This window comes from Vigna unguiculata, chromosome 7, assembly GCF_037176805.1.
Source record: "Vigna unguiculata cultivar grain cowpea cultivar isolate G323 ecotype 2 chromosome 7, ASM3717680v1, whole genome shotgun sequence".
NCBI lineage: Eukaryota > Viridiplantae > Streptophyta > Magnoliopsida > Fabales > Fabaceae > Vigna > Vigna unguiculata.
In genome coordinates this window covers 32522043-32657927 of record NC_140798.1, presented here as the reverse complement: position 1 = coordinate 32657927, position 135885 = coordinate 32522043, and the positions used below count along the sequence as shown (strand labels likewise).

The following is a 135885-nucleotide window of genomic DNA, read 5'->3' as shown; positions in this document are numbered from 1 at the left end:
TGTATTCCTGATTACTTTGCTTCATTGTGTGAAGTGTAGGCCTAGGTGCAATTGCGTGGATGAATTGCTCCCAGGGGGAGTTCTTGATTGGTAGATCAAGTTCTTGGGTTTATAGGGTCTAGAATTATATAGGTGTTATTGTAATTCTTGGATCCTATCTGTGTTAGTGGAATCCTCCTAAGTGGGTTACTTAGGATAAGACTGGATGTAGATTCATCTTGAATCGAACCAGTATAAATTGTTGTGTCTTGCTTCTTTCTCTTCTCTCACAATCTTTCTTGATTTATTTAAACAGTTCATTAACACAGAACTGCGAAATTGATTAATTGAGTTTTAAAACTTAAAGACTCTTTCAAGATTCACCTTAAACAAGTGAAAAGCTCGTTAATCAATTCAGATCCCTTTCTGGGTTGAGTTATTAGACATATATGTTTTTAACATGCATATTTCAAGTATTACTTCCTAAGCACTTTCAAATTATCAACTTTAGATTATTATTGCGTAGTACAATCATATGTAATTAGTGCAATTTGATTCAAAATAGTGTAATTAAGTTCATTTATAGTGCAATTCAGTTCAAAATCAATGCAATCTGGTTCAAAATAGTACAATTCAGTTCAAATATATCAAAGTTTATTCAAAATCAGTGCAATTCGGTTCAAAAATGGTTCAAAAATAGTGTAGTTAAGTTAAAAATTAGTGCAGTTCAGTTAAAAAATAGTGTAGTTCAGTTCTGACGTAGTGCAATTCATAAAACAATTTAGTTTATAACAATTTAGTTCAGTTTATATTATAGTGCAGTGCAGTTCAGTCCAGTTTATTTTTAAGAATAATAGTTCAGTTCATCTGAACTGTTTTTCAGTTCAGCGCAGTTCATGCGAACAGTTTTTTAGTTCAGTGCAGTTTTTTGTAGTGCAGTGCAGTTTGGTTTATTTTGCCCAGCCCCACTAATATTTATAAAGATAACCTTTCCTTGCGGTACAATATGATAAGTTGACAAAGGTGTGTTAATAATTGTGTTAGATGTGTATCACAATTAAAGGGAATTTTGTTCAAAAATATTTAAACATTAGTAAAATAAATTCTTCAAATATATTACAACATAAGAAAAAAAATAAGATACTACTATTATAGTGTAAAAAGATTAAGATAATAGGTATTTTTTTCATGTTTATTTTGTTAATAAATGTTTCAATTATCCACTTTTTAGTCATTTGATAGGGATGGCAATAGGGGATGGAGACAGATGGATTTTGCTATCTCATACCCATTCCTGTAAAAAAAATTCATTCACATTTGCATGTGCAAATTCAACGAGTATTAAATTTTGTCTCATTTCCATTCCCATCGGGTAACGAGTATAATCTCGTACTCATACTCGTACTCGTTTTATTACTTCTTCAACATTAGGAGGATTGTTATTTTTTCGATATCAAATCCTTTGAAATCAATTATAATTGTTTACATTTTAGATTAAAATACAAAATAATATTTCATTAGAATCAAAACATTTATTAAATTTGTAAACATTAATGAAACCTAGTAGATAAAATTTAAAAATATAAAAGGAAAACAAATATTCAAATTAAAATATATTTTAAATGTTTATTTACTTGAATTTTTTAAATTCTAATGAATCTTTTTTATACACTAATAAAATTTATAATACACCATTTGATCAAAATGACGCAAAGAACAAATAATAAACATAATAATAAATTTTTGACCTATATCTTGTATCTTCTGAACTCCAATATATGTTGGATGGTCATAAAAAAATTATTCACGACAATTACATTAAATTTTTATATTGTACTAAATAAAAGTTATTTTTACATTTATAGTGAAAAAATTACGGTATGATTGATAATGATTTAGAAAATAAAAAATAATTACATAAAATATAACGAAATAGTATTCTACATTATGAAAATAAAAACGAATAAAAATATAAAAAAATTAACAAATGTGTGTCTTAAAAACAACTTGAGAAACTATTGAAAAAAATCGCACAAAGAAAAATAAATGTATAATTAAGGGTATGATAAAATGAAAAATACCTTAGAGATCTAAGAAAACTTTTCAAATATCAACATATATACTCAATGGTTAAAAAATAACGAAAATTGTTTTAGTGAAACAAAAGAGTTCTTCAAATGAAACAAAAATGAATAATAATAAGTAAATATATATCTATATATATATATATATTATTTAGTAAATGAAATGTTTATGCTATTAAACATTTAAATTGAGAGTATTAAACATTCTCATGTGCACTGGGGGATCTCCAGTCAACATGTTTGTGGTGCCCAAATTTTGGTTGAATTACCTTTTTAGTCCCTTTTTTTGTCTAAAAATATCAAGTTTGTCGTCTAATGTTTTTTAGTCTCAATTTGGTTTTGATTTTTTAAAAATTGATGCAATTTGATCGTTTTTGTTAAATTTTTTCAAGGAGAGCAAGAAATTTTCACCAAAATTTATACTAGGACTATGTCAATTACACCATTAAAACAAACCATTCTTATTCACAACTTCAATTTTGATGAAAAAACCTTAGTCCGATTCAAGAAATTTATTGAAAAAATAACAAAATTGCATCATTTTTTCCAAAATCAGAATCAAATTGAGACTAAAAAAAATTCGATGACCAACTTATTATTTTTGAACGAAAATAGGAATCAAAAGAGTAATTCCAAATTTTTTATATAAACTAGTAAAAACATTGTATTTAATTTTTTTATGATAATAAAAAAATAATAAAATTATAATTATTGTTATCATTATAATCATAAAATTAAATATAAAATGATTTTTATTTTACTATAATTAATTATCATTTATAATAATGAAGTTTAAAAATAATCAAATAAAAAAAATACTTAAACTAAATAAATAATCACTTATAAAATAATATTAATAAAATAATTATTTTTATTTAAAAGATAAAATTGAAAAATAAATGTGAAAAAAACCTATAAATATAAATATATATAAATATATGAAAATTTATTAGAATATAAATATATAATATATATTAAAATATTAAATTTTAAAATAATTATATGAAACTATATAAATATAAAAAAAATGGGGGCAGGGTCCCCTCTCTCAACATTAAATAGTATATATATATATATATATATATATATATATATATATATATATATATATATATATTTATTATAATTTAATATAAATATGTTTTATTGTTAATAATTTGTTTAAGATAAAATTTCTATTATTATTTTTAAATAGTAGTATTTTACAAAAATATAATTAAAACATATTTTTTAAATTTAATTTTATTAAATTATTAGGTAATAAATATCATAAAAGTAAATAGTAGTATAGAAAAAAAATTAACTTATTTAAATGATATTATATTATGAAATAAAAGTAAAATATATTAAGTAATCAAGTAATTTTAAGTTGTACTAAATGATGAAGTAATTATAAAAAAAACAATGGTTTAAATATAAATTATGGATAAAAATGTAAATGATCTCTTTAGTGACATGTGGCAACAAAGAAAAGAAAAAATAAAAATAGAAGTACAAGAGATATCAAATAAAACCGCCCTTGTGGACATTGTCTGAATCTATTCCCGTTTAACGAAAAATTCATGTATTTAATGGGCATGAAGAATCTATGACTTTTTCAATTGGGTATGGCTATGAGTATAAGGATATACATATTCTCCAAAATCACGAGCTGACACGTAGCACCCAGTTAACGTCGTCAATAATATCCTAACGGAAAGAACGAAATTGGAACAAATTTTCAAAAAATAGAACCCAATAATTTAGAAGTTAAGGACCAAATTAAAATTTTGTAACAAAAAGTGAGATTTTCTATATAATTAAACCTTTATTTTTTATGTATAAATTAATTGTTTAATTTTTTATAATTTTATTTAAAACAAAAAAATTATAAAATATAAATATTTTAAAATAGAAAAATAAAAACTATAAAAAAAATTAAAATTACTTAACTAAATTTCGATATCCAATAAAATACTTAACCATATTTTGAAATCCGATATACTAATTTGAAATCCGATATACTAATGGAAAATCAGTTTTTTTTATAATGAATCTCGAAATTCAGTTAAGTATCCTATTAGATGTCGAACTGGTTAAGTAATTTTAATTTATTTTTTGTTATTTTTTAATTTTTTTATATTTATTTTTAAGTTATTTCTATATTTTTTTGTTTTCATATTTTTTGAATGCAATGGTGACTTTGGCTTCAGAGAAGAATATTTTGGAGAGGAGAAATTAAATAGATGTGTGCTGCTGAGTTAAAGTGGAATGGTTGTGGCTGATGAGTAATCTGGAGAGAGGGGGGTAATATTAATCAAGGTAAAAGTAAAAAAGGGAGAGTGGCATTTTTGGAAAAAAGGATATCTTTGGGGTGCTGAAGAATTCTTTGGAGGTGGAGGGAGAAATCCCTTTTGGGTCTATAGGTTCGGCCCACCACTTGGTGGTCCCTTCGAGACTGTTCGCTTTTGTTATGTCCCCATTGTGGTCAACGGTCAATGTCATCGCCGAGTAGAGGCCGCGGAGAAGGCACGGTTGTTTACGCATCAAGATTCTTCCCTCTCTTTGAAGCATTCAACTTCAAAGTGGCCTATAGACTATACATTTTCTATAATCCTGAGGCTTAGTTAGGGTTTTCGGTCACTGCCATGGATTTCGAGAGTAGGAGGCTTCATCTGCTAATCTCTGTTTTTGCCATCGTTGCTCTCAGCTTCACAGGTATTTTACTTTATTCATCTTCCTCAATTCAAAATTTTCTATTAAATTAAGATCTGCGGTGCATAAGGATCCTCCCCAATAACAGATCGCAAATCTCTGCAAATTCGACACAGTTAATGTTGAGGTCGGGTAGGATTTTAGGTGAAGAACAACTACGGCTGATTTTATATTTCGTGAGAGAATATTTCCATAATTGTATCAGTAGCATGAATTCTAATGAATTCCTTGGACCTGTTGTGTTTATGTGTTTTTCTTCTTGTTTTGTCATAACATAACAGAACAAAAACAAGTAAACTACTAGGTTAGTTCTTCAATTTCATCCTTGATATATTATCTAATAACTACCTCCTCCAGCAAAGTGTTCCTGAACTACAAGAAAAAGGGAAAATTGTATAACTAATCCTTAGTGTTAATTAAAAAGCTTGCCAGTTAATCTCTCTAAAACTGAAAAACCCTTCAAATTGATCTCTAAACATTTGCAAAACATGGCAACTTGGAAATTAAATCGGTAGATTGAGTTCAATACTTGAAGGATTAAACTTATACGTAAGTTACTCCTTTCAGCTGAAAAGTGCAGGGAACTTGTTGGAGAGGATGGGTCATCCCAGAGTGGAAAGTTTACGATCTTAAATTGCTTTGATATGGGTTCTGGAAGTGTGGCATGTGCTGTGAAGGAAGGTGTGAAGCTCTATTTTTACAATATGAGATCTTCTCATGCTGAAAGAGCAAGGACTCTTGCAATTGAGTCTGCCCTTGTTGATGCTGTTGGTCAGGGGATGTCCCCAAAAGATTCGGCAAAACATGCACAGAAAGAAGGTAAGAAGGCAGCGAAATTGGCTTCTCGTCAAGCCAAGCGGATCATAGGTCCCATCATCTCTTCTGGGTGGGATTTCTTTGAAGCTATTTACTATGGTGGCACTTTGACAGAAGGGTTCCTTAGGGGCACTGGTACTTTGTTTGGTACTTATGGTGGAGGGTTTCTGGGGGAGCAAAGGCTTGGTAGATTTGGCTATCTTGTTGGAAGTCACATGGGTAGTTGGGTTGGTGGCAGAATAGGACTAATGGTTTATGATGTGGTTAATGGAGTTCATTTGTTGGTTCAATTTGTTCAGACAGGAGAAATTGTAGTTCATGAAAAATCTGAACCATCTGAAAGTTCCTTTTTCGGTGGCGAAACTCCTGTTTTTGATACCTCTGAAGGCTCCGGATTTTATGAATCACCTCCCAGTGAAGAATCATATGCGTATGAATCACCTCCCAGTGAAGAATCCTATGCCTATGAATCATATAGAGATTCTGAACTGTGATGTGATGAAAATGTGAAGTTCATATATACTGATATTTGCTCAAGCTTTTGGTCAGCTCTGAAGGCTGTTTCCAGTGTTGGCAGATCATCTTCCACAGAAGAATCCAATGCCTAGGAACCTACTGAATCTCACTGCTATGAAACATATGAAGATTCTGAACTGGGATAAAATTGAAGTTCGTATATTGGTACTTGTTCAAATTTTAGGTTGATTATTAGTGTTTTTCTTCAATGTCTTTGCTTCAATGTATTAGGGATTGCTAGCCTCTGGAGACTCTACTTGTGCTCCACTTCATGTAATTGGCGAATGTTGGAGGTCCCAACTTTTATGCTGAATATATCTGTTGCCTTCAATTTTCAGGAAACACTAACTAGCTCTGCTTGGATTCCATGAAAACAGAAGTCACATAAAACAGAAATTGGTTGAAATTAAAATGAAAACATTTACTTTCCATTTTTTTTTGTAAGCTTGAACATTGTAATTTTGCAAACTGTCCAAATCAAATCCCTCGTTTTACTCTTTAGCAAACTCCAGTGGCTTACAACAATCCTATTAAAATATTTGTGAAAAACGAAAATAATTTTGTTTAGGAGGATTTATGCTAGCACTCTTTTACAACTATGGATGGGTTGCAAATAGCAATGGTTAAGTGAATGGAGCATAGATCCAGAAAACAAACATGACAACAGCCCATAAAAATGAAATTTAACACAAATAATACTTATTAATTAATAAATTAGAATATTACACGTTATTTTTATACAGAAATGAATTTACATAAAATATTTTAAGAAAGAAATTAAGGAGAGAAAAATCCATCCTTGCTGCTTTGAAATTATTTGCAGCATATTGCCACATTTGTTATGGAATTCTCTCATATGGACCTGAAACCAAAGATCAAGGAGACGAAGTAATATTTTACTATCCACTTAGCTTTAAAAATTAATTTTGGTTGTGATGGAATAATTTTAAGAGAATTACGAAAGAAAAATAAACTAATTTGTTTATAATTTAAGTTTGGTTTATGCAGTTAAATATCAGATTTTGGATTAATTATGAAACTGATTTGTGTTCTTTCGTATTTTTTTTATTAAGTTTTTCCTCAAAATACATGACAATTTCTTTTGTCTACACTGCGTATAATGATTGTGTCCTTAATTAGATGGAGTTTAGTGACAGATATCTGTTATTTAATTTCTGAACATAATCATAATTTTTTTTTGTAATATTACAACATTTTCTTTAAAAGAAAAAGAAAAGTCTGAAGTGCGATATGACATAGGCATATGGAGTCATTATCACATCAATATGGGTTGGAGAAATTAATAAAAATCATTGATATAGAAACTATAATTATATTTGGATAAACTACACTCTAATTCTGTCAATTCTCAATAATTTAAGTTAGTAAAGATGCACTAATTGTTCAAATTTTTAAATGATAAATAATATTAAAATGAAAAAAGAAGAAGATTACCTTAGTAATGATTTTGAAATGAGATCAGTAATATTCTGTAATTCATATATTTGATTGTTCCCGAAGAAAAGTTATTTATGCAAATGAATTATACTATGGATAAATTTAATTATATATAATATATTATGTTACAGTTACCTTTTGTACTCTTCTCATTTTTTATTTTTTATTTTTTAATTTAGAGGTAGAGGTAATTTAAAATTAAAATAAAAATTTTAAAGGTAGAGAATATTATTATTGGTTTAAAATTTTGAATGGTTAAAAATTAAATATAATAATATAATATATTAATACAATATTGTAAAATATTTGTATGTGATTTTTAACTTCTTTAAATTTTAAATTAAGTATTACTCACTTTTAAAATTTGCATTCTAATTTTAAACCAATTGTAATCTTAAAAAAAAATTATATAAATGTAAATTTTAATAAAAAAATAATATAAAATTTATATGAAAATTAAATTTCATATCAATTTAAAGAAAAATATAATTGCTCAATTTATGAAATGAACTTAATAGAAAAAAAATGAGTATCTAAGACCAAATTAAATATAAAAAACTAATTCTGACACTAACACGCGAGTACGATACTAGCTTGACACATGAACTTTTTTAAATAAAAAAATAATGAAATAATAATAATAATTCTTTTTTTAAAATAAAAAAAAACCACAAAATGACACATTACTGTCATTATCCACCGTCCGTTAATTATTTAAAGTCTGGATTTAAATCGCATTAGGAAGAATATCAAATTGAACAAATTTGACGAATATTATGACCAAATTAAAAAAGAAAAATATTAGGATAAATTTGTATTAAAGCTAATCTTCTCATTTTAAAACTATTAATATATTTACAATTTTTGGCTTTAATTTAAGGATTAAATATGTTTTTAGTCCATTAACTTTTAATAAAAAATGAAATTAGTGTTTCTTGTAAACCTTGAACCAATTTAGTCCATCGTTTTTGTAAAGGACATGATTTAGTCCTTTAACACAATTTTTCATTAAGTTTTTTTTTTCTTTTGACGTTTCAAACACACTTTAGTTTGTTTATTCCGTTTGACACATGTTTACTTCAGTATTAAGTGAGGAACGTGTTTAAAACGTCAAGTAAACTTAAAAAAATTTGATTTAAATTACTAAATTCATGCATTTCTAACTAAGATTGATGGACTAAATTGGTTAAAAATTTACAAGAGGGACTAATTACAGATTTCACTCAAAGTTAAAAGATAAAAAACATATTTAATCCTTAATCTTAGTTTAAGTATATCGACATTGTAGTTTTTGAATAACATAATTTAAATACGCTAAATCTGTTTATTTTTTAAACGTTTATATTGTAAATCGTCTTTATAACACTTATGAACACAATATTTATTATTTTTTATTAAAATATAAATTTTCTTATTTTTTACAAATAGAGATGTAATTATTTTTGTTTAAAATAATACTTAAAGGATAAAATTGAATAAAAATGTGTAACAACAAATTTATTTACATATAAGTATAGATAAATTTTCAAAAACAAATATATTATACTGATTGTTCATTTGAGACAAACTTGAAATAAAATATCTAATACTTCGTTGAAACTTGAAATAAAATATCTAATACTTCGTTGAAAAATATTTGTTTTTTATAAATACAAAAAAAAAAATTCAATATTAAAAACATATTAAAATAGAGGGGATATGTTGCTTAAATAAAAAGAAAAAAAATTAAGAGAAAGGGCGTATGTATAATTGCAATTAGTTTATCATGGTACTTACCGTAAATAAACATGAGGAAGCCTAACCAATTGGATTAAATATACGGTTCTTATTTTGATTATGTATTTATACACATAAATATAATTAGGGTCATTTTTTTTGTCTTTTGTGTCTATCTTATCCTGAAAATTATTCTTCTTTGAAAATTAGTACTAATTTAACTTTTTAAACATTAAACAAAACCAATAAAAAAGCTTCCAATAAAATCAAATATAAATGATTTGTTATTTGATTCGTTCTCACCAATACAAACTTTATTTTAAAGAAAATTACTTAAAAAATCAATTATATAAGCTAGTGATATATCATGCTATTTGTGTAATGTGTCAATGATATATACAATTTTGTTTTTGACTTTTTTTGGCATAAATTTCTTATAGGAAAAAAAAATATTTATTAAATATAATATGATAGTAACATCAATAACAACTTTATGATTATAATATTTTAATTAAAAAAATATATGGTAGTACATTTTATACCCATATTCATTGTTACACTAAGGGTTAAATATGTTTTTGGTCCTTTAAGTTTAAGTGAATTTTGGAATTAGTCCCTAATCAAAATGTTATACCAATTTAGTCCTTCATTTTTTAAAATGCGTGAATTTAGTCCTTTTAACCAAATTTTGTTAAGTTTATCTGACGTTTCAAACACATTTCATGATAGTATTTAAGTTAACATTGAAGCAAAAATGTGTCAAACAGTGTAAATAATTTAAATATTATCATGAAATGCGCTTGAAACGTTAGATAAACTTAACAAAATTTGGTTAAAAGAACTAAATGCATGTATTTTGAAAGATGAAGGACTAAATTGGTCAAAAATTTTGATGAGGGACTAATTCCAAAATTCGCTGAAACTTGAGGGACCAAAAACATATTTAACTCTTACACTAATGCAATAAAGGAATATGACTACTCTGACTTCCGATGTTAAACTAGGACTCATGAACTATAGTATATCTAGACATAGTAAATAAATACGGTCAGAAACTGTAACCTATAGTATATAATGAGCTACAATTTTTTGATGAACCACAATCATATATTATCTAAAAAGAAATGTTTTCATTTCAATAACTCTACATTGTATCAAACAATCTGAAAATTAAACACAAAGATTTAGCACCACAATATACATTTTGAACTAGAAACAAATAATATAAAAATCCAATTTTCATCATTATATTAATTTTGAAAAATTAACTAAAATAGGTAGAAATTATTTTTAAGTCAAATTTTGTGTTAATTGCTATTATTGTTTATTTGTTTGTAGAGTGTGTACATTACATATATTTGTCACATGTTTTGTTTTGACAAGATTTGATAGAGTAAAATAATTGTTGAAAATTGTTTTTCTCTTCTAGTGTACAGAAGGAAGATGGCAATTCATAACTTCCAAAAATTCATCATTTACTATCTATTTTCTATAATTTTAGTATTTTGTACCGTTTTTTTTTTCTACATTTTGTACATTTATTTTACTTACTTATACTCTTCAAAAATTTTAAATATTTTGTGATATTTTATAATATATTAATCAAAGATTTTTCATTCTTTTTCATTTGTCATACTTTTATGTATACAACATTTAAGGATTCACCATCCTTTAAAATTATCATGATACATATACATTAAAAAATAAATTAAATATATCATCATATCATTTAAATATATTAAAAATGGTGAAAGAGGAATGCAAAAAACATAAAAAAAAATGTGGTTATGTAACAAATGGTGAATGAAGGCAACAAACTAAGAAAGATAATGGAAAGGAAACGAAGGTGAATGAAGAACAAGAAAACCAAGTGAAAGTAAGGAGAAAACTAATGGAATACGAACCTCCAATGGAGCACGAGTAAAACAAACCTCCAATGAAGAACTTGCGAACACAATGAAGAAAATGAATTTAATGAATCTAAATGCACTAGTAGAAGAAAATAAGATAATTTCACAACATCAAGAGGAGACAACAATGTTATGCACAGGTTAAATAAAAAAAATGTTGAAATTAACATTATTCAGGAGTATAGGTTACGGTTCATTGTAAGATCGCAACCTATACTTCAGGTGTCTAAATATAAACAAGAATTCTTTAAGTAAATCGTAACGTATACTTATACACGAATGGTATAGACTACAATTTTATCTTAATTGTAACCTAAAAGTTATTCATAATTTTAAAAATATCACCAAGTTTTTATAAATTATATTTTATTTTTTTTAATCGTATAAATATTTATGCATTTTTAACAATAAAAAATTGATGCTAAGTGTTAAAAAACTTATCTATGTATTGATAATAAATGTCTATAGTATTCATTACTAGACAAATCTTATACCAATAATTAGTAACAAAGGTAAGTTTGCTAACAAATTACTCAACTATTTGTTTTAGCCTAGTGTAACATTACAATGGCTAGGTTTTTTAAAGCTTTAAAAAAGTACTTTTAAGATTGTGTGAAAAAAGTAACTCACATCTTAGAAATTCCATTTAAAGTAAAAGTGATTTTTCATTTTATTACAATTTCAAAAAGTTATTTTATTGAAAGAATAATTATCGTTTTTTTAAGCCATTAAAAATAAATTCTCAAACTATTCAACTGTCTCAAATTAAAAAACAAAATAGAAGTGATATCTGATTTTTTCATGAAACAAGGTTGCCCAAATATCATATTATCCTTAACAACAAATTAATAACATTTAAGAAATTGAGCCACTTTAATTTAAGAAAATTGAAGTGAGGCAGCATTCAACATATATAATAAATGAGTCGAAGTCCTAAACATTATCATTACCAGCTAACAAAAAATTACAATGATAAGAATGTTTCTGAAATGTTCTTAAGTTACAATATCACAAGATTAAAATAAATGTTAATCATTAGACTAAGAATTGGTGTGAACTTAGATATTTCAAGATATTGGATGCACAGTTTCAAAACAATTTTTTATCTTAAGAAAGATCGTAATACCTGGAGTTTGAAATTGATCTGTTATAGGAATAATAGTACTTAATAGAAAATACATGTACGAGTTCAAGTTTGAGCCACTAAAACGATTAAATCTTCACCTGCAACATCAATTACCAACAGCTACACAAAGTTGAACAAGATATGCAAGACATAAATGTTTAACATATATTGTAACAAAATAATGATTCAGTAACGTTTGATCGATTACCACCATTGTTGCCTATATATATATATTAGCTACTGTTACACTCTTGCACATATACCTACTTTGCAGCATACAAATGCAGGTTCAAAAAATCATTTGTAGAGAAATACAAGGTATGCACACATCACTCGAGTACGAGGTAGAAGTAGCAAAATCAACGAATGCAGAAATAAACTACATAGGTCCTCCACCTATGGCACTGCCACTTACACCATCCATAATGGCAAATCGCATGTCTTCAGATGGTTTCCAGTGCCGTTTTCTTTGGTTGATGAACCAATTGTTTATCTGCTTTTGATCAAGCCCTGTCATTTCTGATAGCTGCACTTTCTCCTCCTCCTAACAAACAAACAATTTGCTTCAACCCATTCATATCAAATTTCACAATGTTTATTCTATTCACATGGAAAACTAAACATGCTTCATAGTCGCCACAACACAACCTTCTATCAAATTGCTTGTTCATGTCAATGAAATACACAACAGAAAGATAGAAGAGATTGCGAGTTCATTTCTTCTTTATTAACCAATACTGACAACTAACATTATCGATCAAACAAAACAAAAAAGACAGTGTTTATATTAATTTGAATTACCGTAGGATAAGGCCACCTATAGTGAGTGGTCCACCAGTCCAAGAGTATCCTCCTTGCTTCCTTTGGAAGTTTACCCTTTTTCCTTTTCTTCAAAAATTCCTTTCTTAAGCTGCTAAGGTAACCACCATACTTACGAAGGAGCATTTCTTTAAGCTCTTGATCACCGGGACGAGTCCCAGAAGATTCGTGACCTTCCACTGCTTCCATCTTCTCCCAACTCAATTCATCTTCTGATGTCCCACCTGCCTCATCTGACAATGTTGCACAAAACATACAAAACAGACATCACATGTTATTCACAACTAATTTTACCACTTTTTTCAACACGGAAAATTGCTTGTTTTTTTTCATGATGGTCAAATAGCCATGGACAAGGAAGGAAGATCAATGAGGTTGAAAAGCCAAAGCATGAATTAAACTTGAAGATGATGTAAAAATTTGGCTACAATTATTAACATACACACCAATTATTACGAGCCAAAGTCACGGCCTTTCTTAACATTTTTGTTGCTGTTTTTTCATCTCTTCATGGTTTTGCATTAAAATGGTCCCCCACTTCAATATGTTTCTCATTTATAGAAATATCCAACACGACTCTTTCGCTTTCACGTACGAAAAGAAAAACAACGCCTACGGTCACTTTCATAAATACATACTACTTCTCTATATACAAACAAAAATGTAAAACTTCAACTCAGACTTTCAGGTAACTATCCCATAATATTGCAAAAACTTAACAGTCAAAACCTCTTTCCATTTTCGTAACTTGAATATGTAAGGACTCCAGGAGCCATAATATCGCAAATGAAAAGATTCATGCATCTTTGACATGCACAGGAAACTAAGATAGTAATGTTATCTCATCCTACAAATATTCATAGTGTGCTTTGTTCTAAAAAGGAAAAAGTAAATACATCTAATGCTACACACTTGAAAAACATTTAACACTTTCTTTATCTAATAACTTGGAGGGCCAACTCAGTATAAATAATTCGTATGACATTGCATAACTAAATTATTTAATTGTAGGAGGTAGCAAAAAGACGAGCAGTAATTGCTAAAAACTAGGAAAATGATATACTTAGACATTTAGAAGCTCCTGATATACTATAAAAAAAAAAATAGAGAAAGATTGTTACACCACCTTATTTATACATATAAAATCTGATAATACCTAATAGCAGCACCAATTAATGCAATTGACTAACACAAGTGTTAAGTGAAACCATATTAACAAAAGATAAAAGGAGAATGACACTAAAAAAATGGACTAATGTTAAAAGCTAAGAAGACATCAATGTACCCCACCATTTTTCTTTCCTGATAAAAGTTTAGGTGAATTTGTTCCCAAGATTGACCAAGACATGTTTGAAGACTCATAAACAGTTTTTACAGATATCCCATCAAAAGATTTTCTCATCCACAGAAGGATTTCAAAAAACATCCTTCAAGTACATGTGAAGGATCCTCACCAACTGAATCAGTTATTGTTGTCAATTTTCTTCCCAGTAATTCTTTATTGTGTCTATACAATCATTTTCTTTCCTATTTTTGCGACATTTTTGTTCTAACTGTCTCCTTTTTTCACAAGATATCACTGATCTATTTATCACTTTTTCTCTTTTCTTCCACTATCCCTTTTTACCTCCATTCAAAATTAGGGTGAACGTTAGTTATGTCCTCTTTTTAGTGTGCAGTTCCATGTAGGAGTGTGAACATATTTACTTGCTGTAGTTACTTGGTCATTTACACACCCCACACAGGACCAACTTAAAACAAAAAAAGTTAACAATGTCGCAAATCAACTACTACTTTTGGAGGGAGGATCCAATTTAACATGAGTGAGAGATTTGTGACGTCGGCGTCGTAGTAAATAATTTAAATTTAAATTCAAATTCCCTAAACAAGACAAAATCCCACTCCATCTCCAACGTACAAAAGAGGGCAATTTGTTCGTCTTCACCTAAAAACAAAACATGAATACAATACAATAATGATTATAAATGGAAAAATGTCCATAACCATATTCTTTTCACACAACACCATTTATACACGATGAGTCGATTGAAGATGGGAATAAAGAACAACGCTGGCATGGGTTGCTAAATCAAATGTTTACCTGAGCGGTTGTTATCCAGTGGCAATGCGAGTGTTCCCTTACAAAGATTGCTGAGTTGCGATTCGATACTACACAAGAACAAGGTCGCTTCGTCGAATGGCTTGGACAACTCCTGCTTGTATCTATGAAGAACTTCGCAGTATGATTCCTAACATGCGTTGCAGCAACAATTAAAGTCTTCTTCATCCCAGCACAATTAACTCAACAAAAACATATCTCAACCTAAAGGAATTAGCTCAAGAAGATGGAAAAGAAAAATATATACCATGAACTCGTCAAGCTCAGGATCATCTCCTATCTCACGAAGAGCATTCGTTGGGTGGCTTTCACGGGCTATTTCTTCAAGAAGTGAAGCGAGTTCTGGCGGTGCTCCAACCTTCCAACAGTTAAAAGTCACAACTACCATTTATTTCTTAATATTCACAGCAGAATTTCTGTAACTTTGGCTGTTAATATTAGGCATATACACAGAGAATAGCGCAGAAACAAAAAAAAAAAAGCAGAATTAATTGAAAAAAAAGGAAGGAAAAGATAATAACCTTTCGACATTCTATGTAAGCAGATACTAGATTTGGATAAAGAGGGTGAGTGGCGATCTGGGACTTGATGAACCGTTCCGACATATCAGAGGTTTCTGGGTGTTCCAGGTGAAGGAAGTTATTGGCCACAAGTCCTAGATTCAATTCAGATGCAGCGGAAACGTTGACGTTGACTTCTCTAACGACATCCTGGGTACAAGATAGGAGAGAGTTGAGCTTGTAAAAGTTTTCCATCGATATATCCCTAGCCACTCTCCACTGAAAACCACTCTTCTCAGTCACCAACTATATATATATATATATATATATATATATATATATACAAGCAGAGAATTTGCACAGAAGCAAAGTTTAAAAAGTAGAGGACATGGTGTGAGATCTAGCACGCAGTGGAAATCATGCAAGTTTGTTGAAAGTGAGGAGTTGTTGTGTTTTTGTGTTGTTTGAGGTTGTTTTTGTGTGTTGTTGATGGAGTGAGAGAGAAGGGTTGATGAAAAGGAATGATGGGGAAGAAAGGGAAGAAAGTGGAGGTGTTACGGCACCTGGAAAGAGACGAGACCTTGTTTTTCTTTTCCAATAAAAACCTGGGGAAAAGGAAGAAAGGAAAGTGGGAGTGCAGAGAGAGAGAGAGAGAAAGTGAAACAGTAGAAGGATTTGACAAGGTTAAGGTGTGTTTCTGCAAAGACATAGGCATAGACATGTAGGTGATGTATAGGCCGTATTTGTAGACGTCAGTCACTGATTTTCACCCTGACGTGACATTTCGCCACGTGCCTAATTTTAATTGGTGACTCTAATGTGTGGGCCCACCTACCTGCATGCAAGTTTGAAGGTAGCTTGGCTATTATCATCATCTGCTTCTGCTAATAATTCCAACCTCACACACACGCTTTCTTCTTTTTCTTCTTCTTAGTTCCACTTCTACTACTACTATCAGGAGTACTCCGTAACAATCATTTTCTTCACACGCACAAAAAAAAAACCGTATTACATTTTTTTTTTCTAAGATCAACGGACATCACGTGACACCTCCAACTAATCTCTACGTATCATGCGTGGTGCATATATCTAATGAATATTTTGTAGGTTTCTTTAACTGTAGAATTGATCTCTGATTCGGAATTTTAATACTTAATTTATTGTTTTCTCCAAAAAAGTGTCGTTTTCACCAATACACTGTGCCAGATAATTAAAATCATACCACTACAAGTTATTATCCGAATTTTGTTGACGATTAATTTAAGAACATCGACTGTTTTTAGTTCTTTTGAAAAAATTATTGAATTCTCTTTCTTTTTGTTGGTTTAACTTGCTATTTTCAATCTTCTACTTAGTAAGATATTTCTTTTATCTATTTTCTCATGGCAAAATAAATCAGTTATTCTCGTATGATCTTACTAGTCCTAAGTTACCTTTTCATCAACCATATCAGTTTTTTATAATTTATATGCACTACAATCAAAATCACTCTAGACAACAACATAAAATTATGATATAAATTATAAAAATCGTGGTCTAAAAATTAGACCACAATTTTTTTTTAGACGTGGTATAGGTGAATGTAGTTATAGGTAATAGACAACGATTTTTAGTATGATAATATTTTTAAAACCGTTGCTTAAAATTCTCACAATAAACAACAATTTTACATGTTGATTTTATACCTTACCTATGTTTTTAGACCACACTTTTACTAGTTTTGCCCACATAGTTTAAAGCAACAATTATATAATCATGGACTTTCATGATATTTATACATCATCTATAAAAATGTTATTTATTATATGTTTAGACTACATTTATTTAGCCGTTGTCTATTTTAGTGTGGTCTAAACTATAAATTGTGGTAGTGATGAAAGCGTTTAATTGAATAAAATCTAAAAATTGTGTAACTTGTAGTGTTGTTTTTTTATCTGTTTCTATTCACATATTTATTCCTTTTTTTATTGTTTATTTTATATTAAACAGATTCTATCTTTTACTTGTTTTTATTTACTTTATTTATTTTCGTCTTACTTATTTTTAATTTTTATATGTTTATCAAATCAAATGCACTTATTTCTCTTCTCTTGCGTCTTTATCTCTTCCTCGTTAAATCCTAAATCATAAATTTTATTACATTATCACTTCTTATAAATCTTTCTGATCTATATTATTTGATGATTTTTATCTTTATCTCAAGTCTGTAGTCTGTTAGGGTTTTATACTAAAAATATATATAAATGTAGTTATCTTTTTCAACAATATTAATGTTTTTTTTTATGTTTGAAGGTAGTTCCATGTTTTATTTCTATCATTGTCTTAAGGAATTAATGTGAGTTAGGAGAGAATGGCTGCGTCCATATATTTTTTAAATATCGATACCTAACCTATTATAGTTTAAAAAAAACATAATTAACTATTAAATGTCCAAAGACAAATTTTTATTTTTTAGTTGAAATATTTGGTTCCAATAGTTGGAAAAAAATGATATATTTTAAAATTACTAATTTTATCTATACATATTATTTTAATATTTTCAGGTCTTAAAAGAATACTTGTGAAGTTTAAATAAGTTAAAATAATGTGAAAATAATATAAAATAAACAATTATAAATAAAAGGAAAATGATACTTTGATAAAAAAAATTGACACACTTTGACAAATAATATTTTTGGTAAAAAAAAATAAAAAATTTATTATTTTATTCTCTTAACTTCTATAAAAAAATAAAAAATTATTCTATATATAATAACTTTGTCAACTTTATCAACAAAATGTTTGTGAAAAAATTATTTTACTAAATAAAAACATTGTATAACTGTAAAAACAAATATTAAACGTGGCATTTGTGTTAGTGACATGCATGACGCTGGAAATGAATGGTTAATTTTGTTTTTTAGAAATGGCAAAGATGAATGCTTTAGAAAAATATTGTCCTAAAAGTGTCATTGATAGATTTTAGAAAAAAGGTTTTAAATTTAAATATTAATTATGATAGTACAAGTATTTTAATAACAAAATACAATAATTTAATTCCAGGAATCCGTTAAGCTTTCAAGTTCCCCCAAAATTTTCCATACAAATTTTAAAATTAAACACATTTTTAACTTTATATCAATTTACAAGTATGACTATGTGACCTATAACAACTCTGTTTGAAGTTTAGTGTGGTTTGAGGTTGCAATAATCATTATTGGGCTGCACAATACGAACTTATAAATTTTATTGATTTCTTTTCATTAAATATGTATTTGTTCTTAATATTATAACTTTTATTATATTAGAATTAATTTATTTTTCTAAATTTTGAATTAATCTTCTCACTTTTTTAGAAATATATGAATTTAATTAAATTTTATTAAATTTATTTGATAATATATCGACTAATATTTTTTAGAAATATATAAATTTTATTTAATTTATTTGATAATATGTCAACTAATATTTTTGTTAAATTAATTTAACAAAACTTTGCTAAAATAATTAAATTTATATATCTTTAAAAATAAAATAATAAATTAATTTAAAATTTTGAAGAACGATTAATTTTAATTTTGTATTTTCTAATTATATTTAACTAGTTATTTTTTCATTGTGTTTTAAAATATATTAATGTAATGTTTTAACATGTATTAAAAATCTTTCTAATATAATAAAAGTAAAAGTAAGTATTGTATAAGTCCAGTAAATAATAAAACAAAAAGATATTTAGTAAAAAGCCTATCCATATAATACCTTCGTTCGTCAATGCATTAATAACTTGAAAATATTAATATTAATATTATTTTATTATAAAAAAAGTTGAGTGACACTCGTTGATATTATTTTCAATTAATATCAATGTTATTTAAAATAATAATGATTTGTTTCATGACGTTATTGATTTAGGATTTTTATTTTATTTTATTTTATTGATATATGTTAAAACATTCTCCAACGTGATATTGACGAAAAGAATTATAACAATATGGTTAAGAATAATATTTATGTCATTGATAACATAAAACCATAATTAGTATAAATAAAAAAGTAAGCATCACAGATATTGAATAAATAGTTTATATAGTCTCTTTGACATTGGAAGAAAAAAATCATAACTAATGTTGAGCTAAAATTAGTTATGATTTGCACATTTTTTTCATCAATATAAATACAAAAAATTAGTGAATATCAAGTAGTCTTCTCAAAGTTGTTGGTTAGAAAAATTATAAATTAAAACCGATTAAGAAGTAGAATATTGACTTAAGTTGTGTATAAAACAACTCCGATAATATTCTTGGAATGTAAAATACTAATAGTGTCCTAATAACATTGACAGAAATTCATGCAATATGTTTGAGGTGTCAAAATTTTGGTTAAGTTAATTTTTTGTCTATTTTTTTGTTTAAAAATATTATGTTGGTTCTATAGTGTTTTTTAGTTTCAATTTGGTCTCGATTTTATAAAAATTAATGCAATTTTATTTTTTTCGTTAAATTTTTTGAAGCGGAACAAAAATTTTTCATCAAAATTGATACTACGATTATACCAATTACACCAACAAAACAAATCATTCACAATTTCAATCTGATGAAAAATTCTTGATTTGATTCAATAAATTTAACGAAAAAAGATAAAATTACATATTTTTTTTAAAATTCGGACCAAATTGAGATTAAAAAAAACTAGATGACCAACTTAATATTTTTAAACGAAAATAGGAACCAAAAGAGTAATCCTAAAATTTTGATATAAACTAGTCAAAACATTGTATTTACTTTTTTATGATAATAAAAAATAATAAAATTACAATTATTATTATTATTATTATAATTATAAAATTAGATATAAATAATTTTATAATTCTAGTATAATTAATTTTCATTTATAATGATTCAATTTTAAAAAATAAAAAATGATTAAATTAAACAAATAACTATTTAAAAATAATATTAATAAAATAATTATTTTTATTTAAAAAAATGTTTAAAAGATTAAATTGAAAAATAAATGTGAAAAAGAAAACTTTTTTCTTATATATAAATATAAATGTGTAAATATTTATTAAAATATTAAATTTGAAAAAATTTATTTAAAATCATATATTAAATTATATAAATGTAAAAAAATAAAATAGGGGGGCCATGGCTCCCCTTAGTCCCAACGTTATTTCGCCAATTGTCTAATAACACTCGAGAATAAATAATTAATGTGTATTGGTTATATTATTTTTATATTAAAAGATGAAATAATTAATTTTTTAATTAAAATAATATAAATACATGTTGATAAATTTTAGGTTAAATCATTTTTTTTCTTTGTATTTGTCAAGTAGTGTCAATTTGGTCCTCAAGTTTTTTTCTGTTTTAATTTGGCCATTGTTTTTTTTAAAATGATTCAATTTAATCTTGAGTGTTAGTTTGACCACAAACGATGTTGAAGTCAATGTCATGTATCAATTTATGGTTTTTTTTTTATTTAAAAAAAAAATAATTGTTTTTAATTTTTTAATTTTTTTTAAAGTTTTAGACATGTTGTATCACGTGTCAAAATGGTTCAATTTAGTTTTTATATTTGCTTTTAGTTTCGGTTTAGTCACATCTTTTGTAAAAAATAAAGGAATATTGTTCCTCCTTAAATTGACACTCAATCTACTTTTTGTATAAATCTTATGGTGATATTCTTACTAAAATTAACCTTTTTTACTAAATATTTTTAGAAATATTTATAAATTCCTAAACTTATGTGTGACAAGTTATTTAATTTTTAATCTTCAGTGAGTTTGTATAATATGATACACTTGTTGCCTTTATATATGATGACAAAATGGTTAATTATTGAAATTAGGTTTGGGGTTTAACTTTTTGTTTAATAATAAAACTAAAAAAAAAGTTTGTTTAAAAATATTTCTACAAACATTTAATAAAAATGTCAATTTTTGTAAGAATATCATCATAAGATTTATACTAAAAGTAAATTGAGTATAAATTTAAGGAGTGACAATATTATTTCATTTTTACAAAAATTGGGACTAAATTGAAACTAAAAACAAATATAGAAACAAAATTGAATCATTTTGACACGTGACACTAATGTGAAGTGACATATTAAAAAAAAATCAGAAATTGACACGTGGTGTTGACTTTAACACCGTTTAGTCAAAATTGATGGCAAAAACCAAATTGAATCATTTTAAAAAAATCAATGACCAAATTGAGACAAAAAAAAAAACTAAAGGACCACATTGATACTAATTGATAAATACAAGGACGAACAAAGTAATATAACCTATATTTTATAAAGATAAAATATTTTTTAAGATTTCTAAACAAGAATTCTCTTATACAAAATAAACATTTTGAAAATTTAACGAAGTCTTGTATCGATATTTTTTATTTTGTAAATTTTTTAGATATAACACTATTTTTTGTTGATTTTTCTTTTAATTAAACTTTTTTATATTTAATTATATTTTAAATTTTAGTAACATTACAATATAATTATTTTATTATTTAATTATTTATTAATTTTTATCGATCAGCATTAAATAAAATATAATTAACACAATTTTATTATACTCATACACATTTTTATACTTTAAATAAAATAAAATTTGACTGATAGGTCAAATTTCATTTATTATCTCACTTAATTATGAATTTTTATAAAATTCAATTAATTATCATCAACCGATAATGATAATGGTCAGAGGACTCCGGTTGAAAAACAACTCTAACTTTTACCAAATTGTTAAAAAATCTGTAACGGAATAACTTTATCTTAATCGATAATAAATAATTCTTATGTCCAACAAAAATACGTTCACTCTATTTTAAAAATAACTTTCACAATCAAAGCAATATATTCTCAATTTTAGTCAAATTGAGCACACTCTAACCAGAGTTAAATCAAAGATAAATTATAAAGAAAAGAAATATAAATTTAAGAATAAAATGATAGTTTATTACTTTTTATTGATAAAATTGGAAATTAACTCGTTCAAAGTAATTTAATTACTCTCAAAGAATTTTAAACTTTTAATTTTATTTTAAATTTACGCCAACACTATATATTATCATAAAACATTTTAAAATTTCTTATGAAAAAATTATCTTTTGAAAAATTTCTATAAAAGCACAATGCTAAGGATGACTTTCCTTTATTTGAAATTATATTTTATTCTTCAATGTAACGTCTTAAAGAAAAAAAATATTGAATTGATTGAGATTATGTCTTATAAATACAATTTTTATCGTAATTTAATGGACAAGACGGGATAGGAGTTTTGAGTTCTGGATAAAATAATGAAAATAGAAAAAAAATGAAATAAATTTTTCCATATTTTCAATTATTATCGCTCCAACAACATCTACAACTACCTCTTTTTTAAGTGTAATAGTCACAAACTTATACTTTCAATTATTATGTTTACATTAAACACAATTAAAACCTGAAAGCAGTTCAAACATTAACAACAAATTCACATTCATCACTGCGTCAAAGGACTACACCTAATCACAAAAAACATACCCCAATCATAGAAAAATTAAAGAGATAAAATAAAAACCTCCAAACTTGAAATCTTTGAAAGAGGAGAGAAAACAATAATCATTTTCAAATCATGAATAATGTTTCTACTCCTATCAGGTTTCAACCCCAAATAATTACACAAAACATTTGTTTATATCAGAGTTTCAAAGGATTTAGATGAATTTGAATTCTCAGATATGTTTTTATGTAATAATTTTCTGTTGTGTTTTAAAATATACAAAGATACACTTATTTTAATGTTTTAAAATATATTATTTTTTTAAATATTAATATAGTGTATTTTAAAGATACACCAAAAAATAACATCAAAATATCAGTAAAAAAATTTGGACTCGTATCAAACATTTACGAAATAGAGTAAAAAAATATAAAACAATAAGTTAATAATTTACATTACGTTGTGCTCTAAGAGGTCTTCATAAAAGTTATAAAAAAAATATCTTTAAAATGTTCACTTAAATGTAACATTTTTATTACAACTATCAATAAATAATGCACTCACTTAGTCGCGTGGTCAATTGAAGGTTTGATTTTTTTTTTCGCAAACTGAAAAACATGAATATGTATATATATATATATATATATATATATATATATATATATATATATATATATATATATATATATATATATATATATATATATATATATATATATATATATATATATATATATATAAATTCGATATTTTAATGTTGATTGTACCAATTTATTTTAGATGATGATATTTACGAAACAAATTAAAGTTTCGCCTAAATCGTCTAATTGATGGTCCTTCTCCTTTTATACTATTTATTTGAAATGCACGTGTATTTGTTCTAACTTTGCCTTCACCTAACTGCGTTTAAGTTCTTTAATTAAAAGTTGAAACGTGATCGAAACCATAAATGAATGTTTTTGTGTAAATCAATACACTTCTTCTTCTCCGGAAACCAATTCTATCACCTATGACATTGATTCCATTTTGATCTAATAACCTTTGGTTTAACCATAACAAATCTCTTCTGAAAAAATTCCATCCTCTAAAAGTAACACATTAGTCTATATATTTGTTTCTTTTTTTTAGGCTTAATTTTTTATTTGATATCCTAATTTATTAGTTTGATTCATTTTGGTATTCTGATTATTTTTTTGTTTAATTTGGTCCTTTAATTATTTAAAAAGGTTCAGTATGATGTTTTTTGTTAGGTTGACGTTAACACAGTGTTTGTACACATCACGTGTCATTTTATGAAAATTTCAATTTTTTTAATTTAAATTTTTTTAAAAAAATTAAATTGTCACGTGTCACGTCATGGTTGTGACACATGTCAATTCGTGAATTTTTTTAATTAAAAAAAATGCCACATGGCATATCATGATTGTGTCACATGTCAAGCTAATACTGATTGTTTTCAATTTAGTTTCTCTATTTACAATTTTAATTTAATTTAGTCTCCATATTTTTTAAAATAGTTCAATTTTGTCCTCTCTTATATGAGATTAAATTAATAATTAAGCTTAATTATAACTTATATATTCATGTTAAAATAATTTTTTATCATTTATACATCAAATCACTCCCTAAATACTTATGTTATTCTATTTCTTACATTTTTCACTTGTAATTTTTTACACTTGTAATTTTTTATACATGTAAAAAAAAGAATAATTTGAATAGTTAGGTAGAATAATTTGATGTATAAATGATAAATAATTATTTTAACATGTATATGAGAGTTGTAATTAAGCTTAATTACTAATTTTGTCTTAGATTGGAGAAGAAAAAATTGTATCATTTTAAAAGATAGGGGGACTAAATTTAATCAAAATTGTAAATAGAGAGACTAAATTGAAAACCACCATTGTTAACCTGACATGTGGCACAATCATGACCTGTCACAGGACATTTTTTTTTAATAAAAAAAGTAAAAAAATAAAACTTATTGTTTAAAAAAAGTTAAAATTTTCTTGAAAATTTCACAAAATGACGTGTGGCATGTGTGGACATTGTGTTAACATCAACTTAACATAAATTATCAAACTAAACCTTTTTAAAGAATTAGAGAACTAAATTGAACTAAAAAATAATAAGAGAACCAAAATGAACCAAACCAATAAATTAGGGGACCAAATCAATAAGTCTTTTTTTTTTTTAACAACATGATGTTTTAGTGCTTTGAAAATTTCGTTTTATATCGAGTTTGTTAGACATTTTACATAGATAAGAGATAAAATAGATTTTAAAAGATTTATATTGTATAAATGAGTGTAAATCTCACCTTATAAACCAACTTTGTAAGGTTAAATTTGACTTAAATTATATTTCTTAATATGAAATTAGAATCATTTGAAACATGTTATAATGAGATTTGTTGGATCTATTGTGTTACATGTTATCATATTACTATTAATATAAAGTTTCTTGTCCAAATTATATATGTTTAGACATCATAGATAAATGCAAATCGCATCTTACAAATCGATTTGGTAATATTAAGTTAAATTTAAAGTTCATTTTCTAATATTTTTAAGGATTAAATATGTTTTTGATCCTTTAACTTTGGGTGAAAAATAGAATTAGTTCATCTTCGAAACTTTGATCAAATTTAGTTATCTAACTTTATGAATGTGTGGATTTAGTCATTTTAACTAAATTTTGTTAAGGTTATTTAATGTTTCGAATGCATTTTACGATAGGATTTGAGTTGTTTATCATGTTTGACACATTTTTGCTTTAATATTAACTAAAAAAATTATCTTAAAACATATTTGAAACGTCAAATAAATTTAACAATTTTTTGTTAAAATGAATAAATTCATGCATTCTTAAAATTTGAAAATTAAATTGGACCAAAATTTGAAATAAAGACTGATTCTAATTTTCACGAAAAGTTAAAAGACTTAAAATATATTTAACATACTTCTAATAAAGATTAAGTTGAATCTAACTTAATGATAAATTAGAAAACACTTGGATACATATTGTATCGTGATATTGAGACCATAAGAAAGGAAAACATTCAAACATTTTGCTGTGAGAATGTGTTCCTCCACCTTTGCTCAAACGCATGAAGGGTAAAAAGGTTGAGAATGGAATAATATATTTTGGAGCAGGTAGCACAATTTGCTTATAATTTGGTGAGATCTTGAAAAGGGCTAAAAGTTAATGAGGGAAAATCTTTGACTGAAAAGGGTGACCCAAATAAAGAAATAAAAAACTTTTGATTTTAGCATTATGAGATGAAAAATTGAGAAGTGTTTGAAGGTGAAAAGTGAATGAAAAGATTGTATAGTTAATTATATGGTTTTGAAGATAGGTGGGGGTGTGTTCAGAAAGAGCAGAAGAAGCATTATGATCACTGAGATTATATAAGATACTTTGTGGTACAAGAAAGATTCTGAAGAAGGGTTTAATAAAATTAAAGTTTAAAAAATTAATGTTAAGCAGAAGTGAAGGACATGGATTCCCCACATTTTGGAATACAGAGCATAGAGTGATGTAAGTATTAAGACTTGTGTCCATTTTCCACCGCAGCTTCTCCTTTCTGAAGGCATCTCGTACTGGACTGGGCCCAACCAGTCCACAAAAAAAAATAATTATAAAATTTCTCTGTTTCAATTAAATTATTCTATTAGAATAGGATGACGTGAAATCAAATTTAAAATTATGAAATCTTGAAGTTTAAGTATTATTTCGATTTGTAAGATTAATAATTACTTTTATAATTAAATATGTTTTTTTCTCTTACATATAAATTAAAATTCGTTCAAAAAAACTTTAATAATTTTTGTTTAAAACTTTTAAAATTATGGATATAATTATTTTAACCTAATTAAGTTACTTTTTCACGTCAAATGTTTTTTTTCAGTTGACATAGAAGCGAAAATATGTTAAATAGTTAGTATGTTTTTTTTTTCTATTTGTGTTGCTATTATTTTTATTTTGTTTTTGATTTGTATTAGAATTATAAATGTGTTTCTTCTGCCCAATTTTATTTTTCGGTACTTTTCGGTAGATTTGTGAAAGAGTTGAAACCTGAGAAGGAGAAAAAGGTTCGAGACTTCAAGATATTACAAGTCTACTATCAAGTTTACTTCCTTGACAACCAAAACCAGGTTTTATTGTTTTAATACATTCATTTTATATACTTATCTTTAGTAGGATTTTATATATTATAATTTTTTATTTCATATAAAAGTATATAGATATGTCAACTATAAAATTTGAATTAAGCTATTCATAAATAAAAAAGAAGAAGAAGAAGAATTAATACATTAATTGCATCACAAAGAGGAGCTATTAATAAATTTATAAAAATAGATAAGAAAAAATGAATTAGAAAATGCACGTGAATGCTTTTTGAACGAACAAGATAATAACAATATAGATATAGGTGAAAACAATAATAAGGGAAAAGAAGCAGTTAGTGATTAAAATATTGTTAACAATTCCAGTGTCAATTGCTTCGTTGAGTTTCTCAAAGCTAAAGATAATAAAAACTTATTTAAAATAAAAAATGTCTCAAGAAAGATTAGACGAATTAACCCGATTATCTATTAAAAAATAAATGTTGAATAAAATTAATTATGATAATTTAATAAATAATTTTACATCAACAAAGTTTGAAAAATAAATTTTAAATAAAATATTTCATTTTATAAGTAATATATATATATATATATATATATATATATATATATATATATATTAAATATTTAAAATTTATTGGCGGATTGGTGAGCCAATCCAGCTCATCATAGGTTCAACCCGAATGAGTCAGGTTCTTAATGGGTTTGGTTCATTGTTAACGTGTACTGAAATTTGTAATTTTTTTTTAACACAACCCAACCCGAATCCGTAATGAACCGGATTGACTTGCGAATTATAACCCATTTTGACGACTATAATAATATGTCCAGCGATCAACTCATGAAACTAAAAAAATAATAGTTTTATTAACTGTAGTGTTGCACCCACAAATAGCCACTGAATTTATTTATTAGTAATTAATATAAATAATTGATTACGTGATTTCATTAAATTCTAATCAGTAATAAAATTAGTGTTTAAAAGAGTCTGTTATAGTACTAACACGTTTAAGGTTATGTTTGCCAAGTTGTTTTTATCTTATAAACGATGTTTTCCAAACCATACTATTTAATAGTTTATAGTGCTTTAGAAAATGATTTCATATTGATTTCTTTCTTATTATTATAATTATTATACTCAATAAATTAGTGTTTTGCATTTCTTTAAACAAGGAATATTTTGTCATAATTTAGACACATGAATTAACATAATAAAAGTATTTCATTCACTTATTTATATTGTTATTTTTATCACACAGTTAATAGAAATATTCAAGATATTAAATACTATTAATAATTGAATAATACATTTATAACAACTAAAAATAAACAGTTTAATCAAAATAAGTATTTTTAGACCAAAAACTTCAAGAGATTAATAAAAAAAAAACTAGATTGTAAATATCTCAAAAATCAATTTATTAAATTGAACATAAATTATATTTTAATTTCTCAATTCTTATCGTTTTACATTTAGCAGTGGTTTCAACCGACAATTCTATTAACACTTATATTTGAATAAATTAACTTTTTTATAGTTTTCTCAAACATAATATTTGTTAATAGAGTAAGTGAGTTCTTCAAATTGATAAAATATAAAAAAAAAAGTTATTGATTAAAATATGTGTTTTTAAGATTGTAGCTTACATTTTTTTCGTTTAAAAAAAAATACAAGCAACTCATTTTCTAGTACATTCATTTTAATGATTTTTTATTTATTTATGTAGACATTATAACTATGTTTGTTTGAGAAATGTATTAGAATCAGTTGATTTGCAGAGATGGGAACAAAACATTTTTTTTTCTCATAGGACAATTTTATGTGAAAAAAATGACGAATTTGCGAGATAACTCTAGAACCTCATCGCCTCAATTTTATAAAGATTTGAAAAAATAGATAATAATTTTACTTTTTTAAATCATGTTTGTTAAACATCATATATATATATATATATATATATATATATATATATATATATATATATATATATATATATAATTATAATTATAATAATATATGTGAGAATTAAAAAATAGTAATTTAGAATGAATAAGTGTTTAAAATAATAGAACTCGATTATTTTATTACTAAAATACTTAAATATAAATAGAAAATCTAAAAAAGAATTTTATTAGTTATAAACACTATATTCCTCTAGAAACTATTTTTTAAGTTCTCTCTGCCTTCTCTCTAAAATTCTAACTTCTCTCACATGAGTCACATGAGTTGTTCTTATGATTCTTTATTAATCAGTGATTCTGATAATGTTCCCTGATCATGTTATTGTTGTTTTTAGATTGAATTGTGATATTTGCTAAGTTTTAAAAGGGGGTTGATGCTTGAGTTTGGTTTCTGCATTGTTTCATGGTTAAGGGAAGTTAGATTGTTTTCTAAGATTTGAAAAGATATTGCTTGTTTTGGTTTTGATTGTATGTAATTTTCGCTGGATTGATGAATGTATTGGCTTGAATTGAATGTTGGTTGGTGTTGCTTTGACTTTATGGGTTTGCATGTTGTGAGCAGGTGAGAATCTGCTGTTTTCTTCGAAGTGAGTGACTCTCGCCTAGGCGAAAATAGCAGAAAAATCATCTCTGATATATGTTCGAGTTGTCGCCCAGGCGAGAATGTCTCGCTTGTGCGAGAGAACTTCTGTCGTTGGGCAAGTCTTTACTCACTTGGCGATTTAATTGGTTAATTTTCTTCTGGAGCTCTAGGGAGATAGTCGTTGAGCGATCAGTTTGTCGTTGGGTGAGGATGTGTTTCTCTCGCTTAAGCGAGATACTATGAAATTTGAGTGAGAATATCAACATTTGTTTAGATATTGTTTGTCCTTGATGTTGGTAGTTTTATAATTATGTTTGATTGATTAGAATCTAAATATGAGGCTGAGATGTGTTAACACTAATTCAAGGAGAATTAGTTATGAATTGTGGTAGTGTATGCATTGAAGGAGAGATTGTCTTGGCAGTTATCCTGACACTCTAATAGCAATTCAAATTCTCAATTAGAGAGGAATGCAATATGTAGTGAGAGGAACAGGAGGTTCTAGTCTAGGAGTTTTTTCTTGACCAAATGTATTAACGAACTAACCCTAACCTTGTATGTGGTAGAGTTTCACTCTTGAGCTGTCGCTCTATAGAGCATGAGATCAGTTGCGAAACTTGGACAAAAAATGTAGGGGTGCCAAATTAGATTTGTTATATATAATTTTTTTAGTTAGAAAAAAAGCTCTTCATCTTTTCTCTTCATTTCCTCTGCTTAAAACAAACACATAATAGTAGAATTCAAAAAACTATTACTATTATTCACTATTATGTCATGATACCAAACCATGAATACAATTTTAGATGAGCCCTTCCTACCTCATCAATTTGATTTGGTGGTATTGTCAAATTTGAGACCGTTTTTTCCGGATTGCGTTCTAATGAATTTTTAAATTCATTATATGTAACTTTAAGAACTTTAGAAATTTATTTTTTATTGTCTTGAATTCTTAGTTCTTATGAAATTTCTCAAGTTTAGTTAACGTAAATGCATTTTTTTTTTCATCTTTATCCCCTCTTTAAAAAAAAGAATTAATTTTTTTACTTTTTATCATAATCTTTCTAATATAAATTTATCACCTCTCGCTTATTTAGAAAAAATAAAATTTATATTCACAAATCATAATTATCAGAATGCAAAACATAACAAAACACATACCACTTTAAGTAAATAAGCAACACTGTATAAATTCAAAACTTTAAAAAAAATTTACCATAGACAGCGAAAAACACAAAATTCCTAAATTTCATAATTAAGGGTTATAATAATTTGGGAAAAATTAGAATTAGGTTTCATACCAATTTCATAAAAGAATCCCTAAAATCATAATTAGGGTTTATATTAATTTGGGAGAAACATCCTAAAAAGAATCATAAATCTAACATACATAAATCATAATAAGATATTAACCTTGATCCGTGAGAGATCATGCAAGAATGTATACTTCAATATCAATCAATGTGTTTCCCAACCTCTATTTCCTGATCTATCTCTTTGTATTTATTTTTTTCACACACTTTCATGATAATTTACATGGTGGAAAGATCTTATAGCCAGAAAAAAAATCCTAATCTCTTTTATAAATCAATGTCTCCATTAATTCTTTTTATTTTATCTTTTATTATAATTTTCCATAATATAAATTTAATATAAATAATATATAAATATAATTTAAAAAAATATATAAATATATATTAAAAAATTCAAAAATAAAATAAAATTGGGGGAGCCGTGGCTCCCCCTGTCACCACGTAGTTCCGCTTCTGCATGAGATGCCACTACAAGGGCACATTTGTCTCGATCCAACCTCAATGCATGTATCCAGATAAATTAAGTCTTGATTTATATAATTGTATGAAATTAACTAGATTGTGTGTGTATGATTTATGTTATTACCTTTTTATTAAGTTAATTGTTTAAAAGTTATTAGCTTACCATTCTTTTGTTTTTGTTATGTTTGATGTTGGTTTTTCTTTGCAATGATCACCTGATAGGGTGAACAGTTGAGGATTCTGTAGCTGAATCAGTACAAGGAGGTAGAGGGACTGTTGCTGAGTAGTTATAGAGATCTAGTGTTTGTGTAGACTTGTACAGTTTTGTATATAAAATTTTACATTCTTAAGTTTTATGATGTGAATTATCAAAGATGAAATAATTTTTTTTGATGATTTAAACTGTTAAATGTGATGTTACAAAAATATATATATATATATATATATATATTAATTAATAATAATAAATAATATATATAATAATAATTAATAATATATATATATATATAATAATTAATAACAATAATATATATATATATATATATATATATATATAATAGTTGTTAATAACACAAAATAATATATATATATATATATATATATATATATAATTAAATTATTTTATATAATTTTATCATTTAAAATAATTTAATAATTTTTATATTCTATCTAATATAATATTTTATTTTATTTTTCATACGAGTCAAATTATTCGTAAATTTTCATAAAATTTATCTTTCATTAACTTTAACATTTAAATCATTTAAAAAAAATACATAAATTAATTTACTTATATTCATTTAAATTCATTTTAACACACACTCCCTTGTACGAGAATATAACTTTTCATAAGTTTAGTTGCTACAAAATATTTTTGAATACAAAATATAAAAGAAGTGCTTGCTGTCATTTGTTTTTGTCTAAATTTGTGGTCATTCCAATGCTAACTTTATCATCAGCAGAGTCACGACAACTTGAAAAGGTTAAGCAGTTCCACAGATAAAGTTTATCGGAATGTCAGAGAAGGGTTGATATTTGGATATATATTATGATATTCTTAGTTTTTAAAATAATATAAACAAACATTCTATTAATTCTATTAATACTTTTCACTTTTCTTTCCACACTACTCGCAAATTATATCAGTATTTTTTTTTTTTTTTTGTCTTTTGTCTATCTAAATCCAAAAAAGTCCTGTTAATTATTTAAGTTGTTTTACTTCTATTTAAAGCTTTAACCAAAGGAGTTCATAAAAGTATGGATCCTTAACAAAAGAGAGAATCATACACCTACCATTAAACGTGCTTTGATTTTCAGGCAAAACCACTAGGTTCCCTTCAGACATAATCACGTTGGATGTTCAAACTAAATATGACTCCTTAACAAAAATATTAACAAAATTAAAGAGTTAAATATATACTTTTTATTTTTAAACTATTGTAAAAGAAACTTATTTTGTCTCTAAATCAATTATAAACTATTTCATTTTGAATTTTATGAAAGTAATATAAATATATATTTTTCAATAAATTATATATGAAAATTGTATTATATTCTAATATAAAACTTTGTCCGTAGTATATAAAATATTTTACATACCGCATTTTAAGAAATAAATTTTAAATTTAATTTAACAACACAAAATTGTGGTCTCATAGTAACCTGAGTTTGGTAATGAGTGACATGATAGATCCAAAAAATAATAAATTTCGTTAGAATATATTTGAGATAATTTTGATAGGAGTGAATTCTAATCTTTACTTTAATCCTAACACAATCCTACAAAATTGACTTATAAGATAAAAGTGACATTCACCTATATAATGTGAAATCGTCTTATCTGTAGTTGATATAGAATATTGAATATATCTCCTTACACTAAGACATATACATATCGAGTAAGAAATCAGACATTAATTAATGGTGGTACAATAGTAGCCAAATAATAATAAACCCAACAAATAATAAATTTTGTTAAAATATATTTTAGATGACTCTAATATATAACTTTAAGAAATAAAGTTAAATCTATCTCGACCTCTTAAAATCATATTGTAAAATGAAGTTTACACTAATCATCTTATCTCTAATCAATATAACACTCTTCGTTAAGAATAATATTTTACATAACTTTCAAAAAAATTCAGAAACAAATATATTATAATTTAATATAGAAGTAAAACATGATTTTTTATAATAACTTTAAAAAAAGTGTATTTAATGCAAAAACAAATAACAAATCTAAGATTTGCTTAACATATTAGAGAGTTAATTTTGACGATGGAAATGATTCTATGTGAGAGAGTATTGAAGTGAAATTGTTGAAAAGTTGAAATGGTAACAAACAAGTTATATATGAAAACAAAAACTTAGAAGAATGGTAGTAGAGTTACATAAATGGCAGGAGTGAGGAAGAGTTTGCAGAAAGGGCATTGATGGAGATGGAGCGGACAACTTTTCAATCATTTGTTTTTGGTTGGCATCTCTCGTTAATGATGTCTAATTGGTAGGTCCCTTCTTTTTCTTTCTATTTTTTTTGTTCTTGCTTTACCCTTCATCAATATATTCTCCCTTTTCTCTTTCTTTACTTGCATTTTCATTTCAATCACAACTTTCTCATCCATTCTTCTTTTGGCATTTATCCCACATCCATTTCGATTCAATAATTCCACAAATTAACTAAATTATTTTATTTTCATGTAGGCCCACTTTAAAAATATATACACTTTTATTCCATATAACATTAATATATGTATGGGCAAAGATATCTAAACACACCATTTAACAGTAATATCAATGGGAGATCCAAAAGATAAAATCAATTTAATTTGGTACAATATAAGGGTTATTTAAAGTCTATTTTGATGGAGATTTAAGTTTATTATGTGATTTACTATGGGGACTTTCTGAATTTCCATGTCTCCATTATTATGAACTTATGATATTCTTGGTATAATAAGATATACTGAAGATCCATATTAATTAGATATAAAAGTTCTAATTGGATTAAGTTTAAATTTAATCTCTTAAAATAGAGGTAAACCAAATTCCAGCATAATATGGTGCTGCTCGGAATAAATGCAGTGCTCCTGTAGTGAGTCCATACTTCACAAACCAGGAAGCAAGTTGCACCAAACATGGCTAAATTAATTGAGACAACATCTAAGGTTTGCCTCCTCTCAATATAGCAGCACAACATACAGGGTGAGTTAGGTTAAGAGGGTGATTGAAGATAGAAGAAGAAATAATAGAAATATTTTATTAAAAGTGTTGGGTCTTTCGAGAGAGGATCATTAGAGAGATACAATATCAATGAAAGATAAGTCCAACCTATACATAAGGGATTGACACCACTCTTAACCCAAATCGTAAGACGATGAGTTTAACTTTCTCATTTTTATTCAATGTGAGACTAGTCACACTTGGAAGACTTTCGATACAGGACTCAGATACCACTGTTGGGTCTTTCAAGAGAGGATCATTGGGGAGATACAATAGTCATGGGACATGAGCTCAACCCACACATAAGGGATTGATACCACTCTCAACTTAAAACCTTAAGACAATGAGTTTATGGGTCTTCATTCTTATATGGTGCTCAACTTTCTTATTTTCACTCAATATGAGACTTAGACTCACACTTGGATTCCCAACAATCTCCCCCTCAAGTGTGAGTCTATTCACATTGGTACTCCCCTCTCGACCAAAAGCATTTCATGCCACCACGAGTATATATGGGACATGCTTACTTGAGTTATATGGGTCTTCCCTTGCAAAAATATTCTCCTCGTGAGTTTGCGTTGTTGACTTATGGGGGAGAGCCTGGAAGTTATGAAGAAGCTATGTTGCATGAAGAGAAAGACAAGTGGTTCAAAGCCATGCAAGAGGAGATGAAATCATTGCATGAAAATCATACTTTTGAATTGGTGAAGCTGCCTCAAGGTAAGAGACCATTGAAAAATAAATAGGTCTTCAAATTGAAATCAGAAGAGAATAACTCAAAGCTAAGGTATACGGCAAAGTTGATTGTGAAGGGCTTTGGTCAAAAAAATGATATTGATTTTGAAGATATATTTTCACCTGTTAAGTTGTACTTGGCTTGACAACAAGTTTAAATTTAGAAATTGACCAACTTGATGTGAAAACAACCTTCCTTCATGGTGACTTGGAGGAAGAGATCTATATGGTACAAGGTTTTGCAGTCAAAGGTAAAGAAAATTTTGTTTGCAGATTGAGAAAGAACTTGTATGGGCTCAAATAGTCTCCAAGGCAATGGTATAGAAAATTTGTTTCTTTCATGATGGATTACGGGTATGATAAAATTAAATTTCTTCTGATCATTGTGTTTTTGTGAAGAAATTTCTTAATGGAAAATATATTATTCTCTTGCTCTATGTTGTTGACATGTTGATTGTTGGTCATAATAAAAATGACATTCAAATTCTTAAAAGAGAGTTGAGCAAGTCCTTTGCAATGAAGGATTTGGGTCCTACAAGACAAATCCTTGGCATGAAAATTCTTCGTGACAGGAAGAATGAAAAATTGTGGCTATCCTAGCAAAAATATACTGAAAAGGTATCAGAGAGATTTAATATGAAAAAAATTCTAAACCTGTTAGCACTCCACTTGCAGGTCATTTCAAGATGAGCTCAAAGCAGTGTCCTAAAAGTGAGAATGAGAAGGAAGAAATGCAGAATATTTCATGTTCATCTACAGTTGGTAGTTTGATGTATGTCATGGTGTGTACAAGGCCAGACATTGCTCATGTTGTTGGTGTTATGAGTCGTTTCCTTGCTAATTCTAGAAAAGAGCATTGACAAGTTGTAAAATGGATACTTAGGTATCTCAAAGGTACTTCTAGAGTTTTTATGTTTTGGAAGTGGTAATCCTGTGTTGAATGGTCACACAAATGCAAATATGGCAGGTGATATGGATTCTAGGAAGTCTACTTTTGGTTATATGATGACTTTTATAGGGGGAGTAGTGTCATGGCAATCTAGATTACAAAAGTGTGTTGCTTTATCTTCAATAGAGGTAGAATATATTGTTGTTACAGAAGCTGCTAAGGAGCTCTTGTAGATATAAAAATTCCTACAAGAATTGAGATTATCACAAGAAAAATTTGTTTTGTATTATGATAGTCAAAGTACAATCCATCTCAGCAAGAACTCAACTTTTCATTCAAGGTCAAAGCATATTAAAGTCTGGTATCATTGGATACTGGATGCACTAGAGATGAAGCAATTATCATTGGAGAAAATCTATACAATCTATACTGATGAGAATAAGTCAGATATGATGATAAAGATCTTATCTGCAGGAAAATATGCTATCTACAAGGAGAAATCCAGTTGGGTTGACTATGACCCCAATTAATTATTGAGGGGGAGATTTGTAAGGTGAGTCACCAATTTATTGGATCCACACTGATTTCATTAAGAAAAATAAGAAGAAGGTTTTTATATGGGCTCCTAGCCTATTATGCAATTTAAATACAAAATGTTTGCATTAGATTTGTTATGAGAGAAAATATAGAGAGACAAAAGTTGTGAGTATCTTTGGTGAGAAAATAAAAGAACCCATCAGAGAGAGTGAAGAAGAAGAAGAAAAGAGCAACCAATTTATCCTGTGTAAGTCTAGTGAAACTATCTTGGAGAAAAGGTTTTATTCCTCATCTCATATATTATGGTTCCTTCTGTTGGTTATTTAAAGTACCCATTGGAGTTTGTTATCCACCTTGTTGCTGAAGAGAGACAGTGCTTTGTTGACCCTTGGAATCTCCAAGAGAACTTCTAGTATAATTAACATATAAACAAACAGAAGCAAAACCCATAGCAAACACCAAAACTTGTTTAACATATAAACAAACGGAAGCAAAACCCCCATAGCAAACACCAAAACTTGTTTAACGTGGAAAAACCTCAATATGAAAGAAAAAACCCAAGAGACCTAGTAAGTAAAATCTTCAGCTAATAATAATTAATAGGTATACCAGAAGTTCTCTCAGAGATTCCAAGGGTCTAACAAAACATTGTTTCTCTTCAGCAACAAGGTGGATAACAAACTCCAATGGGTACTTTAAATAACCAACAGAAGGAACCCTAATATATGAGATGAGGAATAAAATATTTTCTCCAAGATACTTTCACTATACAAACTTGCACATGATAAACTGATTCTTCTTTTCTTCTTCTTCACTCTTAATGGGTTCTTTTCTTTTCTCATTAGAAACATTCACAACTTTTGTCTCATTGTATGTTCACGCTATACTATATTCTCTCGTAACAAATCTGGATGCAAAGATTGCATATTTAAATTGCATAATGGGCTAGGTACCCATAAAAAAAATCTATTTTCTAGTCTTTTTAATTAAATCAGTGTAGGTCCAATAAATTGGTGACCCACCTTACAAAAAGATAAAAGACTTACATTACTATTTTTCATATTTCTTTATTATTTTTTTCATTTCTCTTCAACAAAATTATTGTTTTCATTTCTCTTCAACAAAATTATTTTTTTCACCATACTTTTATATATTTCTTTATTAAGGATTTTTCTCCTTTCTATCAAACGCGCTTTAACATTGCCTTGTTTCTAAAGTTGATAAAATTAATTAAAATATTAAATCGATAAACGAATTTGAATTATTTGTTAACTTTTTTTTATGCTGTCTTTGTTTCAAAATATATTATTGAGACTCAGAGTACTTTTAATGTTATGTAGATGAAAACATTATTAAAACTAATATCAAATTTAAATTAACTTATAATTTTTAATTAATATTTATACAAGGTGTAATAACCAATAATTTGGTTTTTTAGTTAATACTTATTAAAGAGTGAAGAAAGGAAGTAGGTGAATAAAAAAGATAGATAATAAAAGGTATAATCTTTACTTTTATTATATTAATTATATTATTATATAAATATGAGATATGAGTAGAGGTGTTAAAGTGATATAAATCTGAGTCAACTCGATTTGTCAATGCTTTAAATTGAGTTAGGTTAGAAAAAGAATTTATTTTTTTAAATGTAAGTTAACTAAACTAATTCAAATCGAATTGAAAGTTGGTTAACATGTAATCCATCAACAATCATATTTTATAATTTTTATATTATTTTTTCATCACTTTTTTATTTTAATTATTTAATACTTATAATTATGTAAAATAATAATTTAATCTTTTGAAGTATTAGAATCTATTCAATAATAAAAGAATGATTTAGATTTTTAAATTATTTGTTTGGTCAATCATATAAATTAATATTTTAACTTTTAGTTACTATCTTTATAATAATATTTCTGAAATAAATTAATACTTTAATTCTATAACTATAAATAAATAAGTTTAATTAATTTATTTTATTGTGTTATAGTAAATATATAAAATAAAATAGATAATAAAATATTTTAAAGTTGAATTTACTCCTTATAAGTTGAATTGAGTACAAAATTTGTTACCATCAAAAAATGAAACTAACTTAATTTTGTCCCAACTCATGATGAGACACACTTTGCCACATATAGGTAGGAGTGTACTAGACTCGGATGAGATTTTTCTAGGCTAATCTTTTGTCTATACAATGTACATACATGTCAGATGTAAAATAAAAGTAGCATTAATTAACGATGAAAACAAATTTGTCGATTTAAATAATAATGTATTTTGGTGCATGGGCACTTTGTTAGATTGTATTAGCTTTTCTTAAACATAGTTTTTTTCAATTTTTATTCTAGTAAACTATGAAGTTTCATACTCTAACGTTCCAATTTTAATATACTCACAATTTCTTCTCCCACCTGTTTATTCCAAAATTCATTTTTATACAGTAAAACATAGTGAGTTATTTCCTTTAACAATGATAATAGTATTTTCTGGTTTTTCTTTATGCGTGATCTAGGTTCTTTTCTTTCCAGTTAAAAAACAACTGCAAATAATTCCAAAGAGAACTGTTAGTTTAATCCTTTCAAATTGCACAATGTAATCTTCCAAAAACTTTACTCACCCTCAAACATAGACTTTCAAAAACATCCAAATTACCACTATACAAGTCTATGAACAGAGTATGATATTAACAAGAAAGTGCAACAAGAACATGTTGCAAAAACACTGATTTAGTGAGACTTTTTAAGAGCTGATTTGAAAATATGAATGCGATAACATATGTAATTTTACAAATCTAAAATGAAAATCGTTTAAAATTACTGTTTTTACTGTATAAAAATTTGAAAGAAAAAAAAAAGTGAACTTTAGAGTTGCAGACTGCACATGATCTTGATCTTCTTTATGCATGCATTGTGACAGATTTTGACTTGGTGAACACGTGCAACCAATAATAGCCTTCCACGAACAGACAGTGCCCACGAGAGTATTGCAGTGCATTAATCACTGGATTTACACAAAAATAGCGAATTGCAGTGCAATTGACTCCAAAACAGTACGTGGGACAAGCATGTCGGACCCAGATAAACAGATACAGACTCCATATCATAAAGACCTTAGATTGGAACAGTTCAGCAGATAGAGAAATTGTCGTTCTACAATTATATTCATCACTGAAGTCAAAGTACTGGGATTTACCTACTAGTCCTTTACAAGGACTGATTACAGACCCTAGAAACTGAACCTGCAACAACATTTAACACTAGAACTATACATAACAGAAGATGTAAGCATGGAAAACCTAATCTTAACACCCAGCAGCCTTGAGGAAATTGTCAAAGGGACTTGCAGGAGGTAGCCTCATGGGGTCCCTTGCCAGTTGCCCATGCCCATCACCATTTCCTACCTACAAAAATAGTAACAAGTTAACAATGTCAGCATTGCATTTAATGAGTTGGATTCATTTAGAACAGCACAGAATATATTTATGGTAATTCTTAAAAATTTTAGAGAAACCAAAAACATTGTTTACCCTTTCTAAAAACTAAGTGGAATCATGACAAATGATGATTGCACCATCCAGTGTTATCAGAATCAGAACAAACCTTTTCAAGTGCTGAGTTTCTAACATCTGCAATGGCCAGAAACGATTTATCAGCTTCTTGGATGTAATGGTTCTCAAAGGCCAGCCAATTTGAAAGCTTCTTCCTTGCACATGTCCCAAGTGATTCACACTGGCTAGCCATGGCGTTGTATGGTAGGGGGGAAGTAGAGACTGCGGTTCCTGCCACTTGACCTGCTACCTCCAAAGCCTACAAACAGTGGATAGGTTGTTGAGCTTGTAGGAAGAACAGTAATCATGAGTAACAATGAAATGTATGCATTCCAATTCGAATTGGCCTGTGATTATACACACATGCAAGACAGAGAACTTACCGATTCCATAAGTTGTCCAATGCTGATAACATGAGGTGCAGAAGGGGATACAGGCATCTTTGGAATAAATCGAGAAAGGTCAGAGACAGATGCTTCACTGATTGTGTCATCTTCACCAGCTGAATTTAAGGGAAAATCCTGCATACTCGGGGAAAAGCAAACATATTGAAACATTGGTATTAAACTTCAATTTCATGTTTACAAATAAAAAGTCATTCTCTTTTTATGGCCAGGAAGCTTTCAGTCTGCAGTGGTAAGGGCTAAACAATCAAACCCATGCTATCAAGCCATGGCCAATGACATTTGTGAGATACAAAATATAATGTCATGGACCACATTTTGAACTGTTTCAATATGCGTGCGCACACAAACACTAGAACAGAAAGGACAACATCTTCGTGCATGTAATAGAAAGGACAACATCTACTGAGACATCAATCACAAACTCAGAAATAACATACCCCATCAAATGATAATGACTCCTGGGAATGAAAGATTATTTGATTTTGATCAAGCATCGACTGTGGACCATACACGAATTCTTCATCAGGCTTGAATGTCTCTGACAACAGCATAGCCACTTCATCTGCATCCAACTTAAGAAACAGGACAGCACCAGAAAATGAGAGTGTTGGGTTTATGAACAAAATATGATCACTGAATATAATGTCATACCTCAGTAACGTTAGATAAATTATGAACCAAAGCATCCCTTATGGTCTGGTGACATTCACGTATTTTGTTCTGTAATTCTGACAACATTGAACAGGCTAACTGATTATCAGCAGCAGTACCGTATTCTCTCACATCCACATTGATCTTAGCATATAATTGATAATCATCACCGATACTCAAGAAAGGATCAACCTAGTCATAAAAAAAACATGTAATTGTCAAGAATCAAGATGTATATACTTCAGATTTTGCATAAAAATCATGCCTTTCTATACCATCAAAATTAGTGGAGAGTTCCTCTAACAAACATTAAAATGTAGTGTAGCATCAGAACCACAGCAGTTACTCACATCAGACATTGGCAATGACGCAAAAACTTCATTCACATCATTAATCTGAAATATTTTGCAGCCAAATACCAACATGCCAGCAGACAACACAAATACAGATCTCTGACAAGCTGGGGGCATAATTCCTGCAAGAACAAGTACAACAATTTCACATCTTTCTCTTTTCCTTAAAATGTGTAAGTCCTTTGAAATTATAAATAGTCCACATAAGGAAATATGCATGTCATACCATTATTTTGGTCCAGCAACATAGTCCAGAGAGACAGAGGAAGCTGGAAAAATCGGATCACTAGGTTATCTCTGTCTTTCAGGTTCTGCAACATTGAATTTAGAACATTATACCCAGTATAATATTTATAGAAGTATATTGCAGCAAGTGCAGTGAAGATTTTGATTATATTCAATTTACGAAAATGAGAATCCAATATTTACCAACTGTAAAAGCATAGATATATTCACCTATAAGGCAGGGCAATCAGCCACGGTTAACATAAGACAAATGGAAGGAGACCAAATTAGAAGAGAATAATTTAAGATGACAAGTTCAACAAATTTGTGTAGTTTGATAGCCTGCTATGACATTATATTTTTACCAAAGTCAAAGTCACAGATACTTCGGTCAATTAATTTCACTTACGTCTATTATACTATATTGAAGATTGACTTTTATTGGGAACTCAAACAAACTCAATTTACCATGCATGATCTATCCAGAAGCAGAAATTCAACATATACTGGGATACGAAAAATGACAAAGACAAAGTAATAAAATACATATAAAATTCTACCTTTATGCGTAGAACTATTAGTGTCAATATGAATGAGTGAGCTATAGCTTCAATATTTGAAGGTAAGTTATCAGGAAGATTGGCTTGAACCCAAAAGGCAGAAAGCAGTTGCGCCATTTGATCTTCAGTTAGTTTCATAACATACGGTTCCTGAGAACCCATCAATACCAAAACTTAGTAAAAACAACATTTTACTCAAAAATAACCACAATTAACAAAACCAATTAATTACTAACCGTGTCAGTCAAACTAGGCGATCCTGTAGCCCTGTCAATTATAGAACTGAGCTTGTAAAAGTTAGGGGAATTTTTTAAGCCACATCCCTGCTTCCAATCTTCTGCTACAATATCCCTTTCTTGGCAACCATCATGAACAGTACTCCCATGATTTCCAGCCTTGGTGGTATCTCTATTTCTACGGAGTTTTTCAAGTAAAGCTGTAATCGAAGCAGATGCAGACACAGAAGCAGTATGAGAATGCCTTTTGTTGTGTTGATCTAGATATCGCGACCGCAGAGAAGAAATTTCATGTGTATGGAAGGAACTTGGAAAAAGAAGAACGCAAAATATAAGGTGTGCTCCAACACGAGCCTCCACATCTGAATGCAACATCACTTTTAGGAGTTGCACAAAAAGAGCTTCGGGAAATCCCTAGAAGGAAGCATCAAAATTTGATCAAACAGATATATTCAGTATTCCAATACTCCCTAAATACACAAATGGAAAAAAGGTTTATCAATTCGAATTTCAAAGTTATGATCCAGACAATGCCACTCTTCTCTCTCTCTTTAACATGTAAAACTTTAGTAGTATATATAATCATATTTTGTAAACTATGATACTAGATATTCTAGCTTCAATTCGCAGTCGACATAATTTGCTATAAACACTATCTGATTAAGAAGCTCCTCTCACCTGCTGTGACTGTAAACGAGTTAATGCTAAGGTGACTGCACGAGCAAGGATGATCAAAGATCCAATGGTTGCTCGACCAACAACACCAGATTGTATATTTTCTAGGGTAATCGCCATCAGGTCAAAAAGTGGCTGGGCATCAGTGACCTAACCAATGAAAGAAAAAGGGTAGTTTAGTAGCTGTTGAAATGCAATGACCAAATTAATAATGTTTTCTTGGAGGGAATAGAGGGGCATTCATGAGCCTACCCCGTTGGCAATTTCTAGTAAGCAGTCCTCAATGGAATTTTGAAGTGAGATATTTAAGTTCAACTCTTGCTCCCCAACATATTCAGTGGAAGCTTGAAGACTTTTCCTAAGATGTCTGCAAAGATCACCAACAAAACCTATCTCTGCCAAGCCCCTCCCAGATCTAATTTGCATGGCTAAAGATGTGGCAACCTGAACAACGAAGGTCTTAAGTTGAGGATCATTCACGACATTTTTGTGGTCCAAATGATGTATCACAGAAGCCAAAATTAAGCGTTGATTCCCTGTTGAAAAAAGGTGAGAAGAAAATCATCACTATGGAAAAAGAATAGAAGATTCTACAAAAGACCCTGATATAGAACTTCTCCCATGGCTCATGGCAGTTTCAAAATAAAGTCCACATGCTTTTGAAGGTAAAACATGAAATTTGACAACATATCCACTGAAAAGTGGTGAGAGGAATAGTACCTGAGTTCTCCATGAAGTAGGCCATTCTGGATAAAACTATCATTGCTAACCCTCTCTCAGGAGCCCAATGTTGTCTAAAGTCAAAGTAGACAAGCATTGGATCCAGCACACGACGCATAGTTGTGCTTTCCTTGGCTAATTCAACCATTCTTTGAATACATATCTGAGCCCATATTTCTGGCTTTTCAATTTCTTCTCTATAATAAAAAAAATTAAAAAGGGAACCAAAGAGTGATTAAACGCAGTGCAACAGACAGAGTAACACATATACACTTTTCTATAAGCTTCTGAATAACATATACCTAGTCAAAAGGGAAGGATCCTTTATTTCTGGTCGTGGCTGTATGATCAAGCAACTAGATCGATTGTCATTAGTGCCAATAACTGAACCACCTCGACCTTCACAACGGACAACCTCATCCACCCAATTATGATGTGCCTCTGCCCTGGCATCAGCATCTTCATTTTGTCTACTCCACTCACAGTTATCTAGAGTGGCATGAACAATCTACATTTTCAACAAATTAGTAACAATATCTGACACAAGAGACAAACAAATTCGCTACGAAAAATTCAGATGCGCTTATTGATCAAAGAAAATACAATATAATTGTAGCTACATGTCTGCCAGGTTTAATTCCTAGTACCCCATAAGCGAAAACATCAAACTTCCATGACAAATGGGTTATTACTTTTTAGACATGAATTTGAAAGCATCATAAAACCTTGGAAAGGTAGAAGTCCCATATATCTTCACGCAGAAAATTATTTCATCATATTTTCACCTCATTATTAATTTGAAATGTGCCATTTCCAACAATTAAAAGGCTAGAATGATTCCAATGGGGAGCATCTTTAAATTTGTAAGTACCTCATCAAAATCTTCAAAAATGTGTGAAAATTCAGCCATAAACCAAACCTGCCAAAAGGAAAGAAAGTCAGATAAATGATGAACACACCACAACCACGAATTTTTATGGGAGAATAAACATTGGAAAGCAATTATAAGAGAATGAACTTAAAATGTAAAACATCATGAGTACAAAGCAAATCAAAATGAGGCACAGATTACCATTGCTGAAAGGCACTGCAAGCTTGATGCCCTCAAGCAGCGCTTTTCAGTTGCTTCACCTTGTTCCCTTGATAGCATGCATACTTTCCTCACCAACTTTTCTATGTTATGAGTATATGTAGCATCCACCTGTTTTCTCATTGTGTCAAAAGCATGAATACGCATTGGAAATTAACATCAGCTTATTTATAGTTTGGAAGAAAGTAGTAGGAAAACCAATCAATGAATCTTTATGAGAAAGACCAAATGTAATAGCCATGGAAGGATTATAGTCATCATTAAAAACAGACAAAGCCTAACTCACTAGCAAAAGCTAGTTCAAGTTCCTCAAAAGCATGGGACATGTTAATACACCACCTCGTACTAAAAATTTTTACTACAGATGGAGGTTAGGCTTAACTCACTACCAAAAGTTAGCTCAAGGAAGGAGGATTGACCAAGTCTTATTGGGAGTATTTCAACCATATTCCAAACCAGTATGAGACATCTTATAAATTGTCAACTCACTACTGAAAATCACTAGAATATACACTAAATTTGAGTTCTATACAAAGACATTGTGTCAAGTTTTTTTCTGTTTACAAGTATATAAACCCAGGTAAACATTGATCTAACCCAATTACAATCATGCACAAACAACAAATGCAAGCACACAATATGTATCTTAGGGTTTTTGGATTGTATAATTCACCTGACAGTAGATGAACCTCGATAAACACTGGCAACCAAGTGTCTGGATGGTTTCATCCTTAGAATAGCTCAAGAGCTCCGAAATTACATTAAGTACATCAACAGCGAAATATGCTCTGGAATATGCAAGAGATAGATAAAAATTCTTTCAAAGATGAATCACAAAAAGACAAGCCAGTAGAGATCAATATCTTTATTATAATGCATTAATGGAAAGAATCCATAACATATCAATTGTTTGATAACGTGGAAACATGCTAATCAATCATGAGAAACTTACATCTGAACCTTACAAATGGAAAGCAACTTGTTGAAGGATTCCATTATAATATTGACCACTTTGATGTGCTCAGATTTAAGTTCCCTGGAGCACCTTTCTTCAAGATATTTTGCTATCTAGCAGAAACAGCACAAATAGTGAACTTCAACAAATCGATCCTTCACGATTTCCTCTTTTGTGTATAAAAGTACTTACAAATACACATGCGAAATATAATAATGAAATACCTTTGGAATCCGGAAAGGGTTTCTAGCAGCATATTCACATAATTTGATGATTTTCCTGTCACTTGGAGTCTCATCCTGACAAGAGTTGTTGAAACATGAATACAGTGACTGGATTTCTACTTCATGTACATATGATGGTAAAGTCGAAAGAGATTGACATATAGTAAACTATATTGATTCACCAACAAGCATGCTGAGTTTCATAAAAAGTTCTTTGCATTGAAAACAAGGAATAACTGAAAACAACAAGGTTTCCATAGGACTTTGGTGCTATTATCCAATCAGAATTGGAGTTTCAACTCAGAAATTTAAGTTCACCTTAAATGAAAACCTTTATTATGCAGATTACCTAGGTGAAAGTACAATTCTAATAGGAAAACAACACTAATAGAGTCTAAGGAGTTGTACATAAGTTTTGTCCAAACAATAACCCATGGCAATGCACAGAAGTAACAAGATGGTTCAATTTTTATGCTTCAGGTAAGGGAAACAACAATGTTCTCATTCAAAGGGGATATAATGAATATGTAAATGCTAGATTCTACAATAAATTTGTTTAGTAAGTGTTCATACTATAGAAAAAAATGAGCCATTGGCTAAACCAGCTGCAATGGTGGTGAACAAAGGAGTTCATTGAGGTTACTACTTCCATTTTTTTTTTTTGGAGGAAAAAGAGTGTGATGAGATAAGACACTAACAGGGTTCTTAGGGAATATATCAGCAAGCAGTTTTCTGTATCTTTTGACCGGTTGGCGTGATCTTGACCTCAAAGCAGGACAGCAAACACACATGTTCCCACATGCTGGGAAGATCTTCCTAGAGATGACACCCATTGCCTGCAATTCCAAACACAAGACCAAAATGTGGCCAAATTTAGAGCAAACCAAGCTAAAATACCCTACCAAAAAAAAAATCCAAAATCAACCAGCAAAAACAAAAAGCCCTAATGAATAAGTCAACTCAAAATAGAAAGTCAAACAAAAACAAAGAAAACTGCAACAAAGCCAGGATCCAAAGAACACACTCAGCAAAACCCGAAAGCCAAAATGGAAGTAGCACACTGAAACCAAAACCATTTACACACTAAACAGCAACAAACATGCCCAGTTTTTCAAAAAGCACAAACAATAGAAAACCAACCCACCAAGAAAAGAATAGACAGAGCATAAACCAACCGCATAAAAATAAAAATAAAAAATCTAACATTAGCAAGTAAAAAACCAGAATAACAACCACCAAGTTCCAGATAACTACAGAGAAGACCAAAATCAACAATGAAAAGCCAGAGAGAAAGGAGACAACAAAAGCAGCACCTCACTCAAGATCTGGGAGCGGAAGGTGAACCCCGACTCTACAGTGAGGAGACAATGGAGAGAAAAAGAGTGAACTGTAACAAACAAGTGCAGCGAACAGAGAACAAAGATGGCGCGTGGGCGTAAGAGAAGTTAAGGTGTGACTATGTCGTGTCTGTGTGCTGGATTGGATGCGGAAGATCACGTGATTGTGTCAGGTGGAACACAAATTCATTTTCCTTTTTCTTTTTCTTTCGCTGTAAAAGCTATGTACCTATGCCCCTGCGCTTTCAAACAGTGTCAGAACTTCCAAAACACACCCCACAACAAGTAATTTTTTTATCCTTGTTGGACAAAATTTTAAACACAGTCTTGCACGCTTGTGGAAAAAACTGTTCTGTTACAATTTCAAACTGTTGTGTCACAATTTTTTCCCTGGTCAACTTTATTTTGAACTCTCAATTGGGTACTACATGCGAATTTTAGCGGTGAGTGGACAACACGCGCAACTTATTCAAATTAAATATTTTTAAGTATTTCTATTTATCAAACACGTAATTTGAAATTTATAAAAATGTAGCATGTTGCTTTTAATGATTTGTTAGAGATTAAAAAATGTGTGTCACATGATTTGAAATGTTGGAACATAGCGAAGCAAATTTGGTTTGAATAGGTCAATGAGAAAAATATGTATATAATAAAGTGCATTTATTCCTCAGGGACTATAATAACTGTTAATTGTGTTTCTTTTATTAGTATCATAGAAGACGTTTTTGACTTATTTGGAAAACGGCGATGCGTTACAGCAACGTTTATCCAAATATCACATGAACATGGACTACATTTATTTTATTATTAATTAAACTTAGTATTTTATTTGAACTCTCGTAAGTTTTAATTTAAAATTTTTTATTTAATTTTATTCTATAGTTTTTAAGTTATTATTACTTCATATTGCACATTTAACCATTAATATTGTATTTTATTATAAAATATTTTTAACTAAATTTAGAATAAAAGAAAAGTGTCACATTTAGGTAAAGAAATGTAGAAGCAGAAAAATAAAAGAGCAGTAATAACAAAATTATACCTCGTGTAAAAATGTACAAGGAAAAAATTAATAAACATTTTAAAGGTAAAATTTGTATGTATGTATATAAGTTAAAAGTGAAAATTGTATAACTAAATACAAACATTGTCACAGTCCTCAAACTCTTTATTCGTTTGTAGCACGTTCCTCAATCAAACTACCATGAGTACAAAACTCACTTTTTAATACTTCAATTGATTTAATGTATATATAGTTGCCGATTCAACAAAGATATTTTAATAGAAAAAAAAGGGTACTTTTTTCACACTGTCTATGAAAAAGATATATTAATTTTGAACTCAACACTTTCTAACATCAGTCATTTCATTTAATTCAGAACTAATGGGTAATCATGAAACATAATTACCGTCATTATGAAAATCTTATAATTATAAAAGCTAATAAGATGATGAAAGATGAAGATAATGTTATAAGGTACCATATAGCAACACGCGACAATAATATTGCACATGGCATGCGTTGAGTTGCTTAAGGCTAAAGAATCTTTTTAATAATGCATATTTAGTTGGTGCTAGAAAAAGTCATTTAGCCCATGAAAGTTCTGAAGTATTTTATTAATCTAAATATATTGGAATGTATTAAGAAACTATTTTACATCTTTAATAAAAATAATTTGTTGAAAGCATTAAATTAAGTTATAAATTTTAAAATATTGATGAAGTGAGAAAGTTTTTGTTGACGAAGTGGTGCTTGGGTTGGGTCCAGCGGGATCCTACTTCCGGTTAACTTTGATCACCAAAGGCTGACACTATATCACTCACAGTTTAATGCATTTATGAGTGTGTTGTGGGCCTCTCATATTGGTCCCATAACCCAAAACACAAAATCAAGGCCGGACCAAATAATTTTTATTCAATCCGGACAAATAAATCAGACATCTTAACAGGGCCTTCTACCAAATGGTCCCACTCTCAAGAGTTTGAAACCAGTCTCTCCATTATGAGTGGGAAGAGTTCTTTGTATCTATTTATTATTCAATTAGTATCACTAAGGCTGTTAATTCGGATCAGCTTAGAGGGATTGGTTCTAACTCATACGAGTCGGAGTTAAAAAGGCCAAAAGATTCTAAAGATCAAAATAGTAATAGAAGGCTGATAAGTCATGGTTAACTCAAATAGATCGTTTAAGTTACATTTAGGTCAAAGCTACGCTAGATCAACTAAGGTTAATAAAGTTTGAATCAAGTCAGATACATGCTAAGTCGATTTAACCTGGCTGCAAGTTGGACGAGCCAATCCAAGTAAAAGGATGAGACATGTCAGCCCAAGATAGAAGTCAATACAAGTCAACTAGGTCGAATAATCAATTTAGTTAACCCTAACCCAAGGTCGAGTTGAGCAACCAAGACTAAGGTCAAACTAAGTTAGTTAGGATCAAAGGTCAAGTTGAGTCGACTAAAGTCGAAGATCTAGGAGAATTGGTACAAGTTGAAGACCGAGACGAGTCAATTTAGGTCAAAGGTTGAGCTAAGTCAGCTTGGGATGAAGGTCAAAATGATTCGGCTCACGAGAAGGTTGAGCCAAGGTGGCCCATGTCGAAGGTCGTCTTAAATCAATCAGACTAAAGAGTCAAGTTGAGTTGACCTAGATCGAAGGTCGAGCAAAGTGATCCCTACCGAAAGTCAACTCCAGTCAATTAGGGACGAAGATTGAGATGAGTTGGTGTGGATCAAAGGTTTAGCTAAGTCAATTGGGACTAAGGATGGAAAAATATCCATGCCTACGAGTATCCGTGGATAAAATCTACTACATGTCATGAGTGGATACTTCAAACGAGTAATCATGGGGTAACAGGTAACAAACAATTTAATATTCGTTTGTAAACGTGTTACCTGCGGGTATCATACTACCCACACTTGCGGGTATCCAGGATACCTGTAGGTTTTAAAAAACTCGTGCATATTTTTTAAACCAGTATCATATAGATAACAAGATGAATAATAGGTTGGATTTTTTGTTGTGGGTCAGGTAGCGGGTAGACACTATTTGTGCCCAACCCGACTCGTTGTCATCCTTAATTGAGACCAAATGTCAAACCGAGTTGACTTGGGACAAAAGTCAACATGAGTTAGTTGGACCACAATTTTGAGTTGAGTCCGTCTAAGCCAAATATTGAGTCGAGTTAACCTAAGTTTAGTAACTTAGGTTGAAAGTCAAGTCGAGGTTGTTAGAGTCGAAGGTCAACTCAACTATATTATTGGTATGGGCTAAGGGTGTGTTCTTTTATGAGGAATGATTTGAGGGAGAGGGAGATAATTGATTTGGATTTATTTAAGTGGTGAAATTTATGTTGTTCTTTTGAAGGGATTTGAGGGTGATAATGAAGTGGATTGAGAGTACCTTTTGTGAAAATTTGTGAAGGATTTGACTGATGTGACTAATAAAAAATTAAATTTAATAGATGAAAAAGTAAGATTACGTAATTGTCTTTGGTGTTAAAAATAATATAAAAAATATTTAGATAAGTTGTAATTAATTTTTGATATTTTTTATCATGAATAAAATTATTAATAATATTTATGTATTGAAAAAATAAATATTATAATATATTTGAAAACAGAACAGGTTACAAGTCAAACGAAATTGGTTCCACGAGTGCTGCACGAAAAGAGAATAGGTTCCATTCACACATAGATCTGGTTCTACTAAAATAGATCCAACTCCAAGTTGTGTTTCTCGAACCATGTGTGTCCTCCACCAACAATAATGGTGGAAAGGAGGGAACAACAATGGTAGAAAGGAGGGAAGGGGTAGGGAAAATCAAACGGAAGGAGAGTGGTAGGGCACATAAAAAAAGTACAACAACATAGACCAAGGCTATTTTAGTCAAATGGGCATTATCACTCTCAAATCTCATATGTTACAAATCTAATATCGCAAATCATCGTCTTGTCTCGCTCTTAATTCAATAGACAATAACACAATAATTCTCTTAAATTAACGCTCACAATTACCTTGGAACAATAATTCATCCCAAAAGAACACGACCTAAAAGTATTGTACTTTGAAATTATTTCAAATGTTGTAGAGGGATCAAACTCATTTTGATGTTATATGTGTAATATACATTATATCGATAAAAATTAAATTAGATACATTTTTATTTCTTTCATAAAGTATAATATTTAACATTAATAAATAATAAAACATTAAATTAAATATAATAAAGTAAACAAAATTTATCGATATATTATTTATGTTATCTCTCATTTTCTTTTAAGCTTTTTACATATTGTACTAATTTTTATCCGTTGCATGTCTTCTTTTGTTTCTAAAAAAAAAAATATACACAAATTTATTATTCCTATCCTCACCGTTCTCTTTCATTTATAAAGATAAAAAAGATAATTCTCTTTTATCTCATGATAGTGGAATACTAGGTTAATAGTTAATATTTTTTTTCATCTTATAAGTTTCTTGTATATTTATTTTCTTATAAATAAGAAAGAAAAAATTATGTAATATATTTTTTCATAACTTTTTTTTAATTGTGACTTGATTATCATATATTTTTCTTTAAATAATTACGTTTCTCAATATTTTATTTAACTTTTATAAATAATCTTTTAATTTTAAGCTTTTTTTTAAACTATACATATTGATGAAGAATAAAATAATATATTGATTTCAATGGTTGAATTAAAGATATCTTTGTTAAGATTAAAAAAGTTACACTTTCATATGAGTATTATTCCAGAAAGAAAATAAGTTTTTAGATTTGAACATATTCGATAAGTAAAAAAATAAATTATAAAAATTTATTTACGATGAATTCTATATAAATACAGCTCCAAAATTATTATTTATATAAAAAATATATATAGAAAAATTTTAACACGAAATTATTTATACTTTTATATATATATATATATATATATATATATATATATAATTTTTGAATATATTATTTTAATCCTTCAAATATTTTGTTCATGATATGCCAATATCTCATTTAATAATCCGACAATATGTTAACATACAAAAGAATGAGCTAGGAATGAATACTTCTAATACCCGCAATATCTATCAACATCCTCGTGTTAGAGTACAATATTGGAGAAATAAAATATATAAGTGAGAAAAAAAATTAAAAATTAAAAAGTAAAATAAAATGAAATAACTACCGTAGAAATAGAAAAATTAAATTTAAAACAGTAACATAAAATATGTAAAATAATACAATTTATTACATGGCCAACTTCAACTCTGTTTATTTCCTCTTTGTATTCAGTTTTGTTATGAAATTTTGACAAGTTTACATTTTTCTTAAAGAGATTTGGCAGGCTCTTTCCAGTGCACCCAACTAAGGAATTGTACTATACTTCACTCACTTTCATCCTTCTTTTCTTTTTGTGTATTTTCAACGTAGCAAATCACAATGCATATCCGTGTACAGGCCCAACATAACACTAAAAACTGATGTTATCACATCAGAGGGAAATTCATTTTCTTACCATCATTTTTTAACAAATTGCACACATACCAGTATTTGTAAGAATAAAAGCTGAGAAGTTATGTAATATTATATGATTATATATTTTATTAAAAACAATTATTTAAATTTAATAAAAGACAAATTATCTAGTTAAAAATGACAACTAAAGCAATTATAAAAAAATATATTTCTTTTGTATAGCAACATAATACATATAATCAATTATTAAAATAATAAAATTTTCAAAATAATCCCCGACACATTCTAAGATAGGAATGGTAATGCGGACCGGTCCAACCAGTTTAGGCCCGACTCGCATAAGACCGCGGACTGGCCCGTTTTGCACAATTTGTGTGGATTGTAATCATTGACCCACCCCACATATCACTTGACTCGCAGCCCGTAGACTGACCTACTTTTTTTTTAATTCTTATGATAAATTTTTCAATGTTTAAAAATTAAGAAACTTTAAAAAGTTTATAAAATTAAGTAAAGACTTCAGAGAGTTAGATGATAAATTGATAATTCAACATTTTCTTCATATCTATATTCATACTATAACATACACAATATATTTTTTAAATTTTTAGCACATTAAAAATACATAATACTTATCTTTCTAATTATACAAAAGTTTGAAACGTTAATATACTTGTCTTTAAATTAATACAAGAGTCTATAAAAAAAATAACTAATATATACAAATACAACTTTTTTTATTTTTAAAAAAATTATTTTATACGAATTTTTTTTTATCTTTTAAAAAATTATTTTATACGAAGTTGTGGACCAATCCACTTGAGCTGCAACAAGCTGTGACGAGTTTATTGGTTTAACTTCTAGACCACCCCGCATATTTTCTGCAAACCTACATGCCGGAGGCCCTAATTACCACCCGTATTCTAAAGTGCTCGGATTCACACCAAGGAAATGTAAGCTCCTTTAAAGCAACTCACTTTTAAGAGTAAAATAAGCAACATTTGTCACTTACAAGAATCAATATTCGATATCCCTACACATTCAAAATTATAAATGAAATAAAGTATAAACAGCTGATTTTCTCGTTATCAGCTAGAACTACCTCTTAACGTTTACTCATTTTACAATACCCAAATCGTGAAAGGAAAAAGCATTTAAACGTAGACCTTCCTCAGCATCAAGCATACACATTTTTGCTTTCTTTTTCCTCCCATTTTTTATCGATGGATCAAGCTGAACGTCAATAATGCTCCAATATTTCAATTTCAATAGCATAATAATTTACAAGTGAAGATGGTTGCGTATGGGAGAGGATCCACCGAGTCAAAATAACATTAGAACATACAAGTGAAGATGTCACTGTCCAAGGCAGAACTTTGATCGGAGGTTGTCTAGAATCTCTGCATACTCGATTGGTGTTGCCTCACTTTTGAACACTTCATCCCAGATCTTCCGTATGTCTGCACAAAATATAACCAACTTAATCCATCAGATTGAAAATTCTGACAACAATAACCATTAGTTCGAAATAGCAAGTAACACCATAAGAAACTAAGCAACCAAACAAGATATACTCCATGAATTATTAGGGTTAGTTACTACTACCACAGACCATAATATTACTTTCTCGTTTATTTTATCTACATTTTCTTGGTTTAGGGGGGAAACCAGATGTTAAAATCGGCTATAGTTATTGACGCATCCACAACTACCTTTGGCTTATCCTTACAAACCATCATCAGTTGTCTGATAAAGTTACAGAATTTTCTGCTGCATTTACCATTCAATGAAAAGGGTTAATCTTTACTTTTTCCCGCTGAAAAGGCATTACTATTTTTGTATCTTCGTTGCTTTCTTCTCTAACCATTTCATATTTTAAACTAGAGACCCTTATTCTGCCTATACCTACTCATCTTTCCACTTTTTTATACCTTGTTTATGTCCTGATAACTTTAAACTTTCAATAGATTTAGGAAGGCGTGGCAAAAGAAATACTTAGAATTCTTTTACTGTTATAAAGAATACGTACCATCCTTATTTGTTGATGAAAGGCACATTACAATCATGTCAAATCTTGGAACTTTGATCAAATGCTCCATGTAACTGACAACCAGATCCATGTCCTCACTGCCAAAGGAGCAAATTCACTATCACAAATGAATCAAAACAATAAAATATTTATTTCTTCTGTAGATGTCCACTTACGTGAAAAAAGATGAAAGACACTTGATGATGTCAACAAGGAGGGTAGAAGATAAAGCATTTTTGAATATTTTCGGTAATTCTTGGGGAGATATAGCCTAACATACAAAAAAAAAAGGTTTGTTACAACATGAAGCAGAGCACTGAACTCCAGAAATTTAAGCATAAAATGGAACCTCTTGTTAATAATTCCATGCCAAATATGCTAGATATTGACAACATAATCAAATTAAAAATGAATTAGAAAAAGTTGTACACCTTTAATAGACGAGCCTGCAGAGCAAGATCACCCGAAAATGCTCTCCACGAGACCTCAAACTGGTACGCAGTGGTTGGTGGTGTTATGTTTTTGGCAGCTTCGGCCATGGCTCTAGAAGCAGCACGAGAAGCAAGCTGTTGAACAGATGCTTTCATTTCTGGTTTAATTCTGTGATTTCTCTGTCAAGAAAAAAACACGAAAACAAATTCATCAAAAATGGGAATACAAAAGGAATATGCATTTATGCACAATTACTAACACCAAAATTCCAGAAGCACAAAAAAAAATGTAAATATACCCACACAAAAGTCGTAGAGGTAAAACCTAAATAACAATTGAAAGTAAACCACACTTGGATACATCATTAAAAAGCCCAATATTTACTGAGAATAAAAATAAAGTAGCAAAATTACAGAGTGGTGTTTCTAATAAAGATCCAAAAGAATAGGATGTGGATAATTCACATTTAAATAAGAACTCGTGAAGAACATAAAAACATTTATTTGTGTTTTAAAGATAAGAAAGAATACATGTTGCTTCCAACAGGACTAGGATATGCAGTGAAACTAGATTACTTGACAAGAAGGAAGGATTTTAAGATATTTCACCTGTTCCAAACTGTTACTTGCACTCAAACCTTTCTTAGAATCATCAACTCCTTGTGCTTGAGGCCTTTTTCTGGTTACTGTGTCTCTGCTATCGACCTCCTCTGTTATAAGTGATTCTTTAACAGGTATTTGCTGCTCACTAACCTATCAAAACCATAGCCAAACTTTAGGGTGAACTACATTTACATGAAAAGCACAAACAAAGTACTACTTAACACTCTCATCCATAAACATAACGATATATCCTGAAATGTGATATTGAAAGCTCTAGTGTTTCGTACCTTTTTATGATTAACTTCAGCTGGACCAGACTTTTGAGTACCATGTGAAATGGGGTGGATGCTGCCTCCGTTAACTTTTACCTCTGACTTTCCCACTTTTTGAGTTCCCTGTACAGTGCTTCTCAGAGCTCCCGATGCTTTCTGAAGAATATCCTGGATAGATATTTAAAAAAAGAAAGAAAAAACATTAATCTATGCAGCAGAGAACCTACGGGGGGAAATATACAAAAAACCAAAGTAGCTAATAAATGACGGTGCTTAAATCCTAGTCTCTGATCTATACTCTCGTTCTATAACGAACTTTCCCTCTCTACATTCATGCGTTTGAATATGCAGACATTATCAACCAAATGTCTGGTACGGACTACATGAACTGGCCATAATATGCGCTCACAAACAGCTGTACTTATCATTTTCTATCAATGATTTGTCGGTAGTGGGAGACGGTTATATTATATCTACTCATAGATTTTCAACCAGCAGTATTTTCTTTTCAAGAAGACTTATGATCTACATTCTTAACGATTTCAATTTTTGAATCTCCATTCACCAATCACTATTGTCAAGTATAGCATCCCCTCATCCCATCTCTAAAGTCTTGTTAACATCATAATTCCTTGATCTGTCCTGATTTTAATAAATCAAAGGCCCTGACATTTTATAACCTTAGTTCAAGACATCAATTCAATTGATTTTATGCTATGTCAGCTACTAAATATACTTTTCTTGTCTGCTGTTAAGTGCCAGTATGTAAACTGGTTATTGGTTAACATCAAGTTCAAAACTAATATTTCCATGACTTACGTAAGCACTCCTTAGTGTATGTAAATTAAAAATAGTAAGTCATCTAACAATACTGGAAATAGTGATATACTTACTTTCTCATACAAAGATTTAGCATCTGCGTACTGTTTCTTGATTTCTTGATTGTTTGGTTCCAACCTCAAAGCAAATTCAGCATCTGTGATTTAGCAAATTTGAGACTCAAGAATTCAAAATCAGAATGTTACAGATGTAGTTAATGGACAAGTGCAATATTCAAGTGTAAACACACCCTCCATTGATTCTTTAATTTTCCCAAGTTCTTTTCTAGCTGTTGCTCTTCGTGAGTATGCTTTTATGTAACGATCATCAAGATCTAAGGCCTCTGTGCAGTCATCCTCAGCCTCTTGGAATCTACAGACACAAAATAGATGAGGAAGAAAACATATTAACTTCAGAAACGAAGATCCTTTCAAGAGAATCAGTGAGTTGATAGACCCAATAACAATTCACAATAATTGGAAAATTAACTTTCTTTTATTTAAAGTTCAAATCTGATAAAATCCAACACTTAGTGAATATTTTGATGAGTAAGCCACACAGAGAATCAGTGAGTTGATAGACCCAATAACGATTCACAATAATTGCAAAATTAACTTTCTTTTACTTCAAATTCAAATATTAATAAAATCCAACACTTTATAAATATTTTGATGAGTCAGCCAAACTTCTTTAAATACGTAATGTAAGCTTGCCTCCTGAGCTTGATATTGGCCATTGCCCTATTTGCATATGCTACAGCTGTTGGTGATAGGGCAATGCTCCTTGAATAGCAGTCTCTAGCTTCCTTAAATTTCTTCTGCTTGAAAAACTCATTTCCCTGTAAGATGCAAAGAAATTGAATAATCAGCATCATGCAAGACAGCACCACTAAAATCAATATATAATATCTCAACATATCAATCCCAACCCCGTCATCCATATCAATCCAACCCCGTCATCCGGAGACTAAAACAGAGGGAAAGAAAAAAAAAAAAAATACTTACCAGATCTTTCTCAGAAGCAGCATCAGGAACATCTTCAGGAACAAAACTACCATGCAACCGATTCAAAGGATCATTAATTTTTGATAAACCGTACAATCCTGGAGAATTTCCTGCAGGATCAAAAGAAATAGTATCTGCTGCTTTTGCTGCCTTATCCACACCCACAGATCCAGTCAGTCGAGAAGATGAAGCTTTTGTGAATTGCTGTCAGAATGACACATCACGCATGCATTAATTCCTCCATACATACACAAGCACAAACATATTTAAGATATGCAACATAAGCAAAATCAAGGGGTCCTTTCCTTGTTTTAAGACCATCTAAGTACAAGAAAGCATGGAAATTTAAGAAAACCTAAAACAGAAATTACGCTTTAGACATTCCACAAAAGATCCTTTGAATAAAAGGTGCAAACTTCCGCCAATTTATGGTTATCTGAACCCATAGTTCGAGCTACAACAATAATTATTTTCGTTCATAAATGTTCATTGTTTTCAGGCAGCATATTCAGAGTTCACATTCCCTTTGTACCACAAATATGTAAACAACAAAATGTAACCCATTAACAAACCTCCTCATACAAAGAACAAAATCTCCATAAGTTAGAGAATAGTATCACTGAATTCCACCATTTGATAAAAAAGACGAAGTAGTCAAACAAGGTAAAACAAAAGTCTTGGTTCTTCGCCGTACATGTACATTCATAATCCATCCACCACAACAAAAACATCAATATAAGAAAAAATAAACTGCCAATAATAAAGAGGTCAATTGAAGAATCATAATGTTTGTTGAAGTATACTCAAAACGTACACAGTTGGACGATGATAGAAAATATTGATGGTTAAAATAAAATTACCAACATTTTCCTGTTGTGACTTCACTGTTTGTGTTTTATCCTTTCTAGAAAGTTCCCAATCCTGCAAGTCGTTTAAGAATCCCTGGAAATCCTATTAAAAATGTGACAACGGACAACATTGTGAACAAAAAATAAAAAACTAAAATTAAGAAACAAAAAAAACATATGAAAAAATGCCAAAAAGGGTGAGGAAACAACTATACCATGCTGTGCTGACGAAAACCCCTTAACCCTTCAGGCGACCCAGCAGACGCAGCAAGAACTCTGTATCATTCTATTATACAACAACGAAGACGAAGTGGGAAGTGACTATTTCGAAGAAGAACATTCGCGAGTTGAGATTATTATGGGCCGGCCCATCAGCATAAACTTTTTAATAACTGATGGTATTGTGGGCTAACTGTTTCTGAGACCCAAACCTTTATCTTCTACCATCAAAGTTTTAGAAAGTTAGATACTTTACTGTGTAATATCCTTATTTGTATTTTTGCTTCATTCATTATCTTTATATCTAGGAAATTAAAAAATTCTACGCAGAAAATCTATATCAAATTAAAAATTTCTTCATATATTTTCACCGCAGACAATAATAAGTCAATAATTAAACTATTTAAGAAATTAAAAATATTTTATAAGATCAACTTTCTATTTGGGATTAACAAGGAATAAATATTCAACTTATCAGTGAGATGTTTTAATGTATGACATAATATATTTGAATTTTTTATTATACTTTTTAAAGTTAAATATATTTTTATTTCAAAAATTTTGATTTTAAATTAAAATTTGTTTATGTATAAAATTTTGATAAATTTTAATTTCAAAACTTTAAAGATTTTGATAAATAACTATTTTAATTTAATTTTATTAATTTTTTTAACGTATTTTTTTCGGTAAAAAAAATTATTTAATGCTATAAACAATTTAATATCAGCATTAAACATAAGTAACATTAAAAAATTAAGTTAAATTTTTTTAAAATATATTAAAATTAAAAAATAAATTGTCAAAATTTATGAAAAAATAATTATTTTAGTAACTTATTAATTTGTGACATGATATATTAATTTTTGTATGAAGTTAATATTTGAATTTGATAAGAAATAAGAAGAGAATGATTGAATTAGCAGGATGGTCCTACAAACACTACTCATTTCTCACTGCTCAGTAGTCACTGGTCTTTTCAACATCATTTCTCCTTTCCTTTCAATTCAACTTTATTCAATAATATGAATCTTTTTTTCTTATTTTTTTTTTTCATTTTACACCTCACTCTTTCTTTACTTTCACCTTTTTTATTCTGCTGCCCTTCATTCACCCACTCAATCTTAAAATCAATCAGACACTCACACATTCAATCAGTCACTCACCACTCACTCTTTTCTTTCTTTCTTTCTTTCACTCAAATCCTGTCAATCTTTTTATTTATACCAATTATTATTTGTTTTTTTAGGTTTTTTAAAACTATTCACCTTTCTTTTTCTCATCAAACATTCTTCTTTCTTATTAAACTGATATATCTTCAAATTAGTTACTAAAGAAAACATGAGAAAACAAACTTTTCCTTTCGCTGAAGGAACATAAATATGTAAAGTGTCACCTCAACTCTACCATGATACCATATTTATAAATGATTTTCCTTCTAAAACTGTATACTTTATATTATTTATAAACTTTTTAAATAATCGATACTTATTTCTAATTTTTTAAATAATTGATACTTATTTCTAATTTACACTCTGCACTTCTAAGATGAAAGAATTTGGACTCAAATTATCAAATGACAATATTAGTATGAGTAATTTTTTTTTCTTCTTCCATACAATCTAAAATATATGAAAACAATACCCTCTGGAAAAGACCCCAATACCCCCACTTACCTGCTTGACAGTTGTCCCATTTTAAGGTTTTTTTGTAACTTTGCTTCTTCCGTCATCTGCCCATTGTGAATTTCGTTTCTGACCAAGGTACCCCTACGATGAAGCTTGGATTCTGTTCGATTGTGTGGCCAAAGAAGTAATTTTCGTTTTCCCGCCTTAGATGGAGGAGTACTGCATGATTTGATTGATTTGCATGGATTAATTAATGCTCTCAGCTGCTTTGCTCAATTCCTTTGCGTACAAAGTTCATTGTTGTGTATTTCAAAAATTGTTTGAGCTGGGTTCTGCAGTTTCTTCTTCCACAGTTTCTTCTTCCTCAGTTTTCCATCTCCATTCTGCAGTATCTTAACCCATCTTCTTAAGGTCTTCCATTTCTTTGGTTTTTGTGGTTGAGTCTTTATTTTATTTTCTTTTCTGAGTTCGTCGTGGGTTTGTGTTATCTTAACCCTCAGATTTCGTTTTTTTCTTCGTTTTTCTGTAGTTTTCTTCGTTTTTTTGTTGTTGTTTCAGTTTGTATGGTTTACCAGGTATGTATTATGTGATTTTGTAGTTTTCTTCGTTTTTTTGTTGTTGTTTCAGTTTGTATGGTTTACCAGGTATGTATTATGTGATTTTGTAGTTTTCTTCGTTTTTTTTTTTGCTGTTTCATTTTTGTATGGTTTACCAGGTATGTATTCTGTGATTTTGTAGTTTTTTTCGTTTGATTCACTACTTCAAAGGTTTTACTTTTGGGTCTTACTTCTTCTTCGTTTCCTGAGTTTGATCGGGTATGACATTTATTTTCTTCGTTTTCGTGTCTGAGTTTTTGGTTTGTTTTATAGTTTTGCTTTTGTGTTTATGTATTTTATTTTGTGTTTGTGTTTTCTTAGTTTCAGACGTTGGTGTTTGGTGCTTGGTTTCCCTACGTCTGACCAGGTATGTATTTTAGTGTTATGTTTTTAACATTTCTTTGTGTTCTTCAGTTGATCGTTTGTGTTGGTCAAAGGTCTGTGCTTTATATATATTTCTGTAGGGATATGGTGTTTGGGTGTTAAAATAGCATGTGAAGATACATTTTACGATTTATTGTTTGATTTGATGAATGTATTTTTTTTTCTGTGTTAAAGTTCTTAACTTTTTAGATGCTTCTTGGTTCCTCTTTTATTTTTCTTCCTGTTTGATGGTTTTCATGCAATTGAAGAGTAAAACCTTTTTTTAGAGATGGTTTTTGAATGATTCTATCATGTGTATTTTTAGCTTTCTTTGTTTAGCTTTTAATTTTGTTTGATAACATGCAGATTTAACGAAGATACTTATGATCGAATGTGGTATCCTTACAACTTACCAGATTCTACACCACTCAGTACTTCCCAACCCATTGACTCCTTGAACCATACTGCTTATCACCTTCCAGCAGCAGTAATGAAAACTGCTTTGAGACCAACAAATGAAAATGGTTCTCTGGAATTTGATTTTGACACTGGGCATCCTACTTCAGATTCATATGTTTACATGCACTTTGCTGAAATTGAAAAGCTTAAGGAAAACGAAAGCAGGGTATTCGACATTACACTGAATGGAAAAGTTTTGTCTGAATCTGTGACTCCCAAGCATTTGCTGTCAACTATGGTAGAAAGTAAACAGGCTATTAGGGGAAGCAAGCTCAAGTTTTCTATGTACAAGAAACCAAATTCCACCCATCCTCCCATTCTAAATGCGATGGAGATTTATGTTGTTAAAGAATTCTTGCAAAAACCTACTGGTCAAGAAGATGGTTAGTGTTGTTCCTTGTCCTCTCTTTGATTTCCTTTTGTTTTTTATAGTACCAGTAACAACTGTTAGAAAGGTAGTAAAAGTATAAATAAGTCAGAAAAATTCGTTAACGAAATAACAGACATTTGACATTATATGCTTGTGAGAATTATAGTTAAGGCTATCATGTCCATAAAATCATATTACAAGTTGATGTGGTCGTTGGGTAAATGTTGGCAAGGAGACCCTTGTGCACCGTTGAAATACTCTTGGAATGGTATAAACTGCAGCAATAATGGATATGAACCACCAACAATAACTGCGTTGTAAGTTCTGTTTTCCAAAATTGGAATTTGCATTGTTTAAATCACCGCAGACCAAAACTTATTTGAACTTCATGCAGAAACCTAGCGTCCAGTGGATTAGATGGCCCGATAATTGATTCTTTTTTGGAGCTCAAATTCTTGGAATTCTTGTAAGTGTTAATTTGACAACAGGTTGAGTAAATTCTGTTCCTTCCCAAAAAGGGGTTGGAAAATATGATATATATTTCTTCCTAAAGTTGTACTCGGCATTTAACATGGATTCCTCAGACAACAACTATTAGTCTACCATAATCTTAGTTTAACATAAAAACAATGCTTTGTTTTTCAGGGATTTATCAAACAATAGCTTAACAGGATCACTGCCTGATTTTTCAAAGCTGCAATACTTAAAAACTCTGTAAGTTATGGAGATTTCAGTATCTATATTTGTCAGTGGAAATCAAAATAGTCATCTGACATATGCTATCTTAGCAGCAATTTATCAGGGAACAGACTCTCGGGTGAAATTCCTCCACTTCTCATGGAAAGATCAAATAATGGTTCCCTTATGTTGAGGTTTGTTTTGGTTTGAAATGTAAGGAATCATGGAATTTTTTCTCCATACGGTTCAAATTTGCTGGGTCAATGTTTTTATTGCATGTTAGTCTTTGCGTCTTTGTTTCTTCCAATATTGTAAGACACCACCACAACAACATCCAAACTTTTTTTCTTACTTATAATTTTTTTTTTCTTATGCGTTGTGGGATAACTTTGCCACAAACTTTTTGAGTAATTGGAACTGTAAAACAAAACCCGAAGCAATGGCCATTATTTTGACTGAAGCAAAAATCAAACCTCCTTCAGGTAATGGATGATTATGAATGGATTGTCTAATATATTTAATATTTTAGGACAATGGCCGGTTTCGTATTTAGGATGGAGAAGATGATCGATATGTTTTCCGGATGACTTGAATGTGTTGTTAGATTGTACTATTATATTTAAGGTCAGAATACAATCAAGAAATAACAAATTTTATGAACTCATATTTTTGGTGTGGATAGAATGTTGAATGCAGTGCAAGAGCTATTATTGATTTAGGAGCACACACAGATAGTTGTATTATAAGTATAGTTATATAAATATACTTTCCCAACAGGGTAACTTTGAGAAATTGGTCAGTTATACTTATATTGCTATTGTATTATATATTGCAGCATAGTTTATCAGCAACAACAAATCATGATCCAGAGGTTCTCTGTTTAACACGGACTAAAAGATTGTGTACTGAGGTTAGAAATGATGACCAAATATCAGAGGAAGTTCACTCAACCCAATCATGTACAAGCAAAATTTCCATGGCTATTAAAATAGAGAAGGATAGGTGAAAGGATGATGTAATATTGTCCCGAGCTTTACCAACTTATAATGTATTTTGGAATCTTCTCATCTGTATTACTATAATTAGTGATTAGGAATGACCCAACTCCATGAGTAGAACAATATAATTTGTCCAAGTGAATATAATTTGTCCAAATCAATACTCATTTTAGATTTGTAAGAATTACATACGAAGAGAAATAATAGTAATATATATTGACTTCATATTTTATTATATTTCCATTTTTTTTTTATGAGTCTTTGTAAAAGTATGAAAAAATTTTAATGTTCTATATGTTATTTCAGTGATTTTTTTAATCTTATTTTCATATTTTAGACTTTTTGAGCTTTTATTGTCAAAAAGAAATAAGATCTAATTATAAACCTGAGTCTTATTAATTTTAACGCCGTGTACTTATTGTATTAATTGATGCCGTGTACTCATTGTATTAATTGATTAATGTTTTATTTTATGTCTAGGAATCCTTTACAAAAAGGAGAAAATTAATAATATATAATTCTCTCTTATATGAACAATTAAAACGTTAAAGTATGATCAATGAATGACAAATGTGGCATACTTCAACAAAATATATATATATATATATATATATATATATATATATATATATATATGGTATGTATTAATGCAAATTTAGTTAATTATTTTCTTCAATTGTAATAATTATGACAAGTTGTAGTAACATCAGTAAGTCATAAAAGTAACATCAATACAATCACAATTAAATTCTGTAAAAAATCACACTTGGATGGGTCAAAGAAAAAGTACCAAAATAACAAAAGAATTGCGAAAATCGATGCTTCTGTGGGAGATGTCTCTTCGCTCTCAGAGTTTATGTGTTTTCCATTTAAGAAGTGTAGATATTTTAATATTATTGAGTTTTAATCTTTTTATCTAAAAATATAAATATTTTAAATTCATGTCATATTTATTTATACGGGACCAAATTACATAATACACTTACATTTTACTTTAACAACGATCGGTGCATATCCATTTCATTTTAATGTAATATATATGTGTTTCTATTTAAAAATTTTAACATCCATTTCATGTTATATTTATTTTGGACGAGACCCTATTACACAATATACCTACATTTTACTCTAATAATGACCCGTCCATGCGCATTTTAATATAATATACATTGTGTTTTTATTTAAAAATTTTAACATCAATTTCATGTTGTATTTATTTTGTACGGGACCATATTACATAATATGCATACATCTTACTTAAATAATGACCCATACATATACATTTCATTTTAATATATATATATATATATATATATATATATATTGGATAATCTTAATATTACCATTTTAAACACAAAAATAAAATGTGTGTACACATCAAGAGTTAACTATTATAAATTTAATGTCTACGTTGATAACAACATCTGTATGTATTGTTGTTTAAAATTTTTAAAATCACTTTTATAATACTCTAACTTTTTAACAGGGACCATATCTTACAATATGTTTGCATTTTTTCATTTTTCTTTAAGTTTATTATTCATATGGACAATACTTTTGTACGGGACCAAAATTTAAAATATACCTACATTTTATTTATTTAATAGTTCAAAAAAAGAAACATGTTCAAAAACATCAAATAATTAACTCAGAGGTGATGTTTACATTGATAACAATATATTGTATTTTTTTAATTTTAACCTTGAATTCATATTAAATTTTTAATAAAATTACATTTCACAGCACTTCATTCATATTTACATTACATGCTACTTTTTATAACAATAAAATATAGTAATATAAATAAATAATTCATTCAAAAATAACAAAAACAATATTAATTTTTTCAATCTAAATTATTAATAAAATGATCCAGACATATTGAAAAGACACCTGAATCTATTATTACTATACCTTGCCAACAAAATTACAATCTTCAAATTTATTCTTAAATTTAAGTATTTTAATATCTAAAACATATTTACATGTTCATATAAATTATGCTAATAATAATAATAATTTAATTTAATTTTTCATTAATATAATGTATAACATTTAAACAAAATACATACAATAACAATAACACAAAAACAAAAAGAAACCCGTGCGTACGCACGGGTCTCGTACTAGTTATGATTATAAAAGTAGGCTAGATCAGGTTAAAATTTTAAACCCTTGCATTTTAGTCCGATTCCCTAGTCTGATAAAGGAAGGTCAAAGGTAAGTCGGTTCATTTTTTTATTAAAAATAATTAAAAATAATATTTTTTTATATTATATTTTAATAAAAATAAAAAATAATATTATTATAATTTAAATTATTAATATTAATATTAATAAAATTAAATTGTAAGTATTAGTTATAATAAATTAATTTAACATGTAAATATAATAATTATTTTAATTTATTTAATTAAAAATATTAATCGATTGATTAAAAGTTTAGAAAATATTTTATTTTAATTTGTTAATTTCAAAATTTGAAAAATGAAAGAATATAATTCTTCTAGTTTTATAACATTAATTTATTTTAATTTTTTAATTGATATTATAGATTGATATTTGAGTTAAAATGTGTCAAACACAATTTAAACATTAACTTAGAATGTTGGAAATCCCACATTGAATGGAGATAAGGTCATTTCATAATATATAAAATATATAAGTGAGGTGCAAATCTCACTTTACAAACTGGTTTTGTGAGGTTGAGTTAGGTTTTAAAGTCCACTTCTAACATAGAATGCATGTTATTTCATATATTAATTTTCTTTTTAATGTTATTGAATTATGAAGATTATATCTATTACTTTATAAAGTTTAGGAATCAAATTATATCACATATGACCGATTCTATTCTCCTATCTAAACTTATAAACTAAAAATTAGTTAAGAGATTTTTTGACCAAGGGAGACTGATTTTTTTTAGCATATTTTCTTCAACACACGCTTGTTGTACTATTTTTTTTTTTAATATTTGCAGTGATTTCTTTTATCATCACCAAATATGTAATATTTTGTAAATACTGTGTTAGAATTCTTTTTTTAATTTTAACTGAAAATTTCCAGTCAATATTAATCAGGAATATTGTTTTCACCAATTTCACTTGTAAAAAGTTTTAGTCGACACTAATAAAAAAACAAAAAAAAAAAACTTTCAACCTTCAACATTGTAAAAATAACCTTTATCGGTATTATCCTAAATTATTGTAGTTGATCCAAAACTAATATAAATTAATTTCATTGGAGAAAAAGTTTTGCAATGAAAATTTATCGACGAACTTTGACCGAAAAATAACATCGATCAATACAGACTACAAAAGTTAAGAATACTGATATTTTTAAGATTTTTAACAATATTTAATATTTAATTAATTTTGAAATTAAATGGTAATTAAAATATTTCAAAAAATTAATAAATAATTGTCTTATCCAAACAAAACATTTGAAAAAGAAATTTTAAAATAGTGTTAATTCAAATTCTAAGTATTTAAATGTATTGTAGAATTCCTTATCAACCAATTTTTGGAACTTAATTGACTTTAACGTTCTTTATTCCTTGCATTACAAATGGTCAGTAGGTAAGGAAAAAATGAACTTTAGTCATTTAGTTACGTGATTTAAACTTTTGAGAAGGAACGATCCTGAAGTGTGGGTTATATTTCAAGAAAAAATGAAAGTGAACTTATAATTATAATTGAAGATGGTTTACAGGCTTAAAAAATGAGATTAAATAGGTAAAAAAAGTGAATATGTTTGATGTAATAAATAAATAAATAAAATCTTAGTTTGGATTAAGAGGGACATTAGAGGACAGAAAGGAGCAGCATCGCGCGGAATGCACGGGGGAAAATTTATGTTGTTTGAGAGTGTAAGGCCCACACTATAGTTCACACGACCACACACCCATCTAAAATCTTTCGTACCACGACCCTGTCTCTGCACTCAGAATCAATGCTACTACTATACTCCTAACTACTGTTTTTCTGTCCTCTCTCTCGCTATTATTACAATCTTCTCTCTTCACTGCACACTCAATCAATATGTTAAATCTTATGTATATGTGTTTTGCAATTGCATGTATTGCGCCACTACGTCCTACTTACTGTTTAAGTTGACGCACTCATAACTATCATCGTTAATTTCAGATCTTTTTATGCATGGTAGAACAGTTGTCTATTTACACCACACACAAAAATGAAATAATTGGTGTATTGTTATTTTTTTTCACACTTCAATTATTTTTAAAATATTCGGTTATGTTTTTAGAACCTTATTTTATGAAGGAAGCTAATTAAGTAAGTACATTATTACTTGCTTTTTATGTTTGGGCAGGGCCTACCAACAGACAAGACCACATGAGAAAATAGTTGCAGTGGAAGGGGGAGCAGCTACATATGTACATGATATTTGTTTGCCACAAAACTTTGAGAAACAAAGGATCAAAAGAAGTAAAGCAACTCCAAGACACCAAATCAAACTCAAGGAAACCTTGAGTTGAGACAATATGTAAGGATCATTGGTTTACTTAGCACTCAACAAGTTTATAAGTTAGGAGAAAAATAGCTACTATGGTTATTGTTAGTCATTATTGTAAATATATATATATGAGTAGGTTAAATGCTCATTCGGTAAAGAGGTTTAATGTTTAATAAGTGAGTAACCTTTGATTATACGAGAAGAGTCACATAATAAAAGAAAGAGTAAATAATAAGAAATTTTCTAGACCACGTAACAATAAAAAATACAGGAATTTCGAAAGAGATCAACATAAAAGTTTTTGGCCAATCAGTCTTGATATATACCTTTTGGCCAAAACAATACATATAAATTAAATTTTGTTTTTCTCTGGTAAATTTTATTCTCCTATATTTATGTACTCTTTTTTTTTGTATTCTATTAATTATAGTTGATAAAATAGGTTCAAACTTTTTATTAACCTTCCTCACTAGTTTAAGTTGAATTGGGCTAAACAATATAACTTTTTTTTAATTTGAATTAAATTAAGTTTAAGTTAGCCAGAGTGACACGAAACTTACTGATAACCGTCCTTTATCATTTTTATCATCACTTTTTTATTCTAATTATTTATTACTTTTAATTATGCACTGCGTTTGAATGGTTTTAACACTTAATTTAATTATTTATTTATCCAATTATATGAGTTGATACCTTGATTTTCATATACTATTATCAGTTACTTAATGAAATAGGTGAACACATGCTGAGATTAGGTAGATTGAGAAAATTTACTTTAATAGTAATACAATAAGTATATATAAAATAAGTTAAATGATAAACACATGTCCTTAAATAAATCAGCTCACAACAAAGGGTTGAGTTAAATAACAAAGTGTTTGACATGCCAAAAAATAAACCAAATTGACTTGATTTCTAATGAAAAAAATATCTCGAGTGAACCAACCCATACCTAATCTACCAACTTATAATAATATATTTTTTTTTTGTTTATCAAATATTGAATTGAATAGAGTTAACTCACATTTAGTTTAATCCGTGACAAACTTACCCAAATGAATCAAATTAACTCAATTTGATATCCATAGCACTAATATATATCATCTCTTGATTGAGGTGTGGGGTGCGAAGAGCAACCTTGCTGAAGCGATCGATAAATGTCCGGAGCGTCTCGCCTTGTTTTTGTCTGATGTCGATGAGTGATATTGTAGTAGTTTGATGCGGGCAACTGCCAGTGAAGTGAGTGGTAAACATATGTGAGAGGGTGTCGAAGCTGTCGATAGAGTATGATGAAAGGGTGGTGAACCATTCGAGGGCGGGGCCTTTGAGGGTGGTAGGGAAAGCTTTGCAAAAGACTGTGTCATGGGAAGTGTAGAGGGTGACATGTGTTATGTAGACTTTGAGGTGTTCGTCGGGGTCGGTTTCACCAGTGTAACGCTCCAGTGTGAAGGGTTCCCATTGGGTGGGAAGGGGGGTGTTGGCGATGAAGTCGGTGAAAGGGTGACGATGTCTGGGTTGGTGGGATGGAAGCGGGTGAGGAGGTATGGGATGGTGGACGAGGGTGGGAAAAGTGGAGGTGAAGTTGTGAGGAAGGATGTGGGTAGTAGGGAGGTTGTGAGGGTTGTAGAGTGAGATATGAGTGGTATGTAGGGTGGTTGCATGTTGAAGGGACATGAGTGGTGGGGAGGGTAGCGGCGGCAGTGGGAGCCGCAGTATGTCCCGGGAGGGTGGAGTGGAAGTGAGTAGGATGAGCTGAGAGGATGGGAGTTTGTTGGGTGGTGGTGAAGGTGTGCGGGGTAGGATTGTACTCGCTTTTCTCTTCAGTAGGCTGGAAAGTCGGGGACCCTGCAGCTTCAGATGTTTCCTTGGCCTTTCCCTTTTGAGTGGGATTGGCTTCGATCTTTCGCCTTAGGCGAGAATTTTCCTGTCGCAGTGCTTCCATCTCATCAGCGCTGCGCTTCTTCAAGTCAGTCAGCTCCTGTTGCATCTTGGCTTTGACCGTCTAGGATGGCGGCCAGATCCGGAGTGATGTTAGCAGGTCTTGAGGGGTCAACTTCAACTTGCTTGTTAACTCTTGCTCTGCTGCGAGTAGAAACCATTTTCGGAGAAAGCGGGTGGTAAAGTACTATCTCGTGCCCCACGGTAGGCGCCAATTGTTTATGCAGAGAACAAATAAGAGGAGTTAGGCACAAGTATCACCTTACCCATAGTTCGCCATCTCCTCAGTAGGCCTCTTCCCGGTTGGCATATGTCTGCTTGGACCCGAGAGGGGTTACCTGTAAAAGGGACTCCGAAGCTCAAGTCAGCGAAATCTCTAAGAAAGTCAAATCAGGTTATTAGAGAAGTAATGAATGCGTACCTTTAATTCGTGGGGTCCATGCATATTTATAGATCATTAATTATGTTTGGCCACGTCATGGGCTGGGCCCTTGCTTGGGCCGTAGGTGGGCTTGGGCCTTAGCCCAGGCCCGTAGTTCGATTATTGGGGACTAGTGACTTTTATTGGAGCGTTCTGTGTTTTGCTAAGTCCTTGGTTGTTTTTATAGAGTTGTCGACCTAAGTTGGTTACCCTTTAACGGCTTAGGTCGCTATTGTTGTTTTCGGCTTGTTTTATCAATTTCGCTTCTTAGTGGTTTAGTCTGGGTACCTTAGCATGCACATGGTGCTTGCTATTATTCGGCTTAGGCCGACTAGGTGCGGTATATATATATATATATATATATATATATATATATATATATATATATATATATATATATATATATATATATATATATATATATATTCACAGTAGCAAGGATTAAGCTTTACTTTTGCCATGCTTAACTTCTGTTTCTTATTTATTTTTTGTCAGGTGGGTTATTAATTTATTGATCCACATTGATTTGATTAAGAATAATAAAAGGAGGTATTTTTTATGGACTCCTAGTTTATTATGCAATTTAAATATTCAATCCTTGCATGAGGTTTGTTATGAGAGAGAAATAGAATGAGAGACAAAGAGACAAAAATTGTGAAGGTCTTTGGTGAGAATCCATCATAGAAGGTTTTATTCCATATTTCACATATTGAAATTCTCTCTATTAGTTATTTAAGGTACTCGTTGAGGTTTGTTATTCCATTAATTATTATTAATGAAAGTTTTTAATGAATAATGACTCATGGGTTGAGGTATCTTACAATTTAAAAATTTTGGATTTTGATATTTGCTGGTTTCTTCCTTAGCTATTTTATGTATTTTATTATTTTGCATATTATTTATTTAGGAAAGATTATCCGACTTTTATTTCCGTTTGATTATCTTACTTTTTGAAATCTTTCCAATATTTTTCAATAAAGAGAATGATCTTCACCCGGTGATTGTTTTTCTCTGACCAGATATTTTATCTTCTCCAATAACATATCCTTTACAGTTCTATTTGTTTTTAGAAGGATGTATATATAACTACTCGTAAAAATATTATAATTTTTTGAAAAAATGTTTTGACTTAATAAATACCTTTTTTAATATCAGTCAAAATTAACAAGCTAATAATTTAATTACTTTTTTTTTCTCAAACATAAAATTACAACTATAACTATATAGAGATATATTAATACTATTTTTTCTTAAACATAATTTTATAATTAATTTAATAAAAATATATTAAAAATACTTTTTTAGTATTTTTTTTAAACATAATTTTATAATTAATTTAATAAAATAATATTAGTACTAAAAAAATCTTTTGAAACCTTTTTATTTTAGACCTAAATTACTTGATCTATTTCACCATCGAGTCTGGCATGTGAGAAACACTTGTTGGACCACGTAATAAGAAACTTGAGTATTGAATATAGCTTAAATCTTTATAATGGTTATCCTTTAGCATATACAAGTTGAATTTGTGCATAAGGAAAAGTCTATTCATTATCCACACTCCAAACTAGCTTTTACATAAAGAGTCATGCTATATAGATATGTCATATATCTTTAACTTATAATTTAGGAAGCTTTTTCTAGAATTGTCAATTCATGATGTATAGTATAGTAGGACCATGATTGAACATTGCTTCGAACATTATATATCACTACCATTTCTTTCCACATAGTCATCAATGAAAATAAGATTAAAATATAAAATCATCTGTTATGTAATAATTAAATTTTACTGTAAAAATATTAATTGATCGAAAAAAATTTAATCTTTTATAAGTCTAAATGGTATTTTTTAAATAATAGTCATGTCTCTAAAAGTAATTATTTTTTAACCAGAATATTGTGCATATAGGTGTACACAAAAGCAAGTGGATGTTACTGTGATGTCCTTACACTCCTTGTAAACATAAATTTTATGTTGCAGAAAAATAAAGGCGACTGTCTGTACCTTATATAAGGATAACTCTTAACAAAAATTAGTGTGTTTGATTTATTAGGGTGTGAGACAAGCCAATTTAACCTAATTTACCCATTACACGTGGAGATTTGTACTTAGTTTGCATCACTAAAAGAAATAACTTATAATATTGGTCCCACATTTTGCTTGGGTAGAGTGCTGATGTAATTGTTACTATTGTAATACTCGAATACTTTGGATATCATATCTCAGTAGGTATATCACAACTAATGTTATATGTATTTAAAAATAATTTAATATTATATGTAGCGACAAATATAATTTCTTGTACATAGGTGATGATGTGACAATTTGGATGTGATAATACGATGAAAACTATAGTTGTTAAATTAGATTACCAAGTTCGGCCTGATTTATTATGGATTAATCATTTAGAAAGTTAACTCAATTGATTCTGTTATTAGTCGGTTTAAAAAATTTGAACTCGATTCGACTCACCACGTGTTGGTGAGCTAAACGGGTTGACTCACTTAATTAAGAAAAATTTGATTATTTATTCTATCTTTACAACATTAATTGGTAAATCATTTCAAAAGAACTACAAAAGTTCATACTATTAGACACTTTCCTACATTAACTTTGAAAAGACATGAAGTACCATCGCATACCAAAAATTCTATAAATTTTGATGTAGCATGTCAATACTTAAGGTTAGGCTTCTTATATTTCCAAAAAATTTAGAGGACTTCACACACCATTATATTCCAAAAGAAATAATGAGGTGCACGAAGTAAAAAGTTAAGGTTTTTTAAGAGTGAGGTGGACGAAATAGGAAAGTAGGTAGGTTTAGGAAAAAAAACATCCATTTAGTGAGGTATTTTTTTTTTAAATCCAGGTTGGTGAGTCAACGAGCTACCAAAGACTCAAATTGGGTGTGCTAGGTTCTTAGGGAACTGGCTTCATTTTTGGCATGTGACAAAAATTGCAAAATTTGTTTAACCCAACCCAAATGAATCCATGGTGGTCTGGATTAGCTCACGAGTTTTAACTCATTTTAGAGTGAAGAAGAATGAAAATGAGTGTTATAATAATAAGACAATGATCTATAACATTAATTATGATCTATAACATTAATTCATTTAACACATATCTTTTGACCATTGTGAAAAGTGTTTGCTAAAATAATGGTATACGAAGTCACATATTTTATATCTAATCGATATAACATATCAAATGTATCAATATTCTGAAATAACCAATCAAATATATGTTATTATAATCATTAGACTCTACTTTATATTATTCTATATAGAAGATCAATAAAATGTCCATCTTTCATTTATTTTTTATTACATTAAAAATCTTAATTCTATCTAACTCAATTCTTATTAAATTCATGAACTTCAAACTATGATGTTTATTTGTCTTAATTTCTATCTCTTACAAAATTTTGCTCACACATAAAAATAAAATTGTCCATTACAACAATGATTGAATTTCACCCATCTATTTTAAAGAATGAAAATTAATTTCAGAATAAAATGTTACTTCATGACTACAAAAAGTGAGCGAGGGAAGAAGACAAAAACTAATCAGTAACCTCCATGAAATTAATAGGTTGAGTTGTATAGATTAGTAGGTTAAAATCTACAATCCAATTCATCTCATTTAGAAAAGCTATGTAGGTTGATGGTTGAAGATGGTGATATCTCTAACTTATAGTACATTTCAATATTCTATCATATATTGTGATTCTTTTTCAATAATTATAAAATTTTCCCCTAAAATTTCCACGAAACTACTATAATTAGGCAAAATAATTTGCATACAACAAGAATACTTCTTAATTTTTCTTCAGAAACTAGTCAATCCTCATACCTTTAGACAAAGACAATACTAAATTCTATTAATACATAGTTAAATATAGATATATAAGTAACCAAATGCTATTACACAAAACAAGGTTGATTCAACAAATGCATAACCATCGAAGAACAAAAGGATTATTCCTAAATTTACATGAACCTTATTAGCCTCCCCAACAATATTTCATCCTAGGATGAAGTATGGTTACCACTTGCAGGCCCTCCAAGAGTCAAAACCAAGCCTTGAAGGTCACTCCTCATTTGATGCTCTTTGGCTAAAGATGCAGAAGTAGGGCCTCTCATCATTGCTGATGCTTGAGGTTGCCTCAAGCCATGGCAGGACTCTGTTACTTGGTGCGAATCCCTCGCATCATTTGAGTTCATAAATGCTTGAGTGGAGGGAAACGAACGTGATAAACAACAGTTTGGTTCAACACATGTGGACAACACTGTAGCACCCTGTTCACAGACACATAAATTTCTTTGCTACATTGTTTGTACTATAGTAGTATAAATAGGAATCGGGTTCAGAAGCTTACTGGTGCAAATAATACTCCTCTGAAAACTCTTCCATTAACTACTGCAGTCATGAGTAAACCTGAATCAAAGGCTCCATCAACTTTTCCCCGAACTTCAGCACCAATCTAGGATGCAGTAATAGCCAAAGTGAAATGACCATTAACTAAGAATAACAAGAAAAGAAACATCTTTTGAAAGTAAAGGACCCACCAGGTGTTGAGTGTGTCGAGGTACTTTTCTATCATAATCAATGTGAACATACTGCTCTTGTTTAGGTTGATGTTTCATGGGATGAACACTTCTTTGTGTGAGATTCTTAAAAAATGTTGTGTTACTTGAATCATTGTCGAGCTGGCAGTAGCTTGGACTTTTATTCATCTGTTTGAACCATTGATACCTCTGAGAATCCATGTTAGAAACATTTGCTTTCTGAGCTGGGGTCTGTTCTTGATCAGATTGCGAAGGAGATGAATGCTGGGACAGTGAAAGAGAATGTTCTTCTTGTTCTGATTCAACATCCCAAGCCTTTGCCACACCAATTCTCTTCCTCTTCTGTTGTGAAGTGCCTGCATGGAATCACAATCTTACGTATCATGTAACTATATTTTTCAAGTTACGAGTTAATAAAACGCCACTTGAAAATTAACCAGAACTGTATAATATAATCCTGTTAAAAATGTCTTAACCCACCTGAATCAATGTTACAAGGTTGTACTTCCATATGGTTCTCCGGGAATGGAGTTGTCTGCTTTAAAACACAATGTTAGTAAATAAAACATCATATGAACAAGAACTTGAAACAACATCGAAAAAAACGAGGTTCTGTACCGAGTTTGTATCAGCTCCTACTCTAGGTATGATCCTCTTTTCTTGATTCCAGTAAGTTCCAAAAACTTTGCACATGGAAATGTTGTAGCGTCCATTTGGATGCTCTGCTCCAAGCTGCAACACCAGCAACTCTTTCAACGGACGTTCATCTTCCCCACACCTGTGAGATATCAGAAAGAAAATCTCAAGCACAGTAGGAAATAGAAAAGAAAACAGGAATTGTCACTTCACATTTATTAACTAATAAATTGAAGTAAATGGGAACCAACCAACCCGCCATATATGGCAATATCCATGTCTGCCACAACAGCTGTGTGAGAAAATCGCCCCTGTGGCGGTTGACCACGAATTTCAAGCTGAGCCCAGGAACAGGTGCAGATGTCAAACACCCATATGTCATTGTAATAACGTTTATCTCCCACCCCTCCAATGATGTACACCTGAAAATCATAAAAAAATCATCTTTTGTTTATGGTGCAGGTTCTTATTACTACTCTTCACATCAAAGTCAAGATTTTTTCACAATTTTTTACTCTAGTGCAGCATTCTCTTATAAGTTGTAGTAAAAACCAAGTTGCAAAGTAACTTAACATCATCATAGCAGATAAAAAAGAAATGAAGTCGCAGCTGAAAACTGATGCAATGTAAAAGAACTTGCCTTGGAACCAATGCTCACAGCAGCATGCCCTGCCCTGACTCCTGGGGAAGAACCTTGAATTTTCAACTGTGATCAAAATGCAAGAAACATGATCTTTGGTCATTTAGTTGCACACCAAAGACACAAACTATGAATGAGATAGAAGAAGAAAAAACCATACCCTTGACCAAGTCATTGTGTCCATGTCAAGCACATTAACATCACCCTGATACTGATCACCACAGTCTCCACCATACACAAAAAGCCTGTTCCCGATTGCAAGAGTGCTGTGACTGTCCCTAGGGACAGGCAAATCGCCTTTTACCTGAGGAGAACTCCACCTCATGCTTCGAAGGTCTAGAACATGCAAATCGTTTAAATAGTTTGCGTCACCTTCACCACTGCCACCAAAAATCACCACTCTTTCATCACCAACTAGAGTAGCAGTGTGACTTTCCCTTGGTGAAGGAGGTGTCCCTTCACATTTAGGACGAATCCACTCTTTGGTAACAAGGTCCAATATATGAGTGTCATTCACCTTCTTTATCCCATTGGTGCCACCGAAAACTATCATTCTATGCCCTACAAGAACAGCACCATGGCTATCTCTAGGACCTGGCTTTTCACCCGTGGTGCCAAGCTTGCTCCAGTTCATTTTCACAAGGTCCAAACAAAGAACATCTCCGAAATGTAGCCCTCCACAACAGCCCTGGAATGAGTACACACCGAACATTTTGTTATTTGGAAACAGATTTAAAGCAAACATTTGATAATCAGAGGTCAATTATGCTTAACAAGCTAAACTGAGAGTTCTGCAATGATTAAACTATTCATCTGAAGAGGCTAATCAAATACTTAAGAGGTTCTAATATTACCAAGATATGTAAATGTAAGCACTTTTCTGGTGCATGTTTTATAAATTGAGAAACATAACGCAAGGAGGAGAAAAACGAAATGTGTACATAGCTATATTAAGAAAGCAGAAAGTTTATCGTCTCCCAAACGTGTATTGTCTCGCTAATTAGAGAAAGAAAAACGAATTCAGTCAATTGTCACCGTGAAATATAAGCAGCAAGAGAAATTAGGAAAAAACTAAAATTCAGAGATGAAAGTGTTTTGGTTATTAACTAAAGATAGCTATGAAGCAGGGAAGGTGAGAAAGAAGTACTAGAAGCTTATGAAATTAATGAAGAAGACATTACAACACATCTCTTAAATAGCAGAGCTCCTAAAAGGTAAGACTAATGAGAAATTCAGACACCATAAATGAGGCCAACCCAGTATCAAGAATCATGAACAACTCAGAAGTTAATACTGGGAAGTGCATAAAAAAAGAAAAAGACATTGATTCTGAATAAAATACAAGGGATTTTTGTACTCGTACCCCAAAGACATACATAAGCCCCCCAGAGAAACAAGCAGAGTGACCCCATCTTTCAGAAGGATTATAACCCAAAACCTTTGGATACAACCACATTGCTTTCTTCTTGGCTGTTTCAGCAACCAAAGATCCCATCTTTGTTTGTATGAATGAGTGTGAGGGGTGTGGTGAGTGAGTAAGTTTAAGCGTTGAAGTAAGACTTAAACACAGTGCTTGACAAAGATGAAGAAAGAGGAAGAGGAGCAAAGAAAGAGAGAGTCAAAAGAAGACATGAACAAGCCAAGTGATGTATCAACTATCAATGTCAATGGACATGAAAAGATGGGCGCTTTCAAGTCCAAATCACTGGCAACCAACAGCAACAGATGGTTGTTGTGAAAAGAACATTATTTTTCTCTCACCCTTCGCATTTAACATTATCATTTTTTCTTGTAAAGGTTACATCACTCACATACACATATGTAGTCTGGTAACCTACAACAGTGACATAAATAAATGAAGAAAGCTGATTCCTAACATTGACGTAATGGAATCAACATGCATGATATAATCATATTCAGACAGACACCTCTGTCATATGATACTATAAACATACATAAATTCTCTCCTTAACTGGTTGGATAAGCTTCATCAACATTAATTAGTGGTGTAATATCATGGAATGTCACTGTTAAAGGGAAAAAGACACTACTTTTAAATAATTAGTTAGTTTTCTTCTTGTGTCCATTACAAAAGTATTTATTTGCAGAGTATTTTCTGCTCTTAAATACAATAATTTCAAAAAGAAATTTGTTTAGAATGTAGTTTGTTGCTTTTGATAGTTTGTAAAGATGAAAATGATGGAGTGTGGGGGCATAGGGTTGTTGGGAATGGCAAAGAAGGTGTTTTGGGTTTGAGACATGATAACATAGCAAGGTTTGACAGACAGGGATTTGGGAAAGCACTCTTAACTTGGTTTCGTAAACAAACATCACGTTCTTTCTCATAAATAATGTGGTTTATGGGGATTGATGTAGGGTTTAGGTTTTAATTTAATTGTTTTTCTCTATGTTTCATGGTCTCTCTCATTCATCCAAGTCCCATGTGGGGGTGTGGATCTAGAAATGTCTATTTTCAATGTTGTTTGGGAAAGTGAGGTGCTTTGTTTCTTGGTAATTCCTTGTTTTGGGAAATGGAATGGTGTTATAAGTTGCTTACACCTAAAAGATCCTATTTTTATTTTTAACTTTTTAATCTGTTTTGTAAGACAAAATTCACACTTATACAAGCACAGTTTTTATTATACTGGAACCCTAACTTATGACAATTATATTTGAATATAGATTTTGTGCAAAAATTATGTAAAAGAGATAAATAAGAATTAGAGATAGTAAATTATGAAATAGGTACTTGATGTAATGAAAAAGCACAAAGGGAAATTAATAATGTTACGAACAAAATTGAGAGTCATCATTCTGTTAGATGTAAAATACACACCGGAGATTGTACTTTCACATGACAATCTATACATAGAAGAAATTTTTTATATATATAAAAACTGGTCAGAAAATATAGTATTTTTATATATTTTACATTTCCTTGTTTGATGGCAAAAAAAAATCCAAATTTTTATAAATGTAAATACAAATAACATAATAAATGTATTATATAGGTGTATATGAATTTTGGTTAAAAAAAATCAAATTGAGTAATTTAGGTATTGGTTATATTGTCTATTGAAAATCACGAGAAGAAGAAAGATAACATGATAAATATTATAAAGGTGTATATGAATTTTTGTTAAAAAAAAATAAATTTGACTAATTTAGATATTGGTTATTGTTAAGGGAAATCATGAGAAGAAGAAAGGTAGAAAAGAGTGTTATAATTTTGTGAAAATAATAATGCGAGTTTTATAACAAGACCTTATTATGAAAATTTACTTTTACTAATGATATTTTGATTATTAAATTTTAATGATTTTTTTATAGTATGATGTAAATTTTTTTTTAAATAATTTTAAAATATTGAGAAAAAAAATAAAAAAATAAAATATTATTTAAAAAATGACATCTAAAATTATAAATTTTTTTTAGGAAATATATCCGTGATTCATATAATCTTTAAAACTCAATTTTATAACTTTTGTTTCATTTTTTTCAATTTTTTATAATTTTAAAAATTGATTTAATTATTATAATTAAATATAATTTAATATTAGAATCACATGAGCAAAATTTGATGGCATAATAAAAATAAAGCTGAATAGTCCCACAATTTCACACTTACGCCTTGTTTGAATGAAGTGAGAAAAAAAAATATGAAAAGGAGAAAAATGTTATCATTTATTATTTTAATTTTAATTATTTACGACTATTGTGCAAGAAAAACTTAAAAATTAATAAAATATTAAGTCATTGATTATCTTGTTCAAGAATAATAACTTTCTATCTTTTTATATATAGAAAGTTAAATCATTTATATTTTAATTTCTTTTTTTTTCTTTTCTTGTTTGTGTTCATCATCAACTTTTGGTGTATGCAATTATTTTTCTTAAAATTAGGTAACTGTTAATTTTAAAACAGTTATTTTTTTTAAAACTTTTAATATCTTATATAATATTTAATTCTTAAATTTAAGACTGTTCTTCAAACTTTTGTGTATTGAAGACGCAACCAAAACCAAATGAAAGAAAAGATAACGGGAGAGATTACCAATAAAATTCAAACTGTAACTAAACCACTGCCTTGAGAGTCAAAGTCTTAAGTTCATAGTAACTTGAGCTCACCAAAGTTTCACTCTTTTTTTTTTATTATTATTTATTCAACATGATCACTAATGTTACTTCATCACCAACAAGCATAAATTAATATTATTTTTATACGACTTAAAAATTATATATAATGCGTTTTCATAAATATAAATTTTTTTATTTTTATGTTAAAAAAAATAATGGTAAACAGGTAAAGATTTGGTTAAATTTGTGATGGATTCCATTCTTAGGGAGATGGACCCACCGTGACGGATAGTTGCGTCCACTGATGCCATATGTTCTTCCTTTTCACACGCAAATAGTAGTCTAACTTAACGGAGTCAACACGGCACTTGAAAAATTCAAATTGAAACTCTAACCAACTTTGGGCCTTATGATAATGAAGTTACAAAGCCCATTTAGTTTTAAGCTTCAGAGCTGTTTTTTTGTTATAACATTTTATTTTATAATAATAAATGTTTGTCTTTATTTGTTGTGAAGGAACTTATTTCCATTTGTGATGAATAATTATAGACATCAAATCATGAGTGTTTCTGAATACAAGAATTGTTTTTGTTCACAGACGAGTGTGTGTCAATCATTTCCATTTTTCAGGGAGAGAGGTTGAAATATTGCAGTTGTTTAATAAAAGGGAACAGTGAACACTGGAATGCACCTTTTTCGTTCTCAATAATGGACTATCAACTTTCCAAGAAAGGGAAAAGAGAGACAGAGAGAAATATAGTAAAAGAAATGTGATTGTGACAACTATTGCAAAAGCCAAAATATAACAAAATGGTCTTGCTATGGAGGTCACACTCCATGAACAGATATATCTTTCCTGAAGAATCTAGGTTAGGCTATTAGGAGATCAAAGTTTGTTGGATTATTTGGATATTCAACTGTGATAAAGTAATTTTAAAAGCACAAAATTGATCAAATTTGAAGTATGATGAGAGTTTAGGGTTTAAGATGGAAGAAACATTGAGATTTTTTCGTTATATATATTGAGTGATATTCTAGTTAGTGAGGTTTTAGTGAAAAAATTGTTCAGTTGATTTAATTTATAAAGATATTCAATAGAATATGAGAATTTGAGTTCTTTTTCAAAGATCTTTGAGAAACTGCATAGAGGTGGGTTATAAAATATTTTAATCTAAATTTTTATTGCATGTCTCTGCCAAAGCCCTCCCTTGTATTTCCAACGGGACAAATAATCAGAGTGAAAATGTTGATTGATTGTGTCTAAAATAAATATCAAAATCCTTTATTTTTAATTAACTAAAATTATTATGTATTTTACATGCAGCACATGCACATAAAATGCCCAAATTAAGAAGCATTTAAAGACAAAATCAAGAAAGTATAACATTAAATTTAAAGACAAAATCAAGAAAGTATAACATTAAATTAAAAATTATTTTAAATTTTAAAGGACAGTCAGTCCTTTTTTTTTTTGGAACTGACGTAGTCTATATAAATTAAATATCAGATATTTTATCGTCATTGACTACAGAAAACCTATTTTACCAAATTTAGTATTAATTCCACAGTCTCAGTTCATTTAACAATATACTTACCTTACAGTGTGTTTTTATTTCAAAATACATCAAAATAAATTCTAAGAAAACTTTAAAAGAAATCTTATCTTTAAGAGATCAAAATATGAAGGTAAACCACTTTTATTTAAACAGAAATATTTTGACATTGATGTTTAACATTAAGCAGAAAAATTGTATTCCTTGAAATTTCACCAAGAATAGTTAAACCCTATAACAAATCACCAGATAAGTCTGTTAAGATTTTGAAAGAATTTAGCAATGAATAAATGTTTTGCAAAACATTTTTTAGTGTTGAAACTAAGGCACCTAGCTAATTAAATTACTCATGTACACTAATGAAATGTAAAGGCATGTTTACACATTTACAGAACTACAGGCAAAACCAACTAATTGTTCATACAATGAATATCATTGGCAAGGTGAGAAGAAAACCCCAAACTTCCATGTATTAAGTGGATACTCACCCACCACACTATATTTTGGTTCCTATCCCCGTATAAATCAAGGCATTTAAGGGAACAACTGCATTGAAAGAAGAATAGTGATTATTAGATAATGTATTGTACGACAAATGTCTAAAAGAATCTAAAGTATATCCCTAGCTAAATCAACCAACTTAGTCATACCCCTAAGGAACAGAAACAAAATCTCAAATTTATCGTAATGATTCATACAAGACCAAGCAAGTTATTTCGTGGTTTACATGAGTTAATGTCAGGACTAAGAAAGGAAACAATATGACAAGTACCACACATGTTTCCCCACCAAACGGTTGTGTCATAGCATAAGAAAACATCAAACAAGGGTCAGCACTTCATGAACAATTCTCAATAGTAACACAGAAAAATAATGCTAACAAAGGATGAAATACTAATATAGAAATGAATACTTGCACAGGCATCAAGATGAGGATTATAAGTAAATGGACAATTTTGTTGCATTTTACATGGTAGGGATGTAGGTCACAGGAAAAATATGAGCGTAAACTACAACTGATAAATACAAGGGATACTTACATATTTGTCAAATTGAGGATCATAAAAAAAGAGGTTCCTTGGTTCATCTGTTGGATTCAACAGCAAAGAGGTTCTTTTGTTCATCTGTTGGATTCAACAGCCATCTGCAGAACATCCATGCTGCACCAATAACCGATAAAAGAGACAACAAGGCCAAGCATCCAAAATGAGAAGGCTCATTTGCAATTATTGCAACACCAAGCATTATGGACTCCGCCAAACTAGCAACAGCAATCTCTGTCGTTCCAATGAGATTTGCTTTGGATGATGGGATTCCTGTCTGGAGAATCTGTGCCCCTACAACATCATATGACATGTGCCCTAACCGCGATAAAATCTGAACAGACAGAAGCACATCAGTTTATGTTAACAAAATTCAGTTTGAACAAACTTGACAAAAGTTAATTTTACATTAAAAATACAATTTGAAATTTTCCTACTTCTGCTGTTATAACAGAATTTCAATGACCTGTTGCAACTTTTTTCAAAACTGATATCCTGTACTCATCTTATATTAGTGAAGGTTCAGACACTTCATACTTTCGTGACTTACAATCAGAAATAAGAAAGTAAGAAGAGGACTCTGATGAGAAATCGATCCACTCAAGTATACAGCAACAGCCATGCTGAGAAGTAAAGCTTGAAATACCAGCCCAACTGCCCCAGCCTGGTACAGGGAAACAATAAATATCTTAATAAAAAGAGTGCTCAAACATTCCCATGTGCAAGAGTAAAATTAAAACTACTAAAGATAGAGAACAAACCTTTAAAATGCCAAATTGCTCGACCAGAGTTGAAGACACAAATGTTGCAGCAACACCCATGACAGCACACATTCCACTGAACCCTCCTATGATAGATGGATGTAAGCCTGCATAAATATTGGGAAAAAAAAATAACGAACTAGCAACAATATTACCAAAAAATCATTATTCCCCCACCCAAAAATAAAGGAGAAGAAAAGATAAATTACAGTGTCACTGATTATTGGTCTAATTATGAAAGAATGGTTAATGGGTAAAAAAATTATGGAGACCACAACAATGAACCTTACATAAAAAACTGCTACCTTTTCCCTTCGGCCCTTTTGACCATTTGTTACACAGCATTCAATTTAACATTAATAACAGTATTAAAAGACGTCAATAGAAAAACTCCATTTACGAAAGATGCCAAACGGAATTACTGAAAGAGTTAAAAATAAGAGAAAATGAGGCATATATTATGTTAGTCAAAGATAATAAAGTATGAAATGTTTGCCATACTAAAGAAATAGATCACCCCTGCCAATTATGAGTTCATGATAGATGGAAGATTTTGAAAACCTTGAAATCAGGTGCTTCACTATATTGTTAATGCAACATTTTACGTGTTATATGTGAAAGAAATTTCCCTGGATAAAAAAGTACCATGGAGGAAATTGTCACGTACCACGTTGTGTTAAAAATGCCGTCAACAAACTGCCTGGCGTTAGAACAATATTAAAGTAGAGGAGCACCCATGCAAGACTTGCAGGAAGAACAGGTTGACCCAGGTACTCCTTCCAGCCGAGCTTGATGGCTTCCAGACCTTTGAAAACTGGTTCGCCAGCAGATGGAAGTAAGTATGTTTTAGATGCTCATAGAAAGATCATTCTCAAAAGAAAGAATAGTATACCTATACTATTAGCATCTGTTCCAGAGTCTTCATTAAATGTTCTGCAACAGGTTTGTGAAGGTTTTGGTCTATCAAGAACACCGGTAGAAAGTTTGTTGGTTAAATAAGTGAAAATAATCTGCAAATTAAGAAGGGAGAGTGAAAATGAATTTAGCTTGTAAACAATGGAAGTAATAGATCAAGAAGAACGACAGAGAAATTACTGTAACTGGCAGAAGCCCCATCATTAAGCCAGAAGCAACTTTTAAGCAGATTACAGGATGAAATTTAGAAAGAAGGAATCCGAAAAGCAATGCCCCAGCTATCTGTATACAAACATTTCATAAGTTTCCAAGACAAATAATATAATTGATATTCCATAAGACAGTTTCTGAATATTTCACTGAAATGAATGGTAGCAAGCTCTGTAACACATGGAAATTTATAAGCTAGCCGATCAACTCAAGGAAAAATGAAAGAAATAAAAGAAAATAATTACCTCACACAGGAGATCAATTCGATTTAGAACAGCATTTGCCTGTGCAAGTGCAATAGGCCTATTCATTCCAGCCAGCTGTGTAAAGAAGCCACTGAGTATCAGAACAAGATTAAAATTTAACATAGGGAACAAATCACATGTCAAGGGAACAGAGAAAGCTCCCAATGAATCAGAATGACAATACCAACACAACCCAGTCACGCTCATTTGCAACTCCCAAAGCTACACCACACAGCCTCTCAATAGCCCCAGCTGAAACCAATGTGAAAAACCAAGGACGCAGAAGCAGACTAGACAACGAAGTATGTCGCACAGAATGGGCGTGAATAATCATTGCCGCAGATAATAACTGAGCTGCTGCCTGAAAAAATAGAAAGATTGATCCCTTTTAGAAAAAAGAGCTATATCTTCCTTTATTTTATATAGGTCATCAAAAAACTTGCCTGAACGACTGTTAAGCAATTATATGCATACATTCTTGGAAAATGATCCATAACTCTGCCAACCAAGGGACCACCAACAATTATAGTCACTTTGGTGAAGAAACCCATCACAGCAACCGGCAAAAGGCTTGGATGAATCAAGGCAATAGCAGAAGGCCAAGCAAAATTCCAAAGCTGCTCCACTACATTTGCAGCTATGCAACTAGCATAGAAAGCTGAAAATATATAATCTCTAAGTTGAGAGCAGCTTAGACGGTTCAACGTCACAGCATCAATAAGTATAAATGGAAAAGACGGAATAAAATCATTGGACAAGATAGACATCAAACAAATTTTGAGACCCGATTCACCTCAATAAAGATAATAACTGCAATAAACTGTATTCAGGACAGTGTGATGTCAGGCTCATAAGAGTGCAATTGAGGTTAAAGAAATGATCCATGAAGTCATATGAAACCAAAGAATAGCCATGTCAATATCAATCAATTGAAACCGACCCAGGCAATAAAATGTTTTTTAATGTTTTCCATTCCAAGAGTAAATTAGGGAATTTTTGCTGAAGAAGGAAAACTCTTATTAGATGTTTGGGAAATCACTTAATTGCGGTCTACCAAAGTTGGTCGCCAACGTTAGATGTGAGAAAACAACCCACCGTGTAACCCAACCGGGTGGGCTGGAGTAGCAGAAAGGGCATGTTGCTCCTCCTCGGACAAAACCTGCAGAACGCAGCATGGGAAGATGAGAAACAGTGAGCAATGATCATCAACACCCTCAAACTCAGTAAACAAACCTACCGGCAATGTTGTCAAGAGAGTATCTACAAATGTGGCTTCAGCCAGCAAGTTCAAAGACTCGGGCTCAAGAATATCAGTTTTGAGATTAACAAATGGCACCGGACAGAGAGGCTCAACCACCCCTCTTCCCAGACCCTCATCCTCATCCGTGGTCACATGATCCAAATGCACATCAGTATCTGTCAGCGAACACTTGGAACCAAAACGCGCAAATCTAAAGCCAATAAAACATAGAGATAACGAACATCCATATTAACATTTAATTCGGAATCCAAATTCGAAATTTCAATTGGAATTTCACTTAACGAGTGATGACTATTGACCTGTGAGAGACACGGGGGTAATAGAGATTCAACCCTCGGCCAGAGGGGATACGATGGCGTATTGAAAATGAATTAGTTTGACGAATGGGGAATTTGGCAAAATGGAAAGTGAGGGAGGCCGCAGCAATAGCCATAGCTGTTGCAGCTTGTAGAACTTCAAGCTACCAATCTTCCTCTTATTTATCCAACTCATGCAGTTGCAGTCCCAAAATCACTAGGCTGAAGAAACCCCTTTAGCCTCAATGCTCATCCCCTAACAACACTCTTTTCTTTGGTGGAATCGTGAATGAGATTAATTCAGGATATTTCGCAAACACCTTATCTGTAAGAGGTGTTTGGAAGCCTTAGCCTGAATTTTCGTCGCGAGCGCTCGAGCAGAGAGTGCAACTGGTATTGTTTGTGTGGACATTTTTTCTCTCTACTTCTTTTTTGAGACCATTACGTAACAGAATTCTTTAGCAGCCACGTGGCAGTCTCGTTTTATCGTCGTTGCACGCTATTTTTTCGTTTCGTTTCCTCAGATCGTGTTTGGATTGAACTTTGATTTGGTTCATGATTTGACTTGCTAATAAGCCGTGATTAAAAGTGCCATGTAGCACTGTAGGATTCCACACACTAACACTGGTGCTTGATGGAGGCCCAGTCATTTTCTAATGAGCCCAGACAAAAGACGGGAAAATCTCTGGAATGTGGACCTTGAAGCCCACCGGGAAAAATGGCTTCTTCATATCACAGTTGGGCCAATATTGGAAAGTGCTGCCCATGATCCAAACTGTCTTTTTTTCAACTCATTTATTTTCAATTTATATTTATTTGGTTTAGATTGAACAAAAAGAAAAACTATAACACTTAACTAAGTTGAAATTCATAATCTTGAAATTTCTCCTTCTTCAAAATCGAGCTTAAACATTAAGTAAATGTTATATTTGTTAAGACATAGGATGAGCATAAAATTAAAGAAAAATATATAATTAAAAGAAAGAGGATTACTTAATTTCTTTATGCTAAACACATGTGACAATCTATCAGTCATTCCCACTATAAAACTCATACATTAAAATATAAGAAAAAAACATTTTAAAGTAATGTTCTCCCTTATACTACATTTTGCCCCCTAACTATTTTTCAATTAATTTTTTTCAATCACAATAAAATATGTTTGTGTTTCTTTTTGTAATTGTAGAATAACCATAAAAACCATTACCTATATGTATAAAGCAGTGGTGAATAATTCTTTGTTAAATTTTCAACATCTGTTGTAATGATAATCATATGTTGAAAATTTTTAATACATATAGTAGGATTATACATTTTCTTATAATTATATATTTCTACAATAGGTAATGAAAAATTACTTTCAAAATGTACAAACTATTACTATTAAAATAAATTATACAAAACTTGAGTAATTGAAATATTTTTAAACAAGTTGATTATAGTTTTGTACGTCATTGTTGAAAACAAAATAACAATTAAACTTGGATGTCATTGTTCAAAACAAAATAACAATTAATTGTTTATTAAAGACCAATTCATCATCGACTAAGGAAATTCAATAACGGATATAAAAACAAAAATATAAGTACGGATAAACATATTAACAATATTGAGCACACAATATTAACACAATAAATAAAATATTAGAGTACTTAATAAAATATATAGATGTATGGTTAAAACATGCTAAAGTATTCCAGGTGTTCAAACTACTACATTAAAACTATTACAAAAGGCTTTACGTCTAAACCTTAACTACATGGATTACATTTTTCTTCTCATCGTCCATTGCAAATGGAATGATATCACCAGCAACCAACAGATTGTCTTTGCAGAATCTTTTTCACCCACATGTGATATAGCATTCATAACAAGTTCTTCCAGTCCATCGAATTCTGCAAGGCCAGCGTCTGCAGGTTTCATTGGTAATGAAATATCTCTTCCTATCCTTATCCAAAAACTGTTTAGCAAAATTTGAGTGCAGATACTGCAACACAATGAAATTAATTTAGACAAACCAGCAGGACCAAAATACCAACATCAAATTAAAATAATAAAGAATTTGCATACCAGACATGAAGATTCAACATCATATTGACTTAGCTTCTTGGTCAGGTTATGATTTCCATTATCAAGGCCATTACCAACCATCGTATGAGTATCATTACCAGTGGAAGTATTACCATCATTGTTCAGCGGTTCAGATGAAACCCTCTCATACAATATTTGTGTTCCTTCAGCCAAGTAAATCTTATAAAGAAAAACATTGTTTCCTATATAACTAAAATGTACGTAAAAATTGCTATTCAAACCATAATACTTATAGAACTCCAAGAAACTAAACAAAACAAAACAGCCATCTATATTGATGTCCACAAAGAACTCGAACTTTTTGTATAGGAGATCATACAGTTGCACCTTGGAGTCCAGTTTGAGATCATCTTGACAAAACATTCGAAATTCCTCTGGCAAAACTATGAATAGTTGTTCACAAACATGAAATAAAAAACCAATATTACCTACAATACACATATGTATACAACGAAATAATAATAAACAAGTATAAAAATTGTTACCTTTGATGTATCCACCATCAGTCGAAAACATTGGAAGAACCTAGGTGAGCACGAAAGTTTACATAGTTTTCGTGATCCTCCTGAATTCCCTATAGCAGGATAATGTACCTCCTTCCAGTGTACGTCAAATACTCTTAACCTAAAATATCGATCACCGCAATACAGGGTACATATATATGCAGCATCATCTATACCATAAAAATCTAAAATTTGTCTTCCACCGACAAACTTCCTGTCGGCCAAAAGCCTTTCCATTCAATGTTCAAAACATTTCCCCTCGGATCTGATAAAAAATTTGTCCCTATAACCAACGTATCAGCCCATTCCAAAAAGAACCCTTCGTCAAAATCTAAAAACTCTTGAAAAACAGATTACCCAGACTTTAAGGCTGATTCAAAAACCCAAAAAGAAACGATCTTTATAACCGAAACGGCTACAGGGACGAATGGATGATGATATTAAGGTCGCCAAGAAATTTTACAGCGAAAAAGAAATTCAAATAACGAAACTATAAACACAAACCTGTCTACGATCCATAAACATTATGGAGTTCTGGAAAAAGTTGTTAAAGCTAAAGCGTTTTGCACTTTTGTCCTCCATGTAAGCAGATGAAAATGGAAGTCTGTAGGGCACCCGATTTTTTAATTCAGGAACGTAAAAATGAAAAACCAAAGCACTGAATGTGTACACTACACGAAACTGAAAAGCCAAATCAAATCTGCAATGCACTCTTTGCAGAGATACGAAAAGACTCTCTGAACTTTTCAGAATATGCGTTGCCGCCAAAAACCCACATATTTTTTCAACAAAGTATTTATTAATATATCTCACATATTTTCCCTTTCAGCTTTTTATTATTTTGGAAACACACAGCGTTTTTTTAAGTAGGTTTTTCAAAAGAGTATTTTCTTATATTTAGATTCCCCTATAACTGCTTCAAACATAAATTAAAACTATATCGATGAATAGAATAACAATAATATAAATATAAAGCGCACACAACAGCAATAACAAAAAAACAAAAAAAGGCTTGTGCGTACGCACGGGTCTCATACTAGTTCCCACTATAAAACTCATACATTAAAATATAAGAAAAAAACATTTTAAAGTAATGTTCTCCCTTATACTACATTTTGCCCCTAACTATTTTTTCAATTAATTTTTTTTCAATCACAATAAAATATGTTTGTGTTTCTTTTTGTAATTGTAGAACCAACCATCGTGAACAGTTCTAAGAAATAAGTTTGAATAAAATGTGGGACTAACAATTTCTTTTTCCAACGAACACGTCGAGAAATATTGGAACCTGGTCTTGTACACTTAATCTCAGCATATAAAAGGCAACCATTGCAACAATTTGTTTACAGTTTATATAATATGCGTTAACATAATATAAGTTTTGGTTAAAGACATATAATTGCTACAATATTAAGAAGTAGATGATTATGTCGTTGCCTTTGAAATTCCAAGCATCCCATCTTGGAGGTTGAACCACACTACCAAATTTTGTTTTATAAAATATAACTCTAAAGCAATGAAGCCTTAAAATTGATGGCTTTCATTATAATACCGTTAAAATGATCCTATGGTTCATGAGATCTTAAGGTTGAGGGTTTTCATTATAAGATTGTTAAGACGATCATGTGACCAATGAGACCTTACAATCGATGACTTGTATGGAATCTTACACTTAGTGAAATCTTACACTTGGTGACTTTCACTTTATGATTCTTAAGATAATCATAGGTTTTATGGTTTATGACCTTTTTTGTAAGATATTTTAAGACGTTCATATTGTCAGTGATGCCTTTTTGTTGGTGACTTTCAATATAAGATCTATATATTGTTCAATAAGACTAAATTCACATTAGTAAAATTAGAAGAAACAAAATATGACTTGTTAAGTATGACAATCCTTCAGCGTTACTGTGGAGAAAAAAAATAGAAATCAAGAATACATACGTGTCAACATCCAATTTGGTCCGGCATAATAAAAAGAATAATAATACAAAAAACAACGAATAAACAAATTAAAAAATAAAAATAATGAAGAATTTATTTGGAAATTTTAATTTTTCTTTTTCTAAATAATAATAAGATAATAATAATAATGAATAAATAAAAAGAGAAAGACTATTTTAATCTTTTGTGTGTGTGTTTTTTTATGCCTTGTTTTTACCTTTTAGCCCAATATACTTTATCCATCCACACCATATTTTCTTGCAACTAACAACAGCCCAACATTTTATATTCTCACCCTCGCTCTATGCTTTGTTGTTTCTACTCTAGATCAAGAAGTTAGTGATAGTTAGAAGCATAATATGTTCTAATATTTAGAATTGTTTTTCCTTATGATAATTGATTTTATGCTCTGATTTTGTGACACCACTTTTCCACATAAAGAAAGTAGTAATATGATTCTCAGCAATATCTCATCTCCTAATTATAATTAATTTTCCTTATCTCATTTGATTTTATGTTCTGATTTTTCGGTGTGATTTGATTCCCATAATGTGATAATATCAATACCAATTATTGCATTTTAGAATTCTTGGTAATCAAAAGTGACTTTATTGTGAGATTATATTGTATTTATAATTTTGTGTATATAAACCCATCAACCACAACAATAAAGGATGATGTTGGAGACCTCTCTCCTACCCTAAGCACATAATTTCTTTTAACCCTCGCATATAAAAATCCCCTCACCTTCGATCACCATCCCAGTGTTATGCGGTTTTTGGTTAGAATTAGTTATGATGTTGGTTGAATTTGATGTTTTCACCAATTTTTCTTTGTGTGAAAAAAAATTACCGCCATGCATTTTGAGGTTCATCAGTTTTTATAATTAATGTTTGTTAATTACACTGGACCGTGAATGTTGTTGCATGAATAAGTGAGAGATCTCATGTTTTAACATTATATATTTGTGTGAGTCCCGTTTTCTAATACATTTTAGTTGGCCCCACTTTTCTTTTTCTATATATTAACACATTTGGTGGGTCCATAATGTGGTTATAAGTTATAATATATAAATGTATTGCACATGAAATCATACGGGTTGATCACGTGCCATATTTTTTATATTAAGTAATTTTTTTTTAACTTTTTATTTAATCTTGTACAAATAATAGAATAATATATTTAATTCTAAATATTATTTCATAATATTTTATTTATTTATTTATTTTCTTATTGTTTTTATAAATTATGGACATATAATAATAGTCACATTTTTTTTGGGTATCTTATCTTTTTTCGAAAGTTTTTTTTAAAATAATAAATAAACAAGTTAAGTACACTTTTAACTTTTAGAAAGTATAAGTGATTGTGTGAGCGTTTGCGTCGTCTTAGTACTTAATATCTTCGTTTACTTATAAAATTACTAACAAAAATACACATGGATGTGGTTTTTTATTTATGATAAAAAATACTAATATTATTTTAAACTTTGGAAAACAATAACATTGTTATCATAAATTTTGATTATTCAACACATTAAAACTCAAAAAAATATTTTTAGACAATTAATTAAATATATATATATATATATATATATATACACACTAGTGCAAATTTTGCTTTTTACCTCGCCTTATATGCCTCCGTTGGCAAGGAACCGAAGCATATAATGGCGCGGTGGCATTTTTGCAATTTCAGACAACTTTTATACCTCGATTCAGCTAAAACCCGAAGCAAAAAAGGGTTATATGCTTCGGTTAAAAAAAAATCGGTGCCAAAAATGGCTCATATGCTTCGGTTGCACAGACCCGAAGCCAAAAAAGTGGCTGGTTATTTAAAAAATGCAGTAGCCGTAACATCTTTGGCCTCGGGTGGCACTAAACCGGGGTCAAATAAGGCTATATGCCTCGGTTATTAATTGAACCGAGGCCATATAGTTTAATTAGGGCACAAAACTCCCGAGCCCCTCTTCTCCTTCCCCGAGCTGCATATTTCTCCTCTCTCTCTCTCTCTGCAAGCTGCTGCGCGAAAACGAAGACGAGGACGCCTCCACCGTGCGAAAACGAGTACCACCACTAGCGAGTTGCAGCAAACTCTCGAGAAACGGCCGCAACCAACACATTACCCTCGCCGAAGACGCGAACGAAATCGAAAAATGCGAACTCTATGTGAGCCACCGCTGCAGGAAGAGAGACCACCATTGTTACTGTTGTGACGCCTCTGCTATGGAAGAAGAAAGGAGCATCACGCCTCCCATTACCGGTGGCAAGCAACAGCACCACCGGTCACCACCGTTACAGCGAACGCACCGCGAAACTCCACCATGGCGATGCCGGCAACCACGCAGCCGTCGGAGTTGCAGCTCGACGCAGATGGAGACACTTCCATGGAGGCGAAAGAACAACACCTCCTCGTGCTGTAGGCACCATGACAGATCTGCAAAGAAAATCAAACCAGAACCTAGCACCGTCGTGACGCATTGTCGTTCCAGGCGCAAAAAGAAAATGACTCTATGGTCTCGGGTCCCATTGCAACCGAGGCAGAAAACGACTCTATGGCCTCGGGTGATAACCGGGGCCAAAAGGCCTCCCCTTTTGGCCTCACCCCAATATGCCTCGGTTCTAAAATCGAGGCAGAATTACGAAAATAACTGGGGCCAAAAGCCCTTATTGCACTGGTTATATATATATATATATATATATATATATATATATATATATATATATATATATATATATATATATAAACATTTGCTTAAATTCACATTTTGATTTGAGAATTTGATGCGGACTTAATTGAAATGTAGACTTATGAAATTTTAAGAGACATATTACAATATCAAATATTATGACTTATAATTACAATATGAACTATTATGAGTGTTAAAAATTTGTAGAAATTGTAAAAATATGGAAAATATCATTTGCTTAAATTCACATTTTGATTTGAGAATTTGATGCGGACTTAATTGGAATGCAGACTTATGAAATTTTAAGAGACATATTACAATATCAAATATTATGACTTATAATTACAATATGAACTATTATGAGTGTTAAAAATTTGTAGAAATTGTAAAAATATGGAAAATATAAGATATATGATAAATATAAGAGATATATTACAAAAATAAGTTGTTATTATATATATATATATATATATATATATATATATATATATATATATATATATATATATATATATATATATATATATAACAACTCTTTTAAAAATTTAATCAATTCAACGTTAAAGATGCTTACCACGGCAACCCACAACATAATAAGTTATTAAGATAAAATAATTGTATCTTACACGTTAATATTAATTACTAATTTACCTATTTAAAATCATTTTTTTTTCTGAAAACATCGTTATACATAATTATGTGTTTATGTTGGTTTTAAAACAAATAAATATTTAAATTTAAATAAAACTACATATTTTATAAAATATTTTGTTAAAAATGACTCCCATTTTAAAAATAATAATTCTCATATCATAAACCCAAGATTATTTATATTTATTTTTATTATTATCACGATTATATATATATATATATATATATATATATATATATATATATATATATATAATTATTTCTTAATTAATTATAGAAAAATAACGCTAAAAGTAGCACAAAATAAAAACAATAGAAATAAGAACAGTGAATATATGAATTAAAATATCATAAATAAATATAATAATATAAATATAAATTAATATAAAAAATATGATAGAGATGAAATAAATAAATACGAGTGTGCATAACAAAAAATAATTTAAATTAAATAAACAAATAAATTGAATCTCCGAAAATAACTTAAATAAAATAAATGGAAATCACTAGTACAAGGTAAATTAAAATAATTAAATGAACCAAACCAATATAAATTAAATGCAATAGAAATAAATAATAATTAATAAATAAATAAATAGGACAAATGTATTATTAAGGATAAATAAAATAAATGAAATATATAAGATCAATAATTGGAAATGGATTAAATATTATAAATATAAACAAATAAATAAAGATGATAACAATTAAAAATAAATTAAAGAGAAGTGAATAGAGTAATATATAATTCAAAATAAGTAAAAACTTAATAAAATACAAAAGGTTTATTAAGATTGATATAAAAATAGTTTAACCTCATTTCTCTTCATTGAATCTCTCCTTGCGCAAAACCAGTTAAAAAAGGAGAGAATTTTTCTTCTCTATGGTAGGAAAATCATGATCGGATTAGTGGATCCAAAACTATGACACTTGTGAGTAGTTTGTAAAAATAGAATGAGCTTATTGTTTTATGATTTTTTAAATCAATTTACTATGCTCCCTAATCTTTTAATCCCAATTTCTTTTACCCTTCCTTAATCAGGTTTGGAATAGCAGAGCTAAAAAAGTATTATTAGCATAACACAAAAATGAAAGTATTCATGTGTGAATGACAACTCAAGATCAAGCTCATGAAAACCTTGTATTCCCTCAGAAAGTTCTACCACATGAAAATGCTCTTTAATAAAACTTTATCTTTAACGGGTAGTAGTTAGGAAACTACCAGTTTTGCTTGGTGGACTCCAATTTATCAATTTATCTTATAAACTATTAAGGTCCATGTAGCCTATGCTGAATTAATATTATTCTAGATCGAAACAATAAACTTTTTGAAATGGCTCATTTTCTACCCGAGAAGCCCATATATAAACCATGTTTAATTCTTCTGAATTTATCTTTCTGTCAATTTCATATCAGGTAAAGTATTTTGCACTGACATGCTAAATGTACTTTTAAGTTTTTTCAATCTTTTGCTCAATTTATTTCTCTTTCTTTCTCTTTCATGTCTCTCTCTCATGTTTACTCTTTGCTCATTTCTTCACATATTAATATCTTTCACTTCATCCATTTATAAGCTAAGTTTCCTTTTAATTTTTAGTTTTTTTTTTTTCTTTAAGTCATGATAAATTTCATTTAATGAAAAGATAAAGCCTTATCTATTATTCTTTTTATATTTTTTTTCCTTTTTCTTATTTTTTCTTATATATAATTTAATATTAGAAGGTTATTTAAATACTTTAATATTAGAAGGTTCCAAATATCTCCAAGTTACACGATTTGAAATGAAAATTGAAAGTCCTAAATTAAAAGTTGAAATTAAAACTTTAAAATATAGACTTAAATATGTTTTTAGTTCCTGAAATTTGAAGTTTGAACATAAAATTGAAATTTATCTTTATCTAAAACTTTAATATGTTTTTGTCACAAACACTTAAAAAATAAATGAATATAGTCCTTTTAACTAATTACATTATTTTTTTTAAATGACAAATGTGTTTTCCGGCTAACATTGAAGTAGGAACGTGTCAAACAAGATAAACAACCCAAATACTAATATGAAACACATTTGACACGTTAAGAAATTTTAATGCAATTGAGTTAAAAAAAATTATATTCATTGACTATATCTATTTATTTTTTAAAATTTAAGGATCACAATGTATCAAAATTTAAAAAAAAAACAAATCTAATTTTTTTTTTACAAAAATTCAAGATTAAAAATATATTTAATCCTAAAATTTATGGAGGTGCAGAATGAAGTTATAAGATACAGGAAGAATTTGAACACATGTGCTAGACACTTTCTAAGCCAAGACAAAAGGCGATAAAATCTTTGGAATGCGAACCTTGAAGTACACTCGGACAAAGTGGGTTGTTGGATATCACAATTGGGCCAATATTGGAATGTTACAATATTTTTCTCAACTCATTTAATTTTAGTTTAGACTGAGCGAGAAAAAATATATAACTTAACTAAATTGCATAATTCTGTTTTGATATTATGCAATTTGTTCTTTTTCTAAATTAAACTTAAAGTAAATATTGTTTTTGTTCAAAAAAAATAAATAAACAAAATGGTAAAATAAAAAGAAGATAATTCCTTATTTTCTTTATGCTCTTATAATTCATTAACTATTTCAAATCTAAAAGTTATATATTAAAACTATATTTCTAATTATTTTTTTCATAAAATAAGGTGTCAAAATTACAATAAGAGATGTCTCTATTTCTTTTGTGGTAATTGTGTGAGCCAACCATCTTGATTGATGAACACCGAAAGAGAAAAATTGTTGTTAAAATCTGTGTCCGTCAAATTCTTTTCCCAAGGAACACGTTGAGAAGTACTAGAGCCTGGTCCTGTACATCCAATCTCAGAGTAGAAAAGACAAGTCCTGCATAATTTTTTTCACAATTGTAGAATATGCATTAGCATAAGTTTAAGATAAAGACATTGATGAATATAATGTGAAAGGAATAGATAGATCATACACGTTGTCTTTGGCATTCCAAGCATCCCATCCTACAGGCCGAACCACACTACCAAGGTCCATTTTATAAAATATAACCCTAGAGCAATAACGATACCCTCTTCCTAATAACGAGTCTCCATTACTGCTACCTATCACAGAACCTCCTTCAAACACAAAACCAGAGGGATCACTACTTACATTGCGTGCTTGTGCTGTTATGCAACCCAAGGCAGTCGCGTTCAACACACAATCCTGTGATAAATTTAATTAATTAGTTAACCATTGTGTATGATATAAAAGTCTTTTATGATAAAGAAAAAATTGAACAATTTAAGTTGCACAACTTAATTTTTTATATATCAAAGTACCTGGTAGTAGGATTGTCCATCACCGAATATGAAATCCACGGCACCTTCAATCATGCAATTTTTGAAATAATGACGACCTAATTCATCCCAAACTGTATCTTGAAAACCAATAAAATTACAATTATAAAAGGCACATTTGTCTCCAGATATTCTTGCAGCCACCGATGGAGTCCTTATTCCATAACTTATGTTATGTATTATCAAATTCTCTAGTGTTTCCAAACCGTACGAGTTCTGAAGAAAATGAAAAAGAAAAAGAAAGACATCATAAATATTAGAATTCAATAACAAGAATTTTCAAATGTTTAATGTTGTTGCTCATGTATTTTCTATACAATGGTGTTACTATAATAATATATGATGGTGACTATGTCATTAACAAGTCAACTTTAATATATATTGATGAATGAAAAGGAGAGTGTGTTGAAGATGTGTATATACCAGAAAAGTAATATCTGATGCAACAACGTTGTTTGAAAAGGCAGAGAATGTGGCACTAGTATTTACTGCGGAGTGGTCATCGTATGTAATGGTGGTAACATCTGCACCTTGGCCTTGGATAAAGATGCATGGCTTATCCACTGGAATGTTAACCATCTCTCTACACACATCATAATTATTTAGTATAAATTAATTAACCATGCAAAACACACAAAAAAAATAAGTAACATACTTGTATGTGCCAGCATTTATCTGAATTTTCACCCATTTGGAGTTGCTCGTTGGTATTGAATCAATGGCAGCTTGAATTGATGCGAAATTTGGTGGTGTGTTGGATTTATCAACTACGATTGTGGTTGAAATCTCAGGGCCACCACAATCCACTGCTCTACAAATTCCCGAAGAAGAAAGAACAATGACAGCAATAGAAAGAATGATCTCTTTGGTAAGTAACTCCATACTCCAAAATGTTCAATCAATTGATACAATTCAGCAATGCTTGTTGCAATTGTATATATAGATGTTTAGGAATTGAAATTATTATTTTAACTGTGAAAGGTTTATGAAATAAGATGTTTGTCAGAAAACGAAAATAAATTATTGAATTTTAATAAGAAAGCTATAGTTCAAATCTTCAACTAAATATTTTTGTGTTATTTCTGACGAATATTAAAGATACATTAATATTAACATATTATATTAATTTTATTAAAATCAGTGCCAACCAATATTTTACATTAATAGTGATATATTATAATTAATTTTATTAAAATCAGTGCCAATCGGAATATTTTTGAAGACATATTAAAGAAACAGTGAAAGAAAATTCAAATGTTAATGAAACCGAATCTGTCTTTAACTTATTTACAAGTTGTTGACTTTTATTTAATTAATAGTTTACATGTAATTAAAAAATATATGATTAATGCTTTTAAAATATAGAATTTCACTTTGTTTTGGTTAAGAAAACCAGGTGCGCCGCAAATAATGTTTATATGACATTTAATGCTATTAAGGAGGACATTTTTATTCTCTTATTGTTATACAAAACTATATTTAAAATCTTATTCATATAGAAAATTAATATACTAAATTATCATTATATTCTTTTAATATTTAAGAGAGATGACGATGTGGGGCAGTCAAGTGGACTAATCTTCAGAGCCATTAAAAAAGGTGTGGAACAAGTAAATATTTTAGTTTATTGATCTACTTAGGTCCGCCCTGCTTAACCCGCAGCTCGTGTAAGTCAATGATGGATCGACCCACATTGGCCTGCATAACCCACAATAACTTAAATCTCTAGAATTCGATGGCACCAACAAAATACATTGTGTGTGGGGCATGTTGAATATTTTAGCCCATTGATCTGCTTAGGTCTGTCCTGCTTAACCCGCAGCTCGTGTAGGTCAATGATGGATCGACCTGCATTGGCCCACAATAACTTAAATCTCTATAATTCGATGGCACCAACAAAATAAATTGTGTGTGTTTCTTATAAACAAGTTGCTCATTATAATTTTTTTCTATAATTCATATAAAAGTAACTCTATTGTTCACATTTTTTCCTTGGTTTTAATCTAGATCAAAATAATTTTTATTTTCAAGATACTTGTACGTCAAAATTAAGAATTATAAAATTTGAATATATCTTCCATTTTTAAGAATTAGGCTTATATAATTTTTTTATTTTTACTAATTTAATTAAATAAAATAGGTTATTAAAATCCTCCACTTAGATGAAAAAGAATACAAAATAAACAATTTTTCATGCCAGTCATGGGTTGGCCCGCAAATCTAGGAGCCAAATATTATACAAGATAGACTAGAAAAATTAGTCTACATTTTTTATGCGGGACAAACCAAAGACATTAGCCCGCATTCCAAGTTGTTTACGACTGGAATTCAGTTTTCTTGAGAAATGAAGTTTTAGCAATATTTTTTGTAGTTTTATAGATTTGTGTATTTATTTATAATAGATTATTTTATTAAAAAATTATATTTTTTTATAAACTCATGTGAATATAAATTTAAACAATATATTTAATTTAATATTTATAAATTAATGAAAATAAAAAAATTAAAGAGTTATTAAAATAAATAAAAGAATTTAAATATATTGTAATTGTAGTAACATAAAAATTATCATAATAAAATATTATAATTATAGTTTTTTTAAAAATTAATTTTGATAAATATATATATTTATTTGGTTAAAATAATTTATATACTAAAAAATTATGTGTAATAAGTTAATAATATGATTGTATGAAAAAAAATGTCAAATATTTCGACTTACAATCATACTATATTATTTTATTTTATTTTTCTAACTTATTAAACACAAAAAAAAAATTACTACATAAATTATTTTAATCAAACAAAATTACATCTATCCAAATTAATTTTAAAAAAAGAACCACAATTTCAATTATTTATCATAATAACTTTTCAATTACTATAATTTTAATATATTTAAATTATCTTTCTTATTATAATTATTCTTTAAATTTATTATTCCCTATTAATTTATAATATTAAATTAAATATGTTTGAAATTTATATTCACATTAGGTTATAAAAAGTTAATTTTTTAATAAAGTAATTTATTATAAATAAGTATACAAATATATAAAACTATAAAAAAATGTTTTTAAATTTTTTTTTTAAATAAATAGAATTTCAACAATAAAAAACTTGAAAAATTCAAAAAAATATGATGAGAATTTAGTCATTTGTAAAAATAAATTGTGCTTGAACGATAAGAAAATATAATTTGAAAAAAAAATCGTGATAATCTACTCATTGATGAAGTTCAAACTATAATAGTAAACATAATTTATATTTTCATATACAATTTTAATCATAGATTTTGTATTATAAATTATATATTTCAAAATATATTTTATATTTTATATTCTACATTTCAGAATATAAATTTTATATTTCAATTTACACATTCAGAAATATAAATTTGTGTCTTAAATTAAATTTTTTGAAATACAAAAATATAAGTAGTTAACTTTTTGGATCGTATAATCCAAATGTCTCCAAATTACTCAATACTAAAACCGAAAGTCTCAAACGAAAATGTAAATTTGAAACTTTAAAATTGATGGAGGTGCAGAATGAAACTATAAGGGTGCAGGAAGATTTTACCCATCGGTGCTTGGTGGAGGCCAGTCATTTTCGAATGAGCCCAAACAAAAGACGGGAAAATCTTTAGGAGCTTTCTTCTTGCACCTCTAAAATTATTTTTGTACCTCCAAAATTTTTTTAAATTTCAAAACTACTCTTTGAACCCCAACAATGTTTCTGGACTGCAGACCTTGAAGCCCAGCCGGACAAAATGACTTGTTCGATATAGGGGCTTCTCTACACCTCAAATGCCTTCTTTGATATCTCCAATAAATTTGAAATTTCCCAAATTACCCTCTGTTAAAGAAGTAAATTTCTCACTCCTATTTCTCATTCCTATTTATTGCACAGCCCCACCCCCAATTTTGACATAGCTGCCTCCTTACATCTATAATTAGTTTCTCTTCTTTCCCACTTTCCTAGTAGTGCTGCTTTTCCACATCTGCAAGCACCTTGCATGCTTCTTGCTCTCACATCCGTAAGACTTCCTTTAGGTGAGTTTTTTAAAATAGTTTTTCAATTTTTTATTAACAGACTTATCAAATAATTAAAATAAATAAATAAAAGAATTAATAAATCATTATCTTAAAAACTAACAAAAAAATAGAAGAAATAATAAATAAAATGTTATATAAAAAATGCAATGTGAGAAAAAAATTTATTAAATATTTGTTTAAAAAAATAAACCAATTACGGAAGTGCACATCCAGAACCTGTTTTGACATTTATTTCTTGTGTGCACCGGATGTCCACATCTGGTTCCAACAAATACTGGATGTCCACATCCGGTACGTATTTCATTATTTTTTTTAAATGAATTATTAAGTGACTTTTATTGAATGCCAGATGTCGAGGTCGGTAATCATACACACCAGAAATTCAAATCTGGTTAAGATTAATCTTCAGAGTTGAGTGCTTTCATGTCGACATCCGGTTAAACAATATAAATATTGGATGTCGACAACCAATATTTAATTCATTATTTCGTCAACATGCAATGTCTTTTATGTAAGCTTAGAAACAAACATTCACCCAAACAATAGTTATCCATGCAATCAAAATAAGGTGTAATGAAATTTAAATGCTCACACTAACCTGTTGTGTCAACGATAAACAACGAAAACAATGAGAAAAAAGAAAGACTCCAGTGCGATAGGAGGACCACGAGAGGTTCGAACAAGTCCCACCATGCTGAGAGGTTCCAACACTAGGAATGTTTCAAAAAGGTACCGTTTCGATGGAGAGCACAATATCTCTAGAGAACGGAAGAAATTTGGAGGTGCAATGTGTATGTTAAAAACATGGTTCTCAATAACTTTTTTAATTACCTCAACTACCATAGTAGGTAAGGTTATAATAGTAATAAATACTGATATTTGGAAGTATCGAAGAAGGCATTGGAAGTCTAGAGAGAAGTCCCCTTCGATATATCCCAATTGGACTATTGGAAAGTGATGTTTGGGATCTAAACTATTTTTTTTTTCAATTCATTTAGTTTTAGTTTTTATATATATATATATATATATATATATATATATATATATATATATATATATATATATTCTTTAGATTGAGCGAAAAGAAAAATTATAAAACTTAACTAAGTTGCATCAATCTATTTTGAATTATGCAATTTGTTCTTCTTCTAAATTGAACTTAAATGAAAAAAAATTAAACAAAATGGTAAAATAAATAAAAAAAGATAATTTCTTAATTTCTTTATAATGCACTTACAATTCATTGAGTATTTCAAATCTAAAAGTTGTATATTAAAATATAAGGAGGAGATGCATTGAAGTAATATTTTTTTTTTATGTTCCTTATATTATATTTTATTTTAAAAATATTTTCTGAATTATATTTCATAAGACAAGGTGTCTAAATTACATATTAAGAGATATATATCTCTACTTCCTTTATGGTAAGTGTGACAGCCAACCATCTTTATTGATGAATTCTCGAACGGAAAAATGTTTGTAAAAATCTGTTTCTGTCAAATTCTTTTCCCAAGGAACACGTTGAGAAGTACTGGAACCTGGTCCTATACATTCAATTTCAGAGTAGAAAAGACAAGTCCTGCATAAATATTTTCACAATTTGTAGAATATGCATTAGCATAAGTTTAAGATAAAGACATTGATGAATATGATGTTAAAGGAATAGATAGATCATACACGTCGTCTTTGGCATTCCAAGCATCCCATCCTACAGGCTGAACCACACTACTAAGGTTCATTTTATAAAATATAACCCTAGAGCAATGACGATACCCTCTTCCCAATAATGAGTCTTCATTACCGCTACCTATCACAGAACCTCCTTCAAACACAAAACCAGATGGATCACTACTTACATTGCGTGCTTGTGCTGTTATGCAACCCAAAGAAGTTACATTCAACACACAATCCTATTATACATTTAATTAATTAGTTAATCATTGTGTATGATATAAAAGTCTTTTATGATAAAGAGAAAATTGAACAATTTAATTTGCATAGCTTGATTTATTACATATTAAGTACCTTATAGTAGGATTGTCCATCACCAAATATGAAGTCCACAGCACCTTCAATCATGCAATTTTTGAAATAATGACGACCTAATTCATCCCAAAGAGTATCTTGAAACCCAATAAACTTACATTTATAAAATGCACATTTGTCTCCAGATATTCTTGCCGCCAACGATGGAGTCCTTATTCCATAACTTTTCCTATGTCTTCGCAAATTCTCTAATATTTTCAAACCGTACGAGTTCTGAAGAAAAAAAAGAAGAAAGACATCATAAATATTAGAATTCAATAACAAGAATTTTCAAATGTTTAATGTTTATGGTGAGACATAATATTTGTTGTTCGGATTATGTGTATCTTTCATGTAATGATATTATTATAATAACACATGATATTGATTGTGTCATATCTTGTTTGTATTAACAAGTCAACTTTGATTCATGATATGCTATTTTATTTATGACACATGACATTATTTTATCATTGTTATGATCTATTTAATTGAAACAAGTATAACAATTCATTTTCAAGAAAAAGATACACAAATAATGTTCAAACCAATGAGATAAATGAAGAAAAGGCCATTAAAATTTTGTTTTAGAGATTTTATTAGCAATTAAAATTTATTAAAACCTATAAAAATAAAAGAAAGCATGTGTTAAAAAATGGTTCAATAACATTTTTTTAAGTATATTAATCACATTTCTCTTAGGTTTTCATTCGTTTAAGAACTTTATTTATTATAATATGAACAATCACAACTCCAACATGACAAATTTCAAATGAAAAGTAATTTTTTCTATAAATTAAGATATAAAATTGATAAAAGAAAAAGTGATAATTAAGAAAATAAACCAATTTACTTGATTGACCAATGTTAAATATTTAACCACCTCAATTTATGTAAAACTATAGTAAAATCACTTGTCAATTTCTCTTAAGAAAAAGTCACTTATTTTTTGTGAATAGTGCTAAATACTCGATGAATTTCATCAATGAAAATGGAAGTGTATTTATAAATGACAAATAAAATCAACTCGTCTATGTGGATATTGTCCGAACTCGTCCTCGTTTTGACGGGAAATCTCCACATTGATTGAGTATGGGGAATTTCCAACTTTTTCAATTGAGTATGAGGATGGATATCAGGATGTACATATCTCTGCCATATCTTCATCCCAGTTTAAATTATTAAAATATTCACAATTAATTAAGTAACCCTACATATATATATATATATATATATATATATATATATATATATATATATATATATTATATACTTTCTATTTTTTTTTCTTTTAATTATTTGGTTTGTCACGAAAGTCATTCGCATTTCCAATATATTTTTCATCTTATCATAACTTTTATGTAATTATGTCAAAATGATGTATGTCAATTAAAAAAAAATTAATGTCTCACATTTGAATATTTCTATTATGTTTTAATATTTTTATTTATTGTCTATTTTTATTTCACATGAGAATGTTTAATACTCTCAAAGTGTTTAATAGCATAAATCTTTCATTTATTAAGTAATATAAAAAAATCTTTACTTATTATTATTCATTTTTGTTTCATTTAAAGAACTCTTTTGTCTCGCTAAAATAATTTTCGTTATTTCTGAACCATTGAGTATATATGTTGATATTTGAAAAGTTTTCTTAGATCTCCAAGGTATTTTTCTCTTACCATACCCTTAATTGTACATTTGTTTTTCTTTGTGCATTTCTTTCAATAGTCTCTCAAATTGTTTCTAAGACACACATTTGTTAATTTTTTAATATTTTTCTTTGTTGTTCATTTTCATCATGTAAAATAATATTTCGATATATTTTATTTAAAAAAAATTATTTTCTAACTCATTATCAATCATACTATAATTTTTTCATTATAATTGTATAAATAACTTTTATTTACTACAATATAAAAATTTAATGTATTTGCCATGAATATTTTTTATAACCATAACATATATTGAAGTTCAAAAGATACACGATTTATTTCAAAATTTTATTATTATGTTTATTATTTGTTCTTTGTCATTTTGATCAAGTGATGTATTATAACTTTTATTAGTGTATAAAAAAAATATTCATTAGAATTTAAAAAATTGAAGTAAACAAACATTTAAAATATATTTTAATTTGAATATTTGTTTTCCTTTTATGTTTTTTTAACAATATTTTTAAATTTTATCAACTATGTTTGCAAATTTAACAATATTTGATATCGAAGAAACAATCATCCTCCTAATATTGAGTATTTGATAATATTATGTTTCCTTTACCATAATTTTTTATTATTTTATAAAAATTAATTAAAATTAATATTGGAGTACTAAGAAAACGGGTACGGGTATGAGTACAAGATTATACTCGTTATCCGTTGGAGATGTGGATGAGACAAAGTTTGATACCCATTGAATTTAGGTATGGGGATAATGATGAATTTTTTCTACGGATGATAGGTATAAAATAACGAAACTTGTCCCTGTCCTGTCCCGTTGCTATCCCTAAGTGTATTGAACATGTCTATACCTCAATTTATGCAAAAATATAGTCAAACACCCGTTAATTTCTCTTAATAAAGAGTTATTTGTGTTCCTTTGAAAATATGATAAATACTTTATGGATAATATTCATGAGTGAAAATGAGTGTTTTGAAGATGTATATACCTGAAAAGTAATATCTGATGCAACAAGATTGTTTGAAAAGGAAGAGAATGTGGAACTAGTAGTTATTTCCGAGTAGTCATCGTATGTAATGGTGGTAACATCTGCACCTTGGCCTTTGATAAAGATGCATGGCTTATCCACTGGGATGTTAACCTTCTCTCTACACACAACATGATTAGTTTCTCTCTACTTATTTTAGTATAAATTAACCATACAAAATACTAATTTATATTGGAAAAAATCCAGTAACATACTTGTATATTCCAGCATTTATCTGAATTTTCACCCATTTGGAGTTGCTCGTTGGTATTGAATCAATGGCAGCTTGAATTGATGTGAAATTTGGTGATGTGTTGGATTTATCAACCACGATTGTGCTTGAAAATTCAGGGCCACCACAATCTACTGCTGTACAAATCCCCGAAGAAGAAATAAGAATGACAACGATACAAAGAATGATCTCTCTGGTAAGTAACTCCATACTCAAATATGTTGAATCAATTGATACTATTAAACAATGTTTGTTGCATTTATATATAAACGTTTAAGAATTGGAATCATTACTTTTAACTGTGTAGTCATTTAATGCTTATTAAATAAGATGTTTGTCACAATGCGAAAATTATTTAATGAAATTGAATGAGAAAACTAGTCCATATCCTCTTTAGAATTTGTTGGTATTATCGTCCACTCAACATTAAAAAAAACATCGATATATTCTAATTTTTTTAATATATTTTAAAAATACACTATAGAAATAATATAGAAAATTGATCATAGAATCCAAATTCTGAAAAATAGAAGAAACCCTCTCTTTAATTTATTTATAAGTAGTTGACTTTATTTAATAATAATTTATTACAAATAATAAAAATATTATTATTATTGGTTTTCGAGTGAATATTCACCACCAAAGTCTCACATAGGACCATCTCTTGATCTAACGCAGAGATGAAAAAATCTTTAAGCAACACGAAAACTTTACTCTAAGAAGGAGAATATGATATATGACTATCTCCTGAACATATATAAAAAGAACTTGTGAAAAACCTTTTAGCATTAAAAGGACATGAATATTATAGAATTAAAAAATAATTTATATAATTAAATTTATTAATCAAATTTAATTATGTAAATGATCCACTTTTTTTATATTATCTTTTGATATTTTTTATATTTTGGATACTTTTGATATCTTTGTTATTTTTTGATATTTTTATATGTCTTTTGATATTTTGAATATCTTTTAATATTTAAAAAAAAATACAATAGTACTCTAAAAATTGTATGAAAATTTGCATTTTTTGTTCAAAAATTTGTACTTACACTTTAAGTGATAAGTTCAAAATTTGTACTTGTGAAATACTTTTGAAAGTACTTTTGAAAATTTGTATTTATGAAAGTACTTATACTTGTGAAGTTCTTTAAATACTTTTGAAATTTTATACTTGTGAAGTACTTTGAGTGATAAGTACTTTTGAAAAATTGTACTTATGAAGAATTTATGAATCGTACACAATTATATTTTTCTAACAATTATATTATGATTTATGTTATTAAAGAATTTGATTACTATTTTTCAAATATACAATATTAGTATTGGTTATGAAAATTTGCAAATAATGTTTATATGTCATTTAATGCTATTAATGAGGACAACTTTATGGTCTTTGTAATATACAAATTTATATTTAAAATCTTATAAAAGTTTATTATTATATTTCCATATGCATCCTTATTGTTATGATATAAATTTATAATTATTGATGCTAATAAGTTTGTAAATCATAATAATATATAAATATTTTTTATTTACTAAATAAAATTTTAGTTAAAGTGTAAGTCTTGCAAAACTTTTTAATTGAAGAAAAATAACAAAGTAAAGTAATACATTCCAGCAACCTAACATTTTATTATTTCGGATTTCATTTCCCCGAACACATTAAGACAAACTTGGAAAACCTTTTCTGGATGTGACATCCTAGTTAAATATTACTAATTAAAATAATTAAAATAGGTAATAACTATAAAATTGTATTTATGATAATTCTTTTTTCTCAAAATACAGGAAAATTTATTTCATTTTTATATCGCAATAATCGAAAATTCACATATATAATTGTCGATTACAAAATACGAGTGTGGTAAGATAAATGTTTACAAAATGTTTAAAAATAAAAAAGGAAAACATCATAAAGATTGTTCCCAAGCTAGTCCCTCTCTAGATCTATGTCTCACCAGCACCACTTGCAACATCATATGCTCCCATGTAGAGATGGCAAATACACCCGTCTCCGTGGGTATTGCTTGAACCCGTCCCCGTTTTGACGGGAAATTCCTGCATTGACTGGGTTTGGGTATGGGGAATCCCCGATTTTTCAATTTGGTATGGGGATGAGTATGGGGATGTACATATCCCCGCCATAATACTCGTTCCCGCCATATCTCCGTCCTCGTTTAAATTATTAAATTATTCACACAAGTAACCATATATATATATATATATATATATATATATATATATATATATATATATATATATATACTCTTTATTTCTTTTAATTATTTGATTTGTCATGAAACGCATTCGCATCTCCAATATATTTTTCATCTTATCATAACCTTTATATAATTATGTTAAAATGATGTATATCAATTAAAAACTTTTTATGTCTCATATTTGAATATTTCTATTATTTTTTTAATATTTTTATTTATTGTATATTTTCCTTTCACATGAGTATCTTTAATACTCTCAATTTAAGTGTTTAATAGTATAAACATTTCACTTACTAGGTAATATTTTTTTTTTACTTATTATTATTAATTTTTGTTTTATTTAAAAAACTCTTTTGTTTTGCTAAAACAATTTTCGTTATTTCTTAACCATTAAGTATATATATTGATATTTAAAAAGTTTTTTTAGATCTCTAAGGTATTTTTCATCTTATCATACTCTTAATTATATATTTATTTTTCTTCGTGCGATTTCTTTCAATAGTCTTTCAATTTTTTTCTCAGACACACATTTGTTAATTTTTTAATATTTTTACTTGTTGTTTATGTTCATCATGTACAATACTATTTCGATATATTTTATCTAATTTATTTTGTAACTCATTATCAATCATACTGTAATTTTTTCACTATAATTGTATAAATAACTTTTATTTACTATAATATAAAAATTGAATGTAATTGCCATGAATTTTTTTTATCACCATTCAACATATATTAGAGTTCAAAAGATACAAGATCTATGTCAACATTTTATTATTATGTTTATTATTTGTTCTTTGCGTCATTTTGATAAAGTGATGTATTATCATTTTTATTAGTGCATAAAAAAGATATTCATTAGAATTTAAAAAATTAAAGTAAACAAACATTTAAAATATATTTTAATTTGAATATTTGTTTTCCTTTTATATTTTCTTAAAAATATTTTTAAATTTTATCAACTAGGTTTCATTAATGTTTGTAGTTTACAAATTTAATAAATATTTTGGTTCTCATCAAATTTTATTTGGTATTCTAATCTAAAATGTAAACAATTATAATTTATTTCAAAGTATTTGATAGAAACAACCATCCTCCTAATATTGAATATTTGATAATATTATGTTTCCTTTACCGTAATTTTTTATTATTTTATAAAAATTAATTAAAATTAATATTAAAATAGTGAGAAACGGGTATGGGTATGAGATTATACCCGGTGGGGATGGGGATGAGACAAAAGTTTAATACCCGTTGGGTTTGGGTATGGTGATGTGGATGAATTTTTTCTACGGGGATGGGTATGGGATAGCGAAACTCGTCCCCGCCCTGCCCCGTTGCCATCCCTACTCCCGTGTAACAAATGACATGATCATCGTCAAATACAAACAGATAGGTTGAGCTAACAAATAAACATATAGACAATTCAAATATATATGAGTACACCCATCAAAGGAACTCTATCCTTTGATTCCGTACCACATGGTCACCACCATATTATCCATGTTCTACATCTCTAGATGATAACCTCAAGATACTCTTTCCTGCCTACAAGCCACAACTTGTAGAACACGTGTGGGAAACTTGTTACGGACCACACTCCGTAACGCCAAGTGAAGTTTCCAATATGAACCATAGTTCATATTCGTCCCAAGACTACCAAACTTGCACACTCACACCGGCAACACTCGCCAATCTGAGCCACAACTCAAGGAATGCTCGTGTTCATCCACCATCCCGAGCCACAACTCAAAGGAGGTAATTTCGAGCCACAACTCAAGGAATGCCACAACAAAGTCCCTTCTTAAGGTGTCCCAAAGTTTCGTAGACCACGTACTTTCAAAGAACAAGCCACAAGTCGTGTAAAACTCTAAGTCTCATTATGCAACTGCAACTTTAATTATTTTTTGTATTTTTTTTCCAAATAAATGTTACCATATTTTTAAAAATTAGTTAAACAAAATTGAGTATTAAAAGTATGTAAAATTAAACTATTTAAGGAAATGATTGATAGAAACGTGATAAAGAAAAATATTACTCATATCATATATTACTTAAATTTAAAAAAATAATCCATACTCCACTGTATATACTAAATTATATAAAAAATATTTATTAATATTTCAAATACATGTATTATTTCTTTAATCTTATTGGTAATATTTGTTATTTTTGTTATTGTGGAGCCTAATTTCTTTATACTAAAATTATACAAAATTTATTTTGATATCATTTAATCAGGTTAGATAAACATGATTTTTTATTGTGTATATTAATTATGAATAGTTAGAACTAATTTCTTATAAATTTTTCATAGGTTATCTCCGGCTTTTTACAATTTCAGACAATACTTTATAAACATAATTAAAATATTTAAAAACAATACGAACATAGGTAGTTGGATTTTTCAACGAAATATTATGTTTTAAAACATGATTTGTAATAAAAAAAAAAACTATATTTTAAAATACAATTTTTTCCAACTTATTGAAGTCTTATACTTAAACATGGGTTCAACTAAAAATAAGCGGTTTTTGGAGTGCTATTTCATTTTTTTTTTCAAAAGAAACCTTATTTAAAACATGATTTCAAAATTATATTTTTAAATGTAATAACATCTCGATTAAAATCCGTATGTAGGACCTGATTTACTCGTATTTTATATAATTTTTATAAGTTGTCAATTTTTAAGTTTTTTTTTTTATTAATCTTAAAAGGTAAAAAGGCCACTTTTATCTTGATTAATAGAAAACATGCTGAGATTTGGTAAATTATATTAACTTAAATATTAAATATATATTTTGTTTAAAACTATTTAAAATCTACACCTAAAGTATGGGTAGAAAATTATATTAATATATAACATGTACGAATATTTTGTAAACATAAATATACTCTCATACTACAGTATCCTGTCGTGTCCTTAAGTTATGGATAATATAGTGAATTTACTTTTTTTCCTTGAACAAGATATCCTTAATAACTTAATCTATTCTTTTTCTTTGCTTTATATATATTGTGTTTTCTTTGGCTGTAGTTAGGTCGATTCATAATTAAAATATGTTTTTCTTTCCAACTTGAAATTCTGAGTATTAAAGAAGACACAACTTTTAAAAAACATTGCCGATAAATGAAAAAGATTTCAAATTATAAAAATTCAGCATGATTTTCAAATCAGGGTTTAAGCATAATCGACCTCAGGAACTAAAAATTTCAACTTTTTATACCAAACAGGGGTTGCAGATAAACCGGATGATCCAAACCCAAAAACTATCTCTAGACCATCATTGTTGCCAGCAACGTTAACATTTATATATTTAAAATTAGATGACCAAAGAACCTTTTTTTTTGTATATTTTTTAGTAGAACCAAAACCCGAAATAGAAACAGTAAAATGCACCAAAATCGTATTTATCCATTGGAATTTTGATGAGGGAAAAAATTTGAACGCCACGTACTGCGTGCAGCTGTCGCAAAGGCATAACTTAAGGTCTTCTCCATGCTCATTTGAAGTAGTTGGGGTTAGTGTTTGTTTCACCCTTAGCTTCGTTGTTGCCTCCTCAAACATGGAGAAGAAAGAGGAGATAACGCTTCCATTGCCATCCGAGACCCATTTCAAGAACCTTCCTAATGTTTCCTCCACCGCAATGCCTGCTGGGTCCCACAAAGGACACTGTTCTCCGGGTGATGACTCCGACAGCTTCTATGATAAACTCGTTGAGTTGTTGGAGTCTTCTGGACTCACTCTCATGTGAGTGGTTTACTCTTTATGTAAAACCAAAACTTCACTCACTCAACCACATTCTATCTGCCTCTTGTTTTTATATATCCTTAACGTGCTTCCCATTTTGCGTTTTGTTTCTCTGATGGGGTGGTGAAACCCTCAAATCATATTCATTTTTAGCTGTTGTTTGGTTAGGTGCATTGCATGCAAAGAAAGTTCACTTCTTTTTTAGTGGGTGCTTCCTGTTTGGCCAGTTTGAGCTCTCAACTTTTCATGATTGTTCTCATGAACAGAAACAGACACCACCTCTGTAATTTAAAATTATTATCTGTTTTTGTCTCAATCTGGGTCTGTAAAATGTTAGTTGTTGTTTTTCTTACAGTTGTTCTTTCTCTCATTTTTTTAGTTCAACATGAAATTTTGTAATTTAATGGGGGAGGGTGATGTGAAATATGAAAGGTTTGAACAATAACGCTCTTCTCCAATTCTACTTGGCAGTTTCAATGTTCGAGAAACACCGCTGGACTTGTACCTCTTTTACTTGGAGGTGACAAGAAGAGGAGGATATCACCAGGTATATATATATATATACATTGCATTGCCCTGTGGAAGTGTGGTCCAAATTGACATCATCAGGATATTTAGTTGTTTTCGTATGTTGTTTTGTCAGTATTGGAGCTTCTCTGTGCATGTCAGTAATGACAGTATATCTTTGCATGAATTTGTCTCTAATGTAATACCATGTCATTAATGTCATGGATATTGTCTTAAATGTTTTGAGGTTGGTCGAGAAAAGAAGTGGGGTGAAGTTGTGATTGCCCTGAAATTGGAAGGGAATAGTGTGAAGCTATGTGCTCAAGTTGAAAGGCTTTACTCACATCTTCTCTACCAGTTTGAGCAATTGTACTTCTACAGGCGTCCTGAAAAGCTAGCTTTCCGATCTGCCACCAACAAAGGTTACCCCAATAGCCCTATTGTTGTTTGTCATTTAAGTTGATGTAAGACAAATTCAATCTGCCACTTCACCATAAGTTTGATATATGGAATGTTCTTGGCAGTTTCTACACAAGACATTTCAGAAACTTTTTTTTTTTATTTGATGTTTTTGCTACACTTTGGTTTTTGGCTTACTGATTAACCTTAAAGGATCTTTAGAAGAAGGTCCTATTAGGAAGAAGAGGATTTCAACTGCGAGTGTGCCTCATATGGTGGATAGTAACGATGGTGAGAAGGCCACTGAAGTGTCCAAGCAATACTCTTGCCACATGACAGGTTTGTTGGTTGGGTAAAATCTTTCTAGGTAACAACACATTGGTCTCTTGTGACTTCGGAGATGCTTATGCTATGATTTTTGTTCCAACTTAGCAGGGACTGGGTATGTGGAGCAGCCTGTGGTTTTACCAACACCTCCGAAAGAAAAGAAGAAACGGCGAGGTGCCCCGGTGGGAAGAAAAACTGCGTATCAGATATTCCTCAAGCACGAATGTGCTCGGTTGAAAACTTGCAATCAGGTCTTAGATGGAAAAATCCTGAGTATGGCTATTCATTCATGGAGGACCATGTCTGAAATTGAGAAACAGGTATGTAAAAGTTGGCACAGCAGAAAAATAGTACAGTACAGAGAATCTAAATTTGCTTAGTATCTATCTATTCTTGAATGAAAAATTCCATTTCTGATTACAACTTTTCATGCAGCCATATGTGGAGGAAAGCAAGAAGAACAAAGAAGAAATTAAGGAAGCAATGGTTAGACGCAGTACACAGCAGAGCAGCCAAGAGAGCAGGGAAGAGAAGTGGTCTAGTATTTGTGGTGATTACCATGTAACTTTGCAACCTGAAGCAGGTGTAGCTCTTAAAGTGACTGAAAAAGCACCAATGGATCCTTCATTTCAGATGGATTGGGATGGTAATTGTCCACTTGATTTTGCAACTAGGGAATCTGAGTAACTCCACTAGTGTAGTAGTAGATGGGTTTTTTCTGCTCTGAGACCATGTCTATGGATTCAGCAGTTCTCTCTTTAGAGTGACTCGGTCCTTGCTGCAATGTATATATATATATATATATATATATATATATATATATATATATATCCATGGTTTTGAAACAGCTTAAATGGGCCTGTAATAGTTGCGTAAAATAGCATCTTCTCTTGACACTAGAAAACTATGTAGATATATGTAGCAAAGTCTTTTATGGTTATGTTGGTGTAACTCCTAATTGCAATGAAGCTTTAATTCCTCTATGTTTCGGATTCTGATTTAACAAATCTCTTTCTCATTCAAATTTCACATTGTATTTATAGGCTTATAAAGTATTCAGATTGTTTGAAATAATCGGAAAGGTTTAATTAACTTCAAAAACAGTTAGAAAATTAAGTTGTCGAACAAGCAACAGGACAAATTAGTTCTGAGTTTGAATGACTGAGTGGGAATTATGAGCGGATAAAGAGAACTAAAAAGAAAAAAGAAGTGGGGTGTATGTTAGTAAAAGAGGGTGTATTTAGTATTAACTTTCTATATTTGGCAAAAAGGGCCTGTAAGGCCGAGTAAAGTCTGATATAAAGAAGAGAAGGGATTGTTAAGTCAAGTTTAAGAAAAATAATTTATTTTTTAATAAAATGTTTCTTTTCAATTAAACTGTTTTCTTTTTCACTTTTGTAATTACGACAGACAAGCCTACAAATATATAAAAGACATACAAAAGTTCTAGTAAAAATTAAAAAAAAATAAAATTAACAGATTGTGGATGAACTTTAGGTGTCATGAACTTATTTAGAAAAATATTAGTATCGATATAGCGAAAAGAGATATTCAAATATTATGAATTTATTTTAAATTATTATATTAAGGCATAAATTAATGATAAAAAAAATAAATTTGGTATTTGTATGTCTCTGACAAAATTCTGATAATAAGAACAAGAAAAATCATATTGATTCTAATAACAAGTCTTGCTTCAATAATTTAGTTCAAGACTTTTTTGTATTTCGTATTGGCTTGATATTGAATTTGTAAATACAGGTAATGAAATAAAAATTCAAGTTCTTATGATATCGATATGACGATTTTATTTTTTGTTAAAAAAAAACGGTATATATCATAACAATTTTATCTGTAAAACTATCCTAATTCCTAACGATTTCATCCTATTTTTAAAAAAAACATAAATCAATCCATATTTATAATTTTCATTTCAAATCAATTTCAAATAAAAAAAGCCCTAATTCAACAAGTAAAATTAGTATTTCTACCAGAGTTTCAAAATTTTGCAACATTATTTTCCTACAAGTTGTTGAGAACCCTGTGTAAATCACTAAGCTTGAAAACAAATAATAGAAATGCAATCACAGAATCATATTAATAAATAAGAGGAACTGATACATTGAATCAAAATATAACTAAGCTCTCTGAGGACACGTGAATGTGACTAAGCACGTGTACTAGGTCAACATAAAAATCTCATCATAAACATTCATAGTGCTGTAGTTTTTGTGACCTAGTAGTGTTCTTCGTAGTTGTTACCCTATATCTATCTTGTGATCTACCTTCTAGAACAAAATTAATGTGGGTCTGCCACATGTGAAAAACGACCTCAGTTTGCAACTACCTTAAGAAGTGCATTAATGGATAATCCATAAATATCGAATTCAATAATTAACTAAAAATAAAATATTTTTTTTTAAAAAGTTAATATAATATGTTTCACAAATACTGAAAAAAAAAATTACATCAACTATTGATAATACTTTCATCATAATCCTCTTCTCACATGGCTAACTTTTCCATTCATTATCTTATGGGCCATCGTGTTCATTTATAAAAATCTATAAAAATTCAAAATTACTTTTATGTATCTAACAAACAAACACCACCCTTTTCACTTATAAAGTAAGGTAATTAAGAATCTTGAGATACTTTCATCATCCTCTTTTATTATCAATTTGGATTACTTATGAACTAAGTATGCGTTTGGTTTACAATTTGAAAATTAATTTAAACTAACTTCATTATACAATTGATTTTAGTCAAAAGTGTGTCTGATAGTAGATAGATTTACGTTTTAAAAGTGTTTTGACGGAAAAGTGATTTTGAAATAACAAATGTTGTTAAAGAATATCAAATGAGATTTCACTTCAGCACAGTGACAAAACATTGTTTTTTTTTTTTTTTTCTGGATAGAGAACAAGTCGTAACTTTGACGTAAGTACAATTTGATTATATATAGAATGAAACACACACTTTAACATAGATTTGAAAGCACGTTTATTGTTTGAGACGTGGTTCTACTACATGTGTTAAACATCTATGAAAACATTCTAGAAACACTTGACTTTCATAAACGCAGATTTAACATATATCTTAGCGTATAAACAAAACAAGCTCTACAAATCAACAGCAGACACAAAATTTGGCCAAATATATTGATATCTTTTTTTATTATTATTATAATAACTAAAATGAGTTCTTTTGTTCTAAAAATGAATTGACACTGTTGTAGAAAAGTCACACGCCTACCATTTTTGACAAATGCTTCTCATCACTTCATATATCTTTATGAACTAACTAAATTATGCAAACACATGTATGGTTTTTTACATCATTCCATCTCACATCATTAGTCATACATGGACATGTGTTTTTGGCAACCTCACATCACTTCACTTCACACAGAATATGGTATTAGTTGAAGGTGAAGAATGAGTATGAAAATGATCATAAAGAAGTGAGAAAGTTATATAATTTTTTAGAATGAGAGAAAAAGAAAAAAAGAAGGATTATGAAAAAGCCAAATGTAATTTTTTTTTTACATTTTTTCTCTTTTCTTTTTCAGTTTCTACTCTCTTTTTTTAAACGTTTAAATATATTTTTTTCTCAAAATATTATAAAAATTATGTTTTGTTGTTAAATAAAATTACATATTATTTTGTCTTTATATTTATGAAAAGTGTGATTGGTTGGAGTGTTTTATTTATAATAGAGTTGTGAAAATGCGTAACCTCAATCCAATCCGGCTCACTTTTTAGTGAGCCAAAAAAATTTGAATTCGGTTCGGCCCACCATGGGTTGGTGAGTTAAACGGGTTGATTCACGAGTTTACTTAATTAAAAAAAATACAATTATTTTTATTTTTTTCAGTCAAAACTAAATTATAATTCTAATTAAAATCTAAATAAATTTTAATGCAATCCAAATACAAACCAAAATAAAAAAAGTACAAAGTATTTATGTGTTAGCTAAAAAAACAACCTAACTTGATTCAAATGTAAAATCTAACTTAATAAAAACTCTTGTGTGACCCTTTTATCTACGGGTTGGCTCACCAACCCGGGTGAGCCGGATTCTAGATAAACCGGATCAAAAATCAACCTGTATTAAAATTTATAAAAAAGTTTCAACCTAACCTTGTGACTCGCGAGTTCCAACCCATTTTTACAGCTCTACTCTATAACATATGAAGTTTCATAATTAACACATATCATCATTGAGTAGAGATTATGCTTTACATTATATACACAAATAATATAGTATATAATTTAGCTTTAAGATGAAACACAATTTTTAAAAATAATTTAATGATACAAAATATGTTTAACTCAAATATATATATATATATATATATATATATATATATATATATATATATATATATATATATATATATATATCACTGTCAAATACGAATTTATATATGAGAATTTTCAAGCAATTAATTCATTATCTAAACAATAATTATGCAACTACTTATTTTGTTTTCAAAGAATTCACGGAAAAAAATTAATTGAGACAGTTCTTCAACTCCTTATTGTGTTTCAAAAAAAGAAAATGACACCTTTGTTCAGACAATTCTATGCAGTGTGTTATTATTATTATTATTTTCTTGTTTTATATATTAAGGAGCGAAAACAACCAGAACATTTTTGTCAACTCTCACTTTTAATTAGAAAGGTAACAAAACCATATCTACCACATTTATTGGCCAGTTTAAATTACAAAATAAATTTAATTGAGAAAACTTATCAACGCTCAATTTAAAATGGTCACTTTATTTAGTTGAGCAAGCTTGATACCATGCTCTATAAATGTTATCATATTCATTTCTCTTTCATAAATAAAAGGACAATTAGATAGGACAGTTTGTCAACTCTCCTAAAAATGGCCAATTGACAAAATTTATATTTTTTTTATTGGATATGAAATAAAATAAACAATAAATAATTAGGAAGGATAAAATTATAAAAAAAAAAAGTTAAAAGATATACTGTTTGAACCAATAGACTTAAATAAGTTTTTGATCCAATTTTAGTTAAAGAATCTTAAATTATTCATCCATATTTTATTTTTCTCAATTAAATTTCAAATTTTTAAAAATTGATCTAATTTTGTCATTTTTGTTAGCACATATTGTCCCACCACCTTTAAAAAAATATCACATGTCGGTTCGTATTTTATTTATTTATTTATTTTTATTTAAATTTAAATTTTTAATTTTTAATTTTGTAAAAAAAATTACGTATCAAGTCAGTATCGTATCACGTAACAGACGATGGTGTAATGTGACAACAAGAATGTTACATATCAATATCAAAGTCAAGTATCATTGTCTTAATTTTAATTTCTTCCATGTATTTCTTTTAATTATTTAGATGGTTCCCACTTTAATTTCACCGTATCAACTTGGTCCCCGCTTTTAAAAAACTTTCAATTGCGTCTCAACTTTTGTACAAGTGCCTCAATTAGGTTTCTTTCAGGAAAAAATTACTAACGACATATCACGTCTCAATATGTAGCTTTTTAAATTTTTAATATTTTTTTTAATTTAATTTTTTTTTTTTGCAATAAGTTTTTGTTGTCACATGTCTGGTGTGACACATGACACTGTTGGAGCTACATGGCAAGACAATGTCAGGTGTCAATGTCACAACCAAATATCATATTCTTGATTTCAATTCAATCATTATATATGTATCTTTGGTTCAATTTAGTCCTTACTTATGTCTTTTTTATTCAATTTTGTCCCACATTTTTTTTAACATACAACAATATTATCTCTCTCCAATTCCAATTTTGAGACCAAATTTATTATTTGTATAAATATTATACTGATATTTTTTTATTAAAAATGACTTCTTAACGTATTACATTATTTTATATTACTAACCCATGTTTTGTTAATCATTTTTTTTGTAAAACTATTTATACTTAATTAGTTTTAGTTTTATAAAAAAAATGGATTAAAAAAACATTTTAATTATTAAAAAAAGGGGGCAAAATTGAATTATAAATACATATGTAGGAACTAAATTGAATTAAAGAGACATATATAAGAATTAAATTAAAATCAAACAATTATGCATGATAGTAATACTAACACGTGACATTACCCTGCCATGTGGTATTATTAGTGTCACGTGTCACACCAAGGACCAGACATATGGCAACAAAATATTTTGCAAGAAAAAATTAACAATTTAAAAATATTTAAAAAAAAAATATTGACTTGTGTCATTCGTTAAAGTTGTTAATATTTTATTTTATTTTTTTCTGAAAGAACATAATTTAGGCATTTTTTCAAAGGTTGGGACCGAGTTGATACTCTTTCAAAGATGTGAACATAATTTACACACTTCCACCAAAGTGGGGACCATTCAAGTAATTAAGTTTATACTTAAATAAGTTTTTCATTCCACTTTTGTTAGAAAATCTCAAATTATTCTCCCAACTTTTATTTTTCGCAATTAAATTTCAATTTTCAAAAAATTGATCTAATTTTATCATTTTCGTTACATACTATATTAACAACGCTAAAGATATGTCACATGTCATTTCGTAATTTTTTTAATTTTTTAATTTTTTACTTTGATTTTTTTTTAATTTTGTAAAAAAAGTTTTCATGTAAAGTCAGTGTGTTAGTCATGTGATAGTGACGGTGTGTTGTGGTAACAATAGTGTCACATATCAGTGTTAGTGTCAAGTATCATTGTCTTATTTTCAATCTCTTCTCTATATTTGTTATTTTGGTTCAATCCAATTTCATTTTTTTAAATTGAGCAATTTGATCCCTTTCTAAATTGAGATCAACTTTAATTTTTATATAAATACTATTTGAATTTTTTTTTTCTTAAAATTTACATTTTTCTTAAAATTTTTAGAATTATTTTTAAACTAACTCTATTAAAACAAATTTTAACAAAAATAAGTTAATTTAAAATTATATTTTACATTGAATTCTTTTTATTTTAAATTTATTTGTATTGATATTTTATAACATCATACTTTAATGTTGTTTTTTATTTTAACTTTTTTACAAAATGTATAAAAAAATAAAAATAAAATAAAAAAATTTAACAAAATATAATAAAAGAATGGTGTGTTTAGATGAGGCAATTCAAGAGAGTAATTCATTTATTTTGAGAATTTGAAATTCTTTGTAATGAAATGTTTTGTTTGGATAGAGAAATTAAAAATCATTTAAAATGCATGCATTTTTTTTGAAGTATTTCAATTAGCTAAATTAGAAGAAATTCAAATACCCTCAAAATAGGTGGAATTTGAAATTCTTCTCACTCAATCTAACACGTTGGGATGAGCCAGAAGACCCGGGTGGGCCCAACGACCCAGACAGATCGGATTGGCCCGACGACACAAATGAGTCAAGCGGGCCCGACGACCCATACGGGCCGAGCGGACCTGACAATCCAGATGTGTCGAACGAGCCCGACGAGCCAGATGTACCGAGTTGACTCGATGCTACAAACAGGTCATTTGGGCTAGACAAATCGAACATACCGAGCTGGCTGGACGACACAAACACGTCTGGTGTGTCCGACAACCTAAACGGGCCGGTCGAACCCAATGACCCATCATGGAGGTCAGTCGGGCTTGGTGACATAGACATACCCGACCGGCCTCGACGATTTAGATGGGCCCGACTACCCCGACGAGCCCGACGACCTCGACGACCTAGCAGGGTCGAGTTGGGCCAAGTCGACGAACTTGACGAGCATGATCGATCCATATGGGCTGTCAAGTTGGTCTGACCTTTTTGGATCGTTGGGCCGACCTAGTCCGTTTAGGTTTCCTTGTCGGCCATGTACGTTTGGGTCGTCGGGTCGAATCAGCTCAGTTGGGTAGTCAGATCAGCCTTACCTATCGGGGTCGTCGAGCCCATTTCCAAATTTATCATGAACTCAAAACATAATTAAGCCTAAAATAAATATTGTTAAAATAAAATTTTATCTCACAAGAAATTCAAATTTTTATCCAAACAAAAAATTGAAATGTAAGGTATTTTAATTTCTTTATTCAAACAAATTATTTGGAAAAATGAAGGGATTTTAATTGCAAGCAATTCAAATAGAGTGCATTTCAATTTCTAAATATTGTTGAAATGTTTCATCCAAATACAATGTTAACATCATGCTAATGAAAATGTCAAATTAAATCAATTTTAAACAAACTGAAATTAAATTGAGAAAAATAAAAATTAAGCATCATTCTAAAATTCTCTAATAAAAGTGGGGACCAAAATCCTATTTAATTCAACAATGAAGGAAATAAGTAGAATAAATTATCTTTATTTATTTGAATAAGTACAAATAAATAAATATATTATATGAAAAAAAATCTATATTGTTTAAAAGAAGAAGAAGCAATCTTCACTCTTTTATTTTTTCCAACGAAATATAATTTACCTACAACTTCTTTATAAGCTGAGGGGAAGGGAAGTGTTTTCAGGCAACTAGAAAATGTAAAAGCTGGTATTCGATTTTATCTATTTACCTGTTTTCATCCAAACAAGCATAAAATTAATATCTTAAAATTTACTATCACGTATGCATAATTTAATTACTAAAATTTCAAGCAAAGATTTTTAACTTTCAGATTTCTCCTTTCTATTAATGTAAAACCTGAAATTTTCTTTAAAAATAATTTTTTTATAATAAAAAAGTATAAACAAATTATAATAACTTATTTTTTACTACCTCATAATATCTTTTTTTCTCAAATCATTCTCTAAAATTTTCACAGTAGTTGAAAGATCAATAGTCTAAACAAATTTGTAATCAAAGTAAGAATTTATTTCCTTATTCATAACTCAACTCCTTTTTCTTTTTCTTTTTCTTTTTCTTTTTTTTAATGATTACGATTAAAGGGATGAATTCACGATGTAGGTATTTGAACTAATGAGATATTATAATCATGTTGACACTTTGTGGTGTTCTAAATTTATATGCTAACAGGCGTATTACTTTCATGTAATAGAAGTTTATTAAGTAACATTTATTCAATTGAATATAATTTTATATGTGTGAATTGTATGAGTGTTAAAATGATGTGTATGTTAAATATATATATATATATATATATATATATATATATATATATATATATATATATATATATATATATATATATATTCGACGAATATGTCATTCGTGTTACAATCACGAATACATAACTTTATATTTGTTTTGTTTAATTAGTCAGATGGTATCTACTTTTATTTACATATATCAGTTTGATACCTGGTTTTAAAAAATTGTCAATCGAGTCTAAATTTTTGAAAAAATGTCTCAATTAAGTTTTTTACAGCAAAATTTTAGTAACACGGTTAACTTTATTCATAACTTTTACAACTAAATTTTAATATAAATATCAATACTTAATTTTGTAAGTCATTTTAAATATTAATGTTGTTAATAATTTTTTTTTTCTGAAAGAGACTTAATTGAGAAATATTTTCAAAAATTGAGACTCAATTGATACATTTTTAAAAATAGGTATCAAATTGGCACATCCAAACGAGTGTGGGTACCATTCGACTAATTAAACCTATTTTTTTCATTGATCCAAAAATGTTTCGAGCCAATAACATTAAGTTTTTTTGATGGTTTGTAATTTCACGTGTTTACTTTGTTTTCTTATTTTATTTGAGGATGAACAAATATTTTAAGAGTTATTAATTATAAGATAATTATTTTTAATAGATATATTGGAATTGTGGTCATATTTAGTTCCCATATTTCTTATTAATGAACAATCCTTCGTTTCAAATTAATTTTCAAGGACCAAGTATTTCCAGAAACAAAGGTCTTAATTTCTTTCAAAATTTAATTTAAATAAAACATTTCATTTATCACATCATTCTCTTAAGCACATTGTGATAGACGTTGCAACAAGATTATTAATAACTAAACACATAGGCAAAAGTCATCTTCTAAACCTAAAAACGTCATTGATGAACCTAATTATATGAAATGAAATAAAATACAAATTTGTAACATAATTATTTCAGAAACCTCTAAAGATGGGCCTTTAAATTGTCCATAATTGGTCCATTCAAGTTGCATCTCATTGCATCTTAAACAAATTTATTACTTAAGCCATGTGACAATTAATTACATCGTGGAGATGTATCTCAATATAATCGACCCATTTCCTTTAATCCTTAACTATTAAGACGTCTAAAATCTAAACAATTTTTTTTAGGTAAAAGTGTTGTTTTTGTTTTTCTTTCAAAACGAGACTAATTACTTTATATCACAAAGAAAAGAGGGAATGAAATAAGAAGTTTGTAAAAAAAAAAACATGTAATCACAAGAGAATAACTATTTGCGCTCTACATTTCTTTTTTAAATGATGATTTTTTTTCCAGAAAAAAAAATTAAATTCATACAGCGTTTTTTAAAATTTCAAATAAATATATTTTTTATTTTTTATTTTGTATTGTTTTGTCAAATTTATTAACTATATCACGCATTTATTATTAAAATGAAAAAAAAGAGAAACTAATATATAAAAACAAAATAAGCAACATAAAAACCATTATAACTATATGTTAGAACATTTTACTACATGTTTAAAGATTTACATAAAACCAAATTAAAAAAAATCCTATAAATGAATTATCTAAGACTGAAATTGATTAACTCTCTTTCCGCTACTAGAAAATTCATAAATAACAACAAATTTTAAAAATCTTATGATGTAACGACATATAATTTTCGAGTAAACTTGTTATAAAAATATTAAATATATAAATATTGTAAAAAAATTATATATATAAAGATAAAAAACAAAAAAAACATTAATAAATTACATTATATATATATATATACCTCAAAACTATTATACGTACAAAATATTCAAAATATCAATCGAATGCCATTTATTAAGAAAATTTAATATATTCATCTTAAATTTAATATTGTATAAAATATCAATTGCGTGTCATACATTAAGAAAATTTAATATATTTATCTTGAAATTGGATATGTATATAATGAAATGTGACCTATAAAATATTTGTTAAGACAAAGAGGAAAGTTTTTATTTGTAAGTCTTGTTTTTAATAGTTTTGATCATAATAAATAAATATAAGATGATTTTATTATTCTAATATGTGTATTTAATATGAAACATGTACATACATAAATAAAATATTATATTTTATACAAACAAAACAGTATATTTACAATAAAGTCAAACATTCTAGTACGAAACGCAATATTAGACGGATTAGCAATAAATGTTTGTTAGAGAAGATGAAATTTAAATTTAAAACTTTCATTGAATTAAGGAAATTTTTCTAGGCATATATGTATTTGTCATTTTTTTTTTCTACAACGGGATAAAAAACTATAAAGAAAAAAACTACAAAGAATGAACTTTTACCACAACCAATAATAGAAAATGAGAGATATGAAAAAAAAAAACTTATATCATGGTGAATTTTAAGTTTAATTTAGCTTTATAAAATTGACTAATAAAATAAAATTTTCACTCACTTATATATTGTAAATTCATATTATTTGTAGTTGATATACAATATTCAGCACACATTCCTCACGCCACGCCATATATATATATATATATATATATATATATATATATATATATATATCAAATATAAGACTAAATATAAATGAAAATCTGATAGTGACTCGATAACGAGTAACACAATATATCCAACAAACAATAAAAACTATTGTTTAAGAAATAGACTTTAAAATTAACTCAACCTTATAAAATTGACTTGTAAAAAATTATAAATTTAAAATCACTTATATGTTTTAAATTTAGGATATCAAATAAAAAAAATACCAAGAAAGGGGAAGTGAAGGAAAAATTCATTTCATAACCCATATAAGATTTCTTTGTTACAATTACAAGTTTAACCAACATACATGTAAAACCAATAATTAATGATAATTTAGGGCGTGATTTAATTTCATAATAAAAAAAATGTGATAATAAAAAACTTGAAAATAAGATAAAGGATTTTATATAAATTCAAATTATTACGGGCATAAAAAAAAGTCTTATTTATATGTTTATGACCGTCTCATATCATGGCAAATTTGAATTAAAAGTATCATAGTAAGTAATCATTGAATTTTACTTTTACAATTAATGAAGGAAAAATAAAGAAAAATATAAATTTTGTATATGAATAATTGACAATAAAAAAATCTCGAGTTAACCTTCTCGTATCACCGTTGATATATTTAATAATATTTGAACTTCTTACTAGTATAAGCATGAAAGTTTCTAAAATTCCACTAAAATGCATTACATTAATAGATAATTTCATTGGTCGGAGAAATTTGTCATGTATAATCAATTTACCATTGTAGTGTAGGATGATATATTTAAGTTTTAGTGTAAATTTACTATATCTATAAAATATTTTAATTTAACACGGTTTACGCTAATGGAAATAAGCGTAACGATCTAGTTCTTTTGCTAGTATCTTAAGTCTTTTTGTAATGTATGCAAAAGTGTGAGATAAAAGCTTAATCTATTATTTATGATTAAATAATTAACATCTAATTAATACACTTCTATATTAACCAAATTAAGGTAAAATTGTTGTGAGGCCCCCTTCGGACAGTGATTTCTCAACTCCACAGCAACAAACCTCTATCGCACAGTTCAATTTTTCTTTCAATCAAAGTCTATTTTTTCCTTTCAAGAAGATTATCAATAATTAAATCTCCGGAGACAGTGTAATTAAGAATGCTACTTTTGAGTATATTTAAAACCATGTTGGGTTACATTTCAACATTTTAAAAAATATTTTTCATAATTCAGGCAATTTAAATAAACATAAGTAATAAAAACAATAACAATAGTTAGAATAAATTAAAAAAACTTATGACAAGCATAAAAATAATAGCTTCGATATTTACATTTAAAAAACATTAACGAATAAAATAAAGACGTTGTTAAGACACATCCATCTTCCAATGAGATCCGTCCAAATTCACAATTGCAATGTCTGTGTCAGGTCTGTAGCCTAATAAGATGACATCAGAAAGTGTGTAATGACATTGAAGAATACGTTTAATAGAATATATTAAAGAAAATAAACATGATTATTATGATTGTTTTGTGGATAAGCAAGGGATGGATTGGTTAGCAAGGCAAAGAGTTGCGTTAGATTAATATAAAGCTTGTGTTTGTGGGGTGGCCAAGCCCAATAATTGGACATTCGTGTGTTTTATTCGCTCTCAGAATGCTCAGAACCATAATTAATTAATTAATTAATTAATTAATTAGTCTCTAGAAACAGTCTTCTTCACCACAACACAACACTTATTATATAATAATATTCAAGATAAGACAGAGCGAAACGCGTTAGTTGCACCAAATCCCAAATTAAACCTCTGCCTAACAATTCTCTACTACACTACTTTGGTTAGTGCTTTTCGTAATTGAATTCTCGTAGGATAAACATTTTTCTATGCAGAGATGATTCATCTTCTTTTTATTTAGTGCTGTGAAGAAAAATTAGTGACTAAAATTGTGAAATATTGTGATGAGTCGGCGCTTGCTTTGCCTGTTCAAGGTCAACCATTCATGCATCATAACAGGTGAAAAGATATAAGAAACAAGAAAGTGCAGAACATGGTTTGAGGTTATTTAATGCAAGAAAAACATGTTGGGGAGCATAGCAGCATCATTAATGAATGTTGTTTGTCTCATGCGGTCACCTGCTATAACTAATCTTTTGTATTATATATAAATATATATATATATATATACACTAATGCTTGTGCAAGAGCTGAACTTTTCCAGCAAATTATTATAATATGGTCCGAAACGAGGAAGTAAAACGCAAATTGGGTTCTTCACGGAACATGGTTAATGGGATTATTGGTTAATTGGAGAAGTCAAATTGAATATTGATTATAAACTAAGAAGAGGAGCTGCATAAAAGTCTCATCACATCATATAAGTCATATCTCCTCACATGGATTGATGACAAGATTTTAAAGTGGAAATCCTAGTAAGTAACCCCACATGAAAATACAAGATTCGGAGCAAATCTATATAAGAAAGGTAAAAAAAAAAAAAAAAAAGGTTGTTCTTAAGGAGTAAAGATGGTTTCTGGTTTTCTGATAACTTCGAATATACAAATGAATATAATAATAAGATTTTTCTTGGTTTTTCAGTATTTGACGATGTGTTTGATACTACGAGGACATGAGATTAGTAACCAACCATGCGGTGAAAAAATATCCGTTGAAAGGAGAGGTCTCTCTCGGTCTCACTATCACATAGGTTTTGAACTGTACATGGTAATGAAACAATGAAATTAATACTGTATTGTTTGTTTGTTGGGTGAATGCGAAAAATCATTGTACTGGACCAATTGCGATGTTGTTTAATATATCAGGAAGGAGTTAAGACAGCAAGGCGTGTCTCTGTGAGGGAGACAGAGCTCTCTGGCTTGCCATTTGGATACGAGGCTGATGAGATTTTGGAGAGATTTTGTTTCCAATTTTCCATTGTGGCCACAGCTATTTTATTGTGAGGTTTGTTGTTGGTGATAAATATTTAACATGGTGGCGAAAATGAAGTGCTTGGTTTACCAATAATGCAGGGCAGTGTACAGTAGAATATTATTATTCTTCATCAGAGGCAATGTGGATGAAACCTGGCCACACCGTCTGAGGGAGGGAGTGAGTCCAAAAATCATACATTGAAAAACAAATAAATAAATACAAAATAGAGGGCCAGGTGATAGAAAGTGCTATGAAAACAACCACATGTCTTCCTTTTTCTGTATCTTTGGCTTCCATTTGGGTGCATCACCCCCTAATCATTGCCAACAATAAAAACAAACAACTTTGGCCCCATTTCAGGAACCAATCAACACACTCCAACTTTTTTTACATACTTTGAAGATGTTACGGAATGAGTTTTACCTGCGAGATGAGGCAGACTTAAGTAACAGTAGGTATAGGTAATGTTGCGCCAAACCAAAGTTAGACACATAGGTTAACCTAATCATGTTTCAATTTTTTTCTTTTTTGTCCCCTCTTCTCTCTTTCTCTCTCTCTTCTTAGGTTCTATCTTTGTAAGCAAGTTAAGATGATTGAGGGAACATGGGAGATCTTATCCGTAAGAGGCACAGAAAATAATAGTGTGATTAATTACAAATAGTTTTGTGCCTCCCGTGACTTGCAATTTTTTTAAGTTTCTTCAACCCAAATAAAAATTATAAATTGAAAAGGGATCAAAATTGGGGAATTAGTTAGAACTGGGGGAGAATACGATAAAATTAATTAGGCAAGTTGTCCACTAGCCCATCTTGTCCAATCAAATAAACCTCAACTTTCCCCATGTGAGGTCTCTATCCCTCCCTATTTTATTATTATCATATTCAAACCACATCGTTGCTGTTGGTTAATCTTTCATTTCGCTTTATTAGTCAAACTAAACTCATACTTAAACTTCCCACTCCCTTATCTATCTTATTACCCCAAGATTATTTATACACTTTTTTTTTATTTCCATATATTTAAAAACTCTTTCTCTTCCTTTGTTTAAGAATTAAGCCTTATATACTTCTTTTTCACAACGAGCGCACAACTTTACCATCAAATCTAAAAATAACATTTGTATAAACAACTTAAATCACGGTATGAACTCATTATTTAACACTTAAAAAAATTATATTCATTTATTTTTTCAGATTAAAATAAAAATGTATCACAGTTTATAAAATGACAGAATTTTATTAATTCCATTTTGTATTTTGTAATATTGTAGATTGCTACTATTATTAAATAAAAACAGCAGAAAAACGATGGGAAAGGAAAGAGTAGGGGCAATAAATGTGAGTAACTAAAGGACGCGTGGTTCCCCGTGACTTCAACTCCTTTTATACTCTTTCTTCTCTTCTAATTTCCTCCCCTCACTTGCTTCCAACACCATCAACTTCTTTCACAGTTCATTGTTCATTCGAATTCTTCGTCTCTCTTCACCTCAACCGACAAATCATTCAATTGCAATTATCTATGGAGTCGTTGGAGCCCAACGTAGATTCAAGTAATTCAGAAACGTTGCGAGAATCTAATCAAAAGAAGCGCAGGAAAATCGGAGACCACGCCGCTGATCACAATTCCGCCAACGCTATCCCTTGGAGATCCGAGGCGGAGCAACGGATCTACTCCCGCCGCCTCGTCGAGGCTCTCCGCCGAACTCCATCATCGGTGGCCAAGCCTAGGGCCGCTGGCCAAGTCCGCGAGACCGCCGACCGAGTTCTCGCCGCCTCCGCCAGAGGCCGAACGCGGTGGAGCCGCGCGATTCTCGGCCGGTGGAGGAAGCTCCGCACGCAGCACAAGAAGGCGAAGAGGACGTCGTCCACCGGATTGAAGAGAACGAGGATCAACGGCGGGGAGAGGAGGAACCGGTTACCGGCTGTGCAGAAGAAAGCGCGCGTTCTCAGCCGGTTGGTTCCCGGTTGCCGGAAGGTCTCGTTCCCGAACCTTCTGGAAGAAGCCACGGACTATATCTCCGCCTTGGAGATGCAAGTGCGAACCATGACGGCTCTAGCAGAATTACTCTCCGGCGGCGCTCCGGCTGGTCTCGACGGTGGCGCGTTGAGTTGACCGCGCGCGTTGGTTACAACAGCCTAGGCTATATTGCGCCAGGTGTTTCTTATTTTTTTTTGTTTTATTTTTTTAATTATATCGTTTTTATTGGTTTCCAGATTCATGTATTTTATCGTGTACACTGTACATGCCATTTGCTTATTCCTCCTTCTTTCGAGTTCCACTATCATCTCCACCTTCCATTTTTTTTATTTCTTTTATTCTTTCATATTTAATTGAATGTCAACATGCTACCTACTTTTATTCTTTTCTTAACCACTTCCTTCATAAATGAACAACTCGTTAATGCAATATTTATCTGGAAAAATAAATAAAATATCACTTCAAATTATTGCTTTGAAATAACATCTTCCGAAGTCATATTATTGTTCTTCCTTCACAAATTTCTATAGAATTTTTTTAATTCATCCTGAATGCTTCTAAAGAGTGGTTGTGAAATTTAAAGTCTATCATAGGAAGATCTCGAGCTTTGTAGTTTTGTTTATTTTTACAGTTTTTGATGTCTAGTTAAATCTAACTAAAAAAAGGAAAGGAAAATATGCACAGTGCTCTTGATTTTTTAAGGTCGTAAAAATCTATCCGCCTACTATTTAAGGTTCATTACTGTCAACACCGAATTACAAAAATGAAAGGAATTTAAGGTTTACAGATAATTGCAATTACATTCCGTGTAACAATAGGAACTTTCATTTATGCTTGAAAAGTGAAAAATGAAAAATGAAAAGCTCATGACAAAGGGAAGCAATACAAATTGATCCAATGTGATTAGGCCGAACTTCACATTCGGCTTTATGGGTAAGCAAAATAGCTTTAGGTAATCTTCATTTATTTTGGGAGTTTTTCCTTTTCTGTGGATGAATTTTGGACATGTTTGATCGAGATATCAACTTTTTAACAAAAAAAAATTAAAAAATATTTTTAATAAACAAATTTATAAAAATTTCTCAGATGATTTTTATAAATTATTTTTTTCATAATTTAAAATTAATTTAATTTTTTCTTTTATTTATGAAGAAACAACTCTATCTTATACCCTGTTAATTAGTTTTCTTACTGATTTCAGCTCTTTATTTTCTCTTTAAAATAAAATGTTGTAAAAATAAGTGGCCAATTCAAATTTAGATACAGTAAAATCCAAAAGTTTGGGATTCCCAATTTCTTTTTGGGAAGGAGATTTTCTTCGGTTTAAAATTAGTATACAAGATGCTTCACTTTAAATTACTGTAACATTAGTGTTAAACTAAAAATTACCTAAAAACGTGTATAATAAAAATTCATTACATTGTGGACTGCATTCGAGATAAATCATGCACAACTTATCCCTTTAAGTATGGCTAATTATGTCGGACCAAGCTCGATGAAATCAAATTTAGGTTAATTTTTTTTTATCCTTGATTTTGTTAGGTGTTAAATTGATTTTTCAGTTTTGTTTTTCTGTTTCGATTTAGTTCTATTTTTGTAAAAGTTTTTTAATTTAATTTTTGTTGTTAGTTTTTATAAAAAGTGTTAAAGTCAATGTCATGTGTCAATCTGTAATTTTTTTGAATTTTTTTAAGTTTTTCTTTTAATTTTTTTTTTCATGTGTTACTCCACACTCAACACATGTGTCACACGGATAGAGAGTCTCAATCTAGTTCTTATATTTATTTTTAGTTTTAATTTAGTTTTAATTTTATAAAAGTAGAGCAATATTGTCCCATATTAAATTTACACTCAATTTAATTTTTGTATAAATCTTATGTTAAATCTTTTGAATGTGATTGTTAAATCTAGCGTGAAACACACGGAACACAAATCATGCAACAAAAAAATACATGAACAAATTAAAAGTAATAAGTTGAATAGTATAATTCTCAAATTTAAGAATTAACTCTATTAGTTCACCTATGTGAGTTGTCCTAAATATTTCGTATAGATTTTAAAGTTTGTTTTAAAATATTTTTATAAATATTTAATAAACAAATTCAATTTTAGGAAGAATATTAACATAAAATTTATACAAAAGCAAATTGAATCTCAATTTAAAAGGGGATAATATTGCTTCTTTTTTAGAAAAATTTCACTAAATTAAAATTAATAAATAAATGTAGGGACCAAATTAAGACTCTCTCCACCAACCTTGTAGTAACATATGTAAAAAAATAAAAATAAAAATAAAATCACAAATTGACACGTGACATTCACTTTAACATCGCTTGTGAAAACTAATGGCAAAGACCAAATTGAATCATTTTTACAAAAACTAGGATCAAATTGAGACAAAAAATTGGAGGATCAACTTGACATTTCTTGACCAAAAAAGAGACAAAGAATAATTTAACATAAAATTTAAAATAAAACCACATATAGCGTGGTGGGTGATATTGAATCGGCACCACAAGTTATTGGAGGACATCTTGACTATCGTGTTGGTACCTGAAATCTAAGTAAAACCTTTGTTGACACTTGGCTGATCGAATGAGTCGTGTTTAGGATTGACTTTCCAATGATTATATAACCACGAGCAGGATCTGGATGGCATTCAGCCGAGCCTCACACTAATTATAATGATCACTAGTGTTAAGTAAACAATGTGAAACAAGGTTAATTATAATTGGGCTTTTACTAATCCACCAAGGGTAAAAAACCCATCCTTATAAAGAGAGGGAGAACTAAGGGTAAAAGGTTAGCCTTTTAGATAGTCTAATGATACTTTGATCTCTCAATTTAATTCTTTAATGACTTAATGGTTGGAGTTTCTTTACCCCCACCTATAGACTTAGAATTGAAAGTCCAATGACGAGAGTTGTGAACCGAAAGCCTAATGACGAGTGTTGAGAACCAAGAACTAGATAGTGATCGAGAAAAGATTGTTAGGTACATTAGAAGTCTGCACTAGGGATGACAGTAGATTGAGTCAAGCATGGATAGTACCTACCTGGTTTACATGTCGAATACTCATTCAAAAAATACTTGCAAGTGCATGTGAATTACAAAAAAAAAATGAATAAAATTTTAATTTTAATTTAATTTAATCTAATAAATTATATATTAAATTTTAATTTTAATTTAATTTATCTTAATAAAATATAAATTAAATTTTAATTTTAATTTTTTACAAATAATAAATATCAACAAATATGAATAATATAACAAATATGAATAATATAATATCACATCTGATTCATTTATAAATTAGTATTAAAATATTCATAAATAATAAATACACATGGTTACCTTGATTTTATTGATAACATCAAAAAATACAAATATTTTTGTAACCTAGGTAGGAACAAGAATGATCATGAAAATTTCTAAACTCTATAAGAACATCTATAACTATTAACTCATTCGGTCAGTAAATAATTTGTGTTCACTTTTTTTTCTACTAGAAAAATAATACTTTCCATATATTAACATATATACCATGATCTTTTTTTTTGTTTGACCGGGTGAGAGGGCAAAAGTAAAGGTGTAAGAAAAATATATCTGTACTTTAATATTACCAACTAACAACTCAAAATCTATGACAAATAAAAAAAAGCTACAACTCCAACAAATAAGTTCAATAATTTGAAAATAATATTTTTAATAATAAAAAAGAATAAATAAATGTAATAATATTTATAATATCACGTTAATCTACAATTTAGCTATACTTCTACTTAAAAGTATGAAAATTAACAAATAAATATAATTCACAAAAAACTAAAATTATAGGCAAACTTACTTATATATTTTTTATATTCCGTCAAATAAAAATTTATATATATATATATATATATATATTATAAACTGTCAAAATTTATATATAATTTTTAAATTGCGTGTAGAAAATAAATGAAAAATATAACAGAAAAAAATATATAATAAAACATAAAACACACAAAGTGATGTACTTTGCGGTCTGTCTAAATTATAAAAATAATCT

At 29.3% G+C, this 135885-nt stretch overlaps 11 protein-coding genes across 22 annotated transcripts; 4 read left to right on the top strand and 7 right to left on the bottom strand.

The window, feature by feature from the left end:
• Nucleotides 1–4520: 4520 nt before the first annotated feature.
• Nucleotides 4521–6431, top strand: LOC114192039 (uncharacterized). The gene is made up of 2 exons (XM_028081591.2): nucleotides 4521–4760; nucleotides 5325–6431. Exons 1-2 carry the CDS (start codon nucleotides 4691–4693, stop codon nucleotides 6065–6067), a joined length of 813 nt encoding a protein of 270 aa, XP_027937392.2. The 5' UTR covers nucleotides 4521–4690; the 3' UTR covers nucleotides 6068–6431.
• A 6010-nt stretch (nucleotides 6432–12441) lies between these two features.
• LOC114190282 (homeobox protein knotted-1-like 10) lies at nucleotides 12442–16438 on the bottom strand. Of its 2 annotated transcripts, XM_085675327.1 has the most exons (6): nucleotides 15759–16438; nucleotides 15485–15595; nucleotides 15220–15367; nucleotides 15037–15063; nucleotides 13101–13351; nucleotides 12442–12843 (listed from the first exon to the last, which is right to left on the bottom strand). In XM_085675327.1, the coding sequence occupies exons 1-6, from the start codon at nucleotides 15990–15992 to the stop codon at nucleotides 12679–12681; spliced, it is 936 nt and encodes a 311-aa protein (XP_085531453.1). In that variant the 5' UTR covers nucleotides 15993–16438; the 3' UTR covers nucleotides 12442–12678. The 2 variants fall into 2 exon arrangements, with proteins under 2 accessions (XP_085531453.1, XP_027934909.2); XM_028079108.2 differs by lacking the exon at nucleotides 15037–15063.
• A 23706-nt stretch (nucleotides 16439–40144) lies between these two features.
• On the bottom strand, nucleotides 40145–48234 carry LOC114191502 (protein SEMI-ROLLED LEAF 2). Its single transcript, XM_028080693.2, has 20 exons — nucleotides 48004–48234; nucleotides 47389–47526; nucleotides 46691–46765; nucleotides 46464–46579; nucleotides 46185–46299; nucleotides 45494–45622; nucleotides 45293–45340; nucleotides 44724–44929; nucleotides 44422–44618; nucleotides 43954–44237; nucleotides 43705–43851; nucleotides 43027–43440; nucleotides 42791–42940; nucleotides 42232–42316; nucleotides 42003–42127; nucleotides 41653–41844; nucleotides 41439–41573; nucleotides 40978–41115; nucleotides 40647–40853; nucleotides 40145–40447 (listed from the first exon to the last, which is right to left on the bottom strand). The coding sequence occupies exons 2-20, from the start codon at nucleotides 47521–47523 to the stop codon at nucleotides 40349–40351; spliced, it is 2997 nt and encodes a 998-aa protein (XP_027936494.2). The 5' UTR covers nucleotides 47524–47526; nucleotides 48004–48234; the 3' UTR covers nucleotides 40145–40348.
• A 6209-nt stretch (nucleotides 48235–54443) lies between these two features.
• On the bottom strand, nucleotides 54444–59884 carry TPR5 (Tetratricopeptide repeat (TPR)-like superfamily protein). 6 transcript variants are annotated; one of them, XM_085675509.1, is made up of 13 exons: nucleotides 59728–59884; nucleotides 59529–59615; nucleotides 58831–58868; nucleotides 58665–58770; nucleotides 58374–58498; nucleotides 57911–58032; nucleotides 57735–57817; nucleotides 56857–57009; nucleotides 56576–56719; nucleotides 55967–56146; nucleotides 55712–55806; nucleotides 55536–55633; nucleotides 54444–54966 (listed from the first exon to the last, which is right to left on the bottom strand). In XM_085675509.1, exons 1-13 carry the CDS (start codon nucleotides 59728–59730, stop codon nucleotides 54863–54865), a joined length of 1338 nt encoding a protein of 445 aa, XP_085531635.1. In that variant the 5' UTR covers nucleotides 59731–59884; the 3' UTR covers nucleotides 54444–54862. The 6 variants fall into 6 exon arrangements, with proteins under 6 accessions (XP_085531635.1, XP_085531636.1, XP_085531637.1 ...); XM_085675510.1 differs by having other exon boundaries at nucleotides 59529–59606; nucleotides 59728–59833; XM_085675511.1 differs by having other exon boundaries at nucleotides 59525–59615; nucleotides 59728–59776.
• A 2274-nt stretch (nucleotides 59885–62158) lies between these two features.
• Nucleotides 62159–64948, top strand: LOC146884808 (putative leucine-rich repeat receptor-like protein kinase At2g19210). Its single transcript, XM_085675870.1, has 7 exons — nucleotides 62159–62319; nucleotides 62682–63157; nucleotides 63311–63461; nucleotides 63539–63610; nucleotides 63790–63858; nucleotides 63936–64016; nucleotides 64658–64948. The coding sequence occupies exons 1-7, from the start codon at nucleotides 62174–62176 to the stop codon at nucleotides 64704–64706; spliced, it is 1044 nt and encodes a 347-aa protein (XP_085531996.1). The 5' UTR covers nucleotides 62159–62173; the 3' UTR covers nucleotides 64707–64948.
• A 10585-nt stretch (nucleotides 64949–75533) lies between these two features.
• Nucleotides 75534–79370, bottom strand: LOC114190747 (uncharacterized). The gene is made up of 9 exons (XM_028079750.2): nucleotides 78866–79370; nucleotides 77663–78190; nucleotides 77503–77568; nucleotides 77118–77284; nucleotides 76845–77004; nucleotides 76707–76761; nucleotides 76227–76582; nucleotides 76037–76141; nucleotides 75534–75956 (listed from the first exon to the last, which is right to left on the bottom strand). Exons 1-9 carry the CDS (start codon nucleotides 78995–78997, stop codon nucleotides 75687–75689), a joined length of 1839 nt encoding a protein of 612 aa, XP_027935551.2. The 5' UTR covers nucleotides 78998–79370; the 3' UTR covers nucleotides 75534–75686.
• Nucleotides 79371–83381: 4011 nt separating this feature from the next.
• IREG3 (iron-regulated protein 3) lies at nucleotides 83382–88344 on the bottom strand. Its single transcript, XM_085675487.1, has 13 exons — nucleotides 87866–88344; nucleotides 87543–87756; nucleotides 87401–87464; nucleotides 86745–86963; nucleotides 86490–86662; nucleotides 86306–86380; nucleotides 86031–86132; nucleotides 85828–85945; nucleotides 85603–85749; nucleotides 84936–85042; nucleotides 84725–84838; nucleotides 84172–84508; nucleotides 83382–83677 (listed from the first exon to the last, which is right to left on the bottom strand). The coding sequence occupies exons 1-12, from the start codon at nucleotides 87997–87999 to the stop codon at nucleotides 84215–84217; spliced, it is 1761 nt and encodes a 586-aa protein (XP_085531613.1). The 5' UTR covers nucleotides 88000–88344; the 3' UTR covers nucleotides 83382–83677; nucleotides 84172–84214.
• Nucleotides 88345–98422: 10078 nt separating this feature from the next.
• Nucleotides 98423–99977, bottom strand: LOC114191331 (putative pectinesterase 52). The gene is made up of 5 exons (XM_028080500.2): nucleotides 99751–99977; nucleotides 99519–99678; nucleotides 99078–99311; nucleotides 98729–98961; nucleotides 98423–98631 (listed from the first exon to the last, which is right to left on the bottom strand). Exons 1-5 carry the CDS (start codon nucleotides 99975–99977, stop codon nucleotides 98463–98465), a joined length of 1023 nt encoding a protein of 340 aa, XP_027936301.2. The 3' UTR covers nucleotides 98423–98462.
• Nucleotides 99978–104398: 4421 nt separating this feature from the next.
• On the bottom strand, nucleotides 104399–108343 carry LOC114192590 (putative pectinesterase 52). Its single transcript, XM_028082358.2, has 5 exons — nucleotides 108101–108343; nucleotides 107847–108006; nucleotides 105179–105412; nucleotides 104831–105063; nucleotides 104399–104732 (listed from the first exon to the last, which is right to left on the bottom strand). Exons 1-5 carry the CDS (start codon nucleotides 108325–108327, stop codon nucleotides 104573–104575), a joined length of 1014 nt encoding a protein of 337 aa, XP_027938159.2. The 5' UTR covers nucleotides 108328–108343; the 3' UTR covers nucleotides 104399–104572.
• A 5453-nt stretch (nucleotides 108344–113796) lies between these two features.
• Nucleotides 113797–116280, top strand: LOC114192525 (high mobility group B protein 10-like). 6 transcript variants are annotated; one of them, XM_085675868.1, is made up of 6 exons: nucleotides 113797–114096; nucleotides 114568–114643; nucleotides 114851–115025; nucleotides 115228–115341; nucleotides 115435–115649; nucleotides 115765–116280. In XM_085675868.1, the coding sequence occupies exons 1-6, from the start codon at nucleotides 113912–113914 to the stop codon at nucleotides 116014–116016; spliced, it is 1017 nt and encodes a 338-aa protein (XP_085531994.1). In that variant the 5' UTR covers nucleotides 113797–113911; the 3' UTR covers nucleotides 116017–116280. The 6 variants fall into 6 exon arrangements, with proteins under 6 accessions (XP_085531994.1, XP_085531992.1, XP_027938072.2 ...); XM_085675866.1 differs by having other exon boundaries at nucleotides 113798–114096; nucleotides 115216–115341; XM_028082271.2 differs by having other exon boundaries at nucleotides 113799–114096; nucleotides 115438–115649.
• A 14986-nt stretch (nucleotides 116281–131266) lies between these two features.
• On the top strand, nucleotides 131267–132138 carry LOC114190367 (transcription factor bHLH149-like). Its single transcript, XM_028079217.2, has one exon. It carries the CDS (start codon nucleotides 131379–131381, stop codon nucleotides 131970–131972), a length of 594 nt encoding a protein of 197 aa, XP_027935018.2. The 5' UTR covers nucleotides 131267–131378; the 3' UTR covers nucleotides 131973–132138.
• Nucleotides 132139–135885: the final 3747 nt, after the last annotated feature.

Coding starts and splice junctions, on each gene's coding strand:
- LOC114192039 (XM_028081591.2), top strand. CDS start 4,691: ATGGATTTCGAGAGTAGGAGGCTTCATCTGCTAATCTCTGTTTTTGCC. Junction 4,761..5,324: donor CGTTGCTCTCAGCTTCACAG/GTATTTTACTTT, acceptor TACTCCTTTCAG/CTGAAAAGTGCAGGGAACTT.
- LOC114190282 (XM_085675327.1), bottom strand. CDS start 15,992: ATGGAAAACTTTTACAAGCTCAACTCTCTCCTATCTTGTACCCAGGAT. Junction 15,368..15,484: donor CTGAGCTTGACGAGTTCATG/GTATATATTTTT, acceptor AACGCATGTTAG/GAATCATACTGCGAAGTTCT. Junction 12,844..13,100: donor ATAGGTGGCCTTATCCTACG/GTAATTCAAATT, acceptor TTTGTTTGTTAG/GAGGAGGAGAAAGTGCAGCT.
- LOC114191502 (XM_028080693.2), bottom strand. CDS start 47,523: ATGGGTGTCATCTCTAGGAAGATCTTCCCAGCATGTGGGAACATGTGT. Junction 43,441..43,704: donor CTCGTTTACAGTCACAGCAG/GTGAGAGGAGCT, acceptor GCTTCCTTCTAG/GGATTTCCCGAAGCTCTTTT. Junction 41,116..41,438: donor AGTCATTATCATTTGATGGG/GTATGTTATTTC, acceptor CCGAGTATGCAG/GATTTTCCCTTAAATTCAGC.
- TPR5 (XM_028078585.2), bottom strand. Junction 57,818..57,910: donor AATTAAAGAATCAATGGAGG/GTGTGTTTACAC, acceptor GCTAAATCACAG/ATGCTGAATTTGCTTTGAGG. Junction 57,010..57,734: donor CTAAATCTTTGTATGAGAAA/GTAAGTATATCA, acceptor ATATCTATCCAG/GATATTCTTCAGAAAGCATC.
- LOC146884808 (XM_085675870.1), top strand. CDS start 62,174: ATGACATTTATTTTCTTCGTTTTCGTGTCTGAGTTTTTGGTTTGTTTT. Junction 63,462..63,538: donor CCACCAACAATAACTGCGTT/GTAAGTTCTGTT, acceptor AACTTCATGCAG/AAACCTAGCGTCCAGTGGAT. Junction 63,859..63,935: donor CTGCAATACTTAAAAACTCT/GTAAGTTATGGA, acceptor CTATCTTAGCAG/CAATTTATCAGGGAACAGAC.
- LOC114190747 (XM_028079750.2), bottom strand. CDS start 78,997: ATGGGATCTTTGGTTGCTGAAACAGCCAAGAAGAAAGCAATGTGGTTG. Junction 77,569..77,662: donor ACACAATGACTTGGTCAAGG/GTATGGTTTTTT, acceptor TTTTGATCACAG/TTGAAAATTCAAGGTTCTTC. Junction 76,583..76,706: donor ACCTTGTAACATTGATTCAG/GTGGGTTAAGAC, acceptor GATTCCATGCAG/GCACTTCACAACAGAAGAGG.
- IREG3 (XM_085675487.1), bottom strand. CDS start 87,999: ATGGCTATTGCTGCGGCCTCCCTCACTTTCCATTTTGCCAAATTCCCC. Junction 86,663..86,744: donor CTTAACAGTCGTTCAGGCAA/GTTTTTTGATGA, acceptor TTTTTCAGGCAG/CAGCTCAGTTATTATCTGCG. Junction 86,381..86,489: donor AGCGTGACTGGGTTGTGTTG/GTATTGTCATTC, acceptor TTCTTTACACAG/CTGGCTGGAATGAATAGGCC.
- LOC114191331 (XM_028080500.2), bottom strand. CDS start 99,977: ATGGAGTTACTTACCAAAGAGATCATTCTTTCTATTGCTGTCATTGTT. Junction 99,679..99,750: donor ATAAATGCTGGCACATACAA/GTATGTTACTTA, acceptor TGATGTGTGTAG/AGAGATGGTTAACATTCCAG. Junction 99,312..99,518: donor CATCAGATATTACTTTTCTG/GTATATACACAT, acceptor CATTTTCTTCAG/AACTCGTACGGTTTGGAAAC.
- LOC114192590 (XM_028082358.2), bottom strand. CDS start 108,327: ATGGAGTTACTTACCAGAGAGATCATTCTTTGTATCGTTGTCATTCTT. Junction 108,007..108,100: donor ATAAATGCTGGAATATACAA/GTATGTTACTGG, acceptor TGTTGTGTGTAG/AGAGAAGGTTAACATCCCAG. Junction 104,733..104,830: donor TGGAATGCCAAAGACGACGT/GTATGATCTATC, acceptor ATATTTATGCAG/GACTTGTCTTTTCTACTCTG.
- LOC114192525 (XM_085675866.1), top strand. CDS start 113,912: ATGGAGAAGAAAGAGGAGATAACGCTTCCATTGCCATCCGAGACCCAT. Junction 114,644..114,850: donor GAAGAGGAGGATATCACCAG/GTATATATATAT, acceptor AAATGTTTTGAG/GTTGGTCGAGAAAAGAAGTG. Junction 115,026..115,215: donor CCGATCTGCCACCAACAAAG/GTTACCCCAATA, acceptor TTAACCTTAAAG/GATCTTTAGAAGAAGGTCCT.
- LOC114190367 (XM_028079217.2), top strand. CDS start 131,379: ATGGAGTCGTTGGAGCCCAACGTAGATTCAAGTAATTCAGAAACGTTG.